Source organism: Ornithorhynchus anatinus, chromosome 9 (genome assembly GCF_004115215.2).
Source record: "Ornithorhynchus anatinus isolate Pmale09 chromosome 9, mOrnAna1.pri.v4, whole genome shotgun sequence".
Taxonomy (NCBI): Eukaryota; Metazoa; Chordata; class Mammalia; order Monotremata; family Ornithorhynchidae; genus Ornithorhynchus; species Ornithorhynchus anatinus.
The window spans coordinates 27,320,784-27,464,962 of record NC_041736.1 but is presented as its reverse complement, the minus strand read 5'-3'; the positions used below and the strand labels follow the sequence as shown (position 1 = coordinate 27,464,962).

The 144,179-nt window shown below is 44.3% G+C and overlaps 1 non-coding gene across 1 annotated transcript; it reads right to left on the bottom strand.

Annotated features, from left to right (window-relative positions):
- Positions 1-112,788: 112,788 nt before the first annotated feature.
- On the bottom strand, positions 112,789-112,926 carry LOC114814454. Its single transcript, XR_003762250.1, has one exon. It is a non-coding gene; the product is annotated as a small nucleolar RNA SNORA7 (small nucleolar RNA).
- Positions 112,927-144,179: the final 31,253 nt, after the last annotated feature.

Here is a 144,179-nt window from a genome sequence, read left to right as displayed (position 1 = left end):
ATACAATCATTCAATCATTTATTGAGTACTTTCTCTGTGCAAAGTGTCACACTAACAAGCTTACTGTGGGCAGGGAGTGTGTCTTCGAACTCTGTTATATTGTTATTTTGTACTTTCCCAAACTCATGATTGATTGATTGATTGAAGTTAACACTTGGGAGAGTACAAAAATTTAAAAATGATCCTTTTCCTCAAGGAGCTCATACTTTATTGAGGAATTTGCTATTCAGTTTAAACATTTAGCTATAAATAATAAACAAGAATACATATATAGAAAGATCTGGGTTCTAATTCCAGCTGTGCCACTTGTCTAACGTGATCTTGTGCAAGTCACTTCATTTTTCTGTGCCTTAGGTACCATAACTGTAAAATAGGAATTAAGACTGTGAGCTCCATGTGGGACATGGACTGTGTCCATTGTGATTACCTTGTATCTACTCCAAAGCTAAGAACAATGCCTGGCATACAGTAAGCACTTAATAAATGCCATAAAAAATCAATAAACATCTAACTACACAGATCACTGGAAGTGTGCTGTCTTCTGTTTTTGTAATCTGGCCTAGTGTGATTCCTCTTTACCAGATAGTTTTGGTTTCAACTCATTCAGCAGATAGCAGATAAGATATCTTTTGTCAATCAATCAATCAGTGGTATTGATTGAGCACCTACCTTCTGTGAAGTACTATGTGAAGGAACTGGACTACACAATAGCTTGTAGTATCTGTAGTATTTGTAAAGCATTTACAAAATTCTAAGCTCTGTACTAAACTCTGGGGTATATACAAGAAAATCAGGTCCCACATAGGTCTCACAATCTAAGTAGGAGTGAGACCAGGTATTGACTCCCCATTTTGCAAAAGAGGGAACCGAGGCCCAGAGAAGTTAACTGAATTATTCAAGGTCATACAGTGGATAAGTGGCGGAGCCAGAATTAGAATTAGATAAATTGAGTAAAACTGACCCTATCGGACAGGACAGGCTTAATTTCCCCCTAACTGAAATTTATTTTAGTGTCTGACTCCCTTGTTATTTTGTGAGCTCCTTGAAGACTGGTATTGTGTCCACTTCACTGTACTCTCCCAAACACTTAATACAGTGCTCTGATAAGAGTAAGTCCTCAATAAAACTTCATATGTCCTCAAACCTAATATGGCTAAAACTGAACGTCTTATCTTCTCACCCAAACCCTGTCCTCCAGCTCACTTTCCCATCACTGATGATGGCACCATCATCCTTCCTGTCCCACAAGCCTGAAACCTTGGTATTATCCTTGAATCCTCTCTCTCATTCAATCCACATATTGAAGCCACCATTAAATCCTGTCAGTTCTACTTGCACAACATCACCAAAATCCACCCCTTCTTCTCCATGCAAACTGATACTACATTAATGCAAGAACTTATCCTATCCCACTATGATTAGTGTATCAGCCTCCTTGCTCATCTCCTTGCCTCCTATCTCTCCCCACTCCAGTCCCTACTCCATTCTGCTTCCTGGATTATTTTCCTATAAAAATGTTCAGACCATGCTTCCCCAGTCCTCAAGAAACTCCAGGGGTGGCCCATCAACCTTCACATCAAACAAAAATTCTTCACCATTGGCTTTAAAGTACTGAATCACCTTGTGGCCTCCTACCTCACCTCACTACTCTCCTATTACAACCCAGCCCACACAATACGATCCTCTAATCTAACCTTCTCACTGTACCTTGATCTTGCCTATCTCACTGCCAACCTCTTGCCCACATCCTTCCTCTGGCCTGGAATGCCCTCCCTCCTCACATTAGACAGATAATTTATCTCCCCCACTTCAGAGCTTTATTGAAGGCATATCTTTTTCAAGAATCCTTCCCTGACTAAGCCCTCCTCTTTTTTTCTCCCACTACCTTCTGCCTTGACCTGACTTCTTGCTCCCTTCATTTATCCTCCCTCCCATGCCCATAGCACATATGTATGTATCTGTCATTTATTTATTTATTTATTTATTTATTTATTTATTTATTTATTTATTTATTTATATTACTGTCTGTTCCCGCTCTAGACACAGCTCATTGTGAGCAGGGAATGTGCCTGTTTGTTCTTATATTGTACTCTCCCAAGCACTTAGTACAGTGCTTTGCACACAGTAAATAAATAAGTTTGAATTAATGAATGAATAGTGAATCTAAATGTACCTCTGATGGACCGACCCGCTGCAGATAGGGAATGTACTGGACCAAAGTCAATTTGATCAAATGCATTTGGCCAAACTTTGACTGATTAGACTTAGACATTTGGAGAACTTCTGAAAGCATCTTAACTTGGTTATTAGCAGCCAGAGCCCAAGTCTGCCAGGACTGTAAAAGTCTTTTAAAAGATAAATTAATGTAGTGTAAAGGCTCTGATTTGCCTTGCATTTTGGGGTATAAGTTATTTGTACAGTACAGTATTTCTGCATGATTTCAGGGCAACATTCCAGGAAAATGTTCTTAACGCTGCTGTGTATTCAGTACCTGACTTTTCTGGGTTCTTTCCAGTGATGAAAACTGTTAGAGCCAAATTATAACACCTAGAAAAAATGCCTGGCACTAGCTGTGGCTTTAAGGAAACTTGTTAGGAGTTAAATATTCGGGTTGGCCACCAGATGTCACTATTGTTTATGAAATGAGTTAAAGGGAAAGGGGAAGAAAATACTTTCTCAAAAGTTGCATGTAAGCCTCCAAATGTTACTAAATTTCCTCTGGAGTTTTGAGGAAGAGAACACTTGGGTGAATCCATGCCTTCCAACTGACAAGTGCTGGAAAATTCCTATGGCATCTAGCCTAGCAAGTCAGTCAGACTCCTACCCCTTTGCCATTCCTCCAGCAAAAAGTGCAATTAAATTGACAGAAAATCTACCTAGATGAATGGCTTCAGACAGGGAGCTAATCACCAGCTCCATATCTATATCCATAACCATTTCATTTGTAGCATTGTATAACCTTTCAATTCCAGGAAAACTAGAATCTCAATAATAATTATGTTATTTATTAAGGGCTTACCATGTGCTGAGCATTGGGGTAGACACCAATTAATCAATCAACGGTATTTACTGAGCACTGACTGAATGCAGAGCACTGTATTAAAATCTGGGAAGCAAGTGGGTAGATATGAATATGGTAGATTCCCTGGCCACAAAGAGCTTAGAGACCACAAGAGAAGACAGGTTTTAAAGTAGATTGAGGTTAGAGGAAATAGAGCAGTTAATCAGATTGGATATGTCCAACAATCTAGGAGGGAGGGCAGGTAGATATCCCCTTTAACAGATGAGGAAACTGAGGCCCAGAGAGGATAAGCTCAGAGTCCTTTAAAGGATTGAAGTTCAATTTTCAAGACTGAGTTTCAGTGATGGCTTCGGGAATTAGTCTTGAAGTATAATGTGAATTATTAAGTAGTTGGGTGGGAAGTCTTTTTCTCCTTTAAGCTTCACTGCCCAGCACATAATTCATCCAGACATTCTATGTGACTGTCTCCCTTAGAAAATGAATGGATGAATCAATGGTATTTATTGAGAGTTTACTCTGTCAGAGCACTGTACTAAACACTTGGGAGAATAAAATAGAATTGGTAGACAGGATCCCTGCCTGGAAGGAGCTTACAGTCTAGTGAGAGAGACAGACATTAAAATGAATAACAAAAGGGGGAGCAGAACAGTATAAGGATGTATACCTAAGTCAGTCAGTCAGTCAGTCAATTGTATTTTTTGGGCATTTATTGTGTGCAGAAAACTGTACTAAGCCCTTGGGAGAGTACAATATAACAATAAAAAGACATATTCCCTGCCCACATCAGCTTATAGTCTGGAGGACTAAGTGCTTTGGGGATGGAGGTAGGGTGAGTACAGAGTGATTATGGGGCACAGATCCAAGTTCAGAGTTGATGCACATAGGAGGGAGAAAAGGGTGGGGAAATGAGAGTTTAGTTAGGACAGGCTTCTTTGAGGAGGTGCGATAGGACTTGGAAGACAGGGGAGTAGTGGTCTGTCAGATATGCAGGGCGAGGATATTCCCAGTCAATGGAGAGGGTCTATGGAGAAAGAGAGTCAAAATCAAGAGACAGTGAGTAGGTTGGTGTTAGAGGAGTGAAGTGTGTGGGCTGGGTTGTTGCAGGAGAGGAGTGAGTGTATGTAGGAAAAGGAGTATTGATTGAGTAACTGAAAGTCCATGGGAAGATAGAGTGTAAAGAAGAAAGGGAGAAATGCTAGGAAAAGGAGGCATGTGCCAATTATGTCCTCCACAGAATTGCCATCAAAGCTAGCCACTGGCCAGCTTTCAAATTTGGAATTCGAGAATTCCAATTTAGGAGATGCTATCAGCCATGGCTTCCACCTCCTTGGCCCCGAACCCTGCTCCTTAGCTACCTGGGCTTTGAGCCTGGTCAGGTTGACAGTGGACGGTGGAAAAGAATGACCTCTTCTCTCCACTATCTCAGGACAGGCAGTGGAGGGAAACAGGAGCCCAAGATACGAACTATGCAATTCTCATCTGCATGTGGCAAGTCAGTATTCACATTTGCTGCCATCCTCGGGGCATTTAAGTGACTGCCTCATTTACCCAAGCATTCTCTTCAGGGAATGCCATGTGCCTGCTCTGTGACCTTGGACAAGTCACTTCACTTCTCTGTGCCTTAGTTTTCTCATCTGTAAAATGGAGATTCAATCTTTTTTATGGTATTAGTCAAGTACTTACTCTGTACCAGGCATAGTTCTAAGGACTGGGGTAAATTAAATGTTGGGGTCAGTCCCTGTCCCACATGGGACTCACAGTCTGAAAATCCATTTTAAAGCTGAGGTAACTGATGCACAGAGAAGTTAAGTAACTCTTCCAAGATTACACACAGCAGACAAGTAGAGGAACTGCGATGAGAATCAAAGTCCTCCTGACTCCAAAGCCCGTGTTCTAGCCGTTGGACCACACAGCTTCTCTAATCCGGCTCAATCCCTGCTCTCCCTCCTATTCAGACTGTGAGCTCCATGTGGGATAGGAACTGTGTCCAACCTGATTATCTTGAATCCACCCCAGTGCTTAGTACAGTGCTCGGCACATAGTGGGTGTTTAACAAATACCGCAACTATTATTCTTCCTGCCAGTCAGAGTCACTGAGTAAATCATGTCAGTAGGAAGGCCTTTCTTCCTTCTAGACTCTAAGCTTATTATAGGCAGGGAATGTCCCTGCTAACTCTGTAGTTTCACACTTTCCCAAGTGCTTAGTACACTGCCATGTACATAGTAAGAATTCAATAAATACCATTGATTAGTTGATTCTGCTTTTTGGACCTCAGATGTTAATATTTTTCTGCTCTCTCCTGGAGATTGACTCCTTTCCAAAAGAATCGTTGTTGGTGATAATTGCACTGAGAAAACTAGTCAAAGTAGTAAGAGTAACAAACTTCTCGCCAAACATAAAAAGTGCTAGTGATGTCTTCATCATACCAAAGAAAAGGTGGGCATTAAGGTGATGAACAACAGTGCAACAGCGTTTCTAGCCAAATGATACCACACTCAGTTTCAGGATGTTTTGAGCCTCTTTAATTGTAGTTTTAACCCAGTAGACATTTCATAACCTCAGGGTGGCCAGGTGCACTGTTTTGCACAAATGAATTTAATACTGACAGATCAGATAGGAAGGCATCAAACAAATAAGGCAGGTTAGCCTCCTGCCTTTTTATAGTGACTGATGTTGCAAAATAAGAGGGAAGAGAAGTCCCTTTCTGTTACAACCCAGTTCAGAGCTCCAGAAATATGCACCCATCAGGAAATCGTGTTCTCTGAATCCTGAACCCAAGAATGTCATTAAAGTGTAAACCTCTAATAGAAATACTAATAATAATGATAATTATCACATTTGTGAAGGGCTTACTATGTGACATGCACTGTTCTAAACTCTGTGTAAGATACAAAGTTATCATTAGGTAGGGATCATGCTTACCAACTCTGTTATATTGTACGCTCCCGAGAACTGAGTACAGGGCTCTGCACACAGTAAGCACTCAATTAACTGATTGATTGATTGATTAATTGACACAGAACACTGATTGATTGATTGATTGACACAGACCCTGTTCTGTATGGGGTTCCCAGCCTAGATAGGAGTAGGATTTGATCCCTATTTTACAAATGAGGAAACTGGGGCACAGAGGAGTTAAGTGACTTGCCCAAGGTCAATGCACAAACCATTTATGTTTTGGTTTTGTACTCTGTGATTCTTTCCCTGGCTATACTTTGCCAGCCTCTCCACCCCTTTTTAGTTTGTGAGTCTGAGATCCAAGACAAAAAACTCAGCTCTCGGAATGACATGGAAAATTTCCTGATTTGCTGGGTAATGAGCTCTTGCTTTTGAATTTTCAGCTCTCTTGGGAAGAGGCAAGTTTTCCCTGGCAGATTATCTCCAGATTTAAAGAACAATATTCTACTCATAGACTGTGAGCTCTTTGTGAGATGGTGTCCAATCTGATATATTGTTCATTCATTCAATAGTATTTATTGAGCGCTTAGTATGTGCAGAGCACTGTACTAAGCGCTTGGGATGAACAAGTCGGCAACAGATAGAGACAGTCCCTGCCGTTTGACGGGCTTACAGTCTAATCGGGGGAGACGGACAGACAAGAACAATGGCACTAAACAGCGTCAAGGGGAAGAACATCTCGTAAAAACAATGGCAACTAAATAGAATCAAGGCGATGTACAATTCATTAACAAATAAATAGGGTAACGAAAATATATACAGTTGAGCGGACGGGTACAGTGCTGTGGGGATGGGAAGGGAGAGGTGGAGGAGCAGAGGGAAAAGGGGAAAATGAGGCTTTAGCTGCGGAGAGGTAAAGGGGGGATGGCAAAGGGAGTAGAGGGGGAAGAGGAGCTCAGTCTGGGAAGGCCTCTTGGAGGAGGTGATTTTTAAGTAAGGTTTTGAAGAGGGAAAGAGAATCAGTTTGGCGGAGGTGAGGAGGGAGGGCGTTCCAGGACCGCGGGAGGACGTGACCCAGGGGTCGACGGCGGGATAGGCGAGACCGAGGGACGGCGAGGAGGTGGGCGGCAGAGGAGCGGAGCGTGCGGGGTGGGCGGTAGAAAGAGAGAAGGGAGGAGAGGTAGGAAGGGGCAAGGTGATGGAGAGCCTTGAAGCCTAGAGTGAGGAGTTTTTGTTTGGAGCGGAGGTCGATAGGCAACCACTGGAAGTTGTTTAAGAAGGGGAGTGACATGCCCAGATCGTTTCTGCAGGAAGATGAGCCGGGCAGCGGAGTGAAGAATAGACCGGAGCGGGGCGAGAGAGGAGGAAGGGAGGTCAGAGAGAAGGCTGACACAGTAGTCTAGCCGGGATATAACGAGAGCCCGTAATAGTAAGGTAGCCGTTTGGGTGGAGAGGAAAGGGCGGATCTTGGCGATATTGTAGAGGTGAAACCGGCAGGTCTTGGTAACGGATAGGATGTGTGGGGTGAACGAGAGGGACGAGTCAAGGATGACACCGAGATTGCGGGCCTGCGGGACGGGAAGGATGGTCGTGCCATCCACGGTGATGGAGAAGTCTGGGAGCGGACCGGGCTTGGGAGGGAAGATGAGGAGCTCAGTCTTGCTCATGTTGAGTTTTAGGTGGCGGGCCGACATCCAGGTGGAGACGTCCCGGAGGCAGGAGGAGATGCGAGCCTGAAGGGAGGGGGAGAGGACAGGGGCGGAGATGTAGATCTGCGTGTCATCTGCGTAGAGATGGTAGTCAAAGCCGTGAGAGCGGATGAGTTCACCGAGGGAGTGAGTGTAAATGGAGAACAGAAGAGGGCCAAGAACTGACCCTTGAGGAACTCCAACAGTTAAAGGATGGGAGGGGGAGGAGGCTCCAGCGTAGGAGACCGAGAATGATCGGCCAGAGAGGTAAGAGGAGAACCAGGAGAGGACAGAGTCCGTGAAGCCAAGGTGAGATAAGGTATGGAGGAGGAGGGGATGGTCGACAGTGTCAAAGGCAGCAGAGAGGTCAAGGAGGATCAGAATGGAGTAGGAGCCATTGGATTTGGCAAGAAGGAGGTCATGGGTGACCTTAGAGAGAGCAGTCTCAGTAGAGCGGAGGGGACGGAAGCCAGATTGGAGGGGGTCTAGGAGAGAATGGGAGTTAAGGAATTCTAGGCATCGATTGTAGACGACTCGTTCTAAGATTTTGGAAAGGAAGGGTAGTAGGGAGATAGGACGATAACTGGAGGGGGAGGTGGGGTCAAGAGCGGGTTTTTTTAGGATGGGGAAGACGTGGGCGTGTTTGAAGGCAGAGGGGAAGGAGCCCTTGGAGATTGAGTGGTTAAAAATAGAAGTTAAGGAAGGGAGGAGGGCAGGGGCGATGGATTTAAGAAGGTGAGTGGGAATGGGGTCCGAGGCGCAGGTGGAGGGGGTGGCACTTGCGAGGAGGGAGGAGATCTCCTCTGAGGATACTGCAGGGAAGGATGGGAAAGTAGGGGAGGGGGTCGTTGGGGGGGAGGGGAGAGGCGGAGGGGTGACTTTGGGGAGCTCAGACCTGATCGTGTTGATTTTCGTGAGGAAATAGGTGGCCAGATCATTAGGGGTGAGAGATGGGGGAGGGGGAGGAACAGGGGGCCTAAGGAGAGAGTTAAAGGTCCGGAACAATCGGCGGGGGTGACGGGCATGGGTGTCGATGAGGGAGGAGAAGAAGCTTTGCCTGGCGGAGGAGAGGGCAGAGTTAAGGCAGGAAAGGATAAATTTGAAATGTGTGAGGTCGGCTCGGTGCTTGGACTTTCGCCAGCAGCGCTCAGCAGCTCGAGCATAGGAGCGTAGGAGGCGGACGGAGGAGGTGATCCAGGGCTGTGGGTTAGTGGAGCGAGAGCGGCGGAGGGAAAGGGGGGTGAGAGAGTCGAGATGAGTAGAGAGGGTGGAGTTGAGAGCGGAGACCTGATCGTCGAGAGTGGGAAGAGAGGACAGGGCGGCAAGGTGAGGCGAGATGCTATTGGAAAGACGGATGGGATCGAGAGAGCGGAGGTCTCTGTGGGGCAGTAGCGAAGATTTGCAGGGGGAGGGAGTGTGAGAGATGAGGCAGGTGAGAAGGTTATGGTCAGAGAGAGGGATTTCAGAGTTGGTGAGTGAGGAGATAGTGCAGCGGTAGGAGATGACGAGATCGAGGGTGTGACCGAGTCGGTGAGTGGGCGCGGTATGGTGGAGGAGGAGGTCGGCAGAGTCGAGGAGGGATAGCAGGCGGGCGGCAGAGGAGTCGTCGGGTACATCCGTATGGATGTTGAAGTCTCCAAGGATCAGAGTGGGCAGAGAGAAGGAGAGGAGGAAGGTGAGAAAGGGGTCAAGGTGGTTGAAGAAGTCGGAGGTGGGACCGGGAGGGCGGTAGATGACGGCGACAAGTAACTGGAGTGGGTGGTAGAGGCGAATGATATGGGCTTCGAAGGAGGGGAAGGAGAGGGAGGGGGAGGAGGGATAGTGCGGAAGCGGCATCGGGCGAGAGGAGGAAGCCGACGCCTCCTCCCTTACCGGTGAGTCTGGGGGAGTGGGAGAAGGAGAGGCCTCCGCTGGAGAGAGCAGCGGCGGAGACCGTGTCTTCGGGAGAGAGCCACGTTTCCGAAAGGGCGAGGAGGAGGAGAGAGCGGGAGAGGAAAAGGTCATGGATGAAAGGTAGCTTGCCTGTAATAGAGCGGGGGTTCCAGAGGCCACACTTGAAAGTAGCTGTGGGTGCAAGGGGAGGAGGGGGGGAAGGGCGGGGGGGAGGGGAGGGTTTGGATGGGAAGGAGGTGGCGGGGCCCTGGACGAGGAGAGGGGGATGAGGGGTGGCGGTGGGACAAGAGGACTGGGATGGGGCATGGGTGGGGAAGAGAGAAGGGGGGAGGGGGTGAAGAGGGGGTTTGGTGGGGGGAAGAGTAGGGGGAGGGGGAAGAGGGGTAGCGCTGGTAAAGTGGGGTTCTAGGGCGGGAGAGAGGAGGGGGGGAGGAGACAGAGGAGAGAGCGGGAAAGAGCTGAGCGAGAGAGGGGAAGGGGAAGGGGAAGGGGAGGATAGGAAGGGGCGGGGGGGGGGGGAAGAGGGACATGGCGAGGCCAGAGAGGTGGGTGGCAGCACTGACAACAGTAAACAGTAATAAACGAAATCGGTAATATAGCAACATGATACAATATGATACAATACAGTGGTGCTAATATAGCAACATGATACAGTATGATACAATATCGTCGTGTTAATAAAAGGGGTGATGACCAGGGTCGGGGAATCTGAGTGCTCAGCACAGAGCCTGGCACATAGTAAGTGCTCTGCCAATGCCATAATAGTAATAATGATAATGATACTTGTTAAGTGCTTATTATGGGCTAAGCACTGTTCTAAGCACTGGGGTAGATACAAGCTAATCAGGTTGTCCCACGTGGGGCTCACAATCTTAAGCTCCAATTTTACAGATGAGGTAATTGAGTCACAGAGAAGTGAAGTGACCTGTCCATAGCCACACTGCTGACAAGTGGCAGGGCTGGGATTAGAACCCATGACCTCTGACTCCCAGGCCTGTGTTCTTCCACTAAGCCACTCTGCTTCCATCATCCTGTCACTCTTGCCTAACAATTCAGATCAAAAACCAACCAAATGGAAGGCTCCAAAAGACACCTATCAGTCCTTCCCAACAATTCTTGGGAAGAATATTGAAGCTTTATTTGGGGAACGAAAGGATTAATCCCGACTCCACGACTTATCTGCTATTTGATCTTGGGAAAGTCACTTCACTTCTCTCTGCCTCAGTTACCTCATTTGTAAAATAAGTCCCAAATGGGACAGGGGCTGTGTTCAGTTTGATTTGCTTGTATCCACCTGAGAGCTTAGTATAGTGCTGTGCACAGAGTAAGCACTTAACAAATGCCATTATTATTATTATTATTCCCTCTGCCGCCCACCTCCTCACCGTTCCTCGGTCTCGCCTATCCCGCCGTTGACCCCTGGGCCACGTCCTCCCGCGGTCCTGGAACGCCCTCCCTCCTCACCTCCGCCAAACTGATTCTCTTCCCCTCTTCAAAACCCTACTTAAAACTCACCTCCTCCAAGAGGCCTTCCCAGACTGAGCTCCTCTTCTCCCTCTACTCCCTCTGCCACCCACCCTTTACCTCTCCGCAGCTAAACCCTCTTTTTCCCCTTTTCCCTCTGCTCCTCCACCTCTCCCTTCCCATCCCCACAGCACTGTACTCGTCCGCTCAACTGTATATATTTTCGTTACCCTATTTATTTTGTTAATGAATTGTACATCGCCTTGATTCTATTTAGTTGCCATTGTTTTTACGAGATGTTCTTCCCCTTGACTCTATTTATTGCCATTGTTCCTGTCTGTCCGTCTCCCCCGATTAGACTGTAAGCCCGTCAAACGGCAGGGACTGTCTCTATCTGTTGCCGACTTGTTCATTCTAAGCGCTTAGTACAGTGCTCTGCACATAGTAAGCGCTCAATAAATACTATTGAATGAATGAATGAATATTGTTGAGGCAGTCCTGATGGGGAGGTTTACCTTCCAGGACGTAACCAGTTCCTCAGGATTACAGCACTGAAGACGATTATGTGCAAATGCCAAGGATGGCACGACAATGTAGCGAACACTAGGTGGCGCCACTTGGAAAACAGTGATAAAACTAAGCTACCACGCAGGTGAAAGTGGCTACCTAAATGTCAGCCAGTCATATTTAGTGAGTGCTTACTGTGTGCAGAACCCAGAGCTAAGCTCTTGGGAAAGTTCAATAAAACAACACATCCCCTGCCCACAACAAGCATACAGCCTTGAGCAGGAGGTAGACATTAATGTAAATGAATGAATTACAGATAGGGACATTAGTGCTGTGGGGCTGGGAGGTGGGGATGAATAAAGGGAGCAAATCAGGGCCATTGCAGAAGGGAGTGGGAGAAGAAAGTGGGGGTCGTAGTCAGGGAATGCCTGTTGGAGGAGGTGTGCCTTCAATGAGGTTTTGAAATGGGGGGAATCACTGTCTGTAGGTCATGAGGAGGCAGGGAATGCCAGGTCAGAGGCAGGACATGGGTGAGACGTCAGCAAAGAGGTACAGTGAGACTGAGGTACAGTGAGAGGGTGAGCATTAGAGGAGCAAAGAATGTAGGCTGGGTTGTGCTAGTAGAATAAGGAAGTGAGGTATGAGGGGGTGAGGTGATGGAGTGCTTTAAAGCCAATAGTGAGGAGTTTCTGTTTGTTGCAGAAGTGGATGGCAATCACTGGAGTGGTTGAGGAGTGGGGGGCCAAGTGAAGTATGGACTGGAGTGTGGAGAGACAAGAGGCAGGAAAGTCAGCAAGGAGGCTGATAGTTATCAATGCAACGCGATGCATGCAATGCAGAGAACCACTATGTGGAGCCACTTGGAAACAGGCACCGAAACCGCACTGTCACGTAGGTGAAAGTGACCACCTCAATAAAAGAGCTTGCTCTCACTTCATTTCCCTTGTGGGTCGCCTGTGCACTTGCATCTGTTCCATTAAGCGCTTGACATTCACCCCACCCCCCGACCCCGACCCCAGCTCCACATTTCTTATGTACACATCCTTCTACTCTACCTTTCCTCTATCTGAAGTTGATATTAAGGTCTGCCTTTTTGTTGTTGTTGTTTAATGGTATCTGTTAAGCACTTACTATGTGCCAGGCAATCCACTAAGCACTAGGGTAGATACAAGGTTATCAGTTTGGACACAATCTGTGTTCCACATGGGGCTCACATTCTTAATCCTCGTTTTACAGATGAGGTAACTGAATCACAGAAAAGTTCAGTAACTTGTCCAAGATCTGGGACTGGGAATCAGAGGACTTGGGTTCTAATCCCAGGTGGGACACAGGTTTGCTCTGTGATCTTGGACAAGTCACTTAACCTCTCTGTTCCTCTGACTCCCAGTCTTGTATTCTTTCCACTAGGCAACAATGCTTCTCTGTCTTTGCCTCTAGTGTGTAACCTCCTTGAGGACAGGGATTGTGTCTACTGCTTCTTGTATTGTACCCTAAACAATACGAGGGGCTCATGGTCTACAAGCAACTAAGCCATGCTGCTTCTGAGGGAGCACTTGTCCCACCCCAGCTGCCGATCATCCAGAGAAATCAGTGGCTGGCCACCATTCCCAGGAATCCCGGGATAAGGACAGACCTGGGAGACAAAGGTCCCCACTCCACTTGTCCCAACTCTCTAATTCTGACTGCCACAATTCTTTTAATGTTATTTTTTAAGCACTTACTATGTGTCAAACACTGTTCTGAGCACTGGTATAGTTACAAACTAATTAAGTTGGACACAGTCCCTGTCCTGCATAAGGCTCATAGTAGGTCTATGTAAAAGGAAGAACACATATCCACATTTTACGGTTGAGGAAACTGAAGCACAGACACAGTGCAAACAGTGCAAACAGTGATGTTACTTGCCCAAAGTCATACAAGAGACAAGTGTCAGAATTGGAATTAGAACCCAGGTCCTTTGATGATGATGATGATGATGATGATGTTGGTGTTTAAGTGCTTACTATGTGCAGAGCACTGTTCTAAGCACTGGGCAGATACAGGGTAATCAGGTTGTCCCACGTGAGGTTCACAGTCTTAATCCCCATTTTACAGATGAGGTAACTGAGACACAGAGAAGTTAAGTGACTTGACCAGTCACACAGCTGACAAGTGGCAGAGTTGGGATTCTAACCCATGATCTCTGACTCCCAAGCCCGTGCTCTTTCCACTGAGCCACAATGCTTCTCTGTAACTGCTTCTTCTTTGACTCCCAGGCCCTTGGTCTATCCACTAGGCAATATTGCTCCTCATCTGCTCGTCTTGTTTTCATTTTTCTGGGCCTCAAGTTACCTCATCTGTAAAATGGGGAGGAAGACCATGAGGCCCATATGGGACACGGAACTTGTCTGAATTGCTAAGCTTGTATCTACCTCAGTGTTTAGAGCAGTACCCCATGTGTAACAAATTAACGATTAACAAATACCATTAGAAAAAAAATTGGAAGAGTAGGCCCAGGAACCCCAGCATTCGGAGGTGGGGAAGGGAGAATGGACAAAAAGAGGGAAAGCCAGGATGGTACCTTTATCCGGTGTTTCCTCCAGCTGGGAATTGGGACAAAGAAGACAAAGGAAGGGGGCAACATGATTAGCAGGGTTTTGGGCTGGGCTCCAGTATCTCTGCTAGACTGGAACACTAAAAGCCTTGACTCACTGTTGTTCCCTTCTCTCCACTCCCAACCCTAGATGCCTGTGCCTGTGCCTTCTCTGCCCTCAAAGGAGTTCTTCCCTTTATCAGAAGGGGGTCTTGGCCCACGGCTCTGACTCCTTTCCTCGAGATTTGAGCTGGGCCACCAAGGAGGCTGAGAGTTGGGAGCAGACTTGGAGGAGAGGAGGAAGAGCCTGCCAGACAAAACCCCAGAGAGACTGTTGTCAGCACAGGCGTGTCCCAAGGCCCAGACCAAAGACCGCCATGAGCTGCAGAGGCCCTGGGCAATCAATCAATCCATGATATTTATTGAAAGCTCACAGTTTTCAGAGCACTGTACTAAATGCTTGGGAGAGAACAATAGAACCGAATGAGCAGGCACATTCCCTGCCCATAATGAGCGTCCAGTTTATTCATTCATTTACTCAATCATATTTATTGAGTGCTTACTGTGTGCAGAGCATTGTACTAAGCACTTGCAAAGTACAATTAAGCAACAAATAGAGACAATCCCTAACCAACGATGGGCTCACATTCTAGAACGGGGAGGCAGACATCTTAACGAGTAACAGGCATAAAGAGCATCAATATAAATAAATAGAATTATAGTCATATACACATTAATAAAATTAATATAATAATAAATATGTGCATATATATATATAAATGCCATAGGGCAGGGAGGGGGGTATAGAAGAGGGAGGGATTGGGGAGATGGGGAGGGGAGTAAGAGCAGAGGAAAAGGGAGACTCAGTCTGGTAAGGCCTCCTGAAGGTGAGCTTTCAGTAGGGCTTTGAAGGGGGGAAGTGTTATAGTTTGGTGGATGTGAGGAGGGAGGGCATTCCAGGCCAGAGGTAGGACATGGGCCAAGGGTTGACAGCCAGACAGAGAGAATGAGGCACAGTCAGGAGGTTGGTGGTGGCAGAGGAGCATAGTGTGCCAGCTGGGCTGTAGAAGGTGAGAAGGGAGGTGAGGTACGAAGGGGCAAGGTGATGGAGAGCTTTGAAGCCAATAGTGAGAAGTTTTTGCTTGATCCAGAGGTTTATAGGCAACCAATGGAGATTTTTGAGGATTGGGGTGGTTTACCCGGAGCATTTCTGGAGACAGATAATCTGGGCAGCAGACTGAAGTATAGACTGAAGTGGGGAGAGACAGGAGGATGAGAGATCAGGAAGGATGCTGATGCAGTAATCTAGTCAGAATATGATGAGAGACTGTACTAATAAGGTAGCAGTTTGGATGGAGAGTAAAGGGGAGATCTTGGTGATGTTGTGAAGGTGAGAATGGCAGGTTTTGATGACAGATCGATCGGGTATATGGAGTGAATGAGAGAGTGGAGTCAAAGAAAACACCAAGGTGAGAAGTAATGGAATCAAAAGCCCAAGTGGAGGGGGTGGCACTTGAAAGGAGGGAGGAGATCTCCTCTCAAGATACTGCTGGGGAGGTTGGGAAAGTAGAGGAGGTGGTCAAGAGGTGGGGGGATGGATATGGGAGAGGGGTGATTTTGGGGACCTCAGACCTGATGGTGTTAATTTTCCTAATGAAGTAGATGGCCAGATCATTGGGGGTGAGGGAAGGAGGAGGGAGAGGAAAGGTTACCTGAAGAGGGAGTTAAATGTCTGGAACAGTTTAGAGGGCTTGCAGCAGAGGATGGTCCATGGTCCTCACTTGTGGCTCTGGAAACTTGCCACAAGGTGCATTGAGGGTGGCTAGGTGAGGGGGAGAGATGGGAGGATCTGGAGAGAGCAGACTGGGGAGCTTATACTTCTCCAAGGCCCTATGAGTCTTGGGTGTTTGGAGGCGTGGGGGTGTCACATCAAGGTCCTTACCCTATTACGGGTTTTGTCTTCCTTCCTCCACATTTCCAGGTGGCCCCAGTCGATCTCCCTGAACAGCAGCATGAAGATGATGGAGAATCCCTCATCGGAAGGGGGCTGCTGAAAGCCCCGTAATAATGTGAGGATTGGTGACACAATTCCAGGATTCCAGGATGTTCCATGACTTTGCTGGACCAGCCCAACCTTGTGTCTGGGTCTGGGCAGAGCCACATTCTTCACTTAGCTGGAAACCAGGCCCCGAGAGCCAGGTCACCAAAGACAGTTGTGTCATAGTGGGAGGACCCACTCTGGTCCTTGGGAGTGAGGAGGAAGGGTGAGAGGAGAGACAAGGGACAGTTTCAATGGGGGAAAGTGACTCTTGTGATGGAGGTCCTGGTTCCAGGGAGGAGCGAGGTCTGGAGGGAGGAAGCAGCTGTGGGAGGCGAGGTCAGAACAGGACGTTGCAATGGGGGAGAGGGACCCCTGAAGGGGAATGTTGGTTTTGATGGAGAGAGGGTGCTGGCCCTCAGGGGAGAAGGACAGATGGATGGTAGTTCAGGGAGTTCCCTTCTGGGAGGGAGACTCCTCTGGTGATTTGTGATGAAGAGCAGGGGCCTAGTTTCAGGGATTCCAGTTCTTGCTGAAGGTGTGTGTCATTCTTGAAGAGGGGGAAAAAGAGGAAAAACAGGGCCATTTGGAATGAGCATCGGTCCGGATATCAGTTAACCTATGTGATAATAACAACTATTGTATCTGCAAATGCATACTGCATGTCACACAGTATTTTAAGCGCTGGTGGATACAAGGTAACCAGGTTGTCCCACGTGGGGATCACAGTCTTAATCACCATTTTACAGATGTGGTAACTGAAGTATTTCCTTCTCAGGGTCGCACCTGGAGAGTATCCAGTAGTCTACCAATCTTTAATATGGGAGGGAGAGTCAAGCAGAGGCATATCCATTCCATTAACTTGGACAGTGGTTAAAGAGTGGAAGGCAATCTGCTACAAATTCAAATTCACCTGTGCCAAGCAGCAGCAGCATGGGAGAGAGTCAAGGGTGGAATCTCAGATTTACTGCATGGAAGAAGGAAATGGCAAACCACTTCTGTATTTTTACCAATGAAAACTCAATGGATCCACTACCAGTATAATTGCAAATGGAGGCAGGGTGTTCTGGGAGAGATGTGTCCATGGTGTCACTATGGGTCTGAGGTGACTCAACAGCATAAGACAAGAAAACTGAGGCTCAGAGAAGTTAAGTGACTTGACCAAGACCACTCAGCAGGCAAGTGTCGGACCTGGGATAATAATAAGAATCCCAGCTCTGCCATTCGCCTGCTTTGTGCTCTTGGGCAATTCACTTCACTTTGTGCCTCACTTTTCTGCTCTGTAAAATGGAATTTGAATATTTGCTCTCCATCCCCATTGTCATTGTGGCCAGGGAATGTGTCTGTTTGTCACCCGTATTGTATTCTCCCAAGCATTTATTACGTGCTTTGCACACAGGAAGTGCTCAGTATATACAGTTGAATGAATTTGCCCCAGGTGGGACAGACACTGTGTCTGACTCAGTTACCTTGGCCCTGCCTACCTCACATCGCTACTCTCCTACTCCAACTCAGCCTTCACACTTTGCTCCTCTAATGCTAACCTTCTCAGTGTATTTCAATCTCGTCTATCTCGCTGCCAATCTCTTGCCCAAATCCTCTCTCTAGCCTGGAAAGCCTTCCCTCCTCAAATCTGACAGACAATTGCTGTCCTCACCTTCAAAGCCTTACTGAAGGCATATCTAGTCCAAGAGGTCATCCCTGACTAAGCCCTCTTTTACGTTTTGTCCACTCCCTTTCACATTGCCCTGACTTGCTCCTTTTATTCATCCTCACTTCCAGCCCCACAGTAGTTATGTACGTCATTTATTTATTTATTTATTTATTTATTTATTTATTTATTTATTTATTTATTTATTTATTTATTTATTTATGTCAATGTCAGTCTCCCCTGCTAGATTGTAAGCTCGTTGTAGGCAGAGAATATGTATCCTTATTGTTATATTGTACTCTCCCGAGCACTTAGTACAGTGCTTTGCATACAGTGAGTACTCAATGAATACAACTGAATGAATGAATGAATGACCTGCATATCTTATTTCTATCCCAGAGTTTACTACTTAGCACATAGACCGTGAGTCCCATGCGGGACAGTAACAGACAGAGTGGCCTTGTGGACAGAGCATAGGCTGGGGAGTCAGAAGGACCAGAAGACAAGTGGCGGAGGCAGGATTAGAACCCATGACCAGGTCCATGCTCTAACCACTATGCCATGCTGCTTCTCTTCCCCATGCCACCATAGCCAGGTAGCAGGTTTGGGGCAAGGGAGAAGAGGCTCTTTTTGGTTGCTCACTCACCATTTTTGGATTCCTCTGGATTAGGAGGAATAGACCATGGTGGAAGGGGAAGGGAGGTTGCTCATGTGGCTCTCAGGTGCTTTCATTCCAGCCTTCCTCAGGGGTATATTGAGCTCTCCTAAGCACTTAGTACAGCACTGTGCACACAGTAAGCGCTCAACAAATACGACTGAATGACTGACAGACTGTTTGGCCTGGCAGGGCTTGTAGGCTAAAGAAATAAAGTTCTTGGGCACAGCAGAAAAGAGCAGAACCCTCTTGTTCCCAGGAACCACAAGCAACCCATTTTCTTGGTTTCCTAGTTTGGAGTCCGTTCCAAAAATACACCAAGAATCTCAAGAAATTCTGGCTCTCTAGAAAAAGTAATCGAGTCTTTCTCTCTTCTCCCTCCCTGGGCCCCCACCTACACTCTGAACCTATCTGGATTGGATGAAATTATTTTTATTATTATTTTTAAGAAAGTATCCCAAGGAAGAAGAATCCTCTGTGTGTGTGCACATGCGCACGTGTGCACCTGCCTGGCTTGAGGAATATTCTTTTTTTTTATGGCATTTGTTAAGCTCTTTATTATGTGCCGGGCACTGTGCTAAGCCCTGGGGTACATACAAGATAATCAGATTGGACACAATCCGTGTCCCACATGGGGCTCACAGTCTTAATCCCCACTTTACAGATGAGAGAACTGAGGCACAGACAAGTGAAATGACTTGTCCAAGGTCACACGGTGGACAAGTGGCAGAGCTGGGATAAGACTCCTCCAGACTCCCCGGCCTGTGCTCTCTCCACCAGGTCACCCTGCTTCTCTCAGTGGCATTGTGGGGAGATGACTGGATATGGTGTGCAGGACGAACACCAGGGTTGGGCACACTTGCTGTGACAGCTGGCATGGCAGGTGAGCCAACAGAAGCCCTGGGCTCAGGACTCCCTCAGAACGGGGAGTTCATCCCTCAGCTCTTCAGGGGTCGGGATCAGGTTCATTTCTCATTTATCATCTGGGGGAATCCCTCAGTTCCTTAAGGCCACAATGGATATGTACATAAGTGTTTATGGGATGAGAAGAGGTATGAACACAGGGAGTAATGCAGGAGGGAAAGGAAGAGAAGTAAAAGAGGGCTTAGTTAGGGAAGGCCTCTTGGAGAAGATGTGCCTTCAGTAAGGTTTTTGAAGGTGAGGAGAGTCTGTAGCATATGAAAAGGGAGAACATTCCAGGACAGAGGCAGGACATGGGATAGAGATTGGCAGTAAGAGAGACAAGATCAAGGTGCAGCGAGAAGGCTAGTATTAGAGGAGCAAAGTGTGCGGGCTGGGGAGTAGGAAATTAGCGAAATGAGGTAGGAGTGGGCAAGGTGATTGAGTGCTTTAAAGCCAAAGTCCCTTTAAGGTTTCCAACTCTGGGGCCTGCTTTCCACTGTTAAGGCTACTCTAGTCTTCTACCCAATTGTGATATATTTTGAAGACAATATCAATGACCCCAAACCCTTTGGCTCCTAAGCACCCTGAACATGGGGAAAGTCAGGAATGCATTATGTTTTGGGGGTAACTGTCTGGCAATGTCAGGGGTGGCCTGCAGTTTTAATTTGGCCTAAGGAAATCCTTCTGCTGACAGAAATTCAAGAAACTAAGAGATCACGATGAGTTTAGGGCTGACAGAAACTCACCACCACCCAGACTCCTAAGGGCTCCAATCAATCCATCAAAGGTATTTATTGAACAAGTGCTGAGCTCTGTATTAAGCTCTTGGGAGAGTACGATACAACAGAATTAGTGGACATATTTCCTGCTGCCCAGAGCAAGTTCATGGTTTAGAGAAGTTGGAAGAGAGTCCAGATGCTGGCTGCAACTTTTCTCCATTTAAATCTTTCTTCTGTTTCTTGCCTCAGCCTTTTGGAATTCAAACTAAGGTGTGGGGAGCATTTGCTCAAGGCAAAAACCACTCCATTGCACTATTGATATAGTGGCCATTGGGCTAATACAGTGAGTAGTGCCCTCTACTGAACTCCTGGTGCCTTCTACCTTTTCTGATAGGTTGGGATTACAGTGAAGAAAGAATAAAGTAATACAAGACAATAAAGGGATCTCACTGATCATCTCCCATCAACCACTGGTATTTACTGAGTGCCTATGTGTGTCGAGCAATACAGTACAATACAACAGAGGTGGTAGACACATTCCCTGCCCTCAAGGAGTTTAGAGTCTAGTAGAAGGGCTCACAGTCCAGTGGAAACACTGTTGATTCTGTTACAATTAAACCAATGCTGAGTACATGTCTGTTCTCTCTCCTGTTCTCTCTCCTCACCCCACAGGACACATGTAACTATCCCTATATTCTACTATTTCTCTCTCATATGTCATTTATTTAAATGTCTGACTGTCTCCCCTGCTAGTCTGTAAGGCTTTTGTGGGCTGGGATCATCTATACCTACTCTTTTGGATTGTACACTCTCAAGTACTGAGTACAGTGATCTGGACACACAGTAAGGGCTCGACGAATACTATTAAATGATGAAGGAAATGATTGGACAATACATTAGAGTTGGTAGGCATGACTCCTGAGCATAAGAAATTCACAGACGAAAGCTCTAAATTCCTAGCAACTTCCTACCGTGGCCTAGTACAAAGAGCGGAGGCCTGGGAGTCAGAGGAATTGGAATCTAATCATGGCTCTGTCACTTGTCTGCTAGTTGAACTTGGGCAAGTTACTTCACTGTTCTGTTAGTTACCTCAACTGAAAAATGGGGATTAAGAGTGTGAGCCCCATGTCGGTCAGGGACTGACTATCCTGTACCTGCTCCAGGGTGTACTACAGTTCCTGGCCCATGGTAAGCGCTTAACAAACACCATTAAAAATAATTAGGTTCCTGCAAAGAGATTGTTAAGCATTATCTGTGTATATCCAATTGGCTGTCATTGGGCTTCTCAAGAATTTAAACTGGCCCAGAAAGGATTTGGGAATTTGCGTCAGGCTTCTGGGCACATTGAATTTCTGAGGCCCTAGGGTGGGCTTTCCATCTTTTTTGGCCCTTGAAGAGTTTGAATTCTCTACTCTGCCACTCTAGCCTGTTTTTCTGAAGATAAATGGGATGAAGAGGTTTTCCAAGAAATTCAAACATGCTCGTGAGATTCCCAGAGGAATAGCTGGTCCACGTCACAATCCAAAATAGGGCCAAATTGGCAGGGGCCTGACAGTCTCCCTTCCCAGTTTTTCAAGTAGTTCGTCTTGACTCTGGGGCTCTAGGGAAGTTTTTCTACAAACCCACAACCTTGGTGTCCTCCTTGACTCCACTCGCTCATTCACTCCACTTATCCAATCCATTGCCAAATCCAGCCCGTCTCACCTTCACAAAGGGATTAACTGTGAGCCTCATGTGGGACAACCTGATTACCCTGTATCTACCCCAGCGCTTAGAACAGTGCTCTGCACATAGTAAGTGCTTAACAAATACCAACATTATTATTATTATTATTGCCAAACCCCGCTCTTTCCTCTCCATCCAAACTGCTACCACGTTAGTACAATCACTCATCCTATTCAGACCGGATTACTGCATCAACTTCCTTTCTGGCCTCCCAACCTTCTGCCTCTCCCCACTTCAGTCCATACATCACTCTGCTACCCAGTTTATCTTTCTACAGAGACAGTCAGAGTACGTCACCCCGCTCCTCAAAAATCTCCAGCCTATCAAACTCTGAATCAAACAGAAGCTCCTCACGATTGGCTTCAAAGCTCTCCATCACCTTGTTTCTTCCTACCTCACCTCCTTTCTATATCCCACCCGCTCCTCTGGTGCTAACCTTCTCACTGTGCCTCATACCACCTGTCCCACCGCCGACTCCTGGACCACGTCCTACTTCAGGCCTGGAATACCCTCTCTCCTTAAATTCACCAAACAATCACTCTTCCCCCCTTCAAAGCTCTACTGAAGGCTCACCTCCTCCAAGAGGCCTTCCCAGACTAAGCTCCCCTTTTCCTCAGCTCCCCCTCCCTTTTGCATCACCTCCACTCACTCCCTTTGCTTTTCCCCCTCTCTCTCTGCCCAGAGCACTTATGTATATATTTATCTTTCTATAATTCCATTTATTTATATAGATGCCTGTTTCCTTGTTTTGATGTCTGTCTTCCCCCTTCTAGAATATAAGTCTGGTGTGGGCAGGAATTGTACTTTTCAAGTGCTTAGTTCAGTGCTCTGCCCACAGGAAGTGCTCAATAAATACATCTGAATAAATGTTTTTTTAATTATTTGGGGGACAATGCTATTTATTGAGTGCTTACTGAGTGCAGAGCACTGTACTAAATGGTTATGAGAGCACAGTTGGACAGAATTGGCAGACCCTGCACTTGTCTGGAATGTGACAATGGGACCTATGGGTTCCATGGCCGCAGTCTATCCTGGGACAAATCCTGGGCCTGGTTTCCCAAGCTACAAGGCCGCAGCTTGGCCGCCGATCCTGACCTCATCCAATGGCTCTGAGAAGGAAGCCCTCCCCTCCCCGAGTCGATGTGCTTGAGTTTGATCTATCCCGTGGTGACCAAAGTAGGGGAAACCTGCCTGGGCAGGGTCATGTTGAACCCGGAAAAGGGTTGTTTTTTTTTCCTCTCTGGTATTTGTTAAGCGCTGACTAAATGCCAAGTACTGTTTTAAGTGCTGGGGTAGGTGCAGAGTAGTCAGGTTGGAACCAGTCCAGCTTACAAATGAGGCTCAAATTCTTAATTCCCATTTGATAGGGAACGAAGGCCCAGAGAAGTGAAGTGAATTGCTCAAGGACATCCTCCAGACAAGTGGAGGAGCTGGGATTAAAAGCTGTATTCTATCCACTAGGGCATGCTGCTTGTCAAATGCAGCTGAGGCCCTCAGGACTGATCAGGGTTGTACATGACTGTCCCCACATCTGCCCACAATTAATTTCCACAACCTCACAATCCTGCTCCCTGTTCCTCTCCCCAACAACAAGGAGGGAGAAGGACACCAACCTAATCTCCTCAGCCGGTAGAAACTTGGAGACATGGCTGCTCCTAGGGCCCGAGTTCCAAAGCTTCCCCAGGACCCAGCCTGGAGATGGTGGGACAGATGGAAGACATGGCTCTGTCTCAGGAAAATTACTGCATTTAACAGAATACCAGGATGGTGAATGAAATCAGATGCTATGCTAAGAAAGGAACTGGCCAATTCCCCAGAGCACGAGCAGGCCTGGCCTCTGGTTAATCTGCAGTTTGGTTTTCCTGGAGTTTTTATCTTCCACAGCACCTAGTACAGTGCCAATTCAAAAAAAAAACAAACCATTCATTGAATATATGTTTTGGTTTTGTATTATGTGATTCTTTCCCTGGCTGTCCTTTGCCAGTCTCTCCACCCCTCATAAACTCATAAAAGTTTATGAGTCAGATCCAATACAAAAGACTCAGCTCTCAGGATGAATCAGAAAATTTCCTGGTTTGTTGGGTAATGAGCTCTTGCTTTTGGATTTTCAGCTCTCTGGGGAGAGGCTAGTTTTCCCTGGCAGGTTCTTTCCAGATTTAAAGAACAATATTCTATTCACAGACTATGCGCCCTTTGTGAGATGGTATCCAATTTGATTATCTTTACCAATCTGAGTGCTCAGCACAGGGCCTGGCACATAGTAAGTGCTTAGCCAAGCCATCATCATGTCACTCTTGCCTAATAATTCAGATCATAAACTATCCAAAGGCAAGGCTACAAAAAGCACTGATCAGTCCTTCCCAGCAGTTCTTGGAAAGAATATTGAAGTTTTAGTTGGGGAATGAAAGGATTAATTCTGGCTCCACCACTTGTCTGCTGTGTGATCTTGGGCAACTCACTTCACTTCTCTGATCCTCAGTTTCCTCATCTGTGAAGTGGGGACTAAGACTGAGTCTCTCAGGGACAGGAACTGTGCCCAACTTGATTTGCTTGTATCCATCCCAGAGCTTACTGCAGTGCCATGCACATGGTAAGTGCTTAACAAATACCATTCTTATTGTTGTAATTATTATTAGTATTATCATTAATGCCGAGGAGGGCCTGTTGGGGAGGTTTATCATTCAGGAGACGTCGGCTTCCTTCTCTCACCCCACTGCCGCTTCTGCACTATCCCTCCTCCCCCTTCCCTCTCCTTCCCCTCCTCTGAAGCCCATATCATTCGCCTCTACCACCCCCTCCAGATATTTGTAGCTGTCATCTACCGCCCTCCTGGTCCCACCACCGACTTCTTCAACCACCTACACCCCTTTCTCACCTTCCTTCTCTCCTTCTCTCTGCCCACTCTGATCTTCGGAGACTTCAACATTCACATGGATGTAACCAGTGACTCCTCTGCCACCCGCCTGCTATTGCTTCTCGACTCTGCCAACCTCCTGCTCCACCATACCTCACCCACTCACCGACTCGGTCACACCCTCGATCTCGTCATCTCCTACCGCTGCACTATCTCCTCCCTCACCAACTCTGAAATCATTCTCTCAGAGCATAACCTTCTCACCTGCCTCCTCTCTCACACTCTCTCCCCCTGCAAATCTGTACTACTCCCCCACAGAGACCTCCACTCTCTTGATCCCATCCATCTCTCCAAAAGCATCTCTCCCCACCTTGCCTCCCGTCCTCTCTTCCCACTCTCGATGATCAGGTCACCGCTCTCAACTCCACCCTCTCTACTCATCTCAACTCTCTCAGCCCCCCTTTCCCTCCGCCGCTCTCGGTCCACTAACCCACAGGTCTGGGTCACTGCCTCTGTCCACCTCCTACGCTCCTATGCTTGAGCTGCTGAGCGCTGCTGGCGATGGTCCAAGCACCAAGCTGACCTTATGCATTTCAAATATATCCTTTCCTGCCTTAACTCTGCCCTCTCCTCTGACAGGCAAAACTTCTTTTCTTAACTCATTGACACCCATGCCCATCACCCCTGCCAACTGTTCCGGACCTTTAAGTCTCTCCTCAGGTCCCCTGTTCCTCCCCCTCCCCCATCCCTCACCCCTAATGATCTGGCCACCTATTTCATCACGAAAATTAATACAATCAGGTCTGAGCTCCCCAAAGTCACCACCTTGCCTCCCCCCCACAATCCTCTCCCCTACTTTCCCGTCCTTCCCTGTAGTATCCTCAGAGGAGATCTCCTCCCTCCTCGCAAGTGCCACCCCCTCCACCTGCGCCTCGGACCCCATTCCCGCTCACCTTATAAAAACCATCACCCTTTCCCTCCTCCCCTCCTTAACTTCTATCTTTAACTGCTCACTCTCTAATGGCTTCTTCCCCTCTGCCTTCAAACATGCCCATGTCTCCCCCATCCTAAAAAAACCCTCTCTCGACCTCATTTCCCCTTCCAGTTATCGCCCTATCTCTCTACTACCCTTCCTTTCCAAGCTCCTAGAACGAGTCGTCTACACTCGCTGCCTAGAATTCCTTAATTCCAATTCTCTCCTGGACCCCCTCTAATCTGGCTTCCATCCCCTCCACTCTACCGAGACTGCTCTCTCTAAGGTCACCCATGACCTCCTTCTTGCCAAATCCAATGGCTCCTACTCTATCCTAATTCTCCTTGACCTCTCAGCTGCCTTTGACACTGTTGACCATCCCCTTCTCCTCCACACCTTATCTCACCTTGGCTTCACGGACTCCGTCCTCTCCTAGTTCTCCTCTTATCTCTCTGGGCCTTCATTCTCGGTCTCCTTCTCAGGCTCCTCCTCCCCCTCCCATCCTCTAACTGTTGGGGTTCCTCAAGGGTCAGTTCTTGGCCCTCTTTTGTTCTCCATTTACACTCACTCCCTCGGTGAACTCATTCGCTCTCATGGATTCAACTATCATCTCTATGCAAATGACACAGAGATCTACATCTAATAATAATAATGTTGGTATTTGTTAAGTGCTTCCTATGTGCCGAGCACTGTTCTAAGTGCTGGGGTAGATACAAGGCAATCAGGTTGTCCCACGTAGGGCTCATAGATTTCATCCCCATTTTACTGATGAGGTAACTGAGGCACAGAGAAGTTAAGTGACTTGCCCAAGGTCACACAGCTGACAAGTGGCAGAGCCGGGATTTGAACCCATGACCTCTGACTCCCAAGCCCCTGCCCTTTCCACTGAGCCACGCTGCTTCTCACTTTCTGCCCCATCTCTGCCCCGTCCTCTCCCCCTCCCTTCAGGCTCATATCTCCTCCCGCCTCCAAGACGTCTCTACCTGGATGTCTGCCCGCCACCTAAAACTCAACATGGCCAAAACTGAGCTCCTCATCTTCCTTCCCAAGCCCTGTCCTCTTCCTGACTTCTTCTCTATCACAGTGGATGGCACGACCATCCTTTCCGTCTCTCAAGTCCGCAACCTCGGTGTCATCTTTGACTCAGCTCTTTCATTCACCACATACATCCAAACCATCGCCAAAACCTGCCGCTCTCACCTTTATAATATCGCCAAGATCCGCCCTTTCCTCTCCACCCAAACAGCTATCTTACTGTTACAGGTTCTCATAATATCCCGGCTGGATTACTGTGTCAGCCTTCTCTCTGATCTCCCTTTCTCCTGTCTCTCCCCGCTCCAGTCTATTCTTCACTCCACTGCCCGGCTCATCTTCCTGCAGAAACACTCTGGGCACGTCACTCCCCTTCTTAAAAACCTCCAGTGGTTGGCTATCAACCTCCGCATGAAACAAAAACTTCTCACTCTAGGCTTCAAGGCTCTCCAACACCTTGCCCCCTCCTACCTCTCCTCCCTTCTCTCTTTCCACTGTCCACCCCACACGCTCCACTCCTCTGCCGCCCACCTCCTCACGGTCCCCCGTTCTTGCCTATCCCGCCGTCGACCCCTGGGCCATGTCCTCCCGCGGTCCTGGAATTGCCCTCCCTCCTCTCCTCCTTCAAACTAATTCTCTTCCCCTCTTCAAAACTCTACTTAGAGCTCACCTCCTCCAAGAGGCTTTCCCAGACTGAGCTTCCCCTTTTCCCTCTGCTCCCTCTGCTCTCCCTCTACCACCCCCCTTCACTTCCCCTCAGCTAAGCCCTCTTTTCCCCCCTTTCCCTCTGCTCCTCCCCCTCTCCCTTCCCCTCAGCACTGTGCTCGTTCGCTCAATTGTATATATTTTCATTACCCTATTCATTTTGTTAATGAGATGTACATCACCTTGATTCTATTTATTTGCTGTTGTTTTAATGAGATGTTCATCCCCTTGATTCTATTTAATGCCATTGTTCTTATTTATCTGTCTCCCCCGATTAGACTGTAAGCCCGTCAATGGGCAGGGACTGTCTCTATCTGTTGCCGATTTGTACATTCCAAGCGCTTAGTACAGTGCTCTGCACATAATAAGCGCTCCATAAATACTACTGAATGAATGAATAACCAATTCCCCAAGATTACAGCACTGAAGACTATGTGCAAAATGTCAAGAATGCCACGAGGCAATGCAGAGAACCACTAGGTGGCGCCACTTAGAAACGGGAAAGAATCCCCAGCTATACGGTAGGTGAAAGTGACAACCTAAAAGTCAGTCGGTCGCATTTATTGAGTGCTTACTGTGTGCAGAGTCCAGCTCTAAGCGCTTGGGAGAGTACAATATAGCAATAAACAGACACATTCCCTGCCCACAACAAGTTTACAGTCTAGAGAGAGCGGTAGACATTAATGTAAATAAATACATTACAGATAGGGACATTATGCTATGGGGTTCGGGGTGGGGATTAATAAAGGGAGCAAGTAATAATAATAATAATAATGTTGGTATTTGTTAAGTGCTTACTATGTGCAGAGCACTGTTCTAAGCGCTGGGGTAGATACAGGGTAATCGGGTTGTCCCACGTGAGGCTCACAGTTGATCCCCATTTTACAGATGAGGTAACAGAGAAGCTAAGTGACTTGCCCACAGTCACACAGCTGCCAAGTGGCAGAGCCGGGATTTGAACCCATGACCTCTGACTCCCAAGCCTGGGCTCTTTCCACTGAGCCACGCTGCTTCAAGGTAATGCAAGTAAAGTAAAGCAAGTCAAGGTAATGCAGAAGGGAGAGCTTGATTTTCACACCAACTTCAGCCCCACCGTGCTTATGTACACATCTTTCTACTCTGCCATTTCCTCTTATCTGAAGATATTTTAATGTTTGTCTTTTTGTTGCTGTTAATGGTATTTGTTAAGCATTTACTATGTGCCAGGCACTCTACTAAGTTCTGGGATAGATACAAGGTAATCAATTTGGACACAATCCTTGGCCCACGTGGGGCTCACAGTCTAAATCCCCATTTTACAGATGAGGTAACTGAGTCACAGAAAAGTTAGGTAACTTGTCCAAAGTCACACAGCGGGACTAGGAGCCAGGGGATCTGGGTTCTAATTACAGGTCTGACACAGGTCTGCTCTGTGATCTTGGACAAGTCACTTAACCTTTCTGATCCTCTGACTCCCAGTCTTGTGTTGTAGCTATTAGGCCACACTGCTTCTCCGTCTTTGCCTCTAGTTTGTAAGCTCTTTGAGGGCAGGGATCATGTCTAATCACCTCTTGTATTATACTCTACCATGTGCTTATTATAGTACTTTGCACATAGTAAGCACTCAATAAATATTAGATTGATTAATGAGTTAATTGACCAAGCATGCACAGTGGAAAGGATGACTATTTTTCTGTAACAAGAAAATTTTTCTGGCACATTTGAAAGATCATTTTTAAGCATATGTAACACAGAAGGCCATGCTAAGCCTGCAAGGTAGACTATGTGGGTGGGCAGGAAATTGGCCAACATTGCTTACTTTCTCAGTTGATTGATTATTAATTGCTCTACCCTCTGGGAGGCGCTTATGAGAAGTACAGCAATGAAAGCATAAACCTGGATGGGGGTCAGCACTCAGCTATGGAGCAAGGGTCTGCCACAAGGACCAGGCAATAACTTCAACTGTATGTACACAATGCTGTCTCTCGCCATTGGATAACTGGGGGAGGAAAGTCTGTGAAAGAGGATTAACAATGACATCTGCTCCACAGCCCAGCTAAACCACAGGGGTCGCTTTCTAATAGGGAACCAGGACCAGCTTGGGGTCCAGCCTACCAGCTTTATTATAGACCTCACAGACTAAGCAACTGATTTTAGAAAGAGGAGCAATCCTTCAGCTTGGATTTATTTAATTCCTCTGTATGAATTTCTAGCATGTAAATTTGTCTGCCTCAGGAATATCCATGCCTCCATCTTCATCGGGGGACCTGGCAGTGGTGACCCATGGCCCTCAGGAGAACGAAAGTCTCCAGAAGAAAGTTCCTTTGGTACAATTGCCTCTTTCTGACAAGAAATGCTCTAGCTCAGTATTTGTTGCTTTTATTTTCTTTCTCCTCTTGGGATTAACCTGGCTTTGAGGCTATTTTCCTTCTCCCAAGAAGACAAGAGAGACAGGTCTTTCTGCTAAATACGTATGTAATAGCTTTCAAGGGGTTCAAGGCCATTCTGTTTCACTTTGGGAAATTAACTAGCCATGGGGTGAGGGAGGGCACGGAGTGGGTAGAGGGCTTTATAATTTCAGTCTTATCCTTAGAGAAAAGGACAAAATTGTCCATTGTTTGGTGACAGGGTAAATCACTAGGTACATGTTTGGGAAAAGGCTTTGGCTCTCTATTCCTATTCATCTCTGTGTATCATCCTGAACCCACTGGCCCATCTATCAGGGTTCTGCTCTGGCAGTTCCACACAATGGAGGCCAATTTCCACTAGGATGATGATAACATTGATTTCTGGATTTGATTTCTGAGTTTCCACTGTACTGCTGCCCAGCCAGGCAAAGGATTATGCAGCTGGATCTTGAGCATTGCTTCTGGCTGCTCTGAATGACCAGGAGGATTTTCACAATGTCGGTTGGTTTGGCCCCATAAGTTGGACTGGTCTGGGCAGAATTAGGCAAGTAAAGGAATTTTCTTCTGGAAAATTCCTTGAATAGATATTTAGATAGATAGATGCATAGTTGTCCTTGTATTCAAAAACAATGCTACTCTTGGTGGGGTCCTCTTTCTGACTTTGAGTGGGGCTGCAAACACTGCTGTTTGACTGGAATTCTCCCCCTCATCATTGGGCCCAAGAGATAGATCCTTGTGTGTGGTACTAATGACTTGTTTCTACCTCTTGGTAACCTAGTCTTCCCCCATATCTTGGATTAAGTAGAGCAACCTCTTCCTGATTGCTGCCCACCAGGCTTGACTAGCTGCTGCTCTACTCTCTCAACAATCCACTGCCATATGGGATTGCTTGAGATTTGTGTTTTTTTATGTCTTCGAATTGTTTATGCTGCTCTCCTGACTTGTGTGAGCCTCCTATCAGCCGAGCATAGAGAAATCTTTTGGATGCCCTGCTGTTCATTTTCCTCCTTGTTTCCCACCTGGAAGAGAGCTGTGTCAGTGAGAGCTTCAGTTAATGATGATGATGATGATGGTATTTGGTAAGTGTTAACTATGTGCCAAGGACTGTTCTAAGCGCTGGAGTAAATAGAAGTTAATCAGGTTGTCCGATGTGGGGCTCACAGTCTTAATCCCCATTTTCCAGATGAGGTAACTGAAGTACAGAGAAGTGAAGTGACTTACCCAAAGTCACACAGCAGACAAGTGGCGGATCCAGGATTAGAACCTGTGACCTCCGACTCCCAAGCCCATGCTCTATCCACTGAGCCATTCTGCTTCTGTTGAGATGACTGCATTCAAGAATCTCATTTACTGGGGTCGTTGTCCTGCCATTTGATGTTGAGTAGGGTTCAAACTGGCATTGGTGTCTATGCCAACTGCATCATTAGCTTTTAATTTCTGAAGTAAGTCTGGTTCTCCCAGTCATCTATAAAGTTGGATGCTACAACAGCCTCATAGATCTTCAAGTTGGCTCGGAGCTTGATGCCCTGGTATTGCTGCCTGTCATTTTGCCAAAAGTCATATTGACCTTTTAGATTCTGTTTTCTACAATTGATCAATGGTATTTCTTGGGTACTTACTCTGTGCAGTGCACTGTACTAAGTGTTTGGGAGAGTACCATGCAACAGAGAAGCAGCTTGCATAGAGCACAGGCCTGGGAGTCAGAAGGTCATGGATTCTAATCCTGGCTCTGCTGCTTGTGTGCTGTGTGACCTTGAGCAAGTCATTTAACTTCTCTGGGCCTCAGTTACCTCATCTGTAAAATGGGGATTCAGATTGTGAGCCCCAAATGGGAGAGGGGAACCTTGTCCAACCTAATTTGCCTTTATCCATTCCCGTGCTTAGTACAGTACTTGGTACATAGTAAGCACTTAATAAACACCATAATTATTATTATTATTATAAACAGAGTTTACAGACATATTTCCTGCCCACTACGAGCTTACAGTTTAGGGGACATTAGATTTCTACCTCTGGAAGCAGTGTTGCCTAATAGAGATTAGGCCTGGGAGTCAAAGGACCAGGATTCTAATCCTGACTGCCACTTATCTGCTGAGTGACTTTGGGCAAGTCACTTTATGCCTCAGTTACCTCATATGCAAAAGGAGATTAAGACTCTGCGAACCATATGGAACAGGGACTGCGTCAAACCTGATTAGCTTTTATCTATCCCAGTGCTTAGTTCAGTGCCTGGGACATAGTAAGCACTTAACAAATGCCATTTAAAAATCCCCAGAGAGCAGAATTTGGTGACATCATCAAGTTGCACACTTCCCCTGCTCTTGAAGATCTATCCACTCCCTTTCTCCCCAGGCATCCTCCTGATAACTGAGAACAAATGGCACTTATCTACTCATATCTCCAACTGCTCATTAGTAGAAAGACATCATTTGCTCTCAGCTGCCAGGAGGATGCATAGGGAGAATTCTCTGAACAGTGGATGCAAGGACACTCCAAACCACTGAAATTTCTTCGTTTTCGTCTCCCCATGATCTTCACAGGGCCTTGCAGTGACTAGATTTCAGGATAAGGGATTCTATTTTCTAACTGTTTTACCAGTACTTATCATTGCTTGTGGATTTGAACATCCACTGAACATTTTTCATATATTGAGACAGATTCTCTCCGTGCTCCCATTAGTCTCTGGTCAGGTCTAAATTTACTCATTTAAGCCCTCCTCTTCTTCCCCTCTCGAATTCCTCTTTGAATTTTTTTTTTCCCCAGTCAGGGCCACTTTAAACACAACTACCTCTGTTACCTTTCCACCAGCTGCATTTTATGTATTCATTCATACAGTTGTATTTATTGAGGTCTTACTTTGTGCAGAGTACTGTACTAAATGCTTGGGAGAGTACAACAGGACAATAAACCTGTAAACATTATAAATGTTCCCTGCCCACAACGAGCTTACAGTCTAGAGGATTTAAATGAGGATTTAACTGTTGGGAATATTCATTCAATGGTATTTATTGAGCACTTACTATGTGCAGAGCACTGTACTAAGTGCTTGGAATGTACAATTTGGCAACAGATAGAGATAATCCCTGCCCATTGACAGGCTTACAGTGTAATGGGGGGAGACAGATGGACAAAAACAATACAACTTAATCACAATAAATAGAATCAAGGGGATGTATACCTCATTAACAAAAATAAATAATAATAATAATAATATAAAAATAATCACAGGCTAACTTAGTCCATACTTACCAGCCCAGACCCAGGATTAGGTAGCAGAAGGGCTGCAAGTGGGGTAAACCCTCCTCCCTTTGCTCTTTTTCTTTCACCCTCCATGCATGTCCTAAGCCAATGAAAGGTAGGGAACCCTTTTCCATGGAGGAAAGTGTGAACTTCAACTACACACATCTTATATTTGTTACTTTCTCTCCCCAGACTTTTTCTGTGAACAACTGGCCCTTCTGTTTACAAACCTCCTGAAGATTTCAGAGTTTGGTACATCAGAAGTGAGATTATCACTCAACAGCAGTGTTCAGACTGAATCCAGGCACCAGGAAGGCAATAAACAACCTATCTTTTCCTGTATTATTTCAATTAGTTAATCCAAAACTGGATCTTCTTCTGTTCCTGGTCCCCATCCCAAGTCCCAAGTGCTTATGTAGATATGTGTAATTTTTTTTAATTTATATTAATGTCTCTCTGCCCCTCTAGACTGTAAACTCATAGTGGACAGGGAATGTGTCTCCCTACTCTATTGTGTCATACTCTACCAAGCAATTAATGATAATAATAATAATAATGATAATTGTGGCATTATTATTAGTATGTGCCAGGCACTGTACTAAGTTCTGGGGTAGGTATAAGCTAATCACTGTCCCACACAGGGCTCACAGTCTTAATCCCCATTTTACAAATGAGGTAACTGAGTCACAGAAAGGTTAAGTGACTTGCTCAAGGTCACAGAGCAGATAAGTGGTAGAATGGGATTAGATCCCAGATCCTTTTGACTCCCAGGCCTGTACATACAGTACATGCTCAAGAGCTGAGCGACAGAGCTGAGGGACAGAGCTGACGCACTGCTCACTTCCATACTATGTCCTCTCTGACTGAAGCCCTGGGGGTGTAAAGAGAAATCATTACTCAGGAAGTATTGGGTCACTTGTGGCATTTGGACTGGCCAGAAATGTGATTTATATCACAGGACCAGAACAGGCTGAAAGATAATGGCCCAGGTGCATGGGATCCAGTCGCCCCTACATTTGGAGAAGGATTTGGTGGTTTTTCCGTCAGATATTCACTGGGCTCTGATTTTCAAATCTGTTCTGAAGTCGAAATCAGGTGTCGCCTGAAATGACAGTCAATCAATCGCTTACTATGTGAAGAGCCCTATCTGTTCTACTACAACTACTAATTGTATTTGTTAAATGCTAGCCTTGTGCCAAGTACTGTACTAAGTGCTGGAGTGGATATGAACAAACTGGGTTAGACACAGTCCCTGTCCCACGTGGGGCTCACAGTCACCCCTATTTTACAGATGAGGTAACTGAGGCACAGAGATGTGAAGTGATTTTTCCAAGGTCATACAGCAGATGTGGCAGAGTCAGAGATAGAACCCATGACCTTCTGTCTCCTCAGCCTATGCTCTATTCACTATGTCATGCTGCTCCTACTAAGTGCTCAGGAGAGTACAACACAGCAGAATTAGCAGACATGTTTCCTGCCCTTAATGAGCTTACAATCTGGAGAGGGACACAGATATTAATATGAATGAATAATTAATTTAGAATTTAAATATATTTATATTAATTTATATTAAGGTGCTGTGGGATTGGGAGTGGGGCAAATATCAAATGTCCAAAGGTCACAGATCCAAGTACATAATAATAATAATGGTGGTATTTGTTAAGCACTTACTATGTGCCAAGCACTGTTTTAAGCTCTGGGGTAGATATGGGTGTCACAGTCATAATCCCCATTTTACAGATGAGGTAACTGAGGCACAGAGAGGTTAAGTGACTTGCCCAAAGTCACACAACTGTTAAGTGGCAGAGCAGGGATTAGAACTCACAACCTCTGACTCCAAAACCCATGCTCTTTCCACTAAGCCATGCAGCTTCTCTGCATGATGGACCTTGCCTGCATACTCCCTTCTCTGACACTTCTGCTGTTGTCTGGCTCTGGCCTGTATAGTTGTTCAGATGAGAACTGCATATTTCTTTCATTGTTGTGTCATTGCTGTTTATCATTCTATATGTTCTCTGTATGATTTTTGCTGTTTTTGCTGAGAGGGCACAGTGGTGTCTGCTGTCACTGAAATCTCATTGTTCTGTGAACACAGCCCACACCTCTTCTCCCTACCAGCTGTTTCACAATATGAGCACCTCAGCACAGTGGTACCATGGGGGAGTGTGGATAACTCAAACACACACCATCACCACTACTGAAAAACCACTCAAGGGCACACCCTTCTGTTGTAGTACATTCCTTTCCCCTATAAGCCACTGGTGTCAGAAACACTCTCACCCAAATGGCAAGGGCCAGCAAAGACATACTGCTCAATCTGAAAGGATGAATGTAAAGGTGTACAAAAAGTTACCCGGTAAAACCTCTTATATTCCAGTCTCACCACTGGCAAAAGTGTCTTCAAACCACAGGCCGAAGATGGCTGCTAACGATCTGAAATGCCAAATTTATTTTAATGGTGTTTGTGAAGCACTTATTATGTACCAGGCACTGTCCTCAGAGCTGGGATAGATCCAAGGTTGGACACAGTCCATGTCCCAACATGGGCCTTGCAATCTTAATTCCCCTTTTACAGATGAGGTAACTGGAGCACAGAGAAGTTAAGTGACTTGCTCAAAATCACACTGCAGACCTGTTAAGTTAAGTGGAGAAGCTGGGGTTAGAACCCAGATGACTCCCAGCATCATGCTGTTTCCACTAGGCCATGCTGTTTTGATTTTGTCCCTTTTCTTCATCTTTCTTCCCTTTTACCAGTGTAGATTGTAACCGAGTAAAATAGACTATTTTGAGGAATTGGGAGGTATTTGAAGATCATTTAAAGTTTCATGAAGAGAAACTTTTAGCAGACCTTTTCCTCTTCCCATAAAGAACCCTGACTTTCCTGGGAAAAGAACTAGTTCATGTCAAAAAGAGCGATCCAGTGTCAGAATAAGCATCAGATTCAGAGCCCCAGCTGGGATGGATCCGTTTGAAAAGAGGCGAGTGGAATGGACAGTTGAATCAGTTCTTCTCCCAACATCTCCCATCCTTTTCTGCAAAGAGGTAGGATTTCTGGGATTGAAATCAATAAAGATGCCACTTTAATCTTTGATCAATAGAAGAACTCTCCCTTCCTTTCTGTTTCATTCTGTTTGCCCTTTGTTCTCATCTAGAATAAATTACTCGAAGAGTAATGTTCACATTTAAATTTTCCCCGGCTCCTTAAATTGGACATGATCAACCAGGTCAAGACAAACTTTTAATGTTCGTGGACTGGGATGGAATATTCTGAGACTCTTTGCAATAAAAATGAAGCAGCATGGTTTAGAGGAAAAAGCAGAGGCCTGGAAGTCAGAGGATGTGAGTTCTAAACCCAGTTTCTCCACTTGTCTGCTTGGATATGTCACTTAACTTCTCTGTGCCTCAGTTCCCTCATCTGTAAAATAGGGATTAAGACTGTGAGCTCCCTGTGGGACAGGGACTGTGTCTAACCCATTTATCTTGTATCTATCCCAGTGCTTAGAACAGTGCTTGGCTCATAGTACGCACTTAATAAATGCCACAATTCATTAATCTTTTTATTTAAAAGATAGAACCATCTTGCTCTTAGATACACAAGCATAGTACATGGATTTGGAAAGAAGTCTAGAGTTATGTGTGCTTGAAAAGTCACCTGTCTCAGCCTCAATCAATCAGTGATATTTATCAAGCTCTTATTATATTCAGAGCACTGTACTAACTGCTTGGGAGAGTACAAGATTCCAGTTCCCTGGCACATTGGCTGTCCATAATGAGCTTACAGCCATAATGAGCTTACAGTCTAGTCCATAAGGGACTTGAATTGGATTCTTCATGATATGCAGGGAAGGATTGGCCTTAACAGTTCATTCCATATCACTCAAATGGCACAGTTTGCAATTTCTTGTTTTCTAAGACCATATCCAAATATTCCCTGCTGCTTTCTAGACCCTTTTCTCTAACATGTAGTGAAAATGGAGATCAGATGGACATGGAACAGATACCTAACTCCTCATAACTCTTAACTCAGAAAATTATAAACCTTTTCTGCCGCCAACTGAATAATCAGTCAGTCAGTGGTATTTATCAAGCATTTACTATGTGCAGAGCATTATATTAAGAGCTTGGGAGAGTACCATAGGACAAAATTGGCAGACCTACTCCCTGCCCATAACAAGCATACGGTCTAGAGTTTCTTTCGATCCCGGCCCTGCCCTTTAGTCCTTCCATCATGTTTATTCTTGGTGAATGGACCCCCTCAAAGTTACTTATATTTCTGCAAAATTATGGAGTCCCTATTAGGGTGTGAGCAGGCCCAGGCCCAAAGTGGAAGAATTTTCTTTTGGATTCTACCTGCTCTGATCATGTGTCCTAGTTTCCCTGACTATCCTTAAATAACTTTACATTCTGTCTTACCATATAGAGTCATCAATCTTTTAGCTTGGGGTAGTTTATAGTTCTTTTTTTAATGGAATTTGGTATGCGCTTACCACGTGCCAAGCAAATAGTAAGCTAATTAGGTTGAACACAGGTCCTGTCTCACATTCTTACAGCCTTAATCCCCATTTTACAGATGAGGTAATTGAGGCACATAGAAGTGAAATGACTTGCCCAAATTCACATAACAGACAAGTGGTGGGGCCAGGATTAGAGCACAGGTCCTTTTTACTCCCAGGCTAGTGCTCTATGCTGCTTCTTCAGAAGGTATTATGATGCATTTCTTCCTGTTCAATTTGTAAAGAAAATCTTCATTTTCCAGCTCCTTAGCTCAGCCCAAATAAAAATACACACATCTGGTTCTCTAGTAATAATAACTGTGGTATAGTTAAATAGTTGTTATGTTCCAAGTACCGTGCTAGATAGGATAATCAGAAACAGAACTGTTAACCCCTTTTTGAAATATTTTTCCGGGGATCCAAATCTGGACTTCTACATGGACCAGAAAGAAAGGACTCCCTGACAAAATGTGTTATTCATTAATGTAAGGCCTTGTAAAGGATGTTTTTCTTACTATTTTAATCATTCAAGAACTAAAATTATTCAGCTTCCTTATCTTCCTTTGCCAGTGTTTGGTTAAAATGGCACATAATTTGGAAAATCACTTTTGATCTGTCAAATGTAAATCTTTGAATAAAATAATTTTGGGTTTCTTTGCAAAAGTGGCAAAAAAGAGAGAATAAATAGTACAGGACTTTATATTTCTTCTAATCAATTATTTCTTCATTATTATTTTTCATAACTAAATCAGTAAGCTCACTATTTTTGTTAGCTCGCTGAGTTCTTTTACTTTATCCACCGTCAACAAAGTATGTGAAACATTTTTTTCCAGGGATAAGGCATCCCTACAGTTATTAAAACCAAATAAAATTATTTTTAAAAGAGTATATGTGTGTATTTATGGTGAGATCTAGTTAGTGATCTATTTTGTATCTATTATGTACGCATTCATTCAATAGTATTTACTGAGCTCTTACTATGTGCAGAGCTCTGTACTAAGCCCTTGGAATGTACAATTTGGCAACAGATAGAGACAATCCTTGCCTAATGATGGGCTCACAGTCTAAATGAGGGAGACAGACAGCAAAGTAAAACAGAACAAAACAAAAAACAAGACAACATCATCAAGATAAATAGAATCAAGGGGATGTACACCTCATTAAGAAAATAAATAGAGTAATAAATAATAAATACAAATGAGCACAATGCTGAGGTGAGGGGGAGGAGCTTAGCATGGGGGAAGGGGAAGAGAGTGGGAGCAGAAGGAGTGGGGGGCTCAGTTTGGGAAGGCCTCTTGGAGGAGGTGAGCTCTCAATGTTGGTATTTGTTAAGCACTTACTATGTGCCAAGCATTGTCATAAGCTTTGGGGTAGATACAAGGTAATTAGGTTGTCCCACGTAGGGCTCACAGTCTTCATCCTCATTTTACAGATGAGGTAACTGAGGCACAGAGAAGTTAAGTGACTTGCCCAATTTCACACAACTGACAAGCTGCAGAGCCGGGATTAGAACCCATGACCTCTGGTTCCCAAGATCAGGCTCTTTCTACTGAGCCACGCTGTCAGTGATGTACCTCATCAATGACAAATGGCTCTGAAGAGATTGAAAAGTTCTAAAAGAATCTCCAATGCGCTCATCGGATAATCTTCAAAATGCAAGAAGTCAATTTCTAAGAATTGATGGGCAGCAATGCTGAAACACACTATTGGTCCTCCTGGGACAGTAAGCCCACAGAGCAGTGTTCTAATGTGCTCAGGGAGTGGGCTAAACTTCAGCTCATAATTGCCAACACCAACGTCTGCCTCCCAAACACGAAAACAGTATAATGGGTGTGCCCAAGACATAAAAAAAAGCACACAAATGTAACATCATCTATGGGCCACTTGAAATATTTCAAATTACCAGGAGCTGGACTGAGCACCAACACAAATATTCCAAACCTGAGCCCTCGATACTACCAGTTTCCTGCAAAGTGGCACCCAAGCCCCCACGGAAGCTGAATATCAAGTTCCTGGGAAATAAAGAAATCTACAAATTGACAACATTCCAGCAGCTGTAAAAACAAGGAATCTCAGCTATATATAATAATAATAATAATGTTGGTATTTGTTAAGCGCTTACTATGTGCCGAGCACTGTTCTAAGCGCTGGATAATGATGTGCAGAGTGAGTAGGTGCTTGTCAGGGACACTGTTAATTATCCATTCAGACAGAAGGTGAAGATATGTCATCAGAACTGATTTGATGGAAATGACAGCATTTGCAGCAAAGCAGAAAATGCATCAACACCTTGCAGTGCTTCATAATCATAATAAAATGCAGATCTTCAAATACATGCACAGATTAAGCTAAGAAAGATGCAGGCCATGACTTGCCAAAGCTGAAGAGATCCAGGTTTGACAGCTACCAAACTGAGGACTTTTACCCATCACTAAATAAACTGTATGGACTCTTAATAATAATACTAATGTTGGTATTTGTTAAGTGCTTACTATGTGCAGAGCACTGTTTGAAGCGCTGGGGTAGACACAGGGTAATCAGGTTGTCCCACGTGAGGCTAACAGTCTTAATCCCCATTTTACAGATGAGGTAGCAGATGAGATAACTGAGGCCCAGAGAAGTGAAGTGACTTGCCCACAGTCACACAGCTGCCAAGTGGCAGAGCCAGAATTTGAACCTATGATCTCTGACTGCCAAGCCCAGGCTCTTTCCACTGAGCCACGCTGCTCCTACTATGATCCTACTGAAAAATACAACTGGAAATACTCTAGTCCCAGACAAAAAAGGGATTGCACGTACATGAAAAGAACACTACAGCAAATTTCTGAGTTAGCCTTCCACCAGATAGGATGAGGAGGAGCATTATGGCATAGAAAATGGTTCAAAATGTGAAGGCATGTTTTAATACTTACTTTTGAGGAAGTTACCTCTGCAATCAGTCCTGAAAATAGAAAAGCCCTCAGATAAGATAGCATTCCTGTGTAGATCTATAAGCACAGTGAGACCTAATCCTCAGATACATGCAAAAGCTATTCCTCAACAGTCAGTTAACCCCTAATTATAGAGAGCAACTAATGTGTGTGTATATGCGTGTGCTGACAACTGACTACGTAGTCAATAAAAATAGAAGGGAACAGTGCTTAACACATAGTAAGATCTTAACAAATACCATTAAAACAAAGAAACACAACAACACACAAAAAAAATGGCCCCTGCCCTCAAGGAGCTTGCAATTCTTACAGGCAGAATTTGTGTCATCCTTGACTCATTCACCATTCCCATTCTCATTCACTCCACACATCCAATCCGTCACCAAAACCTGCCAGTCTCACCTTCACAACAGCACCAAGATCTGCCCCTTCCTCTCCACCCAATCTGCTACCTTGTTGGTACAATGTCTCATAATATCCCAACTGGTTTTTGCATCAGCCTCCTCCTGTCTCTCCCTGCTTCAGTCTATATTTCACTTCGCTGCCCAGATTATTTTACTACAGAAATGCTCTGGGCATGCCCCTCCTCAAAAACCTCCAGTGGTTGCCTATCAACCTTCACATAAAGCAAAAACTCTTTACTAATGGCCTCAAAGCTCTCCATCACCTTGCCCCCTCCTACCTCACCTCCCTTCACTCGTTCCACAGCTCAGCCCGCACACTCCGATCTTTTGCCACTAACCTCGTCACTGTGCTTCATTCCCTCCTGTCCTGCCATTGGCCCTGGACCACATCCTACCTCTGACCTGCAATGCCCTCCCTCCTCATATCTGCCAAATTAACTCTCTTCCCCTCTTCAAATCCCTACTGAAAGCTCACCTCCTGCAGGAGACCTTCCCACACTGACCCCTCCCTTTCTCTCTGCACTTTCTCCCCTCCCCATTGCCCCTACTCCCTCCCTCTGCTCTAACCCCTTTCCCTCCCCACAGCACTTGTGTATATTGGTATATATTATTTATTACTCTATTTTATTAATGTTGAGTATATATCTATGATTTTATTTATCTGTGTTGATGGTATTGATGCCTGTCTACTTGTTCTGCTTTGTTGTCTATCTTCCCCTTTTAGACTGTGAGCCTGTTGTTGAGCAGGGATTGTCTCTATCTGTTGTTGAATTGTACATTCCAAGAACTTAGTACAGTCTTCTGCATACGGTAAGCGTTCAATAAATATGATTGAATGAATGAATGAATGCTGCTTCTCTACCAACTCTAGTATGTTTATTCAACCAAGCACCTAATACAGTGCTCCTTAAGCAGTAAATGATCAATAAATACTGTTTGTCTTACGATACTTGTTAATTGCTTCACACTTAGCCGTAGCCATAACTCTAACACTAACAGTAACACTAAACCTAAATGTAATCCTCACCCTAAAGTTGAACCAAATCCTAGCCCAAATCCTAACCTTAATCCTAAAATTAACTTAACCTTAACCTTAACCCTAACCCTAACCCTAACCTTTACCCTAACACTAACTCTAAATCTAACCATTGGCCTAGGGCTATCCCTAATCTTAACCTTAACTCTGTCCTCTCCCTGACTCTCCCATCACTGTAGACAGCACCACCATCCTTCCAGTCTCACAAGCCTATAACTTTGGGTTATCAGTGATTCCTCTCTTTCATTCAATCCACATGTTCCATCAATCACCAAATCCTGTCAGTCCCACCTTCACAACATCGCTAAAATCCACCCTTCCCTCTATATCTAAACTGCTACCAGGTTAATCGAATTACTCATCCTATACCACCTAGATTACTGCATCAGCCTCCTTGCTGTCCTTCCAAAATACGGTCTCTCCCCACTCCAGTCCATTCGTCACTCTACTGTCTGGATCATTTTTCTACAGAAACATTCAGGACATGATGGCATTTGTTAAGTGCTTACTATATGCAGAGCACTGTTCTAAGCGCTGGGGTAGATACAGGGTCACCCCTCTCCTTGAAAATCTCCAGTGGTTGCACATCCACCTCCATATCAAACAGAAACTCCTCACCATTGGCTTTAAAGCAGTCCCTCACATTGCCTCCCCCTACATCACCTTCACTTCTCTCCTTCTACAACCCAGCCCGTACACTTCACTCCTCTATTGCTAACCTTCTCACAGTGCTTCGATCTCACCTGTCTCATGGCCGACTCCTGGCCCACATCCTGCCACTGGCCTGGAACACCCTCTCCCCTCAAATCCAACAATTACTCTCCTGCTCTTCAAAGCCTTATTTAAGGCACATCTCTTCCAAAAGGCCTTCCCCAACTAAGCCCCAGTTTTCTTCATTGCCCACTACCTTCTGCATCTTCCTGACTTGCTCTCTTTTCTCTCTTCCCCCTCCCAGCCCCACAGTACTTATATGCATATATATACATCTGTAATGTAATTTATTTAAATTGATGTCTGTTTCCCGATTCTAGACTGTGAGCCCATTGTGGGAAGGAATTGTCACCATTTATAATTGTATTGTACTTTCCCAAGCGCTTAGTGCAGAGCTCTGCACACAGTAAACACTGAATAAATATGATTGAATTGAATGAATGAATAAACCATTGCTCTTACACTAACCCTAACCTGAATCCTACCCTAACTCTAAACCTAACCCTAGCCTTAGGGCTAACTCTATCTTAACCCTAACCATAATATACACACCGTAACCCTAAACTTAGCCATAGCCCTAGGGCTAACCCTAAACCCTAAACCTAACCCTAATCCTAATAGTAATTTTAACATTAACTCTATCCCTAGCCCTAGCCCTAATCCTAACCTTAAATCCAACCCTAAACCTAGCCCTAGCCCTAACCCTATCCCAAGGCCTAACACTAACCCTAAATCTAACCTGAACATGAACCTCAAACTTAACACTATCTCTAAAACTAATGCTAGCCCAAGGTCTATCCCAAGTCCTTGCCCTAACAAACCCTATCCCTAACACTAACTCTAACCCTAACTCCCTAGACCTAGCCTTAAACTTAAGCCTGGCCCTAGTCCTAACCCTAACCCTAAACCTAAACCTCACCATAACCCTAACTCTAACAATCTCTGATAATAATAATATAATATATTGTATATTATTATTATTATTATGGTATTTGTTAAGTGCTTACTATTTGCCAGGCACTGTTCTAGGCACTGGGATGGATACAGGCATATCAGGTTGGAGACAGTTCCTGTCCCATGTGGGGCTCACAGTCACAATCCCCATTTTATAGACGAGGTAACTAATCCTAACCCAACCCTCAATCTAGCCCTAAACCAACCCTAACCCTAACCCTAAACCAGGCCTTAAACCTACCATTAATCCTAACCCCAACACTAAACCTAAACCTAAACCTAAGATTAACACTACACCCAAACCTAGCCTCAATGTTAAACCTAACCCTAGACCTAGCCCTAGCCTAATACCAAATATAACACTAAATCTCATCCATAATCCTTAACTCTATCGGACTATAGAAGTGTCTCTGGGAGCCTTTGTGTGTATGCTTTTATAGCCCCAAGGATCTTGTTCACTTTGCAACTTTCCCACAATCCCCATTTTATAGACGAGGTAACTAATCCTAACCCAACCCTCAATCTAGCCCTAAACCAACCCTAACCCTAACCCTAAACCAGGCCTTAAACCTACCATTAATCCTAACCCCAACACTAAACCTAAACCTAAACCTAAGATTAACACTACACCCAAACCTAGCCTCAATGTTAAACCTAACCCTAGACCTAGCCCTAGCCTAATACCAAATATAACACTAAATCTCATCCATAATCCTTAACTCTATCGGACTATAGAAGTGTCTCTGGGAGCCTTTGTGTGTATGCTTTTATAGCCCCAAGGATCTTGTTCACTTTGCAACTTTCCTAGATCAACAAATTGCTCTAACACTAACCCTAGTCCTAAAACTAGAACTATAATTCTAACTCTAACCTTAGCCCTAGCCATAACCCTAACTCTAACCCTAAACTTCACCTTAACCCTAACCCTAACCCTAAACCTCAGTATAACCCTAACGCTGACCTTAGGTTTAGCACAAGTCCTAGCATTTAGTCCTAATCCTAACCCTAACACTAACCTAAACCCTAACGCTAACCTTAACCCGTAAAACAAACCTAACCCTAACTCTAACCCTCTCCCTCACGATAACCCTAGTCCTATCCCAGCCCTAAGCCTAGCCCAAAATCTAAGCCTAACCTTAGTTTTAACCCTAACCCTAATCCTAAAACTAACACTTACCATAGCACTAACTTTACCCCTAACCCTAACCCTAGCCCTATCCTAGCCATAACTTTAACCCTAATACTAACAAAATCCCTAACCCTAACCCTAAACCCTGCCCCTAACACTAACATGAAAGCTCACCATATCCCTAAACCTAACCTTAACCCTATCTATAAATCTAATCCTAACTCTACCCCTAGGTATAGCTTTAAGCCTACCACTACCATTAACCTTATCCCTAACCCTAACCCCAATCCTAACCCTAACCATGCACCCACACTTAACCCTAATGCAACCTTATACCTAACTCTACACCTAACCTAGTCCTAGCCCTACTACTAACCGTAAGTATACTACTCAACATAACCCTAACCCTAATCCTATATCTAACCTTCATAATAAACTAGCCCTAGGTTTAGCCCTATAACCCTAGACCTAATCCTTGCCCTAGAGCTAGACTAAAGCCTATGAATAACACGTATCCTAACCTAAACCTAGTCCTAACCCTAACTCTAACTCAAACCTAAGCCTAACCCTAAAGTTAAATTTAACTTTAATTCTAACCCTAATCTTAGCCCTCACTGTAACCCTAACCCTAGCCTTAGGACTATCCCTTGGCCTAAGCCTAATGTTAACTCTAACCCTAACCTTAGACCTAACCCTGACCCTTAACCCTAGTTCTAACCTTGATCCTAACACTAACCCTAAACCTAACCTTAACCCAAACTATAACTCTAAAATTAATCTTAACCCTAACACTGGTCCTAGCCCTAACCCTAATCCTGACCCTAACTCTAAACCTCACAACAACTCTAACACTAACCCTAACCCTATTCCTAAAACCAAACCCTAAACCTCAACATAATCCTAACCCTAACCCTCTCTCCAACACTCATCCTAACCTATTCCTTAGGCATAGCCCTAACTCTAATCCTAACCCTAACCCTATTTCAAGGACTAGATTTAAGCCTACCACTAACCCTAATCCTAACCCTAAATCTAATTCTAAACCTAACCTTAACCCTAACCATAACTCTAACAGCAACCCTTATACTAACTCAAACCCTAGCCCTAGGCCTTGCCCCAGCCTTAAACCTAAACCTAACCTTAACCCTACCCATTACCTGATTCCTATGTCCAGCCCTAACCTGAAAATTTGCCCTAGGTCTAGCTGTATAGAAAACATTAACCCAAAACCTAACCCACCCTACCACTAACCCTAGCACTATCCATAGCCCTCCCCTAAAACTAACCTTAACCCTAACCCTAACATTAACCTTAACTCTTGCCATAGCCAAAGTGCTAAACCTAACCATAACCCACACCCTAGTCCTAACCTTTACCCTAACAGTAACCTTAACCTTAATCCTAAACCTATACTTAATACTAACCCTAACCCTAACACCAATCCTAGTCCTAACCCCAACTCTAACTCTTACCCTAACTCTACTCCTAGCCCTGGCCCTAAGATTAAACCTACTTCTAGCCCTAACTCTAAGCCTATCCTTAATCCTGATCCTAACCTTAACCCTAAAACTAATAAACCCTAACTCTAATTCTAGACCTAGGCCTATCCCTAGGCCTGTTTCTAACACTAATCTTATCTCTAACCTCTCTGGGCTGCAGAAGCATGTCTGGTAGCCTGTGTGTGAAGGTTCTTTGACTCTGCAACATACCCAGACCAACAAATTGCTCTTACACTAACCCTAACCCTAACTCTAGTCATAACCCTTATTCTAAACTTAATACCAATCTCCACCCTAACCTTAAACTTAACCGTAACTTCAACACAAACTCAACCCTAGTCTGAGGCCTAACCCTAGCCCTAGCCATTACCCTAACCCTAATACTAACACTAACACTAACCCTAGCCCAAGCCCTAGTCCTAGGCTTAACCCTGACCCTAACCCTAAACCATTCATTCATTCATTCAATCATATTTATTGAGAGCTTACTGTGTACAGAGCACTGTACTACGTGCTTGGAAAGTGCAATTCAGCAACAAATAGAGACAATCCCTACCCAACAACAGGCTCACAGTCTAGAAGGGGGAGATAGACAACAAAACAAAGCAAGTAGTCAGGCATCAATACCATCAAAATAGATAAATAGAATTATAGATATATGTACATAATAAAATGAATAGAATAATAAATACGTACAAATATACACAAGTGCTGTGGGAGAGACAGAGGGAGGGAGAAGGGGCAATGGGGAGGTGAGGAAGAGCAGAAGAAAAGGGGGAGGCTCAGTCTGGGAAGGCCTCCTGAAGGAGGTGAGCTCTCAGTGGGGCTTTGAAGAGGGGAAGAGAGCGAGTTGGGCGGATGTGAGGAGGGAGGGCATTCCAGACCAGAGGTAGGTTGTGGGGCAGGGATCAAAAGCAGGACAGGCGAGAACGAGGCATAGTGAAGAGGTTAGTAGCAGAAGAGTGGATTGTACAGGCTGAGCTGTAGGAGGAGAGAAGGGAGGTGAGGTAGGAGGGGGGAAGGTGATGGAGAGCTTTGAAGCCAGTAGTGAGGAATTTTTGCTTCATGTGAAGTTGATAGGCAGCCATCCGGGCAGGAAAGTGAAGTACAGATTGAAGTGGGGAGAGACAGGAGGAGGGGAGATCAGAAAGGAGGCTGATTCAGTAATCCACAAACCCTAACACTCAAACCACTCAAACTAACCCTAAACCAAACCCTAACTCTATACCTCACGATAACCCTAACCCTAGTCCTAATCCTAAACCTATAATTTACACAAGCCCTAACCCTAGTCTTAGGCATATACCAGCACTTACCTTAATAATAACCCTATCCCTAACTCTACTGTGTTGCAAAATCATGTCTGGGAGCCTATGTGAATAGGCCCTTGTAGCCCTGAGGATTTAGTTCACTCTGCTATTCTCCCAGAACAACAAATTGCCCTAACACTAACCATAAATCTAGTCATAATCCTTATTCTAACCTTAACCCTAGCCCTAAACCTAACCATAATTGTAACACAAAACCTAACCTTTGATCTAGGCCTAGCCCTAGCCCTAGCCAAAAACCTAATCGTAGCACTAACACTATCCATAACCCTAACCCTAATCCCAACCGTAACACTACACAACCTACTTCACACTACCTCACAACCACCCTAGCCCCAACCCTATTTTAACCCTAACCTTAACCCTAACCCAAAATCGCCTGTGCTTCAGAAATATGTCTGGAGGCTCTTATGGGGAGACTCTTCCAGGTGTTCTCACTGCAATTCTCCAAGGGCAATAAATTGTGCTAATCCTAAACCCAGCCCTAACTCTCACCTGAACTTTACCCCAAACATTAGCCTTGAGCCTAGTCCTAAACTAGTTGCTCTGGAAAAGTTGCAGGGTAAACAAAATCTCAGGGCTAGGAGTGTCGACCCACACAGGCACCCAGATAAACTTCCCCAGCCCTGGGGAGTTAGGGATAAGGTTAGTGTTAGGGTTAGATCTAGGGATATATCTAGGGCTAACTAACCCTAACCTGAACCTTAATCCTTACCCTAACTCTAACCTTAAACCTAACCCTAGTCATAAGTCTAGTCCTAGCCCTAGCCCTAACAATAACCCTGGCACTAACTATAACCTTACCCTTAATTCTACCCCAACCCTAGATGTAGTTAAGCAGCGTGGCCCAGGAGAAAGAGCTCAGGCTTGGGAGTCAGAGGTCATGAGTTCGAAACCCGACTCTGCCCCTTGTCAGCTATGTGACTGTGGGCAAGTCACTTCACATCTCTGTGCCTCAGTTCCCTTATCTGTAAAATGGGGATAAAGACTATGAGCCTCAAGTGGGACAACCTCATTTCCCTGTATCTACCCCAGCGCTTAGAACAGTGTTCTACACATAGTAAGCGCTTAACAAATACTAGCATTATTATTATTAATAACCCTAACCCTAACCATAACTCTAACCCAAATCCTAACCCTATTCCTTGCCCTAACCACAAAACTAACCCCAATACTAAACCTAGCCCAAGCCCTAACAGTGACCCTAACTATAAACCTCACCATAACCCTAACCCTAATGTTAATCCTAACACTATCTCTAAACCTAATCCTAACTCTAGCCATAGGGCTAGCCCTAACTTGAAGAATAATCCTGGGCCTAAGCCTAGCCTTAAGACTAACACTAACCCTAACCTTAAGCATAATCCTAACCCTAACCCTAAACCTAACTCCCATACTAGCCCTAACAATGACCCTAAATCTAACTCTAAGACTTTCCCTACTCTTAACCATAGCCCTAATCCCTAACATTAAACCTAGTCCTGGCCCTTACCCTAACCCTATCTCTAACACTAACCCTAATTCTAATCCTTACCCTAACCCTAAAGCTAACTCTAACCCTAACAATAACCCTAACCCTAACCCTCATCTAATCTTTACTCTATTCCTAACATTAACCCTAATTCTAACTTTAATTTTAAATTTAACTTACCCCAAACTTAGCCTTAAACCTAGACCTAGACATACTCCTATACCTAATTTTACTCTTATCCCTAACTGTAACCCTAAACTTGTTATCATTATTATTATTTGTTAAGCACTTACTATGGGATAGACACTGTGCTAAGCACTGAGATGGATAAAAACAAATCAGGTTGGACAGGCCTTGTCCTTTGTGGGGCTCACTGTCTCAATCCCTATTTAACAGATGAGGTAACTGAGTCACAGAGAAGTGAAGTGACTTGCCCTAGGTTGCAGCAGACAAGTGGCACAGCCAGGGTTAGAACCCATGACCTTCTGACTCCCAGGCCTGTGCTGTAACCACTGCATTTTGCTGTTTCTCTAAGATCCAGCAGTAAATCAATTTAGAACAAAACATGAAGTTTTTATTTTCAATGGAAAAACAATTTTTGCATTGTAGAGTTTTCCAAACAAAGGGTGTAATTGGAGGTGAACATCTTCCCAAATCTTCTTCAAACTTGCCTCTCTTACCAACCTAGAATGTGAATTGAGCTGGGGAAGTGGTAATCCCCCTTGGAGATGTATAATGCAATTTGTTGGTCAGTGTGCATATCTCATTTCACTATGTTGCTCTATTATGTGGTAATTATTTACCATGAGAAGCAGCATGGTCTATTGGAAGAGCATGGACCTAAGAATTAGAAGATCTGGGTTCTAGGTACAGCTTCGCCACTTGTCTGCTGTCTGAACTCGGGTAAGTCACTTAACTTCTTTGTGCCTTGGTTATGTCTCCTGTAAAACAAGGACTAAGACTGTGAGCCCCATATGGGACATGGACTGTGTCCAACATGATTATCTTATCTATTACCCAGTGCTTATTACAGTGCTTGGCACATGGTAATTAACAAATGACTTAAAAAATTACAACAGTGAATGTGGAATTTCCCTTCAAATAACAAAGATAAGAATCTTACTTTACCTTATATGCTTTGTTAAATCAGCCAATAGTGCATGCTGTATCCTTGTAATCATGATGTACTGTGGCCTGGTTATAAACCAAAATATGCCTGTGATAATAATAATGATATTGAAAGTATGTAATTTTTTACTCATTAAACAATAAATTGTGGTTTTTGTTAAGCTATGTACCAAGAACTATATTAAGCTCTGGGAAAGATATAAGGTATCTTACGCTGGATCCCACAGTGTAAAAAAGGCTTAAAAACAGATGCTGAATCCCATTTTATGGATGAGTAAACTGAGGCATGGAGAAGTTAAGCACTTTGTCCTGGTCACGTAGTAGGCAAATGGAGGAACTGGGATTAGAACTCAGGTCTTCTGACACCCAGACCTGTGTTCTATGCCATACTGCTTTTATGTTTTCCATTTGTCATGGTCAATGTCAAAGCCATGCAGGAATCCTGAGAAATAAGTTATTGTTGACTGTCCTCACCCAGGGCAGATAGTCCTGGATTTTCCTCTGAGGGGAGATATTCTTGGTCTTCTCATAACCTCTTTAGGAAATGCCTGGGTTATCAATATTTTGATGAATATTCCATCTCCTGCTTGACCCTTCTTCTCTCAGACCTACTCTTATCCAGGTGTTACAACGCTTTGATTCAGATGCACATGTAGATGCATTTTTTCATTGTTCTCAGTCACAAAAAGTCTGTTTGCTGTCCTCAGACATATACCCACACCCAACTTCAGTCTCAAAGCTAAGTCACAACTTCCAATCCTCCCCAACAAAGAAACAGCAGTGTTTACAGCCTCCACTTACTTATAGGACACATAGCAAACATTCACCTTTCTTAACAACTATTTATGCCATGAAATAGCAAAAGGAATTTTAGATGAGACCTTGTCTTTTGGAGGTGGGGGGGGAAGAGAAAGAGAGAGAAGAAACACAAAATAGGGAACTCACAAAAGGTGTGTTTGGCTACTACTTAGTCACTGAACTAAACCCTCACTTTTGATTCATGTTTGACCTGGCTTCAGAGGAAGCCAGCTTTTGGCATTAAACTATGGGAGCCAGGAAGGAATTCATTCATTCATTCAATAGTATTTATTGAGCGCTTACTATGTGCAGATCACTGTACTAAGTGATTAGAATGTACAAATCGGTAACAGAGACAGTCCCTGCCCTTTGACGGGCTTACAGTTTAATCAGGGGAGACAGACAAGAACAATGACAATAGTTGGGAATGTCGATAGGAGTTCACTATTTAGGCCAAGGTGAGGAGCGGCTTTCTTCCACCACCTGTTCCCCAAGTAACTTTCTACTCTCCTCCTAGTACCATCAGCTATGGTATCTCCTATACCTATGATGATGGTATTTGTTAAGTGTTTACTATGTGCCAAGTATTGTTCTAAACTATCTCACCAAGGCATTGGAGCTAGAAAGAGATTGGATATAGAGCCATGAGTCTTATCTCTTGCCCCTTTCTGTCAGGATGTGGTCACAGGCTCCTCTTTGCCCCAGCCCTGGAGCTGAATAAGCACGAGTTTATCTTCCACCTCCCCTACTCCCAGTTGAACTACTTGAACCAGGGATTCAATAAATCAATGGTATTTATTGAGCATTTACTATGTGTGAAGCTCTTTACTACGCACTTGGGAGAATACAGTACAACAGAGTAGTTAGACACAATCCCTGCTCACTAAGATCTCACTGAATAGATGGGGAGACAGATCTTGAAATAACTTACAGATAAATGTCTACATAAGTGCTATGGGATGATTATCTAAGTGCTTAAAGGTTACTGACCCAAGTGCACAGGAAAATACAAACAGGAGGGGAAATAGCAGAGGTAAGGGCTTAGTGAGGAAATGCCTCTTCGAGGAAATGTGATGTTAGGCAGGCTTTGAGGATGTCAAGAGTGATGGCTGTGGGTTATGAAAGGGGAGTGGATGGCAGTGAGAAAGACACGATTAGAGGAGTGAAGTGTGGAGGCTTGGTTGTAGAAGGAGTTCAGTGAGGTAAAGTAGGAGGAAGAAAGCTGATTGAATGGCTTAAAGGCAATGGTAAAGAGTTTCTTTTCGATGTGGAGGTGGATGGACAACCATTGGAAGTTCTTGAGGAGAGATTTTCTTGTGGGCAGGGAACATGTCTACCAAATCTGTTATATAGTACTCTTCCCAAGCATTTAGTACCATGCTCTGTACATGGTAACACTTAATAAATATGTTGATTGAGAGGAGAAATGTACTGAATGTGAGTAGAAAACAGGCATTTAGATGCCCAATCTCATGCTCTTTCCTCTTGCCTTCCCTGCTTCCAGTTTGTTACATATTATATATGTTACATTATATATTTATTACATATGGTTATGCTGGAGGATGCAATAAAGCCCTGGATGTAGGTATTGCCATAGGCTTCTCTGGAAAATGCTTTCAATTCAACAGGCTTTAAACATCATCCAAAGTCTTTGAAATAGCAGCAGTAGTAGTATTTATTAAGCACCTACTCTACGCAGAGCACTGTACTAGGTGCAGGTGGGAATTAGATCTGGTCTCTGTCCCTTGTAGGGCTCATGATATGAGAGAAAGTCTCTAAACTGTAAACTGGTTTTGGGTGGGGAACATGTCCGCCAATTCTGTTGTATTGTACTTTCTCTTAGGTTCTTATCCCGGCTCTGCCACTTAACAGCTGTGTGACTTTTGGGCAAGTCACTTAACTTCTCTGTGCCTCAGTTACCTCATCTGTAAAATGGGGATTCAAACCGGGAGCCCCACATGGGACAACCTGATTATCCTGTATCTACCTCAGTTCTTGACACAGAGTAAGTGCTTAACAAATACCGTCATCATCATCACTTGATACAGTGTTATGCTTGAAGAAATCACTCAATAAATGCCACTGATTGATTGATTTGAGAACTGATGTACACAGATGACTATTCTAGAAGTACATAAGTCAAAATGGATTCAAGTGATTGCCAGCCATTTCTTTAATTCAGCCAGGCATTATGTGCTAACTACAAGTTATGTCTCACTTTATTCCAGGAAAGTCTTTTAACCAAAAATGTATAGGGCATTTGTCTGCTAGAAAGGCCTTCTCACCTCTGAGCTCTGCCATTGCTGCTGCTCCTTGATGAACTCTCTGGAATTCTTGTTCACTGTCTTCATTACCTGCCATAATAACTGTACCTCCACTAGGGAGTTGAGGTGCCTTAAGGCAAGTGTGCTCTCCATTCTTACTCCAACTAGCTTTTGTAGGAGCTTGGATTGAAAGGTGCTAGGAAGATTTTGTAATTTGTTCCTGCTTCTTCCACTCCTTCCCCATTTCTGCTGCCTCACTGCTTGGCCTGGATGCCGAACTGTGAGGGACCTCCGCCCCGGCCCTTACATCAATGGGTTTGCATGTGGCCAGAGAGATCACCATGTCCCCAGCTGTCCCTGATGAAATGAGTCACCTGCCAGCCCAGAGGCCTGCTGAGCCTCTGCTGCTGCAGCTGCTGCTGGGAGAAGAGCAGAGGGAGAGGACAAGAAGCACAAAAAGAGAAATGTTTGATGAAAGAAAAGAAAAAGATCAATCAGTAAGAGAAGAAAGAGAAGGTGTTCAGAGAAAGACTTTTAATCAAAAATCAAAAAATTCAAACAACATTATTTATTGAGAGCTTACTGTGTGCCAAGCATTGTACTAAGCTCTTGGAAAAGTACAATATAGCAGAGTTGGTAGACACGTTTCCTGTCCTTAAGGAGTTTACAGTCCAGAGAGGGAGACTGACATTAATTTAAATAAATAAATCACAGATATGTACATGAGTGCTGTGGAACTGAAGATGGGGTGTCAAGTGTATACTATCAAGTGCATCAAGGGTACAGATCCACCCCTCCTTCCCCTCCCCCTGCACCAGCCCCCATCAGCTCACTCCTATCCAGCCCCTCCCCACCCCTCACACAGTCCCTGACCCCATTTATTCCCCAACAGCCTTAACCAAGTGTCACCTGTGGAATCCCCACTCCATTATGGATAGCTTTCTGTCATCCTTGAATTGTTGCTGACCCAACCACTACTTCTCCTTACCATTATTGAAACCTGGCTCTCCCCACTTGACAATCTGCTGCTCTCTCCAGAAGAGGGCTCCCTCATCTTCTTCCCCTTCCCAAGACTCACTGGAAAAGAGGGAGGTGTTGGCTTCCTTCTTGCTCCCCAATGTCACTTTCACCCCATCCAACTCCTCCATCCCTCTCTTCCTCTTCCTTTGAGATCCATATCAACCACCTCTACCATCCACTCCTGTTTCTAATCACAGTTATCTACCACCCCTCACATCCCTCCTACAACTTTCTGAATCATTTTGACCCCTTTCTGTCATTCCTCTCTCTATTTCTATCAAAACATTCATCCTTCAGAACTTCATTATCCATGTAGATGTTCCCAACAACGCTTTGGCTGTCTGCTTCCTCAACACCACTGACTTCCTCCTACACCTTACCTCTCCCACTCACAAACTCCAACACTCACTTGATCTCATCATCTCTAGTCACTGTACAGTCTCTGACCTCAACAACTCTGAAATTCCTCTATCCAACCACAACCACCTCGCCTGCCTCCTCTCCCACATATTTACTTGCCACAAATCTGTCCCCATCCCCACAGAAACCTCCTATCTTTTGACTCCCTTCAAGTCTTTGAAGTCATCGTGTCCTTAACTACATATCTCTGATTACATTTCTTTGACGAACAAATTTACACCCTCAACATCACCCTCTACACTGAACTCTACTCCCTCACTCCTCTGTCCTTCCACTGGTCACACACTACTAACTTGCAACCCTGGATCACCTTCACAGTATGGTTTCTTCACTCTAGGGCTCAAGTTGCAGAGGACTGCTGTCAGAAATCCAGGCTGACATCCATTTCAAATCCATCCTAACCTGCTTTAATTCTACCCTCTTCTTCACCTGGCAACAATTCTTCTCCATCCTTACTGACTCCCAAGCCCATCCCTTATGTTGGTTTTTCCATGTGTTAAACTCCCTCTTTGAATCCTCATCCTCCTTCTCCTCTGCATTTTTCCTCTAATGACCTGGACACACACTTTCTTGATAAAATTAAAACCATCTTGCATGACCCCCATAAAATTTCCAGTGCTCCTCTCCAGCCTCTCCTTCTTCCTGCTCCCTCTTTGATTTTGGGACGACATGAGGGAAAGTTTGTAGAATCAATCTCCTCCACCTGTGACTCTGACCTCATCCCTTTGCACACTATCAAAATGCTTGTCCCCTCCCTTCTTTCCTCCCTGATTGTCATCATTAACCCATTCACTTTCCAATGTCTTCTTTCCCACTGCTTTCAAACATGCTCATACATCTCCTACTCTAAGAAAACCCTCCTCTGACCTCATAGGTTCTTCAAGTTATCACTTATTTCCCTCCTATCATTCCTTGCAAAGCTTGCCAGTCATCAGTACCTGCTGTCTCCAATTCCTCTCCTTCAATTCCCTTCTCGACATCCTCCAATCTGGTTTCTGCTCCTTTTAAGTAGGAATTGTGGCTACCCTATCCCCATGTAGGATAGGGACTGTGTCCACCCTGATTACCTAGAACAGTACTTGTTATATAGTAAGTGCTGAATAAATATCATTATTATACTCCCCTCCCACAAGGATGTAGTTGTAGCCTTTCTCTGTTTAGAGAAGTCACGTGGCCTTGTTGATGGAGTACAGGTCTGGGAGTCAGATGGTCACGGGTTCTAACCCTGGATCTTTGAACAGTCTGCTGTGTGACCAAGGATAAGTCACTCAACTTCTCTGTGCCTCAGTTACTTCATCTTTAAAATAGGTATTGTGACCAACCCAATTTGCTTGCATCCATCCCAGCACTTATTACAGTGCTTGGCACATAGTTAGCGCTTAACAAATACTACAATTATTATCATTATTATTACCAACTATATTAGAAGCAACATGGCTTAGTAGAAAGGGCACAGGTTTGGGAGTCAGAGGACATGAGTTCTAATCCCAGCTCCGCCACTTGTCTACTGTGTGACCTTGGGCAAGTCATTTAACTTCTCTGTTCCTCAAGTTACCTCATCTGTAAAATGGGGAATACAACTGTGAGCCCCAAGTGAGACAACCTGATCTACCTCAGTGCTTGGCACATAGTAAGCATTTAACAAATACTATTATTGCTATTATTATATTGTTTTGCACTCATCCAAACACTTAGTTCAGTGTTCTGCACTGAAAGTGCTCAATAAATACCATTGGTCGATTGATTGGTATTTTAGAAAAATGATCTAGGGAGCAGAGTGTACTATGGAATGGAAAGGGAAGAGACAGAAAACAGAGAAGTCAGTGAGGAAGCTCATTCAGTAGTCGAGGCAGAAAATGGCTCAGTGTAGCAGTTTGAGTGGAAGGTAGGGGAAGAAGCAGCACGGCTCAATGACAATAGCCCAGGCTTGGAAGTCAGAGGTCATGGGTTCAAATCCCGGCTCTGCCACTTGTCAGCTGTGTGACTCTGGGCAAGTCACTTAACTTCTCTGTGCCTCAGTTACCTCATCTGTAAAATGGGGATTAAGACTGTGAGCCTCACATGGGACAACCTGATTACCCTGTACCTACCCCAGGGCTTAGAACAGTGCTCTGCACATAGTAAGCGCTTAACAAATACCAACATTATTATTTTAGAGATACTGTGAAGAAAGAACAAAGTGAAGTCAGTGACAGGCTGAACAGTTGTGTTGATTGAGACAGATGAGTTGAAAATAGTGGCAATAATGCTTCAGGGCTCACCTGCCATTTTCTAGGTCACTCCACAGCCCAGAGCCACCAACACAAAAACCACAACAGCACCATAGCCCTGCCCTCTCTTCTGCTATCTAGGGTCTACTCCAGCATGCTCCGTGCACAACTGGGCTGGGGATAAAAGCTGCTCCCACTAGCTCTCGGACTCTTCTATCACTACCAAGAAAAAGCAACCCATGGTAACCGCTGCCTTCACTTCCACTTCCAAAGGTCCCTGCTCCTGCATGCTCTGTGTGTACTGTGACAGGGATAAAACTTGCTCCCTTGTGTTTTCAGCCCCCTCCTCATGGCTGAGAAAAGCACCATGTAACCTTCCCCTACCACCACAGAAGATCACTACTCCCTGCTTGCTTCTGAATGCTCTTAGTTTTCTCCATCTCTACCAGAGATTTTAACCTATTCTGTATATTTGTGTACAGTATGGCTATATTTCAATATTTCACTGTTCCTGATATGACTGTCTCCCAACTCTTCTTCCCACTTTAAGACTGTGAGCCACACAAGGAACAGGAACGATGCTTAATTCCAGCACTTGGTACACAGAAAGTGCTTAATAAATACCATTACTACTTTTCCTTCTATTACTAATTGCAGCAACAGGTGGTGGACCTAGGTCAGGAAGTGAATATTTGACTCTACAGTATTTAACAGGTGAAATAATGCCTCACTCCTTCCACAAAGTTTCATTGTTGGACTAACAATAATAATAATAATGTTGGTATTTGTTAAGCACTAACTATGTGCCAAGCACTGTTCTAAGCACTGGGTTAGATACAAGGTAATCAAGTTGTCCCATGTAGGGCTCACTGTCTTCATCCCCATTTTACAGATGAAGTAACTGAGTCACAGAGAAGTTGAGTGACTTACCCAAGGTCACACAGCTGACAAGAGATGGACCTGGGATTAAAACCTATGACCTCTGACTCCCAAGCCTGGGCTCTTTCCACTAAGCCACGCTGCTTCTCTAGGGTGAGTTGAACAGGAAGTTTATCCTCATAATAATAGTAGTATTTGTTAAGCATATTCTATGTGTTAAACACTGTTAAACACTGAGGGGTTGGGGGGAAGAAAATCAGATCTGAAACAGTCCATGTCTCAAATGAAGCTCATAGTCTAAGGGGGAGGGAGAACAGGTATTTACTACTCAATTCAAAGATGAGAAAAATGAGCAACAGAGAAGTCACTTAACCCAGGTCTCCTGACTCCCATACCTCTTTTTTCCCCACTAGATCGCATTCATTTTTTGTCCAGTTGGCTAGTCTCTCACATCCAAAGAGAGATTTCTAGAAAGATCCATCTCTAGAAACTAATCACTCTTCATTCCTTCCACAGGAATTCAGCGACTACCCATTTTGACATCAGCTGGAACACAGCCAGTAGCTGGAGGAATTGGACAAGGAGGCAGGAGCTGGAAAAGTTGAGAAAACGACAGAGACATGGAGAGAGGAAATCCTGCTAGGCCTGTGATAAGGAAGGGCGTTTTTAACTGGGACACTCCTGGAGGCCTGAATTTCCACAGGAGGAGCTGATAGGGAAGGACCTGTCTGTGGACAGGGGAACTCAGGAATCCACTGAACAACATTTTGAAAGGGAAACAATCTTTGGGATCTTTGGGAACTGTGGCCTAGTGGAACGAGCCTGGCCTGGGAGTCAGAAGACCTGGGTGCTAATCCTGACTCTGCCACTTGTGTGCTGTACAATCTCGGGCAAGTCACTGTGCCTCAGTTTCCTTAGGACAGGGACGGTGTCTTACCTGATTGATTGAACAGTGCTTGGTACGTATTATTCAAGCAGTATGGCATAGTGGATAAAGCATGGGCCTGGGAGTCAGACGGTCATGGGTTCTAATTCCGGCTCTGTCGCTTGTATGCAGTATGATCCTGGCCAAGTCACTTGACTTCTTTGTGCCTCAGTTACCTCATCTGTAAAATTAGGACTGAGACTGTGAACCCCACATGGGACAGGGACTGTGTCCAACCCAATTTGCTTGTATCCACCCCAGCACTTAGTGCCTGGCCCATAGTAATTGTTTAACTTAACATGCTCTTCTCGACGCTTATTTTAGAAGCAGCATGGCTTAGTGGAAGGAGCCTGGGATTGGGAGTCAGAGGACAGGGGTTCGCCATTTAACTTATTTGGGTCTCAGTTACCTCATCTGTAAAATGGGGACTAAGGGGATTAATGCCCTCCCTCCTCACATCTGCCAAACTAGCTCTCTTGCCCCCTTCAAAGCCCTACTGAAAACTCACCTACTTCAGGAAGCCTACTCAGACTGAGCCCCCCTTTTCCTCTGCTCCTCCTCCCCTCCCCATCGCCCCTACTCCCTCCCTCTGCTCTACTTCCCTTCCCACCCCACAACATTTGTGTATATTTGTACATATTTATTATTCTATTTTTTAATGATGTGCATATATCTATAATTCTATTGATCTATTTTTGATTATATTGATGCCTGTCTACTTGTTTTGTTTTCTTGTCTGTCTTCCCCTTCTAGACTGTCAGCCCATTGTTGGGTAAGAATTGACCCTATCTGTTGCTGAATTGTACTTTTCAAGTGCTTAGTACAGTACTCTGTACACAGTAAGTGCTCAATAAATACAATCGAATGAATGAATAAATGAATGAATGTCTGTGAGCCCCAAGTGGGACCACCTAATTACTTTGTATCTCCCCCAGTGCTTAGAACAGTGCTTGGCACATAGTAAATGCTTAACAAATACCATAATCGTTATTATTATTAGTAGTAGTAAACACTTAAATACCATAAAAAGATGGCAACGACTCCATGATGAATTGATGCATTTTGTGCTATGACAAGTTAATCGGGTGAAATTCTTCAAAATGATCCAAGAAACGACTGGTCCACATCAGCTCCTAATCAATATCTTCAAAGTTTAAATTATGAATACCGATGTGGTATTCATTCATTCACTTATTCAACTGTATTTATTGAGTACTTACTGTGTGCTGAGCACTGTACTAAGAGCTTGAGAGAGTACAATACAACAATAAATAGACACATTCCCTGCTCACAACAAGCTTACAGTCTAGATGGTGGGGGGAGAGAGACTTTAAAATGAATACATTACAGATATTTACATAATGTTGTGGGGCTAGGGGTTGGGAGGAAGAAAAAAGAGAGCATGTCAGGGTGATGCAGAGTGAGTGGGAGAAGAGGAAAGGGGGGACTTAGTCAGGGAAGACCGCCTGGAGGACATGTGCTTAGAATAAGGCTTTGAAGGTGGGGAGAGTAATCGTCATTTGGCTTTGAGGAGGGAGGGCATTCCAGTCCAGAGGCAGGACGTGGGCTAGTGTTTGGCGGTGAGATAGGCAAGATCGAGGCACAGTGAGAAGGTTAGCATTAGAGGAACAAAGTTTCTGGACTGGGTTGTAGAAGGAGAGTAGTGAGGTGAGGTAAGAAGGGGCATGGTAAAGGAGTGCTTTAAAGCTAATAGGTGAGGAGGTTTTGTTTGATGAGGAGGTGGAAGAGCAACAGGATGGTGGGATTTTCCTGGTGCTGACCTTCACAGCAGGGGCAGGGGGCCTAAGCCACCTGGTCTTTCCTCCAGAGATGACAGGGGAGCAGACCATGGGCAGGGGAATGTTAGATGTGATGACAGATGTAAATCAAAAGGAATGTAGCACCATGTTGATTGATAATATAGCCCCTTCTACCAGGGGTTGGTTGGTTGGTAGATCTGATACAATGCCCAGACACATTCATAATCCAAACTAATCAATGGTATTTATTGATTAATCAATAGCATTTATGGTATTTTTTGAGCACTTACTATGTGCAGAGCTCTGTTCTAAGCACTTGGGATAGTACAATTCAACAGAATTAGCCAAAACATTTCCTGTTCATAATGAGCTGCCAGTCTAGAGGGGTATACAGACACTAACACCTCTTAGAACAGCACTTGGCACATATAAGCATTTAACTAATGTCATAATTATCATTAGTATTGTGCTTCTAACACCACCCCCATCACATAGGTATGGGAACCACCTAGCAGTCGATTATCAATCAATCAATCCTATTCCTTGAGTGCTTACTTTGTGCAGGGCATTGTACTGAATGCTCTGAGAGTATAATATAACAGAGTTGGTAGACGTGTTCCCTGTCCACAATGAGCTTAAAGTCTAGGGGGGGAGACAGACATTAATATAAATAAATAACAGACATACACGTAAGCCCACATGTGAGATCCAGGAGAATGCATTCATTTCTGGATTTGAAACAGCTACAGATCAATCAGTCAATCAATAGCATTTACTGACCACTTATATGTGTAGAGCAATACCAAAAGCTTGAGAGAGTGAAGAGTTGGTGGAGAGGTTCCCTGCCCACAGAAACTTACAGTTGATGCTAGTGAAATGTATATCTCAAGTAAATATTAGTTGTTTATGGTATTTAAGTGCCTACTCTTTTCCAGGCACTGTACTAAATGCTGGAGTAGATACAAGCTAATCAGGTTGGACAGAGTCCATGTCCCACAGAGGGCTCGCAGTCTTAATCCCCATTTTACAGATGAGGGGACTGAGGCATAGAGAAGTGAAGTGGCTTTCCTGAGGGCACACAGCAGACAAGTTGCAGGGCAGGGATTAGAATGCAGGGCCTCTGACTTCTAGGCCCATGCTCCTTCCACTAGACTATGCTGTTTCCTTGTCTTACTTGATGATTGATAGTACACTGATTGTTGATACGGTTCAAAGCTCCTTCATTTGGAAGAGTATTCTGACTCCAGTTTACATGATCCTCAATCCATCCTCCAGCAGGGTGACAGAGAAGAGGTTGAACAGAACTGGATTTCTACCTCACAACCTTGATTTAGTCTAGCAGTGATGGGGATAAGGTATGAATGGTCAGGCTCTGGCCAGGCCAACAAACTTAAGTTCATTATCACCTGAGGGACTGGTTGGGAGCAATAGGAAGAAGTTGGCTAAACAAATACAGCCCATACCTCCTGGTGTTACCCATATCTCCTGGTGTTACTGACCCCAGAAGGGCTGGGGGAGCAATAAGGTCAAATGATGAGACCGGATTGAGGAAATTCCACTGGGTCTTGTCACAAGGTCTTTTCCCCCAAAATATGGCCACTGGAAAGGAAGAGGATCAGGAAGTAGAAGGGCATATCCTGGGAGAGGAGTCTTCATGAACTCCTGGTAGTAGGTTGGAACTCTGACACACCCATGTGGTGAGTTGCCTCTAACCAGAGCCAAGGACAACCACTCTTTCTGACCCTATGTAGTGCTGAGTGATCAACTGGACCTCCTTTTTTGAGCAAGGAGAAGTGTGCATCCCCTTGGGGGAGGAATCCTGTTCTGGGGTGTTTTGAAAGGTATCCCTTGGAGACAATTGGGTATTATGCTGGCCCATATTATTAGCGTAGGAATAGCTTTGCTTCTGAACATTACTTATAACAAATTATTTGTGCTATAACATTATTACTCATTATCCCTCTACTTTGTGAGTCCACTTCCTCTGACCCTCGAACTCACGAGTTACCCCGTGGCTAGTTCTGCCCGGTGACATAAATTTGGTGTCCGAAGTGGGATCAGAGGCAATCGGAATGGCTCCCTCCCCACTCCCCAGCTCTTTTCCTGAAGAACTGGGGGTGAAATTCTCCTAAGTGGAAGGCCATTGAGCAGCTCAACTGGTTTGGTGGAAGAGTTCATCACCTGGTGGAGAGCAGCCCATGAAAATAAGGGGAAAGGGAAGGGAAAGACAGTGTGAGTCTCATAGGTGTATTCTCCTGAGTGGGAAACATTCGTCGGTTGGGAGTTAGGTTCTTTGCCACGTGTGAGTAACTAAATAACTATATTCCTCCCAAAAGGAAAGTTCATTTCAGCACGCAGAATAAATCTTGCATGGCTCAGCCTTTCTGACTTGTCTCTCACTCTTGCCATGCCTATCCTCAAACCCATCCTTTTACCTCAGGTGACACAGGATCAGGCAGGTCACCTTCTATTTGTACTGTTGGAAAGTTGTCTGAGTATTTTGGTGAACTTCTCGGGCAACTAAATTTATTTAGCACTTAATAGAATCTTGGGATTTTGATGTGGTTAAATGTTTTGATAAGATCTGCAAGTACAATTAGATACTTTTTGTTTCTCCTTGAATGTCCCTGCGCTCCCCAGAGGAGCATAGAATGGAAGACACCTGAAGGGCAACTAGTTCCCCTCCAAGTGCCTTTATTCCAACTCCCTACTTGGTGGTCCCAGGGGCTGTCAGTGGGTCCAGACTCTGAGCATGTGTTGCCTACAAAACTGGCCTTTTATAGCCAGTTATAGCTCATGTCCCAGACTCAGAGCAGCCTTCCCTACCCCAACCACCGCAGTGGCAGCCTGATATTTTGGCATGGTGCAAGCAGCAGCCATCACTCTAGCCTGTTTTCCTGACCCAATGCTGTCCCCTGACGTCAAACACCTGCATCCCCACTCCTCCTCATCCTCTTCCTCAGCCGCTGTGGGCAAGCTCCCAGCTGAGGTTCTCACTTTTGCTTTAGCAGGGCAACCAGCACAGTATCAGGCAGGATGTCCCCCAGGTAAAAACTACCTGCCTGAGTAACAGTCCATCTCTACCTATTATGTTGTAAAAAGCATATCTGTTTTATTATTTATTGATCTGAAGCCACACAAGCTTCTAGAGGTGTGGGGGGGGGGGGGAGGTTGCATGGTTAACCTTATTCTTTCATTAACCTGACTGCATATAAACTTTTCCAAAAGACTACATCATTTCTTCACTTGCTGTCTCTTTCTAAACAATTACTCAGAACTGTAATTTATGATATTCACATTTATCCTCCCTTCTCCCAGTCTTGGTATAATAAGTTTTGTCTGTCTGTGGTCCCTTTTACATTTTAAGTAACTTGAAGGTAGGGAATACATTTTGCTTCTGTTCCACTCTCCCCAACACTGGGTATAGTACCTACTACTCAGGAATTCATAAATACCCATCTTTTTCTTTTACAGGCTCCTCCTTTGCCTCCCAACCCATAATTGTGGGAGTCCCTAAAGGCTCAGTTCTGGATCCCCCTCTATTCTCCATCCATGTCCACTCCCTCAGAGAATTCATTCATTCTCATGGCCTCAACTACCATCTCTTCATGATGATTCCCAAATTTACATCTCCAGCTCTGACCTATACTCTTCTCTGTAATCTTGCATTTCCTCCCCACTTCCAGACATCTCTACATGTCCCCAGCTTCCTCAAACCTAACATGTCCAAATCAGAACTCCTCATCTTCCAACCCAAACCCCATCCTCCCCTTGACCACACCACCATCCTCTGCAGTGCTGTGGATCTCTTGACATGTCATCTTGTTCTTTGATTGGTAATTATACTTGGGCAATAGGTGGGTTATTTCTCTTATTTGGGAAGGTTCTCTTATAGAAATCCTGTGGTGAGCCCACAATAAGCTGCCTTTTTAGTGAATAACTGTGGTCCCATGAACAACAACAGAGAAGTCAATCTGATTACCTTATGTCTACCCCAGCACATAGCAAGTGCTTAACAGATACCATTAAAAACAGTTGTCATTGTTCCTTGAGGCTTTATTAAAAAAAAAATCCAATTGGCCATCACAATGTCCTGCCAGTCTACCAAAGTTATTCATATTGTTCTAACTCCTTAAAAAGTCCATAGTCATACACCTGTCTAGCCCTTGTCCAATTCCCTTGTCCATGTGGCTATTCCAGATCGCCCTACCACTTCTTCCTCATTTTCATTTTAACAATATTCACCCTAATTCCTTTCTTCTTATAGCCAGGCTTCCCAGTATCCTCTGGGCAGGGGAAACATGCAGAGTTACTCTGCTTCCCTTTCAGACACCCCACATAATGTAGCCACCTCAGTAAATTTAACTGAGCCATTCTCATCTCAGGGATTGAGTGTTGAAAGTGAGGTAGATCTTTACATAATTTTTAAAGTCTTTTTTGGAAAATATGATGAGATTGTAGTGATGTTTAAGCTTTTAGAAGACCACAGGAAGCACGCTTATCAAAAGGAAGATCAAAATGTGCTTAGAAAGGGAAGAGGATGACCAAAATCAATAGTCATCTTGTAGACCATTTATGTATTATAATTCTCCTCATCAGCTGTGTGTAAAGTCGAGTAAACACTTAAAAAATCAATATGGGTATTTGAAACTGAATAAAATGACATGGGAAATGCCATTATTAGAGAAACATATTGGTCTACCCAGTCCAGTATTGTCTACCTAGTCATGACTACAGGATCTTTGGAGGAAGCAGGTGGTTGCCTTCCTTGACATAATCATAATTATGGTAGTTGTTAAGCACTTACTATATGCCAGACACTGTACTAAGTGCAGGGGTAGATACAAGCAAATCAAGTTGGACCAAGTGCCTTGTCCTATGTGGGGCTCCCACACTCATACCCCATTTTATGGATGAGTTAACTGAGGCAAAGAGAAGTTCAATTGACTTGCCCAGGGTCACACAGCAGACAAGTGGTGGATACAGGATTAAAACCCATGATCTTCTGATTCCCTGGCCCGTGCTCTATCCATTACACCATGATGCTTCTCATCCATGTCATACGTAATAATGTTTAGGGATGGATTATTTAACATTCCAAATTTTTCCCCTTTCCTTCTATAACTTTCCCTTTTGTGACATACCACCATCAGGGAGGCACAGTAGGCTGGTGAAAAGAGCATGGAATTGGGAGTCAAGGGACCCGGATCCTATGAGGTACATGAGGTAGAACTAGGATTCAGGGGTGTTTGTGTGTGTGATTGTGTGTATAAATCCTTACTTCACAGGGCTGTTGGGAGGATAAAATGAAGTAAACCAAAGGAAACTAAAAGTGCTGTAGAAATTCAGGGTCTTATGAATAGCTCAGCCATGTAGTGATCCAATTTTCACCCACTAGGTGCCAGTGTTGCATAGATTTTGGAGACAAACTTCAGCGATCTGTTGTCCTGAAGTCCAGTTCATCTATTTTTCACCATGCTGAAATACTTAAAAAAACGAGCAGATAGAATATAAAAAAAAATTCCTAAAGAAATTACTGTAATCCACATGTGAAGACCTATTCACACATGTAAAGGTAAAATTGTTAATTCTATTTCCAGGCAGCTAAATTAGTTAACCTTTCCTTTTACTTTTTATCAGGGAAATAGAGAAAACTGTTACAGAGCGGTAACACTAGTCATTGTGTTGAATGCATTTGCAACTCTGATTCTTATTTAGTAACTATTTTTATTAAAATAGGCCACGAAAAACATTTGGCCACAGAGAACCTCAAAAGTATATTATTGCATTATTTCCCTTATTTAGTGTAAAGTATGCCTTAAAGGATGTGAGCAAGAAGTGACTTGGTTCAGTGGTTTGGAAGCTGATAATCTTTCTTGAGAGCAAGATATGATGAAAATTTCTCAGTTAAATACTTTAAACTAGTTTCCTACCTAAAGGTGTGCAATATATCATTTCCTTATGCTAGCATGATTTGACTTTGATTTGTCTGCAAAAGAATTTATCCCGCCAAAAGAATGGAAACATCATTTTAGGCCACACAGAACCCATAAAGAGAGAGTATAAAATCAGGGAAAAAAGTGTGGTGTAGCTGTTTCAGAGCCACCAACCCTGTTCTTCCACACATCTTGTTACCATGAAAGAAACAGAATCCTGGGCTGCAGGTTATGGGTCCTTGGTCTGCTCCAGAAATGCCATTGTTTGTGTTTTATGCTCATAAATGCAGTGCCTAGAGAGAGCTAAGCACTTGGGATCTTGTACAGTATTGCACACATTTTATCCATCTCACTGTCCTTTCAGCTGCCTCTGCTTTTCCAACAAATTTCCAGGTCAAAGTGATTTTAAAATTATTGAGTATTTACATACTACTACTAATAATAATGTTGGTATTTGTTAAGCGCTTATTATGCAAATTTCCAGGTCAAAGTGATTTTAAAATTATTGAGTATTTACATACTACTACTAATAATAATGTTGGTATTTGTTAAGCGCTTATTATGTGCAGAGCACTGTTCTAAGCTCTGAGGTAGATACAGGGTAATCAGGTTGTCCCACACGAGGCTCACAGTCTTAATCCCCATTTTACAAATGAGGTGATTGAGGCACAGAGAAGTGAAGTGAGTTGCCCACAGTCACACAGCTGACAGGTGGCAGAGCCGGGATTCAAACCCATGATCTCTGGCTCCCAAGCCCATGCTCTTTTCACTGAGCCACTCTGCTTTTCTATCAAGGGTTTGAGTTACTCTAGGCCAGGTGTATATATATATTTATATATATACACATATATATGCACATATATCCAAAGGCTTATTACATTTTCAAACAAAATAAAACAGTTTTCTTAATTCAGAGTACATGCCTAGGCGTTCTAATTGTTAGGCTGTCTTATAAACTTCTTCTCTAGGAATGACACTGCTACTTAGTTTTTCAATAATTTGGTTTCCTTAGCATTTGTGCTTTGTGTGCTAGATGTCATTGACTAATATTTTGTTCTCACCTCCAGTGGTTGCCCATCCACCTCTGTATCAGATAAAACTCCTAAGAATCAGCTTTAAAGCACTCAATAATAATAATGGCACTTGTTGAGCACATACTATGTGTCAGACACTGTTCTAAGTGCTGGGGTAGATACAAGATCGTCAAGTAGGACACAGTCGCTGTCCCACATAGGGATCACAGTCTTAGTCCCCATTTTACAGATGAGGGAACTGAGGCCCAGAAAAGTGAAGTGACTTGCCCAAGGTCCCACATCAGACAGGTGGAGGAGCCATGATTAGAACCCATGACCTTCTTCCTTCCAGGCCCGTGCTCTAACCACTAGACCATGCTGCGTCTGCTGCTGGTGCTTCATCTTGCCCCCTCCTACCTTATGTCCCTAATTTCCAGCCTGTATTTCGCTCCTCTAATGCCAAGCTTCTCACTGAACCTCGATAACATCTATGTCTACACTGCCCTCTGGCCCACTCCCTATTCATATTTGACAGGTGATCACTCTCCCCACCTTCAAAGCCTTATTGAAGGCACATCTTCTCCAAAAAGCCTTTTCTTACTGGGCCTTCATTTCCTCATCTAATGCTCCCTTCTGTTTCACCCTCATATTTGGATTTGCACCCTTTATTCATCCCTCCCTCAGCCCCATAGCACTTATGCACATATTTGTATATAATATATTTGTACATGATATAAATAATATGTACATTTGTACATAATATGCATAATTTGCTCCTACACATACTGAGCTCCTTATCTTCCCTCCCAAACCCTGTCCTCTCCCTGACTTCCTTCTCACTGTGGACAGCACTACCATCCTTTCCGTCTTACAGGCCCACAACCTTGGTGTCATCCTTGACTCAGCTCTCTCATTCACCCCACACATCCAATCTGTCACCAACACCTGCCAGTCTCACCTTTACAGTATCGTCAAGATCCTCCCTTTCCTCTCCATCCAAACGGCTATCGTGTTGGTACAAGGTCTCATGGTATCCCAACTGGATTATTGTGTCAACCTTCTCTCTGATCTCCCTTCCTCCTTCTCTCCCCACTCCAGTCTATTGTTCATTCTGCTGCCCAGATCATCTTCCTACAGAAAAGCTCTGAGCATGTCACTCCCCTCCTCAAAAACCTCCAGTGGCTACCTATCAAGCTCCACAAGAAACAAAAACTTCTCACTCTTGGCTTCAAAGTTCTCCATCACTTTGCCCCCTCCTAACTCACCTCTCTTCTCTCTTTCTACTGCCCACTGTACACTCCGCTCCTCTGCCGCTCACCTCCTCACGGTCCCCCGTTCACACCTATCCCACTGTTGACCACTGTCATGGAATGTCCTCCCTCCTCAAGTCCATCAAACTAACTCTCTTCCCTCTTCAAAGCCCTACTGAGAGCTCACCTCCTCCAAGAGGCCTTCCCAGATTGAGTCCCCCCCTTTCCTTCTGCTCCTCCTCCACCCTCTGCTTCCCCTTCCCCTCCCCTCAGCTGAGTCCCCTTTCCCTCTGCTCTCCCTCCACTCCCCCACCCTCTGCTCTTCCCCTTTCCCCCTTTCCCTCCCCTTAGCACTGTGCTCATTTCTACATATTATTTATTACCCTATTTATTTTATTAATGAATTGTACATTCCCTTGATTCTATTTATCTTGATAATGTTGTCTTGTTTTTGTTTTGTTCTGTTTTACTCTGCTGTCTGTCTCCCCCAATTAAACTGTGAGCCCGTCATTGGTTAAAATTGTCTCTATCTGTTGCCATATTGTACATCCCAAGTGCTTAGTACAGTGCTCTGCGCATAGTAAGCTCTCAATAAATACTATTGAATGAATTTGTAATTTATTTACATGAGTACAACTCTTCCCCCATCCTGTAAGCTTGTTAAGGGTGGGGAATTTCTTTACTAATTCTGCTATATTTTACTTTTCTTGTACTTGTGCTCTACGCACACTAATTGCTCAATAAATACAATTCCTCCTTCCCACTCTTCCTTCCTTCCTTCCTTCCTTCCTTCCTTCCTTCCTTCCTTCCTTCCTTCCTTCCTTCCTTCCTTCCTTCCTTCCTTCCTTCCTTCCTTCCTTCCTTCCTTCCTTCCTTCCTTCCTTCCTTCCTTCCTTCCTTCCTTCCTTCCTTCCTTCCTTCCTTCCTTCCTTCCTTCCTTCCTTCCTTCCTTCCTTCCTTCCCTGAAAGGAAAATTGATCTGGACTTAGCTACCACCTCAATCCTGGAACAGAAAGATCATCAAATGTATTTGTTAAGCATTTACTCTGTGCAGAGTATTGTACTAAGCATTTGGGAGAATGCAACATAACTGAGTTACTGGACATATTGCCTGGATCATAGGAAATCAGAGAGGAAGGTAGAAAGGGACAATTTAAAGCCAATGGAAAGGAATTGCAGTTTAATTATGAGATAGGTGGGCAACTACTGAAGATCCTCGAGGAGTGGGAAAACATGGACTGAATGGTTTTTTAGGAAAATGATCCAGGCAGCAGAGTGAAGTAAGACTGGAGTGGGGAGAGACAGGAGGCAGGGAGGGCAGCAGAAGGCTAATGCACTAGTCAAGACACTATGTAGAATATGTGCTTGTATTAACATGGTAGCAGTTTGGATGGAGAGGAAAAGCTGGATTTTAGTGATGCTGTAAAAGTAGAACTGACAGGATTTGGTAACAGACTGAATATGTGGGAAGAATGAGAGAGGGGAGTTGAGGATAACACCCAGATTACAGGCTTGTGAGAAGATAGGGAAGATAGAGGAGCTGACTACAGTGATGGGAAAGTCAAGGGGGAAATGGGGTGAGTGGGAAGATAAGGACTTCTGTTTTGGACAAGCTAAGTTTGAAGTGTTGGTGGGGCATCCAAGTAGAGATGTCCTGAAGCCAGGAGGAAATGTAAGACTGTAGAGAAGGAGAGATATCATGACTGGAGATCTAGATTTGTGAATCATCTGCATAGAGATGGTAGTTGAAGCCATGGGAGCAAATGAGTTTTCCAAGGGAGTGGATGTAGATAGAGAATAAAAGGAGACCCAGAATTGAACTTGGAGGGACTCCTCCAGTTAGGGATTGGGAGGCAGAGAAGGAACTCATGAAACAGACTGAAAATGAGCAGCCAGGGACATAGGAGTAGATCTAAGAGAGGACAGTGTCAGTGAAGCCAAAGTTGACTATTGTTTCCTGGAGAATGGGGTGGTTGACAGTATTAAGGGCAGCTGAGCAGTCAAGGAGGATTATGATGGAGTAGAAAATATTGGATTTGTCAAGAAAGATCATTGGTGACCTTGGAAAAGGCAGTTTCTGTGGACTAAAGGGAACAGAAGCCAGATGGGAGGGGATCAAAGGGACAATTGGAGGAGAGAAAGTGCAAGCAGCAGGTGTGTGCAACTTGCTCAAGGAGTTTGAGGAGGAATGGTAGAAGAGAGCTGGAGTGATAACTGGAGTGAATCCTGGGTTTAAAGGAGGGATTTTTTAGGATAGGGAGACATGAACATTTTCAAATGCAGTGTGAAAGAACACATTAGAGAGTGAACGGTTGAAGAGGATGGTCAGGGAGGGAAGAAGGAAGGGCCCAAGAATTTTGATATGGTATGAAGGGATGAGGTTCAGGAGGAGGGAGTGGATGTTAAATTTCTTGCCCCTCTATTGATTAAGATACTCCCCCATCACTTGGAGTGGGTCCTGGAGTAAGGGGCTGAACCACAGTTAGATTTTCTAGTCCTTTTGCTCCATGGGGCTTGGCAGACAATCTGACTCCTAGGAACATACAGACTCTGGTTTGAGAGGTCAGAACAACCAAGCACATTCCCTATAGAAGCAGCATGGCTCAGTGGAAAAGAGCACGGGCTTTGGAGTCAGAGGTCATGGGTTCAAACCCCGGCTCTGCCACTTGTCAGCTGTGTGACTTTAGGCAAGTCACTTCACTTCTCGGTGACTCAGTTCCCTCATCTGTAAAATGGGGATTAAGACTGTGATCCCCACGTAGGACAACCTGATTCTCCTATGTCTACCCCAGCGCTTAGAACAGTGCTCGGCACATAGTAAGCGCTTAACAAATACCAACATTATTATTATTAGAACACGTTGTGCATTTTAGTTGAAATCAAAATAATTTCTTTTCTTTAGTTAAGAGTATTTTTGAAGTTCTCAATAGTCAGGATTGTTGAATGAATTATTTAATCGTCTTTATGCTTGGCAGTCCATGAAAGGTTACATATTTCTTATCCTAACTTGAAATGATACATCTTTTAGTTATTATTATATTTAATGACCAGAAGTGATTTAAATTATAAATGTTGCATAAATTCTACCCAAAAGACATACCTAAATGTTCAGTAAAGACAGCCAGAGAAAAGCTAAAGAAAGCTGGTGAGTGAGAGTGTCAGGGTGGTATTTCAAAGAGGTAAAAGTATCAGAATACTTTTCATGGGATTGAAACTGTTGCAGATTGATCCCTCTGCTCCTCTCAGCTTGGAGATAGTTTCAGGTATTTGAACTAGAAAAACATGGTTATGCAGCCACTCACAGAGAGGTGTAGTGTAGAGATGACAGGGACAACAGCTTCAAGTCAGGAATCTTTTATCTCACTCCTTCCCATGAGGCCTCAGCCTCTGGCTACTGCTCCAGGTACTAAATGTGGGCCACTTACACATGTAGGATTTTGATACATTCAACCATTCACACAAGCCCTCACTTAGATGCCCTGATGTAGATGATCCCACTGGCACAAACCATTGTTAATCCCAGTGTCCTCAGTATGAAGCTGTGCCTTCTCACTGGTGGCTGAGCAAGAAGAACCCCTCAGTCTTCAATGGTACCTGCTCATAATTCTTGGTCCCTCCTCCATTATTCCTGTCGATCTCCACCTTGTGGATAGATCTGCCATCTTGGAACCATGTAGCCTGGAGGTAGGAGGAGGGCACACCTCAGTACCACGGTGTTAGGGAAATATCAGATGCTAAGATTGATCCCCAGCTGCAAAGGAGGACAAACCATGGGATCTTGGTATCAGGGTGTGTGCTTGGTGCGTGGAGGAAGGTGGTGGGCTACGGGGCTAAAGGAGCTAGTCTGACAATGAAATCAGGCCCCAGGAATAGTAGGGGCAAGAGTAATATGTATGGGATGGGAACAGAGGCACCAGTTCACTGTGGAGATGCTCCATAGTGACAGTGGCTCCCTATGTGAGGCTCTTGGGTGCCCTGTGGATAAAGGGGACAGGGGAGAAGAGGTTAGCATTGGCTGTGCAATGGAAGCAACTTGGAGTCCCTTCTCTGCATGGTAGGGCTCACCCTGAATTGTGGGGATGAAGGCAGCGGGGACAGAAAGAAGAAAGTGAGAAAGGAGGATCACTGGAGCACTCGGGAGCTTGCCGGGAGGAGGAACAGTTGGGTGCAGGGATGGGGGCAACATCAGCCCCTTATCAAAGTGTCTTGAAGCACCTTCTCACCACAGAGCCCACCCCGGGCTGTGGGGATGAAGGCAGGGAGAAGAGAGAGAGAGCAAGGGAGACCTCTGTGGCAGCCTGGTAGCACCTTGAGGTGGGGGAGACTCCCTGCGAGGAGCTCTGCAAGCACCCGAGGAAGGGACAGAGGGACAATAAGGTGGGGGCAGGGATTGGCATGGGCTCCATGGCAGAAGCTGTTTAGTGCTCATTCTCTGCCATGGAGGCCGAGCCTGAGGAAACATGTTACAGGTTACATTAAGGAAATGTCAAGAATGAATATTTCAATATCTACATTTAATTTCAGTTTTAGATTCTTGATAAAACACTGCTACTATTAAATAGGGTGATTCCCACACAAAACTATTACCCAGCTAAAGCAACAGACATTCAGCAAGCCCCCTGCTTGCCAGAAAAAAAAAATTCAAAGATGTCTGGCTTGGATTTTCTCCAGGAAGACATCTGCTAGTCTGCAACTAATAATAGCTTAACCCCAGTGATCTGCCAAACAAGTTTATTTTTGTAGAAATACTTTGTTTCATGAGACTCTGGTTACTCAGCAGTGTGTGTGTGTGTGTGTGTGTGTGTGTGTGTGTGTGTGTAGTTCAGTTTGGTGCTTCAGCTGAGGCCTCATTTTCCACTTCAGTGGACCTGGGAGATTTGAGATGTTAAAGATTTGGTTTCATTAAGCCACTGAGCCCGAGTTTAATTGTTGACTGCTTCTTCCATCCAAGATGAATGACAGAGCCCAGCATCAGGCCCCCAACTGCACCAAGAGCACCTCTCTCCTAGCCTGTATGCCTCCTTCGGAATTATTATCAGGAGCTTTGTGTCTCCAGCCCTGACAATTGTTGTGTGGAGTCCCAAATATTAAAGCTAAGTGTGGGTAAGGAAACATATCTACTAACTCTATAGTATTGGACTCTCCCAAGTGCTTAGTACAGTACTCTGTACATAGTAAACACTCAGTAAACACCACTGATTGTCCTGCAAAGTGCTCAGCAGCAGCTTATCCATGTTCATGCAGGTCACCTTCTACCCCTCCGGGTGAGGCCCAGCTTCCAATGAGCTTTGCTCTTCAGCTGGGGGGGTCCCAGAAGCTGGGAAATGATTTACTTCTCTCTATCCCCATGCCTCTATTTCTCACTCCTCTCTCCATCCCAGTCTGCTACTTCACCCAGAGAGCTAATGTCTCATGGTTAAAGCCACACGGAGTGTAGTTACAGTGAAATAATTCTCAAGATGAAACAATCTCTTTTTTTCTAGGGATCCCACAGGGTTTTGAAACTCAAATCTATTCTCTTATGGAGTGACAAATTATTGGGGTGTTGCTGAGCCAGTCCAGGGAGTTGGCCTAAGTTGCCAATTTTAGCACAACAAAACTGCAGTGTTTCCTTGGAGGATATGGGAGGACACCCAGCAGTCAATGTCTTTTTAACAAGCGAAAAGGAAAATCTCCAAGGGATAGTCTAGGTGGAGCCATGGCTTGAACTACAAAATGAATGTTGTGATTGCAAGGGACTAATTGCTTGGCTCTGAAATGACAAATCAAGCTCAGGCAATCCTCCAGCAAATGGACAGGAAATCCTGTGCATGAAGGCCTGTTCTCATTGTTAAAGTTGCAGGGATGAACTTAGGGTAAGTAGACAGGGGAGACCAATGGTTCTGCTAAATACTGATAGCCCTTCAGGAGATTTGTTACTATGGACTGTCAATTACCAATTGACATCAAATTCAATGACAATCAATCCACTGTATTTCCCGAAAGTCTACCATGTGCAGAACATGACCAAGGCTTAGGAGTGTACAATAGAGTAAACAGACAAGATTCCTGCCCTCAAGGAGCTTACAGTCTAATGGAGGAGACAGACCCAATAATTACCAATGGGAGAGTAATAGAGTAAATAATCAGTCAGCTGGTCAATAAATCATTGATTTTTATTGAGTGCTTATTTTGTACTGAGTACTGTACTAAGCAACAATTAGTAGACCTGAAGACTATCTTCATAAGATATGTATGTAAATGTTCCAGGAATCACAGACACTTAGGTGGAATAGAAAGGCTGAAGCAGCAGTTTGGGGACAAAGAGTGGGGAAATTTAAGATTACTCAGGGTAGGTCTCTTGGATGTGATGTGATCTCAGAAGGGCTTTTAAGATTGAGAGGGAGCTGTGATATAGTCAGAGAGGATGTAGGGAGGGAGTTTCACAAAGGGGGAAATATGAGAGCAAGAGGTGGGAGAGATGAGAACAAGACAGAGTGATTAAGGTTACATTGAAAGGAATGAAGATTACAGGTGAGGTGAGAAGAGAGTGGGTAAATGGGTGGACAGAGAGTTGATTGAGTCCTTGAAAAATGTTGTGAAGATGGTCAGGGGTTTCTGCCTGATAAAGAGAGGAATAGGCATCCACTGGAGATTTTTTAGTACTGGAGAGATATGGACTGAACATTATTTTAGAAAAATGATCCAGGAAGAAGAATGAAATATGGACTGGAGAGGGGAGGGACTAAGCACTTGGGGAAGACAGTAAAGTTAAAGCCATAATCTTTAAGGACAGATATTTCAATAAATGACATATGGGGGAGTAGTAGCTTATATAAAATATGTACATACAAGCTTGGGGATTGTGGTAACTTAAGTACTTAGGTGACAGAAGGGATGAAGTTGGGGAATATGCAGTTGAGGGATAATACAATGGGAAGGTGAGATTACTTGAGATATCTTGGAAGAGATATGAGCTCAGAAGGGCTTTGAACATGGGGAGATATATGGTCTGTCTGATAGGAAAGGGGAGGCCAGGGGAAGAGGTAACAGAAGTCAACTGCGGGAGAAAGGAGAACAAGGTACAGAGAAGAGGAGTAGAGTTTAGATTGAGAGGAGTGAAGATTATGTTCTGAGTTACAGTGGGCGAAGAGAGTGGGTAAAGAGGAGGGAGATAGCCTATTAAATGCTTTAAAGGCAATGTTCAGAAGTTCTGGCTGTATATGGAAAGGAATGGCTGACCACTGGAGGTTTTTGAGGCATGAGTAGATAAACATAGTCAGATGTTTTAGAAAAAGTTATCCACACAATATGGACTGGAGAGGGGAGAGACTGGCAGCAGGGAGATGAGCCAGGTTGTTGATGTGGTAGTCAGGATATGATTCTGATCCTTTGGGAAACTTTTTAATTTGAAAAAACTGAAAGCATAATACTTGGATCACTCTACATGCTAATAACAGGGGTATGGAAACATGTAGCTAGGATGACATGCAGATGATTTTAAAACACTTCTCAGAATGAGCAAAGTGCTATGCTATGGGTTGACAATTAGTCTAAAGAAGCAGCGTGACCTCTGCTGGGGCTGAGAGCCAGTGAACCTGGGTTCTAATCCTGGATCTGCCAATTACCTGCTGGATCTTGGAAAAGTCAACTAAATTATTTGTGCCTCAGTTTCCTCATCTGTAAAATGAGGATCCAACACCTGCCGTCCCTCCAATGCCTGGTACTTAAGTACTTAATACCATAATTATTCTTCTTCTTATTATTAATTAGGCTGTGAGATCCATGTGGGACAGGGACTATGTCCACCATGATTAACTTGTATCTACCATGGCACTTAGAACAGTGCTTGCATATGTTAAGCACTTAACAAATACTACTACTATTATTAGGTAGGAACCAGCACCTGGAAACTCTTTATGCAACCAAGGATGAACAATTGTAACACAGAAGACACTGAACTGAATACTGCCAAGACATTCTGTTACCTCACTGGTAGTATTAGAAATGCCTTTTGATTTGAAGGTGACACTGGTTGGGCCATATCAGGAGAACTGATTACAGCAGGACATCCTAACAACAGCTATATGATGAGCTGAAAAGGTAAATCCCAAATTTGAAGGTGGAAGAAGCTCTTTAAAAATGAAATAAGGAAAACGTCAATGTGGAATTCCAGACTATGGGGAAACAGCAACAAAATCCAGATTAGTCTAGCAAGCAGCAATCAGAACTGGGTTGACTGTTTGCGTGTGGAAGCTTTGGAGTGATGGTGACACTAAAAGAGAGAAACTAAGCAGCACCAGGCACTGTGGATAACAAATGCAACTGGTGCAGCAAGGGTGATAATGATGGTATTTGTTAAGCTCTTACAATGTGCTAAGCATTGTTCTAAGCACTGGGGATCATCACATCGGGTGATCTTTACAGGCATATGATATAGAAGGGATTGTCAGGCACACATTGGCATGTACACTGCTAAAATGACTGAAAACTTAATTTTTAAACCTGAAGAACTTATTTAGTCCATTTATTTTGGGGGTTTACAGAGATATTTTGGTGTTGGCTTGTCTTTGCATATGCTTGTTTAACTCATTCAGCATATCATTAATTCCTAGAGGAAAGGAACCTGTTAAATTCCATTCCAGTTCAGTTTAGAAGTAGATACATAAAAGTATATATTTCTTGATAAAGTCTCTGAAGAAGATTTTTGACTTAATAGAGGTGAATTTAAAATACTTCTATCGCTCTCTGGGATTGTGCTTCCAGATGTCAAGTGATGAGTCATCTAAAAATGAATATCCCTTAAAAGTCTGTGGTCAGCAGAAACACATGAGCAGTGGACAAAATTAAAGTTTCATTAATGGCCAAACCAATCTTGAAAACCACTTTAATATGAGGGCTGGATTAAAATTAGGACTTGAGTTATCATCAATCAATCATATTTATTGAGTGCTTACTGTCTACAGAGCACTGTAATAATAAGCACTTAGGAGGGTACATTACAACAGGAGGTTGTACATTACATTACAATAGGAGGGTAGAGAAATTCCCTGCTCATAACAAACTTACAGTCCAAAGGAGGATACAGACCTAAATATAGATAAGTTACATATATGTAAATTATGGATATGTACCTAAGTCCTAAGGTACTGCGGGAGGGGTGAATAAAGGGTGCAAATTCAAGTGCAAGGGTGAAACAGAGGGGAGAGAAAGAAGAGGAAATGAGGGCTTAGTGGGGCAAGTCCTCTTGCAGGAGATGTGCTTTTAATAAGGCTTTGAAGGTGAGGAGTGTGATCACCTGTTGAAAATGAAGAGGGTGGGAGTTCCAGGCTAGAGGGGGGGCATGGGTGAGAGGTCAGCATCGAGATAGATGAAATCAAGTTATAGTGAGCAACTTGGTATTAGAGGAGTGAATTGTGTGGCCCGGTTTGTAAGAGGAAATTGGGGGGGTAAATTAGGAGGGGCATTGTACCCTCCCAGGAGCTCTGCACACAGTAAGTGCTCAATAAATACCATTGATTGATTGATGGAGCAGTTCTACTTGGGTAAGTGCAGGGCTACAGTAATGATGATACTTACTAAACTCTTAGTAGGTGTCCCACCCTGTGCTAAACTCTGGGGTAAAGATCAACTAATCAGATTGTACACTGTCTGATGCCCACATTCTAAGAGGAAAGGAGAGTAAATATATCATGCCTGTTTGGCAGATGAGGGAACTAAAGCACAATATGGCCAAGTGGAAAGAGCACAGGGCTGGGTGTCAGAGGAGCTGGGTTCTATTCCCAGCTCTGCCATTTGCCTTGCTGTGTGACCTTGGACAACTCACTTATCCTCACTGTCCCTTAGTTTCTTCACTTAGACTGTGAGCCCATGTGGAACAGGGACCTGAGTAATGTGTATGTACCTCAATTCTTAGAAAAATATTGGATAAATATTTAAATATAATAGTAATAACAATAATAATAACAATAATAACAAGTTCAGTGAGTTCCCTGAGTTTCCATAGTAGGAAGTGACAGGGCTGGGACCACCAGCCTAGACTCCTGACTCCCTGTCCTGCCTGGCCCAGCTACTTTCCAATGGATTCTTCAGCCAATGCCACCCATTATGAAGATAATGCTATCTTCTCCTGCCTGTCCAAGCCTTTTAGAAAAGATGAGCTGATAATTGGAATACTAATTCTCTCTCCTCAGTGCATTAGTGGGCCCACATGTTTTTTTTTAAAAAATTCTTTTTTTAATGGTATTTGTTAAAAGCTTACTAAGTGTCAAGTACTGTTCCAAGCTCTGTGGTAGATACAAGTGAATTAGTTTGAACATAGATCCTGTCCTGCATGGTGCTCACAGTATAAGTAGAAAGGAGGACAAGAGAACTGAGGCACAGATAAATTGACACTCCCAAAGTCACACAGCAAACATTTAGCAGACCGAGATTAGAATCTAGGTCCTCTGATTCCCAGGCCCAAGTTTATTCTAATAGGCCACGTTGCTTCTCGTGTTGTGCCCTTTGGCCTTCCCTCCTCTCTTAAGCCATGAGTTGTTAGATTGCTAGTGATTTTGTAGACTAGCACTGCAGAATATGGACAACACAGATAGCAGTTCTAAAATGGAATAAAAAGTTATAATACAAACACTGGACAAGTCTGAAAATATGGAATTGACCACTGAGATGGGGAAACATATCTACCAACTCAATGGTATTGCACTCTCCCAAGAATTTAGTACAGTGTTCTGCACACAAGCAATAAAAACTTCTGAATGATTGTGTAACTTGCATACAAACATTGGCATGCTGAAGGTTGTATTTTAAGGCCAGGATGAGAACAAGGATCCCAAGCCTATCTCAAGAGGTGCCAGACCATGTTTCTGGGCCACACTCCTCCAGATTTTGGCCTGTTTGGAGAATGGAACCTGCCCAGTTTCAGGCTCTGAATTCTCACTCTCCACTCCATTGCCTGGGGAGCTCATATGTTCAACGGCTTCAGCTATCATTACTATAATGACATCTTCTCACCAGCTCCAACATCTCACCTGTGTTGAAACTTCTCTAACCCTCCTACCTCCAGGACATCATCTCACAGCTGTTCTACCAGCATCTCAAGCTCAAAATGGCTAGTACTGAATCCTCATCTTCCCTTTTAATAGATTCCCAACTTTGCAATCTCTGTCAAACACACCACCAACCTCCCAGTCCCAGAAGTCTAAAACCTTGGTTCCTCTCTGATTTTTCACTGCTTTTTATCTCCCACAGGCCATCTGATTTTAAATCCTGCCAATATTTCCTCTACAATGGTTACCTGATCTGCCCTTTCTTCTCCACCCTGCTGGCCTCTACCTTGGTACAAAACCCCAACACTTTCCAACTGGAAAAAGAATAGATTTGCATATTTAGAAATTTTAAAAAACTGGTTTAGAAAAGCTTGCAATTTTTATGACACTTGAAATATTCATTACCACTCAGAAAAGGGCTCAATTCTCATAGCAGAAAGCAATCTATTCAGCTCTTTTGAATGAGCTGAGGCTGAATAGGAAAACGTTTAAAAGATTGTAATTTACTGTGCTATACTTTTCTGGTTACTTTATTTGGTTTACCTTGCTCAGATTTCATTGTCTAGAAAGACTAACAATTTATTCAAGGGATTCTCTAACACAACAAGAAGATTAGCTGTGACAGTTTTTTTATATATGTTTCCTACTAGAGGACAGTGGGCCCCCTGCCCATTTCCTTTAATGATATCTGAGAGAATCTGATAAGCTCTAGTCTGCTCATACAGGTCAAAGGGCATTGTCTTCCCCTCCACTCCAGCAGCCAACAACAAAGTCAGGCATATGTTATCACCATCTCAGAGGAAGCTGTGAGTCTGCTTGTGTTAAACAGAGCACAAATACAGGAAAAGGGTCAGGGGGTTAAAAGCTGGTGAAGTTGTGCTAAGGAGAATATTATGCTAATAATATTAGAGAAAGAAGAGTAGATGTAGGATTAGAGATTGTAATGTTATTCAACAGCAGTTTTACTTTTCACAGCATTTAAAAATACCTCAGAGGAAGCAGTTTTAATGTACAGTTTATATCCTGATTTGGGTGGGGTTTTTTTTCTTTTTAGTAGTATGGCCTGCTAACTCTTCGGAAGGAGATTTATTATCAAGTAAAATTGATATCTGTGTTGAAAAAAAATTCTAGATATATAGTCATCATGTGTTTTTCATTTATTTTTTTAACATGATTTAAAATATTCTCTTTCATTTCACTTTATGACATTTCCTACTTCGATCTTTTAGCTTTGGTGGATGAGAGGATTTCCATTTCTAATTTATAGTATTGGTATTTGTGTGATAGTAACTGGATGGTCTACTTGAATTGTCTCTTTGGGTTCCAGAGCACTGTAGAGCCCACTGTTCTGAACAAAATATGGATTCATGTTTCTGAAGATTTATTTAATTCCATTTCTACAGTTTTTTTTGTTCTTCCCAAAGCTCCATTTTTGAAATGCCTCTGTGCGTATTCAGTGACCTGAGAGGATTGTCTTGAATCTTTTTCATTAAGCTTCTGAAATCCAGTTTCTTGCTCCATTTCCCCGACCTAAAGCTGAAGGAGTTAGTGGGCTTTGTTTTGGTTATTTGCACATCTGTCCTGAGACTTGACTGGATGTGAAATAGGAGGAATGTGTAAGCGTAATTATATACAAGTGACTGCGCTGGTCAAAATGGACATCTATCCAATGGGTTGGGGACTCCAGATTGTTGGAAAAATGTTATTGAAATTACCTGATCTGGGTCCACAATGAAGCTGTGATTTGCATAAGGAGCATCTTGTTGGTTTAAAAATTTGTCTGGGGCTTCTAGCAAGTGTACCAAGCCCAAAGCCAAGGGTTTGAACTATGATTCACCGTGATGCTGTTTTCTCCTTCTAGAAAGGCTACACCCACCTGATGGCCATTCCCACTGAGTGGCCTCTCTTGGCCAGTCAATGGCTGCGGCACTTCCCGGTTTGCAGTTTACATTGCCCCGAACCACTGCTGGACCTGGGGATTTTTTTTTTTGACAGATTTTTAAATGAAAAGAAAACAAGCATGAGGTTTCTTGCATGCTTCAGGTTGATGAGTAGAGAGTAGGACCCCAGGTCACATTCACACAAAATGAGGAACCCTGTCATAATCAATCTTCACATATGGCTTTTTATACTAGCCTTAACACTCCCTGTCCTTCATTCATTCTTCTCGGAGGGGTAGGGTTTGTACCTGGGGATGGCCTGGTCCCCCCAAATAAATTCTGTCCCCCCTCTAGATCCCCCAATTTGTTCAGACTAGCACCAACACCTACAGGTTACAGGTTGTAACCCCTGTCTGATCTCTAGAACTGATTTGCCTCCTTTAAATGATGCCTAGTTGCTTTCATTTTTCCATTCTTTTCAGCCTTAATTGCTGCTCTTGGTTCAAATGAGAATGGTACATTCTCTGAATTGTCATAATCAGCAAGTACTGGCTGTATTCCAGAATTTCTCTTTTCTGAAATTCATCATAGTTTTTAATTGCATTATATTGAGATGGCATTATAGAATTGGAAAAAAAATTGTCACACCTATTGGTGAGGGCCTGATAATCTCAGTCTGGTCTTGAGGACCTAGTAGTAGTGATTATAGTAATAATAATAATTGTGATATTTGTTAACTTCTTACTATGTGCCAGGCACTGTACTAAGCATTGGAGTAGATATAAACTAATCAGGTGGACACAGTCCATGACCTAGATGGGGCTCACAGGCTTAATCCCCACTTTACAGATGAGGTAACTGAGGCACAGAGGAGTTAAATGTCTTGCCCAAGGTCACACAGCAGACATGTGGTAAAGTTGGAATTAGAACTCAAGTCCTAACTCTCCGGACCGCGCTCTTTCCATTAGGCCATGCTGTTTTTAGTTCAGGTGGTTTGACATCCAGCTCAGCTATAGACTTCCTGGGTGACCTTGAGTTGGTCACTGAAGATCTCTGTACCCCAGTTTCTTCATCTGTTAAATGGGGATGATAGTACATACTTCTCCTTTTCCTCTAGAATGGTGTGAGAATAAAATGATATCATTGATGCGAAAGTCCTTTGGAAGAAGAAAAAAAATACAAAATCAGGGATTGCCTACTTATAATGAGAAGGAAACAATACAGAAAATCCAGGATAAGCCCCAGTGAAATCATCCCATCTTAAGTCCCTTCAAATGAATATGCCCCATGAATAAAAATCAATTCAAAGAAATCTGCTTTCAGTGAGAGTACTAACTAAGGACACAGAAAATGGAATGTCCTGCAGGCAATGGACTATTTTGGAAATGAGACAAAGCAGAACAATTCATCATTTGGGTAGATATCAACACTACTTCTAAACACATTTCTAAACACAAATCAGCAGTTAGAGGAGACATTCTTGTCTTATGCCGACGAGTCATCTTCTACCCATAGCGGTGCCATGGAAACTCTCCCAGAATGCCCCACTTCCATCTGCAATTGTTCTGGTAGTGTTTCCCTAGAGTTTTCTTGGTAAAAAATATGAAAGTAAATTTCCACTGCGTCCTTCCATGCCATAAACTTGAGACTTTGCCCTTGATTCTCTCCTATGCCACTGCTGCCCTGCACCAGTGAGTTTTGACTTGCAGCAGATTGCCTTCCAATAGCTAACCACTGCTCAAGCTAGGAATAGAATGGATATGCTTCTTCCTGATTCTCCCTCCTGTAATCAAAACTGGTAGAGTACTGGGAACTCTCCATGTGTGACCCTGAGAAGGGTAAAGGAGAGATAAGCAGCCCCAAATAAAAAGGAAAGAAAAATTACATTCATTTGTCTTACCAAGGAGCTGCGCTTGAAATATTTTTCCTTAATGAACAATGCTATACATTAGTTCAAAGCCAAAACTATTGTATTTTTTACAGTATATGTAGAAAGTAAAGTATAAGAAGTAAACAGGAGGAAACAGGGAAATTAAATGGTTAAATCAGACTTGCAATATGAATTCACACAGCTGATTTACAGAAAAAGAGAAAAAGCTCATTGAGGGCTAGGATTGTGTCTCACAAATGGAATCTCCCAAACACTTTGTACAGTCCAAGGATAAGAGGGAAAATGAAAGGAAAGGGAGTCTTGGCCATACCCTGAAATGCCAAAAAAAAAAATCACTCCCCAAAAATCTGCTGCACCAGTTTACAGGGTGTAGGGGAAGGATTGGACATGTTAATGGGCCTTATACCCTAATTAGTACAAAATTCATAGACCCCTGATACCTCTTGTGGGATTTAAAACTTCAAAGGAACTGGGCCATGTGTGTGTGTGTGTGTGTGTGTGTGTTTGTGTGTGTGGTGGTGGTGGGGAGGGGATAGAATGGGTAGGAAGAGGGGCTCAACAAAATCTTGGCTAATCATTCATTCATTCAACCGTATTCATTGGGTCCTTACTGTGTGCAGAGCACTGTACTAAGCTCTTGGAAAGTACAATTCGACAAGAGATAGAGATAATTCCTACCCAACAACAGGCCCACAGTCTAGAATGGGGACACAGACAACAAAACAAAGCAAAACAAGTAGACAGGCACCAATACCATCAAAATAGATAAATAGAATTATAGATATAGACATATCATTAAAAAAATAGAGTAATAAATATGTCCAAATTCATTCATTCAATAGTATATATTGAGCGCTTACTATGTGCAGAGCACTGTACTAAGCACTTGGAATGCACAAGTCTGCAACAGATAGAGACAGTCCCTGCCGTTTGACGGGCTTACAGTCTAATCGGGGGAGACAGACAGACAAGAACAATGGCAATAAATAGAGTCAAGGGGAAGAACATCTTGTAAAAACAATGGCAACTAAATAGAATCAAGGCGATGAACACTTCATTAATAAAATAAATAGGGTAATGAAAATATATACAGTTGAGCAGACGAGTACAGTGCTGAGGGGATGGGAAGGGAGAGGGGGAGGAGCAGAGGGAAATGGGGGCAAAAGAGGGTTAAGCTGCGGAGAAGTGAAGGGGGGTGGTAGAGGGAGTAGAGGGAGAAGGGGAGCTAAGTCTGGGAAGGCCTCTTGGAGGAGGTGAGTTTTAAGTAGGGTTTTGAAGAGGGGAAGAGAATTAGTTTGGCGGAGGTGAGGAGGGAAGGCGTTCCAGGACTGCGGGAGGACGTGGCTCAGGGGTCGACGGCAGGATAGGCGAGACCGAGGGACGGTGAGGAGGTGGGCGGCAGAGGAGCGGAGCGTGCGGGGTGGGCAGAAGAAAGAGAGAAGGGAGGAGAGGTAGGAAGGAGCAAGGTGACGTACAGCCTTGAAGCCTAGAGTGAGGAGTTTTTGTTTGGAGCAGAGGTTGATAGGCAATCACTGGAGGTGCTTAAGAAGGGGAGTGACATGCCCAGATCGTTTCTGCAGGAAGATGAGCCAGGGAGCGGAGTGAAGAATAGACTAGAGCGGGGCGAGAGAGGAGGAAGGGAAATCAGAGAGAAGGCTGACACAGTAGTCTAGCTGGGCTATAACGAGAACCCGTAGCAGTAAGGTAGCTGTTTGGGTGGAGAGGAAAGGGCAGATCTTGGCGATATTGTAAAGGTGAAACCGGCAGGTCTTGGTAACAGATAGGATGTGTGGGGTGAACGAGAGAGACGAGTCAAGGATGACACCGAGATTGCGGGCCTGAGAGAGGGGAAGGATGGTCGTGCCATCCACGGTGATAGGGAAGTCTGGGAGAGGACCGGGTTTGGGAGGGAAGATGAGGAGCTCAGTCTTGCTTATGTTGAGTTTTAGGTGGCAGGCCGACATCCAGGTGGACACATCCCGGAGGCAGGAGGAGATGTGAGCCTGAAGGGAGGGGGAGAGGACAGGGGCGGAGATGTAGATCTGCGTGTCATCTGCGTAGAGATGGTAGTCAAAGCCGTGAGAGCGAATAAGTTCACCAAGGGAGTGAGTGTAAATGGAGAACAGAAGAGGGCCAAGAACTGACCCTTGAGGAGCTCCAACAGTTAAAGGATGGGAGGGGGAGGAGGCTCCAGTGAAGGAGACCGAGAATGACCGGCCAGAGAGATAAGAGGAGAACCAGGAGAGGACGGAGTCCATGAAGCCAAGGTGAGATAAAGTATGGAGGAGGAGGGGATGGTCGACAGTGTCAAAGGCAACCGAGAGGTCAAGGAGGAAGTGCTGTGGGGAGGGGAACAGGGTAGAGCAGAGGGAGGGAGTAGGGACAATGGGGTGGGGAGGAGGAGCAGAGGGAAAGAGATGGCTCAATCTGGGAAGGCCTCCTGGAAGAGGTGAGCTCTCAATAATGTTTTGAAGAGGGGAAGAGAGTTAGTTTGGAGGATGTGAGGAGGGAGGGCATTCTAGGTCAGAGGTAGGACGTAGACCAGGGGTCTATGGTTAGTGGTGAGTGAGCATTTTTCCTGGAGCTAGCAGGGTCAGCCCTGACTGTTGCAGCCAGAATCTACTTGTCCATTCCCCACTCGTCCAGAACCACCTAGTGATCCTCTGAGGCAAGGTGGAGAGGAGAGGCAGCAGTAATCCCCTAGCCTAACCAGGTCTGCTGGGTCTGGTACAAGCAGGTCCTCTCTTGGGCTTCCAATCTTTTGCCCAGCCCAAGAACTGCAGCAGCTCCCTCAACCCTGGCTCCCACCTCCACTCCGTCTCAGACTTCTGCTCTCTCTTTCACCATGCCTGTACTGTGTAAGAGAGAGCAGAGTGAAGGCTTGCATGGCAAGGACTGCTGGCCACAACCAGACCCACCATCTCCAGTGGTGTGGCACAAGTACGACAGCCAACGTGGGTAGGTCAGTCACAGAACTGTCTTCATAATGTACCAAACAACAGCCATGTTGTTAAGATTTGGGGAAGGAAGGGTATGGTTAATGGCGAGCTCTTTGGGTTTCCCCTATGGTCCAGCCCCAGAGCTTCAGCCCCATTAGCTCCTGCATTAATCTGGCCCTGAGCCCAAGTTTTCCTCAAGCCCTTTCCAGCTGGGGTGGGGCATCTCATGCAGTTAGTCTTCTTGAGGTGACCCTGGATCTGGCCCATGAGCAAGGTTTCCAGGCCTCTGGTTTCCGGTCAGGAGTCATCTCCACAATCATCTCCCATGCCATGCTGGTGGACAGGTTGGGGATGTGGATGAAGAGTAGACAACAACATCATCTGTTGCTATCATTCAGTGGTATTTATTGAATGCTTACTGTGTTCAGCAGACTGTACTAAGCACTTGAGAGATTACAATACAATAGAATTGGTAGATATGATCCCTATCCACAAGTAGCTTACAAGCTAGAGGGGCAGACAGATATTAAAATAAATTCTAGATAAAGTAAAATTGCAGCGAGTAAGGATATGGATATACGTGCTGTGGGACTGAGGGTAGGGCAAAATATCAAGTCCTTGGAGGGTGCAGATCCCCAAGTGTATGTCCACAGATTCTTCCACAGCTTGCAGGAGGAAGCAAGAGGAGAAAGTTTTCTTTCCGGTGAATAATATTTTCCTGCTTCAACATCTCACCTGCTGTTTCTTCAGGCATAGTTAGTGGGTGATTTGGTAGATGTTAAAGTGACCAGCCCTTCCAGTTTTGGAGAGACAGTCATGAAATTAAAGATACACATTTAGGTCCCACAAAACAGACTTTAGTGGTGCCACAGTGATCTTGGCAACAAAAATGGTTAAGATATTTGGGCATCTCAGCTAGAGGATAGGAGTAAAAAAGATGGCAAAGATGAGTATTTTATTGAGATTGGGGTGGGAAGGTAGGAACAAAGGGAAAATGGGAGAAGGAGAAATGGGAAGTTTTAGGTGGTGGTAGCTCTCTCTGGTCTGCTGACATGGCTAAAAAAAACAATGGGAGCAAAAGCAGCCTGGGGCCCGGAAAAAAGCAGAAAGTGGGACCCTATCCAAGTACAGCTATGTATGTACGAGTGTGTGCTTATATGTGTGTGTATGATTCCTGTGAGTTTTACCTGCTTTTCCACATTCCAAGCTCTCCCTATCCCCACGTTCCTCTTTTTGTTTTTAATTGTTTTTGTTAAACATTTATTATGTAACAGGCACTTTTCTAAGCTCTGCAGTACATACAAGGAAATTAGTTTGGACACAGTCCCTGTCTCATATAGTGCTCATGGTCTTAATCCCCATTTTACAAATTAAGTGACTGAGGCCCAGAGAAGTGAAGTGACTTGCCCAAAGACACACGGAAGACAAGTAGCAGAGCCATTAGAACTCAGGTCTTCCGATTCCCAGGCCTGTGCTCTTTCCACTAGATCATGCTGCTTCCCCTTTGTCCCTCTTTGTCCCTCTGTCCTCCTCTTTTGGGGCCCTTCTTTCTTTAGCCCCTCCTTTCTCTCATTATGCCTCTCTATGCTTTTGGATGTAAACTGTTTTAGCATTTCTGCTTTTACAGCTTTCCCCTTACCTCTGACCATGTCCCTTGCCTTCCTTTCAGCTTGAAAGATTTGGGTTCCTTTCAATCACGGTCAAGCCAGAGAGCTGAATTTTCTGGATAAGCATACCTGGATGAGCACATGTAATGCTTCATAATGGGGCCTGACTGTATCATTATAATTATTATTACTACTATTATTATAAAGAGTATTATTATATTTGTTAAACCTTAGCTATATTCATTCATTCATTCAATAGTATTTATTGAGCATTTACTATGAGCAGACCACTGTACTAAGCACTTGGAATGTACAACTGGGCAACAGATAGAGACAATCCCTGCCCGATGACGGGCTCACAGTCTAAACAGGGGAGACAGACAGCAAAGCAAAACAGAACAAAACAAAAACAAAACATCATCAAGATAAATAGAATGTCAAGCACTGTTCTAAGTTCTGGGGTAGATATAAATTAATCACAATATCTGTCCCGAATCGGGTTCCCTATCTAAGAAGGAGGGGGAAAAGGCATGAAATCTCCATTTTACAGTTGAGGAAACTGAAGCACAGAGATGTTAAGTTAATTCCTCAAGGTCACGCAACAAGCAATTTCCAGACCCAGGATTAAGACTCAGGTCTTCTGACTCCTAGGCCTTTGCTTTTTCCACCGGATCACGCTACTGCTCCTAATTGAGACTTATCCATCCCAATATGATTGATTGAGACTTCCCTTTGAGTGATCATTTCTACCAATTCTGTGGTGGTGTATTTTTCCGAAATGAAATTATGATAGGATACCCCATTTTTCTCTCTCACCATCTTCACTAACCATTCACCCCCAATTATTGCCTGTTTATCCCCTCATTTCAATCCCCCCTGACATGACACTGTTCATTCATTCATTCTTTCATTTAATCAGATTTATCGAGCACTTACTGTGTGCAGAGCTTGGGAGAATACAACAAAAAACAGACCTACTCCCTGCCTGCAACCACACAACTCAGTTCTGCTTTCTTCATTTCCACCCCTCATTGGTCATACACACTGATGAACATGTTCTGATACTTCATAACTACCAGATACTGGACCACCTCTGATTGCAAACATTCTGACCCTTAAACCTCCAATTCGAAAATTCCACTTCCTGGCCAAAGCCTTCTAACTTGTCACCTCACTTACTTTCCCTCTCCTTTAAAAGCACTGCATTGCCCCCATTGAGACTGCTGGGCTATTTGACCCTTTCTACCTGCCCTAAATGCAAATGCCTCTTCTGGATTCCCTAAAAATTCCTCCCTCCTGAGGCACAAATCCACACCTTCAAATCCAGTCATCCCTCTCTACTAAACTCAGCTTCCATGTTTCCTCATATCCCCACTCTTCACCCCTGGATTAGCCCCGTTGTCTTTCAGGGAGTCACTCATTAACCCTTACTAATCATTCATATTTCCTCTTGAAGCTCCCAGAAGCACCATTTCCTCTCTCTAAACTCTGATGAAGAGGTTACTTTGTTGGCAAGGTAGCATCAGATTATGAACTACTTGAGGGCAGGAATCCTGTCTATTATTTGTACTATACTCTCCCAAACACTTTTAGGGTGCTTTGCACATAGTAACCATTTAATAAATACCATGGAGTGATTGATTAATTGACTGATTGATCATCAAAGCAGTGTGGCCTAGTAGAAATACTCTGGGACTAGAAGTCAGGAGACCTGTGGTCTATTCCTAGATCTACCACTTGTCTCCTTCATGAATTTAATAGAAATAGAAATAACAACAATTATAGTGTTTATTCAGCACTTACTATGTACCAAATATTAGGGTAGATACATGATAATCAGGCTGGACAAAAGTCCCTGTCCCATATGGAACTCACAGTCTAAATAGAAGGGAGAATGTTTTGCACATGAGGGAACTGAGACACAGAGAAGCTTACTGACTTGCCCAGAGTCATATATTAGACAACTGTCAGAGCTGGGATTAGAGCTCAAATTCTCTGATGCCGAGGTCAGTGGTTTTTCCACTAGACCACACTATTCTACACCCTGGGAAAGAATACAGAGATGGGAATTAGACATGGCCCCTGGCCCACAAGAGGCTCACAGTCCAAGCATATAAATTGGAGAGAAGAGACTGAAGACAGGCTCAACAAGAACAAAGAAACAATAAAATAATGAAACAGCATAGAAGACAAGGACAAATACACACAATACACAAAATGTAAACAAATTCTGTGCTAAAAGAGAATAATTTCAGGCTCCTCAGTGCTAAGAGTACAAGTCAAAAATGAAGCCACACTAACTGCTACAGCAGCCAACAGTCTTTCCAAGGTTTTGTGGTGGCCTCAAGCTGCAGATACTTTTCTCTTTTCCCCCAGGGTAGAGGAAGTTAAAATGGGATGGCACAGAAGAAGAAAGTCAGTGCTGGTTCCCTGAGAGGTATTTTGCCTGTAGCACACCAGCAGCTTATATAATAATAATTATTATTATTATTATTATGTTTTTTATGAACTATATTACTATGTGCCAAGCAATGTTCTAAGTGATGGGGTAGATATGAGGTGTGGTGAGCAAGAGTGACTCCATTTTGCATTATTTAACTCCAGGAGCAACAAGCCAAAGGATGATTTAGGGGAGAAACTGTATTATCTCTCTGGGGAGTTTTGAGGAAAGGAACTGAACTGTCTTGCTGAGGGCTAAAGGAGGGGCTAATTTGCTCTGCTGAGCATGAAAATAACTATGGGGCTATACCCATGGGGGGATAAGCCTGGGGAAGCAGTCACCTTCCTCTCTGGTTTACCAGGTAAAGAGCTAACAAGCGGAAGACAGCTGACAATCCTGAGCACCCTCCCTCTGCAATCCCCCCCCAGCCCTGAGAACAATGGTTGAAAGGGGGACCGAACTGGCACTCTATGCCCCCCTTTGCTGGTTGGCCCAGTTGGCTCACTTGGCCTGGTTTGCCCGGCTTGGCTGGCTTGGAAGCACTTAAGCCATGGACTAAGACACCTACAGCTACCGAGGCCCAGCACCTAAGATTTGAACCAGGATGACCAAGAGCTGCGGGTAGTCTGAATCCTTGAAACTCCTCCAATGTGGGATCATCTTCACCAAGACTTGGTCAAACCAGTTGGATTGGTAACTATAGGTTTTGTGCTTTGTGTGTTTATATGTGTGTGTGTGTGTGTGTGTGTGTGTGTGTGTGTGTGTGCATATGCACCTAACCCCTGTTTTAGTTTAAAATAAAGCTTTCCACTATAACAGGGGTGTTTGGTTTTACTTTTTGACATGTCCTTTGAGCACCTGAATTGATAAGGGAGTCAAATCCTGATTAAGGGCTCTTAGGTTGAGCTCCTGATAATGTGGGAAGTGATCCCCAGGCAGGGCTCATGACACAAGGTAATCAGGTTGTCCCATATGGGGCTTACTGTCTTAATCCCCACTTTACAGATGAAGTCACTGAGGAACAGAGAAGTGAAGTGGCTTGCCCAAGATCACACAGCAGACAAGTGGCAGAGCTGGGACAAGAACCCATGTCCTCTGACTCCCAAGCCCGTGCTTTTTCCACTAAGCCAAGATGCTGATCCCTGCAGCACCATGGCCTGAACAACACAGAGCATTTCGGGAGCAGGGAAGTTGGCTACTGGGAGGGAAGGCAGTAGCTACCGCTTACTTTGCTTGGCCATGGCTAGTCATCCAGGATCACTGAGCAGATAGCATTTATAACTGGTCCTGTGCAAGCAAAACATGTCAGAAACAGGGGCACTCAGTGTTCTGAAGGAAGGCAACAGCTACTGGTTTCTTTGCTTGGCCTCAGTAGGTGGGTATTCATTTAACTTCTCTGTGCCTCAATTCTTCATCTGTAAAATGGAGTTTCAATACTTGTTCTCTCTCCCTCTTAGACAGTGAGCCCACTGTAGAACAGGGACTGCATCTCAACTGCTCATATTGCACCTATCCCAGCAATTGTCATATAGTAAGCACTTGAAAAATACCACTTCCATTATTGTCTCCATTCACACCATTGATGTTTGTTGAGTCCCTACATATGTAGAGCCCTGGGCCAAGAATGAAGCCAGTGGGCCAGGAATCACTCCCTAATGTTGATGTAAGCTGAACAAATCCTAGAGACAGACTGGGTTGGAAACAGAGGGGCCAAGTTGGGGAAGTGGGAGACTGTAGACCATCTTGAGGTGAGGGGAAATGAGCTGAGGTTATGGGAGAACAGGAGGCAGGGCACAAGGAGGAATTAGAGAGGATCCTTGAAGGTTCAGAGTCTAGTGGCTAGGACTCCAGAGGAGCAAGGCTCCTGCCTCTGAGGAGGAGAATTCAAGTCCCGGGACATCAACAGGGAAGTACAGCAGGTCCTGGAGAGTGAAAAATATTAGATCAAGGGAAAGATGGTTTAACCTGGGTTTGCTTTACATAATATAAAAGAATATATATAATAATAATGGTACTTCATCATCATTATCATCATCATTGTGGTATTTGTTAAGTGCTTACTATGTGCCTGGCACTATTCTAAGTGCTGGGATAGATACAAGATAATCAGTTTGGACACAATCCCTGTCCCACATGGGGCTCTCAGCCTTAATCCCCATTTTACAGATGAGAGAACTGAGGCACCGAGAAGTTAAGTCCGAAGACAAGGGGCAGAACCTGGATTAGAACCCAGGCCCTTTTGACTCCCAGGCCCGTGCTCTATCCATTATGGACCGCAGTTGGATACTGACTGTGCTAACCGTTCAGCTCTCTATGCCAAGTGCTATGCTGAGTGTTGAGGTAGAGAGACAATGAGCAGAGATGCAGTCATCTGCATTTTCAGACTGAACCCCTAGATCCCCCAACCCTTCTTCCCAGGATGTACCATCTTGTGATGGCCAGCCCCCTTCCCTCCAACCTTTCAGCCCTCTGGGGCCAGCTGCTTACTTGTTAAGCGCTTACTACATACCAAGCAAGTGCTAGGATAGATACAAGATAATCAGGTTGGACATAGTCCCTGTCCCATTCAGGGTTCATAGGGTTAGGGTCTAAGATCCCCAATCTTAAGAATAATAAATATGATATTCGTTAAGCACTTAGTGTGATAATCAGGTCCCACATGGGAGTCACAATGTAAGTAGGAAGGGAGAACAGGTAATTAATCTCCATTATTCAGAGGAGGGAACTGAGACATAAAGAAGTTAAGTGACTCACCCTAGATCCCACAGCAGCTGTGAGAAGCCTTGAGAAACAGCGCGGATAGAGCACAGGCCTGAGAGTCAGAAGAATCTGGGTTCTAATCCCAGCTCTGCCTCCTGTCTGCTGTGTGACCTTAAGCAAGTCACCTAGCTTCTCCGTGCCTCAATTACACCATCTGTAAAATGGGGATTAAGACTGTGAACCCAAGGTGGGACTTGGACTTTGCTCAACATAATTATTTTGTAACCACCCCAATGCTTAGTACAGTGCCTGCCACATATTAAGTGCTTAGAGAAGCAGCGTGGCTCAGTGGAAAGAGCACAGGCTTGGGAGTCAGAGGTCATGAGTTCGAATCCCAGCTCTGCCACTTGACAGCTGTGTGACTGTGGGCAAGTCACTTAACTTCTCTATGCCTCAGTTACCTCATCTGTAAAATGGGGATTAACTGTGAGCCTCACGTGGGACAACCTGATTACCCTGTTTCTACCCCAGCGCTTAGAACAGTGCTCGGCACATAGTAAGTGCTTAACAAATACCAACATTATTATTATTATTAAGTGCTTAAAAAATACCCCCCAAAAATCCCCGACAAAAAAGGGCATGTGGTGGGGTCAGGATTAGAACACAGGTCCTCTGTCTCCCATGTCTATGCTCTTTGCACTAGGCCCCATTGCTTCTCTTGAGAAACATGGCTTAGTGGATAGAGCACCAATCTGGGAGTCAGAAGGATCTGGATTCTGATCCTGGCTCCTCCACATGTCTGCTGTATGACCTTGGGTAAGTCACTTCATTTCCCTGTGCCTCAGTTAACCCATCTGTAAAATGTGGATAAGAGTGTGAGCCCTTTGTGGGTCAGGGACTGTGTCCAACCAGATAAACCTATATCTACCCCAGCACTTAGAATAGTGCTTGGCACATAGTAAGAGCTTAACAAGTACCATAATCATTACTATCATTATTATCTGGTGCTAGGAGAGTAGCTCTGGGTGCCTGGGGGACACGTGACTGGGGAGACGTAGGCATGAGCGTTTTTTCAGAGGGCTTCCAGCAGCCAACCCTGGGAAGAGAGTGGTACATTAGTCCCTGATGAACTTTACCCCTCTGGGGAGATGCCTGGACTTCAGTCATAAAGTGATGGCAGCAGTAGGGGTGCAGGGACTGGTGGAGCAGTGAGCAGTGCCTCCAAACCTGAGAAGAACGAGATTTGCAGAGGGCTTTAGGATCAAGTGGAGGCTGACTGGATCTGAGAGCTCGTAAAGTGATTCCAGGGGGTGTTGTGACTGAGATCTAGAGCTGAAAACCCCCAGGTAATGTTGAAGGAGAGAGGTGAGTCAAGGATAATGCCAAAATTAACGGTTTGGATGGATAGTGATGTTGCCCACAGTGATGAGAAATTTTGGTGGAGGAGAGCATTTACCAGGGAAGAAAGGAAATGCAGTTTTGGACATATTGAATTTGAGGGCAGGGTTTCAGTAAAACAAGTGTTTCATTCATTCAGTTATTTTTACTGAGTGTTTTCTGTGTTATCAGAACATTATACTAAGGGCTTGGGAAAGTACAGTACAACAATAAACACATTCCCTGCCCACAAGGGGATTACAGTCTAGAGTTTCCTGGAGAAGGGGGTGGTCTAGAGTGTCAAAGGCAGCTGTAAGGTCAAAGGAAACTTAGAATGGAATAGAGTTTTTTGGATTTGCCAAGGAGAAAATCATTGGAAACTTTAGAAAGAACAGTTTCATTGGAGTGGAGAGGGCAGAAGCCAGATTGCAGGAGGTCTAAAAGGGATTTGGAGGAGATAAAGTGGTGATAATGGGATTAAGAGATAATCAAAGTAGTGTGTAAGCCACTCATTTAAGGAGACTGGAGGAGGGTTGGAAGGAAGGTGATGGGGTGATATCTGGAAGGAGCAGTGGGGTTGAAGGTGGGTATTTTTAGGATATGGGATACTTAAGCATGTTTGAAAGTAGAAGAGAAAGAGTACAAAGGGATGGGGTTTGAGGTGCATGTCGAGGGCGTAGATTTCAAAAGGAGGTGGGAGATCCCCTTCTGGAGAAATGGCTGGGAAAGATGAGAGAATGAACGTAGGGTCATGACTGGAGGTAAGAGGGACTACCCCCACCTTCAAAGCCTTATTAAAGTCAGCTTCCCTGACTAAGCCCTCCTTTCCTCTTCTCCCACTCCCTTCTGTGTCACCCTGACTTGCTCCCTTTATTCATCCCTCACCTTCCAGTCTCAAAGCATTTATGTACATGTCTGTAATTTATTTATATTATTAATAACAACATTAATGATAATGGTATTTTTAAGCACTTACTCTGTGCCAAGCACTGTTTTAAGTGCTGGAGTAGATGTAGATACAAGGTAATCGGGTTGTCCCATGTGGGGTTTACAGTCTTAATCCGCATTTTGCAGATGAGGTAACTGAGGCACAGAGAAGTTAAGTGACTTACCCAAAGTCACACAGCTGATAAGTGGTGGAGTTAGTAACTCCCTGTTCTATCTTCTAGACTTTAAGCTCACTGTGGGCAGGGAATGTGTTTGTTTATTGTTATATTCTACTCTTTCAAATGCTTACCACAGTGTTCAGTACACAGTAAGCAGTTAATAATTACAATTAAATGAATGAACATTTATCCCTCCTTCCAGCCTTGCAACCCTTAAATACATATTAAATACATTTAGATATCTGAATTTAATTTATTTATTTTATTTATATATAAACAACCTTCATTATGCTGATGATGCTACCCTACTAGGAGAAAGCAAAGGAGATTTGAAGGGCTTATTATTAAAAGTTAAGGAAAGAGCAAAAAGAAGGGCCTACATTGGAATGTCAAGAAAACAAAGATCATGACAACTGGAAGTTTTAACACAATTTGTAGTGGATGGAAAGATTGAAATAGTTGACAATTTTTCTCTCCTGGGATCGATAATCAATAATAAAGGAACTAGTAGTAAAGAAATATTCAGAAGATTAAAATTAGGAAGATTTGCTATGAAGAGTCTGGAAAAAGTAATGAAACGTGCTAAAGTTACGATTGTCACAAAAATACAAATTGTCAATTCTTTGATGTGTCCAGTGACAGCGTATAGATCAGAAAGCTGGGCAGTGAAAAAACAGGATAGAAAGAACATCAATTCTTTTGAAATGTGGTGTTGAAGAAGGTTTTTGCAAATACCATGGAGTGCCCAAAAAACAAACCAATGGGTTTTGGAGCAAATTAAACCACAGTGGTCTTTGAAGGCCAAATGACTCAACTTAGATAGCATATTTTGGACACATAATCAGGAGGACTAATTATCTGGAGAAGACACTAATGCTGGGAAAAGTCCAAGGAAAAGTGGAAGAGGCAGACCAGCAGCTAGATGGATAGAGACCATAACAATGATAAAGGAAGAGCCTTTAGAAAGGTTGCAGATTATGGCAAAGGACAGGATGTTGTGCAGAAAGAATGTCCACAGAGTAGCTATGAATTTGAAATGACTCAACACTTTATAATAATAATTTATTTATATTAATGTCTGTCACCCTTTCTAGACTGTAAGCTTGATGTGGGCAGGGAATGTGTCTATTTGTTGTTACACAGTACTCTCCCAAGCACTTAGTATATTGTTTGGTGCACAATAAGTGCTCAGTAAATACGATGGAATGAGGAGTTCACATCCTATGTGAGGTAGATGCTAATTTTGTCACTGTTACTGGCAAGGTCACTGAGGGTGAAAGAAATAGGAGACAGAGGTACTGGAACTTGAGGGAGTTGAAAGTAAGAAATTGTTGATGTGGACAATGGGCATGGGACTCAACAAGGATGGAGAAATATTGCTGCTAGTTGGAGGAGGGGGCAGAGTTGTAGTTAGTGAGGATGAGTTTGAGATGAAAGAGATCAGCCTGATGCCTGGATTTCAGTCAGCAGCCCTCTGTAACTCAAACACAGGAGCAGAGGAAGTATACTGTAGAAGCGATCTAGGTTTGTGGATGGGTGGTATGAAATTAATGGATTGACAGGGGCATGCGGAAATTACATTGAGAGAAGAGGGCAGCATTGAAAGCATGGATTTGCATGGTGAGTGAGAGGAGGTAATCTGATGCTTTTGGCTTTTTATCAGATGGGCTGGCTTGCTCAAGGCCTCTGATTTTAGTCTGTACTCTTCAAAGCAAAACTGAATTCCTTCTCTCTCTCTTAAAATTCAGAAAACAGCGCTGAAATTAGTTACTGAAGTTGATATGAAATTGATTTTCATTTATCTGTCACAAGAGGGAGTCAGTATTCTGTGTAAAATTTAGGAATTTCCTTTCTTTTCTAGTACTTGTCATCCTTAGCTAGATCTGGTCTCTTTCGATGGGAGAAGAGGACTGGAGTTGGGGGGAATACTGAACCCAGATTCTTCAGATCTATAGAAGGTTTACTCATTCCTCAGTCATAACCCCCTAACAAGAAATGAGAAAATAGTGGGACTGAGAATCTGGGTTTAAACCCAAGCCACCCTTATTTCAAAAATAGTGTGTCTTACCTAATGAGAATAAAAGCAGAAACTGAAGACTAAATCAGTGATGGAATTCTGCAGAATCACTAAATTTAAAAAGTGTTTGAAACATTATTTGTCAGCAAAGTGCTGTAACTGAGCTACTCTCAGTTGTAAGGAAAAGTCTCTTTGGTGGCAAGTCACCTAGACACTGGTGCTTCCTAATTTAAAAATAAAATTAGTAGAGCATAATAAAAAGGAAAAAAAGGTTGAGATGAGGAGTGGATGTTATCTCCTTTTGTTTGTACTTAAAGAGAAACTGTCCATCCTGTGATTTGGAAAAAGCTGGTTTACACCATCACCAAGTATTTGCATTTTTTTAATGTTTTTTTTTCCAGATTACTATCTGTTAAAGTGAATCCAGTCATTTCATTTGTTGATATTCTTCAGTCAGACTGCCTCATTCTAGACATTTAGACAGCAGGTCACAGAATGCAAACTTCTGGGATGGAGTCAGGAAGGATAACTTCCAGTGGAGTCCTTGGCTGTTGATATTCTGCTAAGCCTGCCACTCCTCAGTGCTGTGGATATGGGATGGAAACAGTTGGCCTGCTCAGGCTAATGGAGGCAACTCTCCTGTATGGACCAGGAAATCATACTGTGCCCAAAAGAGGACTGGCACAATTCTAGAACCCCAGGCTCAGTGGTAGCGATATGTCTGGCAGAGGTGGAGGCAGCAACAACCCAAGAGGGGAGGCTGCATCTGGGGGTGGGGGAATTCCCCTGCCACCCCCCTCCAAGGTCTGCTGCTGCCTTCCTTCACCTCCATCTAGTTTCTTGTGACCTCCAAAGGGCAGCCTATGATGGACGCTTGATGGAGGCTGGAGCTGGGAGTCATAGGGGTGAGCCGGGTGGTGGTGGGGAAGACTGCACCCCATTAACCATGGCTCCTCTTACTGTGGTTGCTGCTGTTGCCAGAAGCAGTGTGGCTCAGTGGAAAGAGCCCAGGCTTGGGAGTCAGAGGTCATGGATTCTAATCCTGGCTCTGCCACTTGCCAGCTGGTTGACTTTGGGCAAGTCAGTTAACTTCTCTTTGCTTCAGTTACCTCATCTGGAAAATGAGGATGAAGACTGTGAGCCCCATGTGGAACAACCTGATCCCCCCAGCACTTAGAACAGTGCTTGGCACATAGTAAGCACTTAACAAATACCAATATTATTATTTACCCCGCCCTGGCCTGGTTCTACTGACTCAGGGAAGGAGACCCATGGGCCCTTGGGTGAGACTGGGATAGGGCCAAGAGGGCAAGGCCAGAGAGACAGAGAGGAAGGGAGAGAGGGAGAAAAGAGAAGGAGAAATGGGATAAAGAGGATATTCAATCTCTACTTCCACTATTTTCAGCCCGCATCTTCCAAAGTTATTATGACTCCCTAAGAGGCAGTGGCTCTCAGGGCCACCAGTATCATCTGGCTTTGCAAGGGTTGAGGCCACTTTGGCCATGTGGTTCCAGGGAAAGGGAAAGCAGTGACAGGGAGAGGGGAAGAGGACTACTAGGGCCAGCTTCAGGGCAACATACTGTCCTCCTGTTTGCCCCAGTACACCAAACCTTCTTCTGCTCCTTCCTCTGACTGGTGTGACCCAGAGAGGGAGATATGAATTGATATGGATGGATCCTCATCTTCCTCCATATGGCATCTCTTCTGTTCACTGAAGAGCATGGGTAGATGAGTTGCATGTGTGTTTATGTGTGGGTGGGCCCATGTGCAAGGATGTGGGTATGGATTTGAGCATAACATGCTCTGTAAACCTGAAGTGGGAACAAACCTCACTTGTCCCTCTCAAATAAGGATTTCTGGTCACTGTTTGCCAAGACATAATTCTAGTGAGCAATGAATACTGAATTGGTGATTATTTATGTCTACATGTCGCATACGTGCCGACGTTTGTGCATCTGCCTTGCCAATGAATAAGGAAATAATGAAAAACAAAACACTTCCTTCCTTCTTTCCTTCCTGTACACTATCATCAACATTTCATTTCCCAATGGCTTGATCCCCACTGCTTTTAAACACGTTCATGTATCCCTTGTACTAAAAAAAACCCTTCTTGACCCCACAGCCCCCTCCAGTTATCAGCCCATCTCCCTTTCATTCTCCAAACTCCTTGAGCTAGATGTCTACACCTGTTGCTGCCACTTACTCTCCTCCAATTCTTTTCTTCACCTTCTTCAATCTGATTTTTGCCCCTTTAACTCCACAGAAACCACACTTTCTAAGGCCACCAATGACCTTCTTCTTGCCAAACTCCATCTTAATCCTCTTCAACTTTTCAGTTGTCTTCAACACTGTTGACCACCTCCTTCTCTTTGAAACATTTTCCAATCTTGGATTCACTGACATTGCCCACTCCTGATTCTCTTATCTCTCTCACGGCTCATTTTCAATCCCTTTTGAAGGCTCTTTTTTTTAAAAAAAATGGGTATTTGTTATGGGCTTACTATGTGCCAGACACTGATCTAAACACTGTGGTAGATACAAATTTAATCAAGTTGGACTCAGTCCAAGTCACACATAGATCTCTCAGTGACCTCCTTCTTGCCAAATCCAATGGCTCCTACTCCATTCTGATCCTCCTTGACCTCTCTGCTGCCTTTGACACTGTCAACCATCCCCTCCTCCTCCATACCTTATCTCACCTTGGCTTCACAGACTCTGTCCTCTCCTGGTTCTCCTCTTACCTCTCTGGCCGGTCATTCTCGGTCTCCTTCACTGGAGCCTCCTCCCCCTCCCATCCTTTAACTGTTGGAGTTCCTCAAGGGTCAGTTCTTGGCCCTCTTCTGTTCTCCATTTACACTCACTCCCTCGGTGAACTCATTCGCTCTCACGGCTTTGACTACCATCTCTACGCAGATGACACGCAGATCTACATCTCCGCCCCTGTCCTCTCCCCCTCCCTTCAGGCTCGCATCTCCTCCTGCCTCCAGGACGTCTCCACCTGGATGTCGGCCCGCCACCTAAAACTCAACATGAGCAAGACTGAGCTCCTCATCTTCCCTCCCAAACCCGGTCCTCTCCCAGACTTCTCTATCACCGTTGATGGCACGACCATCCTTCCCGTCTCTCGGGCCCGCAATCTCGGTGTCATCCTTGACTCGTCTCTCTCGTTCACCCCACACATCCTATCCGTTACCAAGACCTGCCGGTTTCACCTCTACAATATCGCCAAGATCCGCCCTTTCCTCTCCACCCAAACGGCTACCTTACTGTTACGGGCTCTCGTTATATCCCGGCTAGACTACTGTGTCAGCCTTCTTTCTGACCTCCCTTCCTCCTCTCTCACCCCGCTCCAGTCTGATCTTCACTCCGCTGCCCAGCTCATCTTCCTGCAGAAACGATCTGGGCATGTCACTCCCCTTCTTAAACAACTCCAGTGGTTGCCTATCAACCTCCGCTCCAAACAAAAACTCCTCACTCTAGGCTTCAAGGCTCTCCAACACCTTGCCCCTTCCTACCTCTCCTCCCTTCTCTCTTTCTACCACCCACCCCGCACGCTCCGCTCCTCTGCCGCCCACCTCGTCACCGTCCCTCGGTCTCGCCTATCCTGCCGTCGACCCCTGGGTCACGTCCTCCCGCGGTCCTGGAACGCCCTCCCTCCTCACCTCCGCCAAACTGATTCTCTTTCCCTCTTCAAAACCCTACTTAAAACTCACCTCCTCCAAGAGGTGTTCCCAGACTGAGCTCCTCTTCTCCCTCTACTCCCTCTGCCATCCCCCCTTTACCTCTCCGCAGCTAAACCCTCTTTTTCCCCTTTTCCCTCTGCTCCTCCACCTCTCCCTTCCCATCCCCACAGCACTGTACTCGTCCGCTCAACTGTATATATTTTCATTACCCTATTTATTTTGTTAATGAATTGTACATCGCCTTGATTCTATTTAGTTGCCATTGTTTTTACGAGATGTTCTTCCCCTTGACTCTATTCATTGCCATTGTTCTTGTCTGTCCGTCTCCCCCGATTAGACTGTAAACCCGTCAGACGGCAGGGACTGTCTCTATCTGTTGCCGACTTGTTCATCCCAAGCACTTAGTACAGTGCTCTGCACATAGTAAGCGCTCAATAAATACTATTGAATGAATGAATTAACCCCTATTTTACAGATGAGGTAACTAAGGCACAGAGAAGTTAAGTGACTTCCCCAAGGTCATCCAGCAGATAAGTGGCAAAGCTGGGATTAGAACTCAGGTCCTCCTGGCTTCCAGGCCCAATAGGCCACACTGCTTCTCAGTGCCATTCCACCTTCTAACTGTAGGGATGCCTCAAACTTCAACTTTGGGTCCGCTTCTATTCTCCATCTACAATCATTCCCTAGGAGAACAAATTTGTTTTCATGGCTTCAACTACCATATCTAGGCAGATGATTCCCAAATTTATCTCTCCAGCTCTGACCTCTCTCCTTCTCTCTAGTCTCTCATTCACTCCTGCCTTCAGGACATCTCTATTTGGATGACTTGCTGGCATTTCAAACTTAACATGTTCAAAACAAAACTCCTCACCTTCCCATCAAAAACCTGTCCTTCCCCTGTATTTCACACCTCTGTAGACAACATTGCTATCCTTCCTGTCACACAAGCTATCCTCCCTGTCTCACAAGGCTGTAACCTTGGCATTATCCTTGATTCATCTCTATTATTCAAACCACATGTTCAATCTGTCTTCAAATCTGTTGGTTCTACCTTCACAGTATTGCTAACATCCACCCTTTCCAACCCTTTCATCAATCAGAAACTCCTGACTATTTATTTTAAAGTACTCAATCAACTTGCCCCCTCCTATTTTACCTCTCTGATTTCTTACTACAACCCAGCTTGCACATTTTGCTCCTCTAATGTCAAGCTACTAACTGTACCTCAGTCTTGTCCATCTCACCACGGACCCCTTGCCCAAACCCTCCTTAAGGCCTGGAACTCCATCTCACTGCATATATGTCTCACCATTGCATTCCTCACCTTCAAAACCTTATTAAAATCACATTTCCTCCAAGAGGCCTTCCATGATTATGGCTTCATTTTCCCTACTACCTCTCCCTTCAGTATCACCTATGCATTTTAATTGGTACCCTATAAGCACTTGATATTCATCAACACCTTCAGACCCACAGCATCTAGGTACATATCCATAAATTCATTTTAATGTCTCCTCTAATCTGTAAGCTCCTTTAAGGCAGGGAACATGTCTACTAACTCTGTCCCATAGTATTCTTCCAAGTACTTAGTACACTGTGAAGCAGCAAGATGAAGTGGATAGAGCACGGGCCTGGGAGGCAGAAGGTCATGAGTTCTAATCCTGGCCCTGCCACTTATATGCTTTGTGACCTTGGGCAAGTTGCTTCACTTCTCTGTTCCTCAGTTACCTCACCGGTAAAATGGGGATTGAGACCGTGAGCCCCATGTGGAACAGGGACTGTGTCCAAACTGATTTACATGTTTCCACCCCTGCACTTAGTACAGTGCCTGGCACAGAGTAAGCACTTAACAAATATCATTATTATTGCTCTGCTCATAGTAAGCACTCTATAAATACCATTGACATTGATTCTCTTTTCCCTGATCCCTTTATCTCACTTACTTTTTCTTTCTCTTTCCCTTTACTTCTCTTCAGTCAGTCAATTATATTTACTGAGTGCTTACTGAGTGCAAAGCACAGTACTAAGCTCTTGGGAGAGAATCATACAACCATAAATGGATATATTTCCTGCCCACGATGAGCTTACAGTCTAAAGGGAAGTTTACCCTCCCATCTCCTCACCATATTCTTTCTCCATTTTGTTTTGTTGATACAAATTTTACAAATTGATACAAAAATTACAAATTTTTCTTTGTTTCTTGGAACCTTGATATTCACCTGGCTCCAACCCCCACAGCATTTATATACATACCCATTTACTTTGTTACTTCCCCATCTGTTATTACTTTAATGTCTGTCATTAAGAATCAATATGGCCTAGTGGATAGAGCACAGGCCTGGGAGTCATTTCATCATGAGTTTTCATTTCAGTTCCATCACTTGTCTGCTATGTGAACTTGGACAGTTTTCTTACCTGTAAAATGGGGATTAAGACCATGAGCCCTCTTTGGGAAAAGGGCTGTGTCCAACCAGATTATCTTGTATCTACCCCAGCACTTAGAACAATGCCTGGCACCTAGTAAGTGCTTGACAAATATCATTATTATTATTATTATGGGCATAATTTTAATGTCTTTCTTACCACAACCTCACTGTAGGGAGGGATCATGTGTAGCAACTCAGCTGTACTCTCCCAATTGCCTAGTACAGTGTTCTGCATAAAGTAAGCATGCAAAAAATATCACAGATTGATAGATAACTATATCAGACTCCTTGCTGTCCTCCCAACCTCCTGTCTCTCCCCACTTCATTCCATACTTGACTCTGCTGCCTGGATCATTTTTCTACAAAAACAAATAGGCCATGTTTCCCCACTCCTCAAGAACCTCCAGTGGTTGCCCATCAACCTCCTCATGGAGCAGAAACTTCTCACCATTGACTTTAAAGGACTCAGTCATCTCATGCCCTCCTACCTCACCTCACTACTCTCCTACTACAACCCAGACTGCACACTTCCTTTTCTTCAGCTTCCTTCTACATAACCCTGATTTGCTCCCTTTATTCATCTCCATCCCCAGCCCCACAGCACTTATGTACATGTCTGTAATTCATTTATTTATATTAATGTCTGTCTCCCCCTCTAGACTGTAAGCTCACTTTGGGCAGGAATTGTATCTGTTATAGTGTTATATTGTACTCTCCCAAATGCTCAGCACAGTGCTCTGCACAAAGAGAAGCAGCACAGACCTGGGAGTCAGAAGGCCATGGGTTCTATTCCTTGCTCCACCACTTGTCTGCTGTGTGACCTCAGGTAAGTCACAACTTCTATGTGCCTCAGTTACCTCACCTGTAAGAAATGGGAGTAAGAGTGAGAGCCCAATATGGGTCAGGGTCTGTGTTCAACTTGATTAACTTGTATCTAGCTCAGTGCTTAGAACAGTGTCTGTCACATAGTAAGTACATAACAAGTACCATTATCATTATTATTATTATCATAGTAAGTGCTCCATAAATGCAACTGACTGACTGACTGACCTTTCCTTCTCTTTTCTTCTCCTTGCCTCCTTTCACCTCTCTCTCTTCTCTGGTTTCCCTCAACCTCACCTCTCCAGAGACCCTGCCATCTATTTCTTTCTACCTTGCCTTATTGGGTCCCCCCTTAATCCCTTTTGAACCCTTAAAAATGTGATCACTTTAAATGAGTCTACTTGACTCCTTTAATTGGGGAAATCCCTGAGGGTTGTCTCTAGGGGAGGAGGTTATGGGGCTTTCTTAATAATTCCCATGTAAAAAGAGTTCCTCTCATGGAAGCCCATTTATTTTTTGAAGAACTTCACAGGATTGAAGGTCAGGCAAGAACATTTAAGATGGTTTTTACAAAATGCAACTACTGCACCACACATTTCTCAGTCTTTAAAGACAGTAATTTCATTTATTGCAATATTTACTTCCCCCCTTATCTAAGTTTTCTAGATTAAAAGAATTGAATAGCAAATTGAAATAAAATTAAAGAAACAAAAATTGAATATAACATTAAATTATTTAATAGATGTTATTTGATCTTGGTTAGTGTCTTGATATTTTAATGCCTTTTAAAATCCACATTTTAATGTGGTCTAGTATTTGTAGTAGTCAAATACAAAGGAAGTGCTTATTTTTAAAATGTTGCAGTGGTTACATGTTCCAACTCCTTTCATCCTGGTTTCTGGGAATTCTGGAAAAAGCTCAACAAATTTCTGACCCCACCCCTTGGATTTTCCCATACTCTTGCTTAGTTGTATTTTCTTTTACATATTAAAAATACAAAGCCATTTTGTCATTTCTTAAAACTCAAAAGAAAAGGGTTTTAATAAATCAAATCACTGTGCTATATGTTGACGGTAGTACATTGCATTATTGTTTTGGCCTTTCATACCTCAGTTTGTTGCAAATCACAAATAAAATCTCTGCTTCTGTTTATTACATCAGTTATTAGTCTGGAGGTTATTAAATGATTGGAATGTCTTTCTCCAAAAATTGTCATCTCTTTTATTTCTAGCATTATCTCTATTTATGACCCAACAAACTTTTCTGCTAAACAATTAATTTATTTAGCATTTACTAAGTTCTAAGCCCTTGGGAGAGTACAATACAGTTGGTAGACACAATTCCTGCCCAGAGAACTTACAATCTAATTGGAGAAACAGACAATAAAATAGATTAAGAGTAGGGGGAGCAACAGAGTAGAAGGATTGGTACATGAGTCTTCTGGGGTTAGAGGTGGGGTGAGAATCAAAATGCTTAGGGGGCATGGAACAAATGCAAAGGTGATGCAGAAAGGAAGTAAGATAAGGGCTTGGGGATGTGTTAAGATTATGAAGAGTATTTTACAGCAACAATCTCAAAGCAGCTCTATATGGTAGTGATAGGCAATTTTCAAAGTTATTTTATATTTTCTCAGTTTACTCTGTGGAAAATTAATAAATACTAAATACTGAATAAATGATATTAAATACTATCAGAGCACATTTTCTGATCTGGTGACTGTAATGTCCATCCACCTATACTACTTGGGGATAGACCATCCAACACTCCTAATTTACTTTGTATTAACTCAGCCCAGATTAGTTGTCTTTGGCTGCACAATTTCTTTTGATGATAAATGCATACCAACTGCAAATAATTTCCTTTCATTTGTTGTACACCTGCACTCTTGAGATTCCATGGGTGCTGCTTGGTTCTGGTAGAATGTTATCTACACCCTTCATTGGTTCCACACATACCAATCAAAACCTGCCCATCAAAGGCATCTTTCTTGTTTAAAGAATTATCTGTCTTCCAGTCTCTCCTCAGAAAAAAGGCATAATTTCAAGTGAAAAAAATAGAACATTTAATTTAATTGTAAATTTATCTGTGAAATGAAGCAATTCAGAATTTCCACACTTTTCCATACTTTCAAAATTCTGCCAGTAAAATATGTTTTTAGGGCATAGAATTCCCATCTCAAACTCTCCTGTGCTTTTCCTCAGCTGGTCAAATAATGCAGTTTGCCCTTTAATCTCTCTCTTGAGAAGCCATTTTTCATGTTCAAGAATGCAGATATTGTATTTTTCCTTTAAAAGGTCTCTCCCCTTGATTGATTGAGGGATCCATGTTAATGATCATGACTACTTTTGTTTTCAGCAACAGCAACTGTCTGCATACTGTCTCAAGAGGGTTATGTCAAGCAGTGGCATCAGGCCCCTTTCAAAATGAAAAATACTGGGGCTCATCATGAGAGAGAGAAGCTTGACTTCAAGGTGGAGGTGGCCGAATTACTGATATGTATATAAGTGTTGTGGGGCTGAGGGTGAGAAGAATATCAAGTGCTTAAGGGTACAGATCCAAGTGCATAGGTGACACAGAAGACAGAGGGAGTCAGGGAAATGAGAGCTTAATTAGCCTCTTAGAGGACATGATTTTAATGTAGTTTCTAAGGGACAGTGGTGATGAAGGGGGAGGAAGTTGCAAACCAGAAGCAGTAGGTGGACACAGAGTCAGGGGTGAGACAGCCAAGATTGAGAAACAGTAAATAAGTTGGTGTAAAAGGGATGAAATGTGTGGGCTGGGTTGTAGTAAGAAATCAGCGAGATAAGGTAGAAAGGGTGAGCTGATTGAGTGTTTGAAGCTCATAGTTAAGAATGTCTTTTGTTGTGGAGGTGGTTGGGCAATCACTGGAAGTTCTTGAAGGGTGGGGACACATGGGCAGAATGTGTTCATAGAAAAATGATCCAGGTAGCAAAGTGAATTATGAACTAGAGCAGGGAGAGAATGGAGGAAGGGAGCCAAACAAGGAAGCTGATGCAGTAATCAAGACAAGAAGCAATAGTAGTAGCATATTAATCATTTGGATGGAGAGGAAATGGATTTTAGTGATGCTGTGAAGGTAGAACTGATTGGATTTGGTGGCAGATTGAATATGAGGGCTGAGATTAACCTAGGATAATGCCAAGGTTATGGCCTAGTGTGTAAGGGAGGAATGTGGTGACAGTAGGCCATCTCTACTTAATGTCCTCCCATCCCCTCAAGCTTAACATGACCAAAACAGAGCTACTTATATTTCCATCCAAACCCTGCCCTCCTCCTGACTTTCCCATCACTGTAGATGGTACCACCATTCTTTCCATCTCATAAGCCCATAACCTTGACATTATCCTTGATTCATCTTTCTCATTCAACCCACATATTCAATCCATCACTAAATCCATTTATACAGAGTCAGTCCCATCTTCATAAAATCTTCCCTTTCCTCTCCATCCATACTGTCAAGTTAATACAGTCACTCATTATATCCTGTCTGTATTACTGCATCAGACTCCTTGCTGACCTACCAGCCTTCTATCTCTTCCCATTCCAGTCCATACTTCGCTCTGCTGACTGGATCATTTTTCTACAATGATTTATGCTCAGGACATGTTTCCCCACTCCTCAAGAAACTCCAGTATTTGCACATCTACCTCCACATCAAATGAAAACTCCTCACCTTTGGCTTTAAAGCACTCAATTACCTTGTCCCTTCCTACCTCACTTCACTATTCTCCTACTATAACCCAGCCCACTCACTTCGATCCTCTTATGCTAATCTTCTCACTGTGCTTTGATCTTGTCTTTCTCGCTGCCGACTCCTCTCTCACATCCTGCCTCTGGCCTGGAAAGCCTTCCCTCCTCAAATCCAATGGATAATCCTTGATCTCCCATTTCAAAGCCTTTTTAAGGGCACATCTCCCTCCATTAGGCCTTCCCTGATTAAGCCCCCCTTTCCTCTTCTTCCACTCCCTCCTTCCCATATTTAGAGGGTGGGAGGTAGATGAATAGTCTGCAAAAGAGACGGAAAAGGAGCACTCTGAGAGCTAGAAGGAGAACCAGGAGCAGACAGTGTAAGTGAAGCCAAAGTTGCATAATGTTTCCAGGAGAAAGGGGTGCTCCACAATGTCTAATGCAACTGAGAAGTCAAGGAGGATGAGGATGGAGTAGAGGCCACTGTATCTGACAAAAAGAAGGTTGTTTGTGACTTTAGAGGGAGCAGTTTTTATGGAGGGAAGAGGAGTGGAAGCCAGAATGGAGGGGGTCAAGGAGAGACTCAAAGAAGAGGAAATGGAGGCAGCGAATGTAGACGATTTGTTTGCAGAGAAATAGAGGCAGATGGGATGATAACTGGAGGGAATTGTGGGACTAGGGAAATTTTTTTTTTGGAAGGGGGTACATGAGAAACAGCTTGGCTTAGTAGAAAGAGCCCAGACTTGGGAGTCAGAGGATGTGGGTTTTAATTCCGGATCCACCACTTGTCTGCTGTGTGACCTTAGGCAAGTCACTTAACTTTTCTGTGACTCAGTTGCCTCATCTGAAAAATGGGGACTGATACTGTGAGCCCCACACATCCAATCTGTCACCAACATCTGCTGGTCTTGCCTTCACAATATCACCAAGATCCGCCCTTTCATCTCCATCCAAACTACTATCTTGCTGGTACAAGCTCTCATAATATTCGACTGGATTACTGTGTCAGCCTCCTCTCTGATGTCCCCTCCTCCTGTCTCTCCCCGCTCCAGTCTATTCCTCATTTCACTGCCTGTATCATCTTCCTATAGAAATGCTCTGGGCATATCACTCTCCTCTTCAAAAACCTCCAGTGGTTGCCTATCAACCTTTGCATGAAACAAAAATTCCTCACTCTTGGCTTCAAAGCTCTCCATCACCTTGCCCCCTCCTACCTCACCTCCCTTCTATCTTTCTACTGCCCACTCTGTACACTCTGCTTCTCTGCTGCTCACCTCCTCATGGTCCCCCATTTGCACCTGTCCTGCTGTCTACCACTGGCCCACATCCTACCACTGTCCTGGAATGCCCTCCCTCCTCACATCCACCAAACGAACTCTCTTCCCCTCTTCAAAGCCCTACTGAGAGCTCGCCTCCTCCAGGAAGCCTTCCCAGACTGATCCCCCCTTTCCCTCTGCTCCCCCTTTCCTCCCCCAACCCTCTGCCCTTCCCCCTTTCCCTCCCCTCAGCACTGTGCTTATTTGTATATATTATTTATTACCCTATTTATTTTGTTAATGAGGTGTATATCTCCATGATTCTATTTATCTTGATGATGTTTTGTTTTGTTTTGTTCTGTTTTGCTTTGCTGTCTACCCCATTTAGACTGTGAGCCCATTATTGGGCAGGGATTGTCTCTAACTGTTGCCTAATTGTACATTCCAAGCACTTAGTACAGTGCTTTGCACATAGTAAGCGCTCAATAAATATGATCAAATGAATGCATGCTACTTCATCAAAAAGTATGCGATTAGATTAAGAGAAAAATGATGGAGTTTAAGGTGGTGGAATAGATGATGCAGGTAGTGGGTATGGGAGTTAATAAGGATGGCATAATAATATTGTCAGGCAGAGGAGAAGGCAGAATTAAAGCAGGTGAGGATGAATTGGAGATGGACATGGTCAGCCTGGTGTCTGGATTACCACCGGTAGTTCAAGCACAGCAAGGGAGGAAGTGTATTGTGGAGGTTATCCTGGGTTGTGGGTTAGTGGTATGAAATTGGTAGAGGGACAATGGATAGAGCGAGTAGAGTGATTGGAGAGGATGATGTTGAAGTGTTAAGAGAAAATAGTTTGGGTTTGGAGAGCAGGTGGGGTATGATGTCTTTAGGGGAATGGAGGGGGTCAAAAGATTAGAGACCTTTGTAGGGGATCAGAACAGATTTGTGGGGAATGTGTGTATGCAGGAAAGGAGGCAGGTGAGGGGGTTGTGGTTAAAAAAAGTTACAGCTTCTCCGAGAGGTCTTTCCTGATTAAGCCCTCCTTTCCCTGGCTCCTTCTCCCTCCTGCAACATCTATGCACTCGGATCTGTGACCTTTGGACACCTGATATTCACCCCACCCCCCCACCACAGCCCCACAGCACTTATGTTCATATCTTTCTATTGTATAGTATAAATTATTCATTTTCTTTAATGTCTGTCTCCCCTTCTTGACTGTAAGGTCACTGTAGGCAGGAAACATGTCTGCCAACTCTGTTGCATTGTACCCTAACAAGTGCTTAGAACAGAGTTCCTCATATAGTTAGTGATTAATAAAAAACATTGATGATGGACATCAGTAAGAGTAGAGATTGTAAAATGGGTATAGATGGTTAGATCATGCATGTGTCTGAGTTGGTGAGTGGGAAATGGGGTGGAGCAGGAGGACAGTGGAGATGAGTGAGAGGAAGTGAGAAGCAAGTCACCAGGCAGAGTCACATGAATTGAAATCCCCAAAGATAAATGTAAGGAGGATGAAAGAGAGAAAGAATGTGAGAAAGGAGTCAAAATGGAAGTTCGAAGTGGAGTCTGGGGGTGGTAGCTGACCCTGACTAGTAATTGAAATGGGTGGTAGAGGTGGATGATATGGGCTTCAGAGGAAGGAAAAGAGTCGGATAGGGCAGAAGGGAAGTGCAAAAACAGCTTTGGGGAACAAGAAGGGAGCCAACTCCTCCTCCTTTCCCATTTGGATTTGGAGACTGGAAGAAGATCAGCCCCCGTCTGGAGAGCACAGCAGGGAGGACAGTGTCATCTGCGATGAGCCAGGTTTCAGTAATGGTGAGAAGAAGAAGTGACTCCATCAGCAGCAGGTCAAGATGAAAGGGGCTCACGATGGAGTGGAGTTCCACAGTCTGTATTTGGCTGAGATTGTTTGGGAGGAATGGGGGAAAGGGGATAATGTGAAAGGTGCAGAAGGGTTGGATGGAACTGAGCTGATGGATTCAGTGCAGGCAGAGGGGGATAAGGAGTGAAGAAGAGAAAAAGGACAGGTTTGAGTCTGGGGAGGGGGAAGGAGATAGAGCGAGGAGTGTCAAGGGGTTGGATGGAGGGGGAATAAGGGTGGTGCTGGGCAGGAAGGACAAGGATAAGATGATTAGAAGGAAGGGATTGAGGGGACATGGCGAGATCAGATAAGTTGAGGGTTATAGGAGACATTTTCAAGAGCATTAACTGCTTAACCTGGTGGTTTGTTGACCAACCACTGACTTGAATTCAGGTACTTGGGTCGCTGAGAGCATAAGGTCAGGAGAAAACAGGCCACTGAGTTGATGTGAAAGTACATACTTACTGACATGTTGTCAAATTCTTAGCTTGCCCAAGCCTTGGCGTTGCCCCTTGGCCCCTTCATAAGTTTTAACAAGTGAAAAACAAGGTGGAAGGTACAACCTCTTTCCCTTAATAAAAATAGTTAATTATTTTCCCTTTCACATTCTTTTTCTCAGAACCTTTATTTTGAACTTTCAGGTAAAGTCTAAGGAGCTTGGATTCAAACAGATGCAGGAGATTTTGTTCAGAACCAGCATCACGAGGAATTGGGAGCTGGGACAGGGAGCTTCTCTCAACACACAGCTGGGAGGGTAGAAGAGACCTAGAGGAAAGGGTCCCTCAGGCTGCCAGAACCCCATCTGTGGAATTTCCCCCCCACCCCCTGTCATATAGAGGACTGTCATGTGGGGAATGGGGGACAGTGGGGACCAGCTATCCCTGCTCCACAATGAGGTGAGATGGGAAAGGTCCAAGAGGGGAGGAAGTTTCTATGCCTTTCCCTCTCACTCTCTTTCTCTCTCACCACCCCTGTTCTCAACATACACAACGCACCACATTTTGGCTACCTCCAACTCCACACAAAACCAAGCAACTATTCGATGAAATTTGACCCTCCTTAAGAAACTCAGCAAGATCTTTAGGCCATCCTGTGAAGGAATGATTGCTTGAGGTAGACCTCAAAGAATCCTGAGCAGTTTGTCCCAACCACTATCAGAGTGAAGCAGGGTTGGGTGGTAGGTCTATGGTGTTCAACCTGTTCTATGGTGCCATTCTTAAGGATGTGATGAAGAGCCTGGAAGCTGGTGTCAGTATCCTCATTCAATCTACCAGGAAACTCTTCCAATGGAAAAGGATTCACAGTCTCAGTGCAGATGGATGACTGTTGAGGGCCTACTCACCCTCACAAATACTTGTCTTGTCTTGTCTTATGCGGTCGAATCGTCTTCAACCCATAGCGACTCCATGGACATAGAATGCCCCACTCTCATCTGCAATCGTTCTGGTAGTGGGTCCATAGAGTTTTCTTGGTAAAAATACAGAAATGGTTTACCATTGCCTCTTTCTGCACCCTCGACTGTCTCATGCTGCTGCTGCCCAGCACAGGGGAGTTTAGACTTCTAGCAGATTGCCTTCCATTCTCTAGCCACTGCCCAAGCTAGGAATGGAATGCATATGCTTCTGCTTGACTCTCCCTCCCATAGTCAAGACTGGTAGAGTACTGGAAACTCTCCAGGTGTGACCCTGAGAGGGGTAAATACACACCTATGTTCATAAATATACATACACACACAATATACATACACATTCACAAAAATTCACATACACACATGAGTAGATCAAACTGCTTTGCAAAATCAGCTCAACTCTATGGATTGATAATAAGAATGAAGAAAGTTGAGGTTATTTATGTACAAGCCTAGGTAGGGAAATTGTAGGAACAGACAAAGGTGTTCACTAATAAAAATGACTTTAGTGTCCTCCCTGAATTCTGCTCCATTGGCAAGAATACATGAACAAAGAAGTAGAAAAGAGAATCAAGATGATCAGCATCTCTTTGAAGATACTGACAGGTGGTGCTTGAGAAAAGCAAAATTTTTCCAAAAAATTTTTTTTTCAGTTTTAATTTTTTAAATTTTAAAATTTTAAACTTTTTAATTTTCTTGAGAACTTTCTAATGACATTTTTGAACAAGCATCACTTTGTCCCTTGCAAAATCAGTCCATAATTAGAATTCTAGTTCTATTTTATGCACAGGTAAGCAGCTTGAAGTAGTGAATAGAGTACTAGCCTGGTAGTCAGAAGGACCTGAGTTCTAATCCTACCTCTTCCACTTGTCTGCTGTGTGACCTCCAAAGTGTCCCTGTTTTCTGATACTGGAAACAGAAATAAATCTTTTCTTTTTTTATGGTATTAGTTAAGTGCTTACTATGTGCCAGACAATGGTATTGATATAAGCTAATCAGGTTGGACATAGTCCATGGACATGGGGCTCACAGTCTTAATCCCCATTTTACTGATGAGTTAACAAGCACAGAGAAGTTAAGTGTCTTGCCCAAGACCACGTAGCAGACAGGAGGTGGAGCTGGACAAGTCACTTCACATTTCTGGGCATCTGTTATCTGTAAAATGGGGTTTGAGGCTGTGAGCCCCACATGATATGGAGACTGTGTCCACCTCGGTTTGCTTTTATCCACCCCAGTGCTTAGTACAATGCCTGGTACATAATAAGCCCTTAACAAGTACCATCATTATTATCACCATCAAAAGGTCAGAAGAAGTCATGATCTTTGGACTCCCAAGCCCAGGCGCTCTCCACTGTGCCATATTGTGGGACAGGGATTGTTTTGAACCTGACAAGCATGTATCTACCCCAGTGCTTAATATAGAGCTTGGCTCATAGTAAGTTCATAATAATCATAATCATAATCATATCAGTTATAGTACTTGTTAACACTATTCTAAGCATTGGGGTAAATCAGGTTGGACAAAACTAACAAATAAACATAAAAAAGTTCCCTAGTGAGAGCGCTCAATAAATCCAATTGAATCCTTTTGATATATCTATTCTAAAAATAGCTTGTCATTGACTTTGTTCACTTTTTCTTTCAAACTCACTGGTTTTTGTGTTTTTATGTTGAAAACAATACTGTGAATCTGGTAAGAGCTGCTTATCCTATCTGTAAATTTAAAGTTCAGATTTTAGATACACTTCCATAATCCATATCTTCCTTCCTACCATAGAAATTCTGAGAAAGGATTCATAATGATATTTCTGCCAATTACTTATAGCCTCTTCCAAGAGGACACACCCTGCAAGGGTGGGGATTAGTCTCTTTTCGGCAGAAGTTTCGACATTGTAATCATCCCTGATGAGAATCTAGGTTGGCCTGATTTCTCCAGAGAGTTTAGTAATTCAGAGAAAGGAAAGTTCCTTCTCCTGTTATACTCCTGGCTGTACTTGTTTTTCCAGCATTATAGTTCATTGTATTTGTGTCACCTCTAACTTTTCAATCATATAAGCCCTCTAGTTCTGAATCATCTTTGGAATTGTTCTAGAAATACTTTTAGAATTTTTGAACCACACTGTAAAATGCATTCTTAGACTGTGAGCCCTTTGAAGACAGGGATTGTGTCTAACTTGATTGTCTTGTTATCTACACCAGCTCAGTACAAGGCTTGGACATAGAAAGTGCTTAACAAACATCACAGTACTAAGTATTGTAAATCAAAATCCATGCTTCAGAAAAATAAAAATTTCAGAGAAGTGGCATGGCCTAGTGGATATAGCATTGCTCTGGGAGTCAGAAGGACCTGGGTTCTAAATCCAGCTCCACCTCTTCTCTGCTCTGTGGTCCTGGGAAAGTCACTTAACTTCTCTGTGCTTGTTAACTCATCTGTAAAAATTGGATTTAGACAGAGAGCCCCATGTCCATGGACTTTGTCCAACCTGATTAACTTGTATCTGCGCCAGCACCTGGCACATAGTAAACACTTAACAAATACCATAAAAAAGCAAAAGAAAAAAAAATTCCTTCCTGTTCCCAGTGACAGAGACCAGGGAAAGTTGAGAGGAAATGAGGTTGTTCCAATGAAGATTTGTTAATCCATAAACGGGAACAATCAGTCAATCAATAAATCAATGAATGGTATTTATTGAGTGCTTCCTGGGTGCAGACCATTGTACTAAGCACGTGGGAGAGTATAATACATGAGATTTGATAGATACAGTTCGTGCCCTCTAGGAACTTATAGTTTACAGGAACATGTGGGCCAGTTTTACGTTATAGGAAAATACTATATAATGCTCAAAATATCTACGTCACTCACCTAGAGCACGGGCTTTGAAGTCAGGGCTCATGAGTTCGAATCCCAGTTCTGCCACTTGTCAGCTGTGTGACTGTGGGCAAGTCACTTAACTTCTCTGTGCCTCAGTTCCCTCATCTGTAAAATGGGGATTAAGACTGTGAGCCCCACGTAGGACAACCTGATTCCCCTGTGTTTACCCCAGCGCTTAGAACAGTGCTCTGCACATAGTAAGCGCTTAACAAATACCAACATTATTATTATTATTATTATTACCTAGGGAATGTTAGACATTTTCATAGTCCAACACTATTCTTGGGAAATAACGGAAAAGCCAATAGAGCAAAATCCAGTCAGAGAACACTGCCAGAGGGCCAGATGTAATAAGCAGAATCCTCAGTGCAAATGAATAATATCATCTCTGAACTGAGAACTTGGAAATGAACAATAGAGTTAGTAATAAGGACTCCTGCCCACATGAAGTTTACAGCCACAGTGTGTCCTAGAAGCAAAGTCCCAAGTAAAACCACACTGCAAAATAGAGCAATCCAAATTGTACAACTTCAGGACAATAAACTAAGCTATCCATAATTCAATTAAGAGTTTCCCGTCTATATCAAGTTCCTTGTCACTGAGAGGCAGCATAACCTGTGGAAAAAGCCTGGGCTTGAGAGTCAGGTCCTGCATTCTAATCCAGCTCCAGCACTTGCCAGCTGTGAGAACTTGGGAAAGTCACTTAACATTTCAGCACCTCAGTTTCCTCTCCCTCCCCTTTATTCTATGAGCCCTATGTTGGACAGGCACTATGTGATTATTTTGTATTTAACCCAATACTTAGTAGAGTGCTTGGCAGATAATATTATGATTGTTAGTGTTAATGCTCTCCTTGAACTTTCTCCAGTTACATCTCAGCATTCTTCACCTGCTATTTAACAGATCACACTTTGCATTCCTCCCAAGCTAACTTTACAACTGTACCTCACTCTCAAATCTCCTACCACTGGCCCTTTGCTCACAGTTTTCTCTGAGGATGGAAACTCTTTCCTGACAAATTCAACAAATCATACTACTTCCCACTTTAAAGCTCTTCTGAACATCTTCCTCCTGCCCTGCTTCCCCTTCCTTCTCCTTCCCCTCTTTCTCCTCCTTCTCAATCAATCATTTAATCATATTTATTGAGTACCTACTATGCACAGAGCACTGTACTAAACACTGGGGAGACTGTAATTTAACAATATAACAGGCAGTAGACACATTTCCTGTCCACTACAAGCTTTCAGTCTAGAGGGGGAGAGAGACACTGATATAAATGAATAAATTACAGATATGAACTTAAGTGCTGTGGGGCGGGGTATGTGTGTGGGGAGATGGGGAATTAAGGGAGCAAATCAGGGTGAGGCAGAAGGGACTGGGAGAAGAGGAAATGAGGGCTTAGTCAGGGAAGGCCTCTTGGAGGAGGTATGTCTTCAATAAGGCTTTGAATGGGTGTAATTGTCAGATATGGATGTAGGACATAAGTGAGAGGTGAGTGGTGAGATAGATGAAATTGAGGAGCTGGGAATAGGTCGACTTTAGGGCAGTGGGCTGGGTTGTAGTAGGAGAGTGGCAAGGTGAAGTATGAGGGAGTGAGGTGATTGAGTGCTTTATAGCCAATGATAAGGAATTTCTATTTGATGCAGAGGTAGGCAACCTCTAGAGGTACCTGACGAGTGGGGAATTATGGACGGAATGTTTTCGTAGAAAAGTGATCTGGGCAGCAGAGTGAAGTACGGACTGTACTGGGGAGGAACAGAAGGCAGGGAGATCATCAAGGAGACTGAGACAGAAATCAAGTAGAGGTAGGATATGTGCTTGGCATATTTTGGTAACAACTTGGGTAAAAAGGAAAGGACAGATTTTAGAGATGTTGTGAAGATTGAAGAATTTAGTGATAGATTGAATATGTGGGTTGAATGATAGAGGAGTCAAGGGTAGCACCAAAGTTTCAGGTGTGTGAGACAGGCTGATGGTGGTGCTTCCTACAGTGATGGGAAAGTGACAAGCAGGACAGGATTTGGGTGGGGAGATAAGTGGTTGGGTTTTGGACGTTAAGCTTGAGATGATGGACATCCAAGTAGAGATATCTTGAATTCAGGAGAAAATGTGAGACTGCCGAGAGGCAGAGAGATCAGGGTTTGAGATGTAGATTTGGGTATCATGCGCATAGAGGAGGCAGTTGAAGCCACAGGAGCAAATTAGTTCTCCAAGCGAGTGGATGTAGATGGAAAATAGAAAGGGATCTAGTACTGAAATTAGAACAACTACCCTTATTAAGGGGTAAGAATCAGAAGAGGAGCCAATGAAAAGGACTGAGAATAAATGGCCAGAGAGAGATGGGAGGAGAACCAGGAGAGGACAGTGGTAGTGAAGCCGAGGTTGTATGATGGTTCCTGGAAAAGGGAGTGGTCCACAGTGTTGAAAGCAACTGAGAAGTCAATAGGATTAAGATGGAGTAGGTGCTGGTGGATTTGGCAAGAAGGAGATCATTTGTGACCTTTGAGAGGGCAGTTTCTGAGAAGTGAAGGGATGGAAGGAATATTGGAGGTGATCAAGGGGTGAATTGGAGGACAGGAACTTGAGGCAGCTGGTGTAGAGAACTCGCTCAAGGATTTTGGAGAGGAAAGGCATGATAACTGGAGGGAGCCGTGGGGCCAAGGGAGGGATATGGAGAGGAAGGATCAGAGGAAAGATGCGGGAAAAGGGTTCGTGGCCAGAAAAATCAGATCAACGGTGAGTAGTTTAACAGTATTAGAGCGAAGTGTGCTGGCTAGGTTTTAGTAGGAGATCAATGATTTGAGGTAGGAACAGGAGCTGACTGAGTGCCTTAAAGCAGAGGGTAGTTGTTTCTGTTTGATGTGGAATTTCTGTTTGGTCATGTAGGTTCTAAATTCACAACATCCTTAGAATCCACCCCTTCCTTTCCAAGCAAAATGCTGCCACGCTGATAATAATAATAATACTAATAATAATAGTGGCATTTGTTAAGTGTTATGTTCCAAGCAATGTTCTAAGCGCTGGCATAGAAACAAGGTAATGAGGTTGTCCCAAGTGGGGCTCACAGTCTTCATCCCCATTTTACAGATAAAGGCACAGAGAAGTTAAGTGACTTGCTCAAAGTTATACAGCTGACAACTGGCAGAGTCGGAATTAGAATCCACAACCTCTGACTCCCAAGCCCCGGCTCTTGCTGCTAAGCCTCGCTGCTTCCAAGCACTTGTCATATCCTACTTCAACTTCTGCAACAACCTCCTCTCTGATCTCCCTGGCCCCATCCTCTGTACCCTCCAGTCCAAACTTCACTCTCCTGCCTACAACAATTTTCTAAAAAAAAATGTGTTTTGCAAGTCTCCCCAACCCTCAAAAACTTCTGATTGCGCCTATCTATATCGGCACCAATCAGAAACTCCTTACCATCAGCTTTAAGGCACTCAATCAGCTCTCCCCATCCTACCTAACCTCTCTCCTCTCTCTTTACAACTCAGCCCACACACTTCACTTCTGTAACACTAACCTCCTTACCGAATCTCAATTTCCTCTCTCTTAACCATTGGCATCTTGCACACATTCCCCCTCCTGCCCAGATTTCCCTAACCCTCATCTTCTGTCTTACCAATGGCATCTTGCACACATTCTGCCTCCTGCCCACATCTCCCTAACCCTAGTTATTTGACAGACCACCACTCTTGCCATCTTCAAACCCATATTCCCTGCAAGAAGCCTTTTATGACCAATCTCTCATTTCCCTGATCTATTTGTCTTCCTTTCCTCATTGATCATGCAGTTCGGTTGGGTCTGTACCCCTTTAGCACTTTGATACTCACCCCACCCCCACCCCCATGGCACTTGTGTGCATATTTTTAAACTCTGCTACATTATCTCCTTAGCTCCTACTAAGCTCATACTGTTAGCTCCTTGAAGGGAGGGATCACATCTACCACATCTAGTGTAACGTTCTCTCCCACGGGCTTGTTCTGCACAGTGAATGTTTGATTTGTTGGAATTTAATTCTGTGAGGAGGAAGGTTGTGTAAGGAAATGGCAGGCCCTCAGGTAGCTGCTCTCCTCACTTCTAGCCAGGGACCTGGGCTTTCCCCGAATGATGAGATGGGTGGGGGAGAGGGGCACCACTGTCCTGCTTCCCTCAGTGCTCCCTCAGTGCTCTCCTCCCTGGAGACCTCATTTATTGAACCAGGGTCAGGTCAAGACTGCAGTGAGCTCTTGGCAGAAGAAACCAAGGAACCCCAAACCAATGTTCACCTCCTTCCTCCTCACAGTCTTCATCACTGTTTGCTGGTCTCTTTAGCCCCGCCCCTGCCATAGCACTTTTTGGAAGGGGCTGGAAGCCAGGAAGACATCAGAGCACTGAGGACAGAGTACTCAATCAAGAGATAGTAGAGTGAGCTCTCTACCGTCCCATTACACCTAACTTCCAGGGTCCAACGCAGGAGAGACAGTGCCCCATTCCCCATGCCACTGAAACTCCTTTAGGTCCCTGCTCCAGCCCAGAAGGAGTCCAACAATGACAGGACGGTGGACCATCTCCCACTGCCCTGCACCTGAACTCCAGGCCCACAGCACAGGAACCAGGTGGGCCCACCTCCATGCAACTGGGACTCCCTTCTCAACTTTAAGGTGGTTGGGAGCGCCATGACTATGCTGCTATTATTACTGTTACCTAAATTACATTAGTCCAATGCATAAGTTGTACTTATGTATATTCAATTGTACATTCAAGTATTTATTCGACTATTTCAAACCACTATTTCCAGGATAAATCTATATAATAATAATGTTGGTATTTGTAAAGCGCTTACTATGTGCAGAGCACTGTTCTAAGCGCTGGGGTAGATACAGGGTAATCAGGTTGTCCCACGTGGGGCTCACAGTCTTAATCCCCATTTTACAGATGAGGGAACTGAGGCACAGAGAAGTTAAGTGACTTGCCCACAGTCACACAGCTGACAAGTGGCAGAGCTGGGATTCGAACTCATGAGCCCTGACTCCAAAGCCCGTGCTCTTTCCACTGAGCCACGCTGTATGAAATTGGCTAGCAAGTAAACCTTAGAGACATTGGACAACCAACCAGGGTGTGGAAAATTGGATAGATTTTCATCCAGGAAATATAGAAGACCTTGATATTCAAGTTCAGTGGAAGTCAATTGCCTGCTCTTTCTGGTCTGAGTGTGGGGGTTAAGACATGGACTATCCTGCTTCGTGAACATGTGATCTCTTTAGTCTTGATAAGAGGTGACTGTGATACCACTGGAATTGCTGGTATCATTCCCAAGTCCCTAGTAGAGAGTTTTGCACATGACAGGCACTTAGTAAATACTGATGGTGCTGAGGATTCCTATACCTTAGATTTTTCTTTTGGTGCCTCTGGCACCAAAATTAGGTCAGTGGTAAGCTAAGCGGCTTTTGCCAAGTGAGATGAGATGCACCTATGAGTACTCCCGAAAATAACTGAGAGAAGCCAACACTCAACTAAGCTTTGGGGTAGATGAAAGATAATTAGGTCAGACATAGTCCCTGTGCATTAAGAGGCTCACAATCCTAGGGAAGGGAGAATGGTTATTGAATCCTCATTTTACAAATGAAGAAATTGAGGCACAGAGAAGTTAAGTGCTCTGCACATCATAAATTCTCAAAAATTATGATCGATTGATTAAGTGACTTGTTCAATATCAAACAGCAGGCAAATGGCAGAGTCGAGATTACAACCCAGGCCTCTTGACTCATAGGCCCGTGCTCTTTCTACTAGACTATGATGCTTCTCAAAATCACACTGACCTTCCAATTGAGGATTGTGGCATCTTGGAGACCCTGAACCTTCCAATGGGATTACTTCCTATCATTGCCAGGAAGCAGAACAAACTCTTTGGAACACCCCTAGCAGCCTCCCTTCAAACTGGATTTGGGCTTGCTCCAAGGATCAACATTTAGCCAACCCAAATATTTCACTGTGCAGCACCTAGGCCATTGAAATGGAGCAGTGGGGAGGAAAGGGTTTTGAACTCCCAAATAGAACATTGTTAGCAATGAGTGCTCCCATCAAGGTGGCCTCAATTATAAAAGCAGAGGGTTTGAAACACCACTGAGAACTACATATTTTAAATAAAAAGAAGGGAAATTTGAAACCTATAAAGAGTACAGGACCACTTTTAGTACCAAGTTTAGGAGTGTAATGAGCCACTCACTATTGCCTATTGCTTGTAGTTAAACTCGTGAGAAGGGAATGTTTCTGTTTATAATGTACTCACCCAAGTGTTTAGTATAGTGCTCTGCACACAGTAAGCATTCACTAAATACAATTGAATGATTAGTGAACAACAAATAATGAATGTAATTGGACATCTTCATCTGGAATTCCAAGATCCAGGGACTAATCATAATGCCAGTTTTAGAGAAATTCATCAACAGAGATCTAGGAAGGCTGAGCAACTGGTCTTCGCACCTTGAGCAATTCAAGCTCATCTAAGTCATTCATTCCTAGAAAAACATTATTCAAGTTTCAGTTCTCTTGCCTGGGCCCCTTGAACTTTCCTCCTTCTCTGAAGACTGCCAAGAAACACACTCTTGGGGTGCAAAGGGTGCACACTGCAAAGCTATAGACACAAATGTTCGCACACGGAAATTCAACATGAACAACAACAACAACAACAGCGATAACAATTATGGCATTTGTTAAGTGCTCAGTGTGAGCCAAGCACTTTTCTAAGTGCTGGAGTAGATTCAGGGTGATCAGGTTTTCCCACTTGGGGCTCACAGTCTCAATCACCTTTTTACAGATAAGGTAAGTGAGGCACAGAGAAGTTAAGTGACCTGGCCAAGGTCACACAGCAGACAAGTGGAGGAGGCGGTATAAGAACCTACAACCTCTGACTCCCAAGCCCATCCTATTGCCACTAGGCCATGCTGCTTCTATGAAGACAAGCAGTGTGGTTTAGTGGTCCTGTGTGATCCTGACCAAGTCACTTTACTTCTCTATGCCTCACTCACCTCATCTGTAAAATGGGGAGTCAGACTCTGAGCCCCACATGGGAATAGGGACTGTGTCAAACTCTATTTGCTTGAATCCTTCCCAGAGCTTAATACAGTGCCTGGCACATAGTAAGTGCTTAACAAATGTCATCATCATCATCATCTCACTAAATGAAACACTGTGGTAGATACAAGTTAATTAGGTTGGACACAGTCCATATCCCACATAGGCTCACAGCTTAATCCCCATTTTACAGATGAGGTAACTGATCCACAGAGAGGTTAAGTGTCTTGTTCCAGGTCGCACAGCAGATATGTAGTGCACCTGGGATTAGATGCAGATCCTCTAAATCCCAGGCCCATGTTCATACCTCTAGGCACACTGCTTCTCTATTTCCTTATGCACAGGGCTAGTGTCTACAAACTCTTGAATAAGCTCAATAATAAAACCTTAATAAATAATAAAATTATAATAATAAATAATAAAATAATAAAAGCTCAATAAACACTATTAATTGATTAATAGATTTGGTGTGTTTAATTTGGGGGTTATTTTAGATGAAACTCTGTTCCCGAGTCTCTTTCCCATGCAGAGTTCTCAGGCAGCCATATAGCATAACCATAGGTTAATCAGATCCTTCACTTAGCCCTGATGGTCTTAAAACTCACTGGCTTTGAACCTGATCTTTAATATTCTCTGTTGTGATGTCTCCCATTTGTGTTATTAGTTAAATGATCTAATTTAAGGGTTTGATGCAGTTTTAGCAGCTGCTAACAACACAAACTCTCAACTGGATCCTGGATAGAGTTCTTAATTCCATCTCTTTCTATAGTAGTCCTAAATTCAGGGTGGCTAACTTTTACCCTCATTTGTGGTTTTACAGTATATGGAGTCCAGATTTTGATCCAACAAGTAAAAAAAAAAAATCATTGGTGATAAATGCAATATGGCAAATTTCATTTTGTGCTGAAATGTTCTGGACACAGAATTCCTATGATACCTGATCTGTTTTTCCCTGTATTCAGGGAACATGAGGATCAGGGATCAGGGATCGGGGATCAGGAACATGAGTTTCCCTTTCCCTCATTATCCCCAACTTCCTACAGCTCTTTGAAACCTGTTTATGTCCACCCTCCTCTCACCGGGTTTTCCCAGTGACTGGGTCCCCAGTTACTGCCCCTACTTCACAACCTTTTAGTTTTATTATTTTCTCCAGTAGGGAAAGTATTATCTGGGTTTCAAGAGTGGTGGTAAAACCATACTTTGTATTCTTTCCCAGGGCTTAGTACAGTGTTCTGAACCCAGTAAACACTTAACAAATAAATATTTCATAAATCGTATTTATTATGATTAAGTGCTGTTGAGTCATCAGATCCATGGCAACTTCAGAGATATACATTCTCCAGAATGTCCTGTCCTCTGCCATAATTTGCAACCTTTTCAATAGCTCTTCTGTTATCACTGTTATCATCTCTATCCATCTAGCTGCTGGTCTGCCTCTTCCATGTTTTCCTTGGACTTTTCTTAGCATTAGTGCCTCCTGATGATGTGTCCAAAATCAATTTGTTTGTTTTTTGGGCAGTTCATGGTACTTGCCCGGATTATCTCCCTATAGAAAAGTTCTGAGCATATCAGCCTCCTCCTCAAAAATCTCCAGTGGTTGCTTATCCATCTCTGTATCAAGCAAAAACTCCTCACTATTGGCTTCAAAGCTCTCCATCACCTTGCCCCCTCTTAACTCACCTCCCTTCTCTCCTTCTACATTCCACACCTCACACTCCAGTGTTAACCTTCTCTCTTGTTCTCACCTGTCTTGCCATCGACCCCTGGCCCATGTCCTACTTCTGGCCTGGACCACCCTCCCTCCTCAAATCCACCAATCACACTCCTCCCCTTCAAAGCCCTACTGATGGCTCCCCTCCTCCAAGACGCTTTCCCAGACTCAGCCCCTCTTTTCCTCAGCTCCCCCTCCCCTCCATATCGTCCTGACTCTCTCCCTTTGCTCAATCCCCCCCCCCACTCCCAAGCACTTGTGTATATATGTGCATATCTATAATTCTATTTATATTGATGCCTGTTTACTTGCTTTGATGTATATATATTTATAATTCTAGTAATTACACTGACACCTGTTCACTTGTTTTGATGTCTGTCTCCCCCTTCCTAGACTGTAAGCCAAGTGTGGGCAGAGATTGTCTGTCTTTATTGCTTAACTGTACTTTCCAAGTGCTTAATACAGTGCTCTACACACAGTGAGTGCTCAATAAATACAACTGAATGAATGAATGAATTAATTCTCAAAAGCCTTCTCCAACAGCACATTTCAAAAGAATCATTGTTCTTTCTATCCTTTTTGCTCTCTGCCCAGCTTTCAGATCCATAATTGTCACTGGAAACACCTTAGAGTTGACAATTTGTATTTTATTCATTCACTCGTATTTATTGAGTGCTTACTGGGTGCAGAACATTGTACTAAGCCCTTATTTTTGTGGCAGTTGTTACATCACCACATTTCATGACTTTTTCCAGGTCCTCATAGCAAGTCTTTCTAACATTAATCTTTGGTGTATTTCTTGAATACTAGTTGCTTTATTATTAATTATCGATCCCAGGAGAGAAAAATTGTCAACTATTTCAATCTTCTCTCCGTCCACTACAAATGTGTTAAAACTTCCATTTGTCATGATCTTTGTTTTCTTGACATTCAAATATAGGCCCATCTTTTTGCTCTATTCCTTAACTTTTAATAATAAGCCCTTCATATCTTCTTCACTTTATGCTAGTAGGGTTGTATCATCAGCAAAATGAAGGTTGTTCATATTCCTTCCTCCTATCTTCACTCCCCGTTCGCCTTCATCTGATCCACCTTCTCTCATTGCTACTACTAATTATTTGTGACTGCAAGATCTTTTTCTAATCAAAACGTCTTCCATCTTCCACTGTTACATAACATTCCTTTCCAGTTTGTTTGGTTTAAATTATTCTCCCAGGCACTTGAGATCCTTTATGATTTTCATGGCACCAATGCTCCAGTTTGGTACTTGGATTTCCTCCAATAATGCTCTGTGAGTGAGGAAAGCATACTTTGGAAGTGATCCAAGGCAGAGATTCCTGGTTTGGGATTGATGAAGAAATGGGAAGATTGGGTGTTGAGTTCAATGGAAAGGGCGGTTTGGAGGGTTTGGATCTGGGTACCAAAGGCAGGGAGAGGAGCCAGGAAATCCAGGTAGGGTCTGATGCATTGGGTTAAGTGTGCTGTGGAGAGTGAGGGGTGGAATTTCTAAAGATCAGAGGCCTCTGTGGAGAGGGAGAACAATTCAGGGGATTGGGAAGTGTGGATGAGGCAGCGGCAGGTTAGAAGGTCATGGTAAGAGAGAGACAGTTCTGAGTTAAGATGGCCAGGGTACTATGACCATTCCTGAAGAGATCCAGTGATTATCCATTTTGGTGAGTGGGCTAGTTCAGGTAGCAAGGCCATGTGCAGTTCTGGGAAGTGAGAGAAAGCAGGCAATTGGAAGATCACTGGGAGCAACCATGTGGATGATGAATTCCATGAGGATGTGTGTAGGAGAGAATTATCAATATCACTCATAAAAAACAGAGGCGGGGCCAATTGGGCAATATATGACTACATCTAGGAGTAGTAGTGGGTGGCAGAGCAGATGACTTGGATTTCAAAGGAAAAGAAAGTGACTCACACTTGCCTCCTCCACAGCTGCTCTTAATACAAGCCAGCTTGATGAGGGGACAGCATATGACCTATTTTAAGATGAGCCTTATAGCACTTAGAAAAGCAGCTTTGCCTAGTGGATAGAGCATAGGCCTGGGAATCAGAAGGCCCTGACTTCTAATTCTGGCTCTGCCACTTGCCTGTTGTGTGACCCTAGGCATGTCACTCAACTTTTCTGTGCCTCAGTTACCTCATCTTTAAAATGGGGATTAAGTCTGAGAATCCCATGTGGGACAGGGATTCCATCTAATTCAATTTGCTTGTAAAAATCATAATTACTATGGCATTTGTTAAGCGTTTACTATGTGCCAAGCACTGTTCTAAACGCTGGGGTAGATACAAGGTAATCAGGTTGTCCCACATGAGGCTCACAGTCTTAATCCCCATTTGACAAAAGAGGTACCTGAGGCACAGAGAAGTTAAGTGTCTTGCCCAAGGTCACACAGCAGACAAGTGGAGAAGGTGAGATTAAAACCCACGTCCTCTGACTCCCAGGCCCTTGCTCTTTCCACTAAACCACGCTGCATGTATCCATCCCAGTACCTTCTACAGTGTCTGGCACATATTAAGCACTTTACAAATACCAAAATTATCATTATTATTATTATTATTACATATCCATAGTTTATATAAATGTTTGTTTCACCCTCTAGACCGCATGCTCCTTGTGAACAGGAAACATGTCTACCAACTCTGTTATTGGACTCTCCCAAGCCCTTAGTACGGTGTCCTGCACACACTAAGCACTCAATAAATATAATTGATTACCCACTGCTTTCAAGCATGTTCATGCCTCCCAATCTTAACTTTTCTTGAACCCACAGCTCCCTCCAGTAATCACCCCAGATCCCTCCTATTATTCTTCACCCACCTGCTTGGAAGAGTTGTTTACACCTACTGTTTCCTCTTTTCATCCAGTTCTCTCCTTGATCCCTTCCAATCTAGTTTCCACCCCCTCCACTTCTCAGCAACTGTCTTCTCTAAGGTCATCAGTGCCCTTCTCACCAAATCCAGTGGTCTCTACTCTAACCTAACCCTCGTAGAATTTCCCCCTGCCTTCAATATTGTGGACCTCTAGGCTGTAAGCTCCTTGTGGGCAGAGAACCGGCCCAACTACTTGTTATACAGTATTCTTCCAAGCAGTTAGTACAGTAGTCTGCACACACTAAGTGCTCAGTAAATACAATTAATTGATTAATTGGACACTGACATTGTCCTCGCCTGGTTTTCCTCCTATCTCCCTGACTGGTTATTCTCAGTCTCTGTCAGTCCCTTCTTCTGCCTTCCACCCTCAAATAGTGAGGGTCCTTCAGGGCTCATTTCTGGGCTCCTTTCTATTCTCCATCTACACCTATTCCCTTAGAGAACTCATTAACTCCTATAGCTTCAATTACTATCTTTACACATCTTTACCATCTTTACGCTGCTTCTCTTTACATGAGCAGCAGCGTGGCTTAGTGGAAGGAGCCTGGGCTTAGGAGTCAGAAGTCATGGGTTCTAATCCTGGCTCTGCTACTTGTCTGTTGTGTGACCTTGGCCAAGTCACAACTTCTCTCTGCTGCAGTTCCCTCATCTGTAAAATGGGGATTAAGACTGTGAGCCCCATGTGGGACAACCTGATTAGCTTGTATCTACCGCAGCGCTTAGAACAGTGCTTGGCACATAGTAAGTACTTAACAAGTACCAGCATTACTATTATTATTACACAGATCATTCCCAAATTTACCTGACCTCTCTCCTTCTCTGCAGTTTCTCACTTCCTCCTGTCTTCAGGGCATCTCTACCTAGATGTCCCACAGACTCCTCAAACTAAAAAAAGCCCAAAACAGAACTCCTTTATATTTCTACCCAAATCCTGTCCTTCCTCTGAATTTCCCATCACCCTAGACAACCTCACTATCTTCCCTATCACACAAGTCCATGACCTTGACATTATCCTTGACTTATCTTTCTCATACAACCCACATATTTAATCTGCAGAAAATTTTGCATGTTCTACTTTCACATCAGTGCTAAAACCTGCCCATTTCCTCTCCATCCAAACTGCTACTATGTTGATCCCCCTTGATTACTGCATCAGTGTCCTTCCTTGCTGACCTCCTTGACTCCTGTTTCTCCCCATTCTAGATCATACTTCACTCTGCTACCTAAATCATTTTTCTAAAAAAAGTTCAGTCCCCACTGTTCAAGAATTTTCAGTGGTTGCCCCTCCACCCCTGCATCAAACAGAAACTCTTTACAATTGACTTTCAAGTACTCAACATGTTTGCCCCCTTCTACCTTACTTCACTGGTCTACTACAGCCCAGCTTTCATGCTTCACTCTTCTAATGCCAACCAACTCACTGTTCCTTGATTTCATCTGATTCATCACTGAACCCTTTCTTATGGCCTCCCTCTCTTCTGGATCTCCCTCCTTCTTCATATATGCCAGATCACCACACTCCCAACCTTCAAAGCCTTATGAAGGTCACATCTCCTCCAAGAGGTCTTCCTCAATTAGACTCTCCTTTCCCCAACTCTTTTTCCCTTTTGTGATGTCTCTTCACTTGAATCTGTAGCCTTTGGGCACTTGGTATTCACTCCACTCTCAACCTCACACTGTTTATGTACATATCCACACCTTTATTTATACTGATATCTGCTTCCCCTTCTAGACTGAAACCTAGAGGGAATACATCTATCAATCTATTGTATCATACTTTCCCAAGTGCTTAGTACAGTGCTCTGCACACAATAAGTGCTCAATAAATACCAAATGCAGTATGGCCTAATGGAAAGAGCATTAGACTAGATGATCTAATCCCAGCTCTTCATTCTTCTGCTGTGTGACTTTGGTCAAGTCACTTAACTTCTCCGTGCTTCAGTTTCCTCAATTGAAAAATGGGGATTAAGCCTCTGTCCAATCTGATTATGTTGTATCCACCCCACTGCTTAATGCAGTGCTTGGCACATAGTAAGAGGTTAACACATGCCATTTTTAAAAAAGGGGAAAAAAAAGAAAACCAAATCAAGAAAACCAGAGCACCCTCCTGGAGGAAGTCATGAAGAGTGTGTCAGCAGTGTGGTATCAGGTTCCAAACCAAACTAAAGGTTTAAGGAGCTGCAATGCTGTCCAACCTTCTCCTCGTCTGTGAACCCCACATCCAGCTCCTTGACTACTTCCATTAGGATATTTATGGGCCATATTCAATACCAAATGTCCCGACAGGATTATGAAAAATGAAGTTCTGAAACATAGTCAGTCTCCTAGCATCAGAGCTCTATTCACTTATATGCAGCTAAGCTGGGTGGGACATGTAAGAGAGTAAGCCCCAGCACAATATCCAAAAAACTACTGAGACTAAGCATCCCTTTTCTGCTGCTCCTCTTCCCCTCCCCATGGCCCCTACTCCCTGCCTCTGATCTACCCCCCTCCCCACCCGACAGCACTTGTGTATATATGCACATATTTATTATTATATTTATTTTATTAATGATTTATATACATCTATAATTCCATTAATTGATATTGATGCTATTAATGCCTATGTGTTTTGTTTTGTTTTGTTGTCTTTCCCCTTCTAGACTGTGAACTTGTCACTGGGTAAGGATTGTCTCTATCCGTTGCCCAGTTGTACTTTCCAAGCACTTTGTACAGTGCTCTGCACACAGTAATTGCTCAATACATATGATTGATTGACTGATTGAATGAATGAATGAATGAATGAATGAATGAAAAGCTTAACTCAGGAAATCAAAAGACTTGGTTTAGCAGGGGAACATTTGAAGGACCCTGTACAAGAAAGCCGCTGAAAATGCTACATTCAGCTGAAAACGGGGATTCAGTAACTGAGAATAGACCATCTGCATGGTACACTGCCACCAAGGAATGGAGTGGCTCCCTTGGAGCCCAAAGCTTCCAAAGGAACAAGAAAGAAGGAGTTAAAAGAGAAAACAGTGCCAGATTCTACAAAAATGAACTACAGCAATACAAGTGACAGGCTTTTCCTCTGCATAATGTAGGTCCCACAGTAACCTTTTCAACCACAGACTCGATCAACGGTAAACTGTATGGGAAGCAGCGTGGCTTAGTGGGAACAGCATGGGCTTGGGAGTCAGAGGAGATGAGTTCTAATCTTCGCTCTGCTACTTGTCTGCTGCGTGACCTTGGGCAACTCATTTCGCTTCTCTAGGCCTCAGTTCCCTCATCTATAAAATGGGGATTAAGACTGTGAGCCCCTCGAGGGACAACCTGATTACCTCTTAACTAGCACAGCTCTTAGAACAGTGCTTGGCCCAAGGTAAGCACATAACAAATACCATTATTATTATCATTATTATTAAACTTCACTGTCACTGTCCCAGACCGCTAGTCCCCTTATTCCCGACTGAATCGGCTGCCACTTGGACTCGGAAGCTCCTCTTCCTTGCAGTGAAGCCTTGGACCGTCCGGCCCCCATTCCCAGCAAGGGCCCCTTCGGCTGCCGATCGCCAACTCATCCCCGCCGCTACCGCCTCTCCCGGGGACTGCGCCTTGGACTGCCCGGACCCCCGCTCAAGGACTCTGACACTAAGAATCTCCCCACCCCACCCCGCCCCTCCCCACCCCCACAGACCCCCAGCCACCAGTCCCCATTCTGGCCCCCTGCTCGGGCCCGGGGACATTGTGCTTCCCAACTGCTCTCCCCAAATCCGCCTGAAGCGGCCATTTTGGGAAGGCCTCACTCCCTCTTCCCCAGTGAGGTGATTTATCTGCCCCGCCCCCGCCCCGGGCGACGATGTCCTTGTTCTCACCGTGTTACCTTACCTTAGCCGCCGCCTACGCCCGCGACCCACCCCGGACATCCTCAGGGCTCCGGCCGCCGCCTCACAGACATTTGGACATGAGCTCCGGGAGTCTCCTTGCCGCTGGCCTTTTGACTTTGATTTTGATCAGCTCGACCCTTAGTCAAGTCGACCTCTGACCCTGGTCATCACCCACTTATTAATACTATTTTATTGTATCATATTGTATCATGTTACTATATTACCGCTTTTGCATGTTATCACTAATTGTTGTCAGTGCTGCCACCTACCTCTCTGGCCTCTCCATGCCCTTCCATCCCCCCTCCTCCCACCTGCCCCTCCCAATCCTCTCCTTCCCCTTCCCCTCTCTCGCCCAGCTCTTTCCCGCTCTCTCCTCTGCCTCCTCCCCGCCCCACCCTAGAAACCCACTTTACCAGCCCCACCCCTCTTCCCCCTACCCCTACACTCCCCCCCACCAAAACCCCTCCTCCCACCCTCCCCCCTTCCCTCTTCCCCACCCACGCCCCATCACAGTCCTCCTGTCCCACCACCACCCCTCTTACCCCCTCCCCGTCCAGAGCCCCGCCACCTCGTTCCCATCCAAACCCTCTCCTCCCCCCGCTCTCCCCCCCCTTCCTTGCACCCACAGCTACTTTCAAGTGTGGCCTCTGGAACCCCCGCTCCAATACAAGTAAACTACCTTTCATCCTTGACCTTTTCCTTTCCTGCTCTCTCTTCCTCCTCGCCCTTACGGAAACCTGGCTCATTCCTGAAGACACGGTCTCCGCTGCTGCTCTCTCCAGTGGAGGCCTCTTATTCTCCCGCTCCCCCAGACTCACCAGAAAGGGAGGAGGCATCGGCTTCCTCCTCTCATCCTGTTGCCGCTTCCACTGTATCCCTCCTCCCCCTTCCCTCTCCTTCCACTCCTCTGAAGTCCATATCATTCGCCTCTACTACACCCTCCAGATACTTGTCGCTGTCATCTACCGGCCTCCTGGTCCCACCACCGACTTCTTCAACCACCTAGACTCCTTTCTCACCTTCCTTCTCTCCTTCTCTCTGCCCACTCTGATCCTCAGAGACTTCAACATCCACATGGATATACCCGGTGACTCCTCTGCCGCCTGCCTGCTATTGCTCCTCGACTTTGTCGACCTCCTGCTCCACCATGCCTCGCCCACTCACCGACTCGGTCACACCCTCGATCTTGTCATCTCCTACCGCTGCACTATCTCCTCCCTCACCAACTCTGAAATCCCTCTCTCAGACCATAACCTTCTCCCCTGCCTCATCTCTCACACTCCCTCCCCCTGCAAATCTATACTACTCCCCCACAGAGACCTCCTCTCTCTTGATCCCATCCATCTTTCCAAAAGCATCTCTCCTCACCTTGCCGCCCTGTCCTCACTTCCCACTCTCGATGACCAGGTCACCGCTCTCAACTCCACCCTCTCTACTCATCTCAACTCTCTCGCCCCCCTTTCCCTCCGCTGCTCTCGCTCCACTAACCCACAGCCCTGGGTCACTGCCTCTGTCCACCTCGTACGCTCCTATGCTCGAGCTGCCGAGCGCTGCTGGCAAAGGTCCAAGCACCAAGCCAAGCTTATCCATTTCAAATGTATCCTTTCCTGCCTTAACTCTGCCCTCTCCTCCGCCAGGCAAAACTTCTTTTCCTCCCTCATTGACACCCATGCCCGTCACCCCCGCCAATTGTTCCGGACCTTTAACTCTCTCCTTGGGCCCCCTGTTCCTCCCCCTCCCCCATCCCTCATTCCCAATGATCTGGCCACCTACTTCATCACAAAATGAACACAATCAGGTCTGAGCTCCCCAAAGTCACCCTTCCTGTCTCCCCACCCCCAAACTCTCCCCTACATTCCCATCCTTCCCTGCAGTATCCTCAGAGGAGATCTCCTCCCTCCTCGTAAGTGCCACCCCCTCCACCTGTGCCTCGGACCCCATTCCCGCTCACCTTATAAAAACCATCTCCCCTGCCCTCCTCCTTTCCTTAACTTCAGTCTTTAACCACTCACTCTCCAATGGCTTCTTCCCCTCTGCCTTCAAACATGCCCATGTCTCCTCCATCCTAAAAAAACCCTCTCTCGACCCCACTTCCCCTTCCAGTTACTGCCCTATCTCCCTATTACCCTTCCTTTCCAAGCTCCCAGAACGAGTTGTCTACACTCGCTCCTAGAATTCCTAAACTCCCATTCTCTCCTGGACCTCCTTCAATCTGGCTTCCATCCCCTCCACTCTACCGAGACTGCTCTCTCTAAGGTCACCCATGACCTCCTTCTTGCCAAATCCAATGGCTCCTACTCTATTCTAATCCTCCTTGACCTCTCAGCTGCCTTTGACACTGTTGACCATCCCCTTCTCCTCCACACCTTATCTCACTTTGGCTTCACGGACTCCGTCCTCTCCTGGTTCTCCTCTTATCTCTGTGGCCCTTCATTCTCGGTCTCCTTCACGGGCTCTTCCTCCCCCTCCCATCCTCTAACTGTTGAGGTTCTTCAAAGGTCAGTTCTTGGCCCTCTTCTGTTCTCCATATACACTCACTCCCTCAGTAAACTCATCCAGTCTCACGGCTTCGAATATCATCTCTATGCAGATGACACAGAGATCTACATTAGGGGAAGCAGCGTGGCTCAGTAGAAAGAGACTGGGCTTCGGAGTCAGAGGTCATGAGTTGGACTCCCGGCTCTGCCACTTGTCAGCTGTGTGACTGTGGGCATGTCACTTAACTTCTCTGTGCCTCAGTTACCTCATCTGTAAAATGGGGATTAACTGTGAGCCTCACATGGGACAACCTGATTACCCTGTATCTACCCCAGCGCTTAGAACTGTGTTCTGCACATGGTAAGTGCTTAACAAATACCAACATTATTATTATTATCTCTGCACCTGTCCTCTCCCCCTTCCTTCAGGCTCATATCTCCTCCTGCCTCCAAGACATCTCTACCTGGATGTCTGCCCGCCACCTAAAACTCAACATGTCCAAAACTGAGCTCCTCATCTTCCCTCCCAAGCCCTGTCCTCTTCCTGACTTCCCTATCACTGTGGATGGTACGACCATCCTTCCCGTCTCTCAGGCCCGCAACCTCGGTTTCATCTATGACTCGGCTCTCTCATTCACCCCACACATCCAATCCGTCGTCAAAACCTGCCGGTCTCGCCTCTATAATATCTCCAAGATCTGCCCTTTCCTCTCCACCCAAACGGCTATTTTACTGTTAGGGGCTTTAGTAATATCCCGGCTAGATTACCGTGTCAGCCTCCTCTCTGATCTCCCTTCCTCCTGTCTCTCCCCACTCCAGTCTATTCTTCACTCTGCTGCCCGGCTCATCTTCCTGCAGAAACGCTCTAGGTATGTCAGTCCCCTTCTTAAAAACCTCCAGTGGTTGCCTATCAACCTCCACTCCAAACAAAAACTCCTCACTCTAGGCTTCAAGGCTCTACATCACCTTGCCCCTTCCTACCTCTCCTGCCTTCTTTCTTTCCACCACCCACCCCGCACGCTCCGCTCCTCTGCCGCCCACCTCCTCACCGTCCCTCGGTCTCGCCTATCCCACCGTCGACCCCTGGGCCACGTCCTCCCGTGGTCCTGGAATGCCCTCTCCTCCTCACCTCCGCCAAACTAATTCTCTTCCCCTCTTCAAAACCCTACTTAGAGCTCACCTCCTCCAAGAGGCCTTCCCAGACTGAGCTCCCCTTTTCCCTCTGCTCCCTCTACCCCCCTTTCTCCGCAGCTAAGCCCTCTTCTCCCCCCTTTCCCTCTGCTCCTCCCCCTCTCCCATCCCCCCCTCAGCACTGTACTCGTCTGCTCAACTGTATATATTTTCATTACCCTATTTATTTTGTTAATGAGATGTACATCACCTTGATTCTATTTAGTTGCTATTGTTTTAATGAGATGTTCATCCCCTTGATTCTATTTATTGCTATTGTTCTTGTATGTCTGTCTCCCCTGATTAGACTGTAAGCCCGTCAAAGGACAGGGACTGTCTCTATCTGTTACAGATTTGTACATTCCAAGCACTTAGTACAGTGCTCTGCACATAGTAAGCGCTCAATAAATACGAATGAATGAATGAATGAATGAATGAGCTATGTCCTCCTCAATTATAAGGGACAATGATTTAGATTGTGAACCTGGGAAGGATAGGATGATTTGGTCATCTTCAAGAAAGGAGAAACAGAAGGCTGAAGAGGATCCTTTCCCCTCCTTGGTAATTATGTAAAATCTACTTGGTGGTAATGGGGAGGGGAAGAAAGTGATGATGGACCCCATCCCTCAACAGGTGGCCCAGGAATAACCCAATTTATTCAGACAAGGCTCAGAATATCCAGGGATATTCCTGATTACAAACAAAGTAATGTTGGAAATGGGAGATCCACTTTTGGGGTGGAACTAAGGAGGAGTGTAAGATATTAGCTCATTGTGGCAGGGAATGTGTCTGTTTATTGTTGTATTGCACTCTCCCAAGCATTTAATACAGTTTTCTGCATAGACTAAGCACTCAATAAATATTCTGTGAATGAATGAATGTTGGAAAAGGTAGAGGGAGGATTTAATGGATAGTTTGGGGATCAGTTCTGTGGAAGCAGTACAACCTAGTGAAAAGAGCCCAAGCCTGGGAATCAGATGCCATGGTATCATAGTTCTGACACTTACCTGCTGAGTGGCCTTGGGCACACCACTTAACTTCACTGTGCTCAGTTCCCTCATCTGCAAAATGGCTATTCAAATTCTTGTTCACCCTCCTACTTAGACTATGAGCCCCATGTGGGATATGGTTATCTTCTATCTTCCCCAAAGCTTAGTACAGTGCTTTGTACTTAGTAAGCACTTAATCAATAAATTAGTTGTAGTTACTGAGTGCTTGCTGTTTGTAGAGCAGTGTACTAAGCACTTGGGAGAGTGCAGTATAATAGAGTTTGGAAGACACATTCCCTACTCACAGTGACCTTACAGTCTAGAGGGGGAAGCAGTCATTAATATAAAAATTTTACAAGTATATATAAAAGTGCTATGGGGCTGAGGGTTGTAGGAGTGAATAAATGGTGCAATTACAAATGCAAAGGTGACAGAGAAGGGAATAGGAAAAGAGGAAATATGAGGAATGGTAGAAGGGAGATGGGGTGATAACTAGAGGGAGCTTTGGAGTCAAGGCAGGGGTTTTTTTAGGATAGGGGAGATATGAGTATGTTTGAAAGCAGTAGGAAAGAACTCATTGGAGAGTGAGTAGTTGAAGATTGTAGTCAGGGACAGAAAAAGGAAGGGGCAAGCATTTTTAGTCATATAGCAAAACAGGTATAAGATAGAGTGTGATACCAATGAGACATTAGACTTCATTCATTCATTCAATCATTTATTGAGTGCTTATTGTATGCAGATCATTATACTAAACACTTGAAAAGTACAGGCGGAACCAGGGTGCTGTGATGTACAACTTTCAAAATGACCTACCTCAAAAGATACAGCCGATGAACATTTTCTACCAGGGAGACCTACCAACCACAGTTAACAAGAAATGTCAGGAATGGGATTACCAATAACAAGATCCTGGAACACAGCTCACCAAGTTCGAAATACTTTTTACATTGACAAACCTCAATGGAACTGGTCCTGCATAGAAAATACATGAAACTCAAGCAGCTAGTGGATGGGGAACTGAAAGGGTGCACATGCAAGCTGGGAGGATAGAATAACCAATTTAGTGACATTGTGAAGCACAGTTACAAACCATGCTATGGAATAAGAAACTGCTGGATGATTAGCTCTGTAGATAAGGAGGCCCAGCAAGCAACAATTGGGAGAATTTGGGCAAACCCTTCATAAGGATCGGTATGCTACCAAACTTACCTGGGTCTTCTCCTGGTTCTCCTTATATCCAATCATTTTTATTGAGCACTTACTATATGCAGAGCACTGTACTAAGTGCTTGGAATGTACAATTTGGCAACAGATAAAGACAATCCCTGACCAACAACGTGCTCACAGTCTAAATGCTAAGTGCTATGGGGCGGGGAAGAGGATAGAGTAGAGTCAAGAAGAAGTAGGAAGAAAGGGGGAGGGGAGAAGGAGCAGAGTGAAAGGGAGGGCTCAGTCTGGGAAGGCCTCCTGGTGGAGGTGAGCTCTCAGTGTGGCTTTGAAGAGGGGAAGAGAGTTAGTTTGTCGGATGTGAGGAGGGAGGGCATTCCAGGTCAGTGGTAGGAAGTGGGCCAGGGGTCAAAGGCAGGACGGACTAGAACAAGGGACAGTGAGGATGTTAGCGGCAGAGGAGCAGAGTTCATGGGGTGGGCTGTAGAAGGATAAAAGGGAGGTGAGGTAGGAGGGGGCGGCTAGGTGATGGAGAGCTTAGAAGCCAAGAGTGAGGAGTTTTTGATTCCTGCAAAGGATGACAGGCAACCACTGGAGGTTTTCTCAGTCTCTTTCACAGGCTCCTCCTCTCCCTTCCATCCCCTAACTGTGGGAGTCACTCAAGGTTCAGTTCTCAGTCCCCTTCTATTCTCCATCTACACTCATTCCCTTGAAGAACGTATTTGCTCCCATGGCTTCAACTACCATCTCTGTGGATGATAACCAAATCAACATCTCCTCCCCTGATCTTTCTCCCTCTCCAGGCTTGAATTCCCTTCTGTCTTCAAGGTATCTCTATTTAGATGTTTTCCCATCTCCTCAAATGTAATATGTCCAAAGCAGAGCTCCTTAACCCTGTCCTCTCCCAAACATTCCCATCACTGTAGATGGCACAGCCATCCTTCCCTTCTCACAAGCCCATAACCATGCCCACTTATCCAATCTGTCACCAAATCCTGTTGGTCTCACCTTTGCAACATAACTAAAATCTGCCCTTTCTTCTCTATCCAAACTACTACCATATAAGTATAGTCACTCATCCTATCCCACCTTGATTACTGCATCAGCTTCCTTGCTGACCTCCCAAGCTTCTGTCTCTCCCCACTCCAGTCCATACTTAACTCCTCCAGTCCATACTTAACTCCGCTGCCCAGATTATCTTTCTGCAGAAATGTTCAGGGCATGTCACCCCCCTCCTCAAAAACCTCCAGTGGTTACCTATTCACTTCTGTATCAAACAAAAACTCCTCATTATTGGCTTTAAAGCTCTCCATCACCTTGTCCCTTTCTACCTCACCTCCCTTCTCTTCTTCTACAAGCCAGCCTTCACACTTTGCTCCTCTAACGCTATCCTTCTCAATGTGCCTCAATCTCACCTGTCTCCACCGCTGACCCCTGGCACAAGCCCTACCTCTAACCTGAAATTCCCTCCTTCCCTTCTCAAATCTACCAGTTACTCTCCCTGCTTTCAGCCTTACTGAAAGCACATCTCCTCCAAGAGTCCTTCCAAAACTAAGTCCCACTTTTCCTCATCTCCCATTTCCTTCCATGTCACCCTGACTTGCTCCCTTTGCTTTCCTCCTCTGCCCTGCTCCCCAGAACTTGTATATATATAGATAAATATAGATACATATATGTAATTTTACTTATATTGATGTCTGCTAACTTCTATTGATGTCTGTCTCCACACCTCTGGATTGTGAGCTCTTTGTGGGCAGGGATTGTCTGTTTGGCTGTATTGTACTTTCCCAAGAGCTAAGTACAGTTTTCTGCACCCAGTAAGCACTCAATAAATACGAATGAATGAATGAATGAATGAATGAATGAATGAATGAATAATCAGCTTGACTACTGCATCAGCCTTCTCACTGCTGTCCCTACCTCCAACTCCTCCCCCTCCACTCTCCAGTCTCTACTGCCACGTACTGCTCAGGTCATCTTTGTAAAATGTGCTGCCTAAATCTTCCCACACCTCAAATGGCATCCATTTGTCACTGCATCAAGCAGAACCTCCTAAACATTGGCCTTAAGATTGGTAAGTTTATTTGAGAGTTACAACAGCTACTGAGATATATAAATATTGAGAAGAAATGGATGCTCTGATAACATCTAAGTCTATGCTATTCAAAGCATAATCGAGAAAGAGATCTCATGCTCCTTCCGCTGCCAGTCACATCCTCCCTCAAGAGGTAGTCAGTGGATGTGTCAAAGTTGGGAGGGGGCACCAGGCCCTTTGAGGCTTGATCTGAGGCTGAAGCTCATTCTAAAATAGGCAACAGTCTGTACCAAATTCATGAGGGATGAAGAGACTACACATTCCAATCCTTAACAGGACTCTCAGAACAGTCCAGGACTCTTCTCATCTTCAAAACCCTACTAAAATAATATCTCCTCAAGGAAGCCTTCCCTGACTAACCTCTCACATCCTCCCGACTCTACCTCTCCCCTCACAACTTCCTCACCTATGCACTGAACTCCACCCCCACAGTACTGATGTACACATCCATAAGCTTGGTTGCTTCCCTTACCCCTACTTTATTTTAATATCCTTTTCTTCTGTGAGACTGTCAGTTCTTTGAGGGCAGGGATTATCGACCAACTGTATGGTACTCTTGCAAGAGGTCAGCACAGTGTTCTGCATAAAGTGTTCAATAAATACCCCTGATTAATTATCACATGAAAATTAATTCCCATGCTCATAGATCCAAGTATCGTATTCTCCTCTTTCCTTCCAAGAAGGCTTTCGCCTGCTTGGCCCAGACATAATCTTTATTGATTCTTTGTAGCTGTCTGGTCGTGTTTGCATTTTTTTGACCTTCAATATATCATAACCATCACACATCTGGCTTCCGTCCCCTCCATTCTACCGAGACTGCTCTCTATAAGGTCACCCATGACCTCCTTCTTGCCAAATCCAATGGCTCTTACTCCATTCTAATCCTCCTTGACCTCTCTTCTGCCTTTGACACTGTCGATCATCCCCTCCTCCTCCATACTTTATCTCACCTTGGCTTCACGGACTCTGTCCTCTCCTGGTTCTCCTCTTATCTCTCTGGCCGGTCATTCTCGGTCTCCTTCGCTGGCGCCTTCTCCCCCTCCCATTCTTTAACTGTTGGAGTTCCTCAAGGGTCAGTTCTTGGCCCTCTTCTGTTCTCCATTTACACTCACTCCCTCGGTGAACTCATTCGCTCTCACGGCTTTGACTACCATCTCTACGCAGATGACACGCAGATCTACATTTAGGCTCCTGTCCTCTCCCCCTCCCTTCAGGCTCGCATCTCCTCCTGCCTCCAGGATGTCTCCACCTGAATGTCGGCCCGCCACCTAAAACTCAACATAAGCAAGACTGAGCTCCTCATCTTCCCTCCCAAACCCGGTCCTCTCCCAGACTTCCCTATCACCGTGGATGGCACGACCGTCCTTCCCGTCTCTCAGGCCCGCAATCTCGGTGTCATCCTTGACTCGTCTCTCTCGTTCACCCCACACATCCTATCTGTTACCAAGACCTGCCGGTTTCACCTTTACAATATTGCCAAGATCCTCCCTTTCCTCTCCCCCCAAACGGCTACCTTACTGTTACGGGCTCTCGTTATTTCCCGGCTAGACTACTGTGTCAGGCTTCTCTCTGATCTCCTTCCTCCTCTCTTGCCCCGATCCAGTCTATTCTTCACTCCGCTGCCCAGCTCATCTTCCTGCAGAAACGATCTGGGCATGTCACTCCCCTTCTTAAACACCTCTAGTGGTTGCCTATCAGCCTCCGCTTCAAACAAAAACTCCTCACTCTAGGCTTCAAGGCTCTCCATCACCTTGCCCCTTCCTACCTCTCCTCCCTTCTCTCTTTCTTCTGCCCACCCCGCACGCTCCGCTCCTCTGCCGCCCACCTCATCACCATCCCTCGGTCTTGCCTATCCCGCCGTTGACCCCTGGGCCACGTCCTCCTGCGGTCCTGGAATGCCCTCCCTCCTCACCTCCGCCAAACTGATTCTCTTCCCCTCTTCAAAACCCTACTTAAAACTCACCTCCTCCAAGAGGCCTTCCCAGACTGAGCTCCCCTTCTCCCTCTACTCCCTCTACCACCCCCCCCCTTCACCTCTCCACAGCTTAACCCTCTTTTGCCCCCCATTTCCCTCTGCTCCTCCCCCTCTCCCTTCCCATCCCCTCAGCACTGTACTCGTCTGCTCAACTGTATATATTTTCATTACCCTATTTATTTTGTTAATGAAATGTACGTCACCTTGATTCTATTTAGTTGCCATTGTTTTTACAAGATGTTCTTCCCCTTGACTCTATTTATTGCCATTGTTCTCGTCTGTCCGTCTCCCCCGATTAGACTGTAAGCCCGTCAAACGGCAGGGACTGTCTCTATCTGTTGCCGACTTGTTCATTCCAAGCGCTTAGTACAGTGCTCTGCACATAGTAAGTGCTCAATAAATACTATTGAATGAATGAAATAGGCTATAAGGTGAGTGAAGTTACTGGGGTCTCAGTCACTGAGAAAACCTGGTGAGAGGAGGGTGGACATGAAAAGATTTCAAAGAGGTGTGGGAGGGTGGGGATAATGAGGGACAGGGAGGCTTATGTTCCTTTTCGAAGGCAGGGAAAAACAGATCAGGTATTTTAGAAATGCTGTGTTCACCATTTCAACACCAAATAAAGTTTGCCACACTGCATTTATCTCCAGTGAAGTTTTTATTTCTTGTTGGATTAAAATCTAGACTCATATATGGTATAACCACAAATGAGGGTCTTGGTTAACCTCTCTGAATTTAGGATTATTATAGAAAGATATGGCATTAAGAACTCTATCCAAGATCTAATTGAGAGTCTTGTGTTGGTAGCAGCAACCAAGACTGAATCAAACTTCTAAATTAGATAAAGATGAAATTCAATATTTAAATAGAAACACAGATGGGAAATATCACAACAGAGAATACTAAAGACAAGAATTGAAGCCACTGAGTTTTAGTGGCTAAGTGGAAGATCTGTTTAACCTGTGGTTAGGCCACATGGCTCCCTGAGAGCTCCGCTTGGGAAAAAGACTCAGAAGCAGGATTTGGTCTAAAATAACCCCCAAATTAAACAAACAAAACCAATCAATTAATTGATAATATTTATTGAGCATTCATTATGTCCAGAGCATGGTAGTAAGTGTTTGAGAAAATACAATTCAAGAGAGTTGGTAGATACTAGCCCTCTGCACAAGGAAGCGGAGAAGCAGCATAGCCTAGGGGAAAGAGCATGGGCCACGGACTCAGAGAACCTTGGTTTTAATCCCAGCTGCATCATATGCCTGCTGTGAGACCCGGCACAAATCACTTAACGTCTCTGTAAAATTCAGATTAAGACTGTGAGCCTCACTTGGGACATGGACTGCATCCAACCTGATTAGTTTGCATCTACCGCTGTACTTAGTACAGTGCCTGGCACATAGTAAGCACTTAACAAATATCAATTTTTTAAAAAAGGAACTGATGGTTAAACCATAACCCTCTCTAGTTTCCTTGTTATGCCAGGTGTGGCTAAGGTGGAGAGAAATGAATCACCACATGAAGATCTTCTATCTTTTCTGCTGAGTCCCAGAATCTCAGGACTGATAAATTCCACCTCCAATGAATGTGAAATTTTCTCCCTATAGGGCTCTCAGCCAATAGCCAGTGCTTTCCCAGAATATTCCAAACCACCCTAGGGGCAGCAGCCGAAGTAGGGAGAGGGATTGGCTCTCTTCCCTACTGCCAGAACTCTTTCCTAACAATCTATAAAATTGATACACTCTAAACTATTGTCAAAGTATGCCACAGACTCCTATTTTCAAAAGCAATTTTTATTTTTTCAGTTGATTTTTGGATTTAAAGACTAAGCTATTATCTTTTTTTAATGGTATTTATTAAATGCTTATTACGTGTCAGACACTGTACTAAGCTCTGGGATGGATACAGTCCATGGAGTATATGGGGCCCCAATTTTAATCCACATTTTCCAGATGAGGTAACAGAGGAAGTGAAGTGACTTGTCCATGATCACACAGCAGATAAGTGGAGGAGGTAGGATTAGAACCCATGTTGTCTGATTGCCAGACCTGTGCTTTATCCACTAGGCCATGCTGCTTGTCTTCATGTTTTGCTTAAGGTGAACATTTTGCGTCTGTGGCTTTTCAGTGTTATAAAAACACCCTTAAAAGGGTTTTGCAGAGGATGAGGAAGGTTCAAGGGTCCAGGGCAAAAGAACTGAACCTTGAATAATATTTTCCTAGGGATGAATGACATAGATCGCCTTGAGTTGCTCAATGTTCAAAGAGCAGATGCTGTCGACCATCCCCTTCTCCTCAGCACGTTATCCAAGCTTGCCTTCATTGACTCCATCCTCTCCTGGTTCTCCTCTTATCTCTCTGTTCATTCATAGCTTCCTTTGCTGGCTTCTCCTTTCCTTCCAATCTCCTAACTGTAGGGGTTCCTCAAGGGTCAGTTCTTGGTCCCCTTCTATTTTCTATCTACACTCATTCCCTTGGTGAACTTATTCGCTTCCATAGCTTCAACTATCATTTCTATGCAGAAAATACTCATTCCCTTGGTGAGCTCATTCTCTCCCATAGCTTCAACTATCATCTCTATGCGGATAGTACCTAAACTATATCCTCTCCCCTGTTCTCTCTCCCTCCCTCCAGGCTCGCATCTCCTCCTGCCTTCAGGATATGTCTACTATGTTGTCCTCCCACCACGTAAAACTCAGTATGCCCAAGACAGAACTCCTTATCTTCCCTCCCAAACCCTGTCCTCTTCCTGACTTTCCCAACACTGTGGATGACACTACCATCCTTCCCGTCTCACAAGCCCACAACCTTGGTGCCATCCTTGACTCTGCTCTCTCATTCACCCCGCATATCCAATCTTTTACCAAAGCCGGGAGATTTCACTCTCACAACATCGCCAAGATCCATCTTATCCTCTCCATCCAAACCACTACCACATTAGTAGTTACTCATCCTATCCCGATTGAATTACTGCGTCAGCTTCCTTTCTGGTCTTCCAACCTCCTGTCTCTCCCCATTTCAGTCTATACTTCTCTCTGCTGCCTGGATTATCTTTCTAAAGAAATGCTCTGAGCATGTAATAATAATAATAATAATAATGTTGGTATTTGTTAAGCGCTTACTATGTGCCGAGCACTGTTCTAAGCGCTGGGGTAGATACAAGGGAATCAGGTTGTCCCACGTGGGGCTCACAGTCTTAATCCCCATTTTACAGATGAGGTAACTGAGGCACCGAGAAGTTAAGTGACTTGCCCAAAGTCACACAGCTGACAAATGGCCGAGCCGGGATTTGAAC